This window comes from Amblyomma maculatum, chromosome 8 (genome assembly GCF_055883805.1).
Source record: "Amblyomma maculatum isolate TAMU_Amacu chromosome 8, ASM5588380v1, whole genome shotgun sequence".
NCBI lineage: Eukaryota > Metazoa > Arthropoda > Arachnida > Ixodida > Ixodidae > Amblyomma > Amblyomma maculatum.
The window spans coordinates 51,090,955-51,216,357 of NC_139351.1; the positions used below are offsets into that span (position 1 = coordinate 51,090,955).

General features: G+C 48.0%; 1 protein-coding gene across 1 annotated transcript; it reads left to right on the forward strand.

Annotated features, from left to right (window-relative positions):
* Positions 1-30,666: 30,666 nt before the first annotated feature.
* LOC146181146 (uncharacterized) lies at positions 30,667-94,088 on the forward strand. The gene is made up of 9 exons (XM_084575716.1): positions 30,667-31,069; positions 39,852-39,995; positions 51,858-52,086; positions 52,710-52,860; positions 55,567-55,890; positions 66,164-66,379; positions 69,662-69,896; positions 84,739-84,899; positions 93,553-94,088. Exons 1-9 carry the CDS (start codon positions 30,667-30,669, stop codon positions 93,760-93,762), a joined length of 2,073 nt encoding a protein of 690 aa, XP_084431842.1. The 3' UTR covers positions 93,763-94,088.
* Positions 94,089-125,403: the final 31,315 nt, after the last annotated feature.

Consider the following 125,403-nt stretch of genomic DNA (forward strand, 5'->3'; position numbering starts at 1 on the left):
TCAGAACCGCTGGAGGCCACCTCGTGAGATCAATCGGCAGATGCACTGCTCGTATTGAGATTAACGGTCAGCTGCGTTTTACTATAGGATTGTTCCAGAGACATTCATCTCGGCGTGGATTTTTTAGTGATTGTAGCGCTGTTATCAACTTTACCGACCGCCGCCTCACGCTTCATTGACATTGATATACCTCGGCGCAAACAAAGCCCAAGTTTGCACGGCATGCGTCTTGGCAGAAGACGTGACCTAACCGCCTCAGTCTAGCTTGTTTCTCCCTGTCACGTCCTACCATGTTGCTTCTGGTGACGTTCTGCTGGAAGCAAGCGCTCAGCTACGTCTTGAACGGGGTCTTGGCATTGCTGAAGGTCTCGCGCAGCTGGACACAGGCTGCGCACACATCCTTGTCTCCAACTTTTCGTCACTCCACAGCACCTTACGAAAAGCGCGGCTCTTGGTATGATCGAGAACATTACCGCCCTTGTTCAAGTTGTTGCCCTGTCCGAAGGTGATTTCTCTCCCTTCTCTTCGCAGCGGAACGGTGCACCTTTTTTTCTCTGTGAGCAAGAGAATCAAACTGTTAGTGCTGCTTGCGGAATTCGAAGACTGCTTCTCCACGTCATCCCGAGTTCGCTAGACGACCATTGCCAAACGCAATAATTACCGATGACGCTGCTCACCCTGTTCGTCAAGCGCCTTACTGGGTTTCTTTCAAAGAACGCGAAGTTATTCAGAACCAAGTGCAAGAAATGCTGGCCGACGATATAATCCAGCCCTCGCACAGCCCATGGGCATCTTCAACGGTACTAGTCAAGAAAAAGGATGGCACTCTCATTCTTTGTTGACTATAGTCGCCTCAACAACGTTACCAAGAAGGATGTTTACCCTCTTCCTCAAATTTATGACGCACTTGATCACCGACGACACACCTATTACTTTTCATCCATTGATCTGAAAAGTGGTTACTGGCAAATCGAAGTTGATGAGCGCGACCGAGAGAAGACTGCTTCTATCACCCCAGATGGTCTGTATGAGTTAAAAGTGATGACGTTTGGCCTCTCGGCCTTTGTACCGCCCCAGCAACATTTCAGCGCGTTATGAACACCGTCTTGGACGGACTGAAGTGGAAAACTTGCCTGGTCTACCTTCACGATGTTATCTTCTCAAGCACCGTTGTCCGATCGCCTTCACCTGAAAGCAGTACTACAAGCTATAAGAAGCGCTGGCCTCACTCTCGAGCCAACGAAGTGCAAGTTTGCTTACGATGAACTAAAATTTCTTGGCCACGTCGTCAGTAGCGCAGGTCCAGATCCCGCTAAAACAGCCCCTCGCGACAAGAAAGCCGTGTGGAGGAATCTGGGCCTCTGCGCTTACTACAGGCGCTTTGCTCCCAATTTTTCTGATGTCGCTGCGCCACTTACGCATCTCACAAAGGAGAATGTTGCCTTCCAGAGGTCGGATGAACAGCAGCGGGCATTCGACCGCTTTAAACAAAGCTTACAGGCCTCCCCTGTACTTGGACACTTTGACCAGGACGCCGAGACACACAGGGCCTCGGAGCCGTGCTTATTCAAAAACAGAACGGGATCGAGCGTGTTATCGCTTACGCAAGTCGAACATTATCGAATTCAAAGACTAACTACTCGACCACTGAAAAAGAATGCCTCGCGGTTGTTTGGGCGAATAGGTTCCGACCCTACTTGTACGAACACCCATTTTAGGTGGTTATCGACTATCACTATGTTGGCTCAGCACTCTGAGAGTCCCTTCAGGGCGACTTGCACGGTGGGCCCTTCGATTGCAAGAATTCGATGCTACTATAGCTTATAAGTCCGGTCGCAGGCACACAGATGCCGATTGCCTCTCGAGAGCCCCTATAGTATCAGCATCTTACGGTCAAGGCGACGAGTATGAAGACGCCTTTTTTGGCACCATAAGCACGGTCAATATGGCAGCGTGGCACCGACACGACACTTAACTGTGTAAAGTAATTGCCCATCTGGAAGGTTAAGCAGGCACCATTCCACACGTCTTCTTGCGCGTCCTACCCACATTACGCCTTCGAAACAATGTGCTATACAAAAAGAACCTCGCAGCGAGTGCGAGGTCTTGGCTAATGGTTGTTCCGGCTGACCTACGTAATGAAATTATGAACGCCTGTCATGACGACCCAACGTCTGGTCATTTGAGATACAGCCGAACACTCGCACAAATTTGTTTAAGTAATATTGGCCTCAACTGTTCGTCACTATACCAAGACCTGCCGCGAATGTCAAAGACGTAAGACTCCGCCCGTACAACCCGCAGGACATCTTCATCCCATTTCGCCACCTATGACTCCATTCCAGTAGGTAGGCATGGACCTGCTTGGACCTTTGCCTACATCCAACTCGGGACACCGCCGTATTGCTGTTGCCACGGACTACCTCACGCGGTATGCTGAATTGCGAGCTTTGGCTTCTGCAACAGCGGTTGATGTGGCGAAGTTTTTCGTCGAGTCCACCGTCCTCCGTCACGGTGCTCCCGAAGGTTTGATCACTGATCGCGGTGCTGCATTCGCGTCGCAGCTAATGGCAGAGATCTCACGTTTAATAACACGCACCAACGCAGAACTACTGCATACCAACCTAAAACGAACGGGCTCACTGAGCTCGTTAATAAGACTATGGCCGACATGATATATATGTATGTGGACTTCGAGCACCGTACATTCTTCCCTACGTAACTTTCGCTTATAATAACACCGCAACTCAGGAAACAACCGGGTTTTCGTAGTTCCGCTTGGTGCATTGCCGAGAAGGGATTACCATGCTTGACTCCATGCTTCCCCATCAGCCGGAGGTCTACTCTTACGACAATGTACAACTGGTAACCCAGCATGCTAAAGAAGCCCGACAGTTGGCACGACTATGTATCCAAGGCCGCCAGCGCGTTGAAGTACGCAGGTACAACCTCCGGCATCGTAAGGTTTATTTCGAACCTGGTGATAAAGTGTAGATATGGACTTCTGTTCACCGTTGTGGTCGCAGCGAGAAGCTCCTAAAGCGTTATTTTGGCCCATACGAGGTCGTTCGCAGTATATGCGACGTTAATTACGTGGTGCGTCCGATTGTTCCGAGCACATCTCGTCGGCCCCCTCATTCTGAAGTGGTGCATGTGGTTCGCCTCAAAACTTACTGTGAGCACTAGGACTACGTATTCTGACTCTGCGCTTTGCTCGCTTTAACGTTTCAGTTATGCCGGAGCGCGCTTCGGGACGATGCGCCTTGCAGGGGGAGTAGTAGTGTCACCCGTGTCATAGCCAGGCTATACCCGTGCTAACCGTGTCAGTTGTGAAGGGGAAGACGAAGATCGTGCGGAGTGCGGAGTGTCTCTGCCTCCGGCGCCTCAGCGCCCCAGCCCCGTCTTTGACCGTGTCCTTCTGGACTGCCGTCCGGGTAGCGAATGAACCCGTGACAATATCACATACTATCGCGAAACACGGTCTTCCACATTTAAAACATACCTGCATGGATGCAATTGCACAGCCACTAAAGAGAGTGGTGCAGATAATCACATTATCTGATCTGATCGAATCCAATAGTCAGTATTTCACAGGATGAGAATACTTCCTATAACAATATTGTCCCAAATAAAAGTTGTCAATTCAGTAAATTTTATATGTCAAAACCATTCATTACCATTTGAAATGTTTATGATTCCAACAAATAGCACATTACTTTACGAGTTACCAAAACACATATGGCCAACGTATAATTCAGTATCATGATACAAACATATGGAACACCTTACCAACAGAATTAAGATTGAAGATAACTGTGTTCTCAATAAAGCAATAGTTTTCAAACGTAAGTTAGGTATGCTGCACTTCATCTGTGTTATTATTGTTATGTAGTTATATGTTATTCCTGCACGGATGGTTATTGTATTTCACTGCCACCAGTTCGCGATTGTACATCTTTGTCTTGGTCACTGCTGCACGTACGCATGCATACCATAATGGCTTACACTAGATTCGGTTACAGGCTCAGCAAACGCTTGTTCATGTATACATTCATGAAATATATATATATATATATATATATATAGTCTAATGTCTAAAGCGTTCCGCGAGCCGCAAGAGTAGCACGGTTTCTCTCTCTCGCTCTCTCTGCGCTTCTCTAATTATTGAAACTTGCTAGACTGTCTGCATAAGAATTCGCCACACTGTGTGTTATTGGCTGTGTTTTGGCAGAAGAAGCAGGCAGGAAATTCCTGCGATGGAAGAGCTGTGAGCTCGATTGTGGTATTGCGCACCAGCTTTCGGAGCCGGGCTCTGAGGCTGAGGAAACGTGCCTCTTGTGATTGCACACTTGTCTTAACAACGCAGCTGGTATTTGAATACGCGTGACGTAGTTTAATCATAGTTTGGGCGAAGCCCCATGCCACGAAGTAGGCATCAACAGAAGCAACAACAGGCCCCAAATATAACTTTAGTGAAGGAGCTTCAATCTCTAACATATTGTTGCAGCACACGCGAACGAGAAGGAAGTACGGTGCGAGGCGCCGTGCGATCGCGAGGCGACAGTGGCGAGACAAGCAAACAAAGGCGGCTGCTGGTCTGGTTGTGCCAGGACTGCTGAAAACTGTTGAGTGTTGCACTGTACGGGCCCGTGAGCCTGTTAGAATATACACTTCTTTATTTTTATCATTGTTCTGCAAAGTCCAGTTTCCCTGTTCTCCAAAGGTTGGTGGAGAACCAGCGTCTCTGCATCTATCGCCTTGTGCAATCACAAAGAAAAACTGGACGTACACGGCGTACCAGCTGGAACGGCGCGAGGAGAGAGCACAAGAGGGCACGAGAAGACGGCAAATGCTCGGCTCCTCCCGATGCGAGTGCTCACGCCTAGGAAGCAGTCTCCGCCTAGTTTACTGGAGCCGGGGATCTGCCATCTTTTTCAATCCGCTATATCGGACGACGGGTGCTGTACAGGTCGCTGCCTGCTGCGACTGGCTGAGGGATTCTGTCGGCGCTGCAGGCTGTTCGGGCTTGCCACTGTTCAGGATTTATCCTACGCAGTACTCAGGTGACATACGTGGGCGGCCGTATCGTCCCTAGCGCATGGGAGTGAAAAATGCCGTAACCGCACTGTTTTGGAAAGTAATTCAGAATCCTGACCGGCATGAGGTTAGGCCTGCACCTGTGGTTGCCCCGCTCCGTATACATCGTCAGATATGAGCGACTATCGCCTGGCTATGCATCGATGCTCTCCTAGGCTCACCTCAAAAAAATCCTTCACTGCAAATACCTCATTACCCGACTGATTGCCACAGACTAAAGAACACATCACACCCCTTATACATTGTTGTTTCTTCTGTCTTAGCCTGCGTACGTGATTCTGATTAAAACAGATCTTTTAATTATCAGGCTCTGTCTGGTGCCTTTCATTAGATCCTCCTCAGAGACACCTCAGAGTCAGTCATCATACCCACACCTCAACGAATAGAATTGCAGAGAAAAAAACGATGGAGCATTTATTATTCTATTGCTATGTAATCCATTGGAGTAATTACAATTCCTGGCCAATAGGTGAATAGGAAAAGCAGAACGACGGTACTGGACTTTGCAAAAACTTCTTTGTGACTTGCACTCTCAGCGGCCGCCCAAGGACATCACAGCGAAGCCTGTAGTAGTGGATGAAGCATCATCAAGTAGTCTGGACGGGTTATTAACCCGGGCTGGAGCTGTTACTAGGTGCACAAGCCTCTTTCCAGCAAGTGAAATCTGTTTTCACTGTTGTCGGGAAAGGAAAGATTGCAATACTTGCCTTGGGTGTGCCAGTGTTATGGTGTCCTATTACATCAGAGGTCCCTTTCATGAGCGAAGTATTATACTTTGCTTTATCACGGAGCCATCCAATTTCCCCCACACAACCAGCAATACTCATAGTATTTTCAGAAAAAAAGAAGCCAATGTCTTCGCTTTTCTATTTTTGTAAGTGTGGCTGCTTATTCAAACCGCACACTTCTAGCACTCATAAGAGGTCCCTCACTGTCTTTGGCTCTAGGACCCCTTTTCTGTATAGACACTAAACTTTTGTACGTGCAGTAAGGGTAATCTCAATGTATTTAGCCAACGACGCGCTACTACGAGTTCTGGTGTGAGTGCAGAACATGCACGAGACATATAGAGCGCCGAAACTCAGCCTTATTAGCCTGAAGAGCACAGGAAGAAAAATCTTTAATTAAAATAATGTACACACGCCCAAGATGACCCCTTAATCAATCCCCCTGTGGCTGGCTCCTTCTAGCTTGGCCCGCTCGACCAGCTGTAACTGATCTGCGGGTTCCGTAGCTAGAAGGGAGGCCTCCCAGGAGGAGGAGGTGGGGATTTTGATGAGAGAAACGCGGACGGGATGTGGGCATTTCCATAAAAACAACGCGCCGATGATGGGCGCGTTGTTTTTCTTCTCCGCTTTGCATTTAATGCTCTTTATTCTAATAATCACTATAAGACAAATTCCTGTATATGTCAACAGTATAAACAAAAACAATGTTTGCTTTGCACTCATAGACTGTTCGATGGCTGACGTATCCTAGAAAATAAGGCCTGCACCCAAATTTCTGACGTCCCTTCCTGCCGGCTGACGTTTCGCTGTTCGCTACGCCGGTATGCGCTTCGTTCCCTGTGTTCCCGGAATACTAAAGAAATCAATGGTGTCACTTAGTGGACTCAAACAACTTACTCTGGCGCACATCTGGTCAGAATATCAAAATTATATTCACGTACACACCGATGGAGCTGTGTCAGCACAGGCATCCGCTGCTGCTGTGGTCATACCAGCTCAGAAAACGACTCTACATTTCCTTTTGGGACATACTTCTATATTAACCGCTGCTGAACTTGCAGCCATTCGGGAATCTATTCGCTACATATGTGGGGAACCACCTCAAAAATCGTGTATATTCACGGACTCGAAGACTGCATTACAAATTTTGGAAAACTTCTTACGCCCTTCTGCCTACCAGTGCCTGACACTAAGCTATATGGAGCTCCTCACATCTGCCCAGCTGCAAGGCCACAGGGTAATGTTTCAATGGATCCCTGCCTACTGCCGGCACCATGGGAATAAACAGGCAGATGTTGAAGCTAACAGCGCACTCAACAATGGCCTCCAAACAGCTGTGCCTTTTTCAAGAGCGGATACGATATGCCTTCTTACGAGTTGTATGAAAAATGCTACAGCAGCTTACTGGGCCCAGCCAGACGCCCGACACATTCGTCTAAAAAGGCTCGATTGAACATAGAAATTTTATGTTCCGCGCAATATTCCGCGTCATCAGACATGCTTGATACATAGACTTCGTTTAAACGTGGCTTTCACGCGCAGTACTTACATTTAATTGGACAGATGGACTCGCTGGAATGTTCAACTTGTGGCATCCCGGAGACCGTGGACCATATATTATTGGTGTGTCCAGCGTATACGTGCGAAAGAAGTGTGCTAACCGCTTACTTGAAGCGTTTGGACAAGAGGCCTCTATCGGAAGAACTGCTGCTGGGCGCTTGGCAGGACAAGGGGAAGGGAAACCAGGCAGCTCGTGCTCTTTGCCGTTTTTTGTGCGCCAGCGGGCTTGATTCGCGCTTGTAAAACAAGCTACTGTGTCTGTATATGTATTTCATATGCATTCTCCCACATCGTCATCCATCATGACCTTCTTTCTTCTCTCCTTCCCCTTCCCCAATGCAGAGTAGCAGGTCGTGCAGATTCTATTCCGGCCAACCTCTGTGCCTTTCCTTTCAATAAATCCGTCTATTGCCGACAGTGCGTGCTGGCTACTTCGCAGCGGACGGCAGTGACCAGCGTTGTGCGCTTGTCAAAATCGCTTGCCAATGCCATTTGTTCGTGTTTATATTTCCGAACACTAGCGATACCGAGCAAGTGCTGCGTGCCGGTTTATAGTGGTCAGGAGGAAGAGCACGTTTTTTTTTTTTTTTTTGCGAAGGAGAAAAAAACTTTCGAGAAGTTGCTGCGTGCCGTTCCGAAGAATAATTTCGTGTCAACTACATATACCAAAATAAGAGTACCATAAGCGATTCTGCTTTTTATTTTTCGCACGCAATTTTTGTTTCCTCGAGAGGTGCGAACGTCGTCCGAGTGGTCGGAGCGATATCTTTTATTAGCCCATGTAATGTGTTTCTCTGAATATGTATGCGCAGATTTCTTTCATTTGCATACGGTTGACAAAACCTTATAGCTTGATGAATAAAAAAAAGAAAAAAAGGTATTCAAAATTATTCATATACTCCGAAAGAAACGCCAATGCTTGCTGATAAGTATCGGCGTATAAGAAGTTTAAATATGTTAAGTCAAAACTATATTAAACCAAATTTTAAAAAGATTTAAGGAAATTCTAGAGGGCACTGTAAAGTGCGATGAGGCGAAAGCCATCACAGCGTGGTAGATCGTAGCCCTCAACTAGGACACCTCTGTCTTCCTCTCTTCATTCACTCTCACCTTCCTCTACATGTGTCCGCGGATAATTGTCCGCGGACACATGTGGAGGAACTACGCCTTTTCTATCATGTAAACCAGTTTCAACCGCAGCTGATGCCTGCTGTAGTAACGCCTCCTAGACATCTGGGTGTGCTTCTGTTTGCTGTGTTGTGCGGCGTTCGAGGAATCGGCAAGTGAAAGGAGCCGCACGGACGCCAGGATCGGAGGCCCGGCGGAGTCGGGTTCGCATATGCATGAATCGCCTGGTGACGTCATGACCTGTCGTGACGGTACATCGCGCGCCTCTTGTCAAACACAACATATCATTGAATGCATCAAATTATAATTATAAATCGCATCAAAAATAATTATAATTGCTTTACTGGAAAGGGAAGCAGCAGTATCTGTCACACTTTCTCCGGCAAGTGAGAGTTTGGACGGTGCACCGTCGCTCCTGTCGCGTGGCGTTCTTGGCACGCATTCAAGTTTGACATTGAAGATAGCAGGGACGCATCCCGCCTCGGCCAATCAGAACGCCGCAAAAGCGGGACGCACTTTGTCCACGACAGCATGAGCCAATAGAGGCTTTCGCCTTAATAATTGGCTCACAGGAAAGGAGCCATATCTGCCACACTTGTTCTGTGAACGTGGAGGGAGGGAGGGAGGGAGGGAGGGAGGGAGGGAGGGAGGGAGGGAGGAAGGTGGTTACGAATTGGAAATATATCTGCGTGAGATGGGTCATTCCATGAGATTCCGCGAGATGTATTCTTTCCTAGCGTTCCTGCAATCTGCAATCTCCCATTTGAACGCGCAATTAAGAACGCCACGTGGTAGGCGCGATGAATGCCACACTTGAACGCGCAACAAGGAACGACTCGCGAGAGGCGCGGTGGCGTACCGTACAAACACTTCGCAGAGTAAGTGTGGCAGATACTGCGCCTTTCCTTTCTCGTAAAGCAATTAGCTGTAGCAGTTCAACGCATGCCGATAAGAGAATCGATGAGAACCAAAGGATAGGAGAGGAAGAGTGGGCTTTCGCCATTCTCCTCTTAAGAGACATGTAAGAAACCCTCTAATTTATTTTATTTTAGAGCGTAGCTTTTTGTCACCAGTACCTGCATTTCGTGGCGTCGCCGCCGGTATTGCCTCTCGTAACCAGCTCCATAAAAAAACCAAAAGAGCTTTGCAGAATCTGCATTGGAGTAATGCGAAAGCACGGATGCTGCTGTTGGTTGCTTCTGGTTGCTTAATTCACTTCTTGTTTATCTATTATAGTCTTTGGTACTTTCAAATTGTGCGCCAATATCTTCTTATGCCCTTTTTTCGACTCCACTTCCGGTTGCATGACGTCCCACCTCTACCTCATATTTATTCACTTCTTTTAGTCTGCTACTTTCAAATTGCGCGCCAATCCCTTCCTATGCCCTTTCTTCGGCTCTACTTCCGGTTGCGTGACGCCACATCCTTGAATATCCACTAAGACACCCTTTTCTCTCTCTCCGATTCCACTCCCATCTTCCTCCCTTCTCTCACGCGCGGTTCAGGTGTCCACAGAAAAAGTGTAGTAGATACTGTGCCTTTCCTTTCCTGTTAACCAGTTATTCTAATTACGTAATTAGCTTATTGGCCTAATTATTTTTTGGCAGATAGATTACGTCACCCTCTATCGATTGACGCCACTCATTAACCTCTACCATTTCTCACAACTGCTGCGGACACGATTTTGCGAACGCGTTCGGCGGACACGGCTTGCGGATACGGTCTGCGGACAGAAATCTGTGAACATAGCGAAGAATGATAGTGATGATGACAATGAGGCTACAATTAGTAATAATGATAATGCTGATATTAGCAATAATAATGACAGTCTATTTGGCTGATAAAGATAATGAGAGCAAGCGTGATGCAGCGGGTACTGACAACGCTTATAGCTTTCACATTTCTGCAGCGTAGATGGCACACAAGAACATGGCAATCTCGCGTGTGCGAGACATGTTCTTGAGATGCTGCGAAATGCGTTCTTTTCTAGCGTTACTGCAATCTGCATAACATAAGGTGCACCACGGAACACAAGAGCGAAGGTGTGCCATTCAAACACACTTTCCTGAAAGTTGCAGATACAGCGCCTTTCCTTTCCGGCAAACTACTTATGATTATATATAACAGTGGAATGAGTTTTGTTCAACTACCACCAACACTCGCCAAGGAAAGTACATTTCCACTGTTCGGCATGAGCCCTAGCCTTGCTGGATCGGCGGCGGCGGATCTCGGTATGTGCACCATCCGAGCAGAAACGGATAGCCACCGCCGTTCGCCACTGCGAACCACTTCCTGCGACTCGCATTAACCGCCCATCGATCCAAACCAATGTTTAGTAGAGAGGACTTTAATACATATTGTCACGGCGCGTAGCAGAGGAGGCGCAGGTTAAGTGCGTGGTAGGAAGAGCGTGAAGAAAAAAAAAGGATGGAGCCCGTGCTGTGCGAGTGACTGTGTGTAATCTCATTGTGTCTGTTCCCTGAGTATGATTCTACCCCGTAACAATATAAAAAGGCTAACGGAAATTTATTACCACTTGTGGGGGGAGAACATCCTGTTTCGCTTATAACGCCTCCCACGGCTGTGACAACCTCGCAAAATACTTGCATATACCTCGTCTTTCAGAATCAGGCGTAGGTGCAGCAAGTCGAGCATATATCCATCTATTTCTCCTACCACAAATCTTCCTTCATGGCAATCAAGAACTGTTAGTGGAATGTTCCTTGAAGAAGGAATGTGAGTGGAATGACACGTTTGCAATTGTACATACAGCCTTCCAAGGATCTTTTTTCAGATTTACATACCCTCGGCATCATTCCACGGCACCACCGGTGGCGCGCGCCTCGGTTCACCATCAGAATAAACGCCAGACACGGCATCCCTTTCCTTACCTTGTCGACCTTGCAGCCTCGATCTGGCCTTGTTCCAGAAGTGGTGGAGGTGACATGACAAGCGTGGCAGGTGCCAAACAGCTACCGACTTGTAGCTCCGGAGAGGCAGGGCACAAGGCAGCAAGCGGATCAAGTCTCACCTTCACCACTTCATACGTCACATTGGATTATTGAAATCGAGACACTATTTTACCGATCGTACCATTTACTTATAATACAGAAGTAAACCGGACTACCGGTTACTTTCCATTGTTCATTGTTTACAGCCGCCCACCCACCACAATTGTCGACAGTTCATTCTTCTCTGCGCCCTACTGTTCCTCCATATCAGTACCTGCCCAGTCGTATTCCAAGTTGCCAGATACCGTCAGTTTGTTCACCTCAACACCCGCTGCGATTCTACTCATCGTGTGGTCTCTTTCCGCCCTGGTGACAAGGCACTAATTTGCACACCACTCCGAACCGCCCACTGAGGCAACGAGTAGGGCAGGCTTTAAATGCGCTCTTATTCATTTTTATAATATTTCCGCTATCTGTCGCCAGGTGACGCTGCTCAGAGGACCCTACCGTTGAGAGAACGGAATCACGCCTCCGCACCCCTGGTGTTAGGGACAAATTTCACCACCGCTGCACCTCGGTCCTTACAAGATCATCAACCAAACTTCCCCTGTGAACTACATACAATATGGTGAGGCTTCCCAAAAAAAAACATAAAATATTTTGCAGTCAGACCTGCTGATCCCCCAGCCCATCGACATAACTGTGGTACTGAAATTGTTCGTATGTCTCGTTTGAAGCCATTTGTGCGCGGCGGTGCATCAGTGGATTAAGAACGGCCAGACTGGCCGCTTCCGAGCCCCCATAAAATTGTGTGAGCTTTCCATGGATCTTCTTTCACGTGTACATATCGTCATTATCCCGCGCCGCCACCGTTGGCATGCACCTCAATTTGCCATAAGAACAAACGCCAGGCATGGCATCCCTTGCCCTGTCGGCTCGACCTGTGCATACATGTATTGCTCCAATTATTTGCCTCAATCAGTAGAAAAGCTGAAACTGATGGGCTGCGCTCAAATATCGCATCGCAATCGTCGGCAATGTTTTCCTGACGCCGTAATCACGATGATTCTCAAGTCGAATCCCGCGGAATCCTGTGGAATCTCGCGAATAAGTGAGAGAGTTCTCGCCGACACTCGCTGCTAACTCACGGGCAGACAAGCTGGAGAGTTACGAGGCATAGAAGGTTTTCGCCTTAAAACATCTGAAATTGCAAATTCCCCGCTGTCAAGATACCAGAAAGACGTTCGGCGCTTCCTCTGGTTATGTGCCTACTACCGGCGCTTTGTGCGAAACTTTTGGAAATTCTCCAAGCCCCTTGTGTTTCTCACCCAGGCAATTGTATCATTCCAGTGGGAAATACCACAGCAGCAATAAATTCAGGACCTTCAACCCTGCCTACCTGTCAGTCCGTGGATTTTCACGATCAGATGGTCGATGCTTCCGCACCGGTGCAACTAGTGACGCCAGCGTAAAACATAACGAAGGCAAGCTGAAAACGACGAATTGCCCCGTCTCGCCCTCGTACCAGACGTCTCTCGACAACGCCTACACCGGCTCTTTTATTACAGGCTCTACTACTCATTACCAGTTTTTTCGCTAACGTTACAATGTTTCCGCCAACAAGCCATCGAAATATACCGATTCGCAGAACCGGCAGAGATCAGAATTTAATGGGTGGAGCAAGTAGGGATCCCAGATATATTCAAATAAGCATTTGGCACATAGCTAAACTTTCACGGTTTGACGCTGTAATCGCTATTTATAAACAGAAAACGTGATTTTATACATGTACAATTGTCTTAGTGGCAGTTATCTACAATCAAGGCACGTTGAATGCGAAGCGAAGGTTATGAATGAACGCAATAAAGCAGCACTGCAGCGCAATAGAGGCCATTTCTACGTCTTAATTTCAGAATTCTCGTTCTGTCCACGTGGGCTTACGCTGACATTCAGCATACAGTTCCCCGCACACACTATTACAATTCAAGCTTAGAAACTCCCAAACGCTTCGCATAGACGGGAGTCTCTGGAAAAGAATAATCCGGCCACCCCGCCGCTGGTGATTTCGTACTCAGCGCATTGCAACGCTGAGCCAGGATCTATGGAGTTCTAAATTGTTCTAAACTATTAAGCTGCCCCTCGCAGCCGGAGTTACTTTCAAACATTAAGCACCCATAACCAAGCCAATGCTATGAGTTATTATTCACCCCACAGATTTTCACCACTTACCCTGCATCATGCCACAAATAAATTTCCCAGAATAGTGCGGAATCTGCAGCCTGAGCATTGCTGCTGCACACGGTACATCGCGCGCCCCTTGTCGAACACACTAGCGTTCCGTTGAACGCATCAAAGTTCACCGACGTTCTTTAACTGGTTTAGAGGAAAGGGAAGGCGCAGTATATCTCACTCGCGGAATCTCGCCGACACATCTCATGGACAATTCTTGCTGAGGCGAAATTTCCCCAAGACCGAGAAAGCATTTCGTCCTAAAACGGCACCAATTATAAAAAACGCCAATCACTTTTGAAAGGAAAGCTTCACTACGCAGTGTAAAGCCAAGGTCGCCGCGTGACCTTGGCTTTACATGGGTTGGCTTTAACGCTTTACTTGGCTTTAACACCTGTGAACTTTGATGCGTTCGACGGAACGCTGGTTCAACAGCTTCGAACCCTTCTGATTATATTTAGCCATGATCGGTCATGAAACCTTATTTACAATGAATCGCTACCACAGGCACGGAACGAGACGTGTCGAAAGAATAAAGTTACATAAAACCCGATGCCGACAGGCTTTCGCTGCAAAAGGACTCGGTCGGCGATCGCACATCTCGATGGACTCATCAAACTCTCCGCGAGTTACGAGAGTGGGTTGAGCGAACGAGAAAAACGAGGCTATATGTAAGATAGCGAATATATTATTTCATCAGTCCCAGCAGCCTTAACGCACGCACATCGCACAACGCATGGGAAGCAACGTGAGCGTGCTTCTATAATCCTCAAATATCCAGCAACCACTCCGCGAAGGGAAAAGGAAAACTGGGAGGCAGGAAGATCCGCTTACGTAGGTAGCTTCGTACCGCAGAGTATTGTACTACGTATGGAGCTTATTCACGTGACGTCATTGCAGCTTTACTGACAACAATTGCACGCACAACGCAACATCAGAGACGGGGGAAGAAAGAGAGGGAGCCTCCTACGAATCATGACACGGCGCGACACCTCGAGTTTTAGCCTGCATTAGAGAGGCAAATGAAGGCAAAGCAAGGTAGCATAGAGCCTTCTTTTCTCGTAAACCAGTCATAATTTGCAGCTGTCTGCAGAAAGCATCATATACTGCGCCATCCCTTTCCTACTCGCCAATTACTAAAGAAATATGTCGTAGTATATATAAAGTAACAAATAGTATTAATGGTATTTATGACGGCGTCAGTAAAATCTGAGCTCTAGTTGGTCGGCGTTCCAAATGACGTCTCAAGCGTCCGTTAAATGAGCGCCGCGCAGCAGGGAGAACGCTGGTAGACCGGCGTCGATGCTTCGGAAACATACTTTTGTGTGCTTTTAGTTGCTAACCGCCCAACATTATGGCGGTCACGCAATACAGGGTTGCCGAAACTGCTGCTTGCTAAACTTGATAGTGTGAATAGGGTCTACACAAACGCCGCACATGCTTACCACAGTTACGCGTCACATTTCAGAGAAGTAAAGAGCAGCTTCGAGCCACGTGAGATCATCGCAGTTAGAAACGCACCCATTTCGTCGTTTCGGGGCACCGAGTAGAGTGATGACCAGTGATGACTTCTCGACTAACGAGGGCGCCGCGTTTGCAATCAGGCAATCTCTGTACGTGCCTCCACTGGTAAGAGTTCGTTTATGGCGTTTAAATCCCGAAGCGGCTCGCGCTGAATCCTTGTCCCTAGGTCGGACTGTCCTTAGTTTGGGGGCACGCGTCGCGCTCATCACTCATCACCTATCGTGCGGTGGCCGGTGGTGGTGGTGCCGTGCCGGTGGCTTGCTGCCGCGTCGTTGGTTGTAGTAAATAAGTGTTCTTTTGTACAAAGTCTGGGCGTAAGCCACTCTCAAGGAACGGACATTTAGGAAAGAACATCTTCAAATAAGTATTCCAAAGGACCAAACGCACCGAAAATCTTCACTTGCATGGCTGGTAACAAATATTTCTGTACATGAAATAAAGGGCACATTTGTCTAATCTGGAAGCATTCGTATGTTCGCGCACCAATGCAAGTAAACTCCCGTCACAGATACATTTTTATGCATGCCGTCACAGCATGCCGTCACAGCATGCCGAGCCCAGCTCGGAGGAGAACCATCCTGTTGCTTTGTGAAAGTGCCCTCAATAGCCTAATATCGATAGTGGGGACGAGGTCATGGCGTGCATGGTGAACAATTTTGACAAAGCGACTCCGAAATTCGGCCACCTAGGGTTCGGTTCTTTAACGTTCAGTGAGCTGTATCACTCCTAGCAAACCCAATATGGCGTGCAATGTTGAGCTCTTTCAACCCTGACACTTCGCCAACATCGAGCTATTCCCAGTTGGCGTCGTTATCGAATGCGTCGCTATCTCACCCACCTCAAGTCATTGATTGGTGGACCGGAACCTATTGTCACTAGATTATCTGGTTCCGGCGTTTCTTCAATTAGCGCTGCGTCTGGCGGGGCGTTCTAAACTTTGTACGTCGCATAGAAATTTTGTACAGGTTTGTGGAGACTTTGCGCCCTATCCTTTTCCAGCGTTTTATACTGTCAATGAACGCAATCCATGCAACTGCATAATATTCGCAGTAATGTCATGTTTAGTCATGTTCTATTCTGCCCAGTCAACGCCTTCGAACCACGAAGCCAAGTGTCAGAACACCTGTACAAGAAAACGACCGCAAAAATCTACACATAATTGCAAACACTGCTATAAAATTCAGTTGAGAAATTATCCGCAACATATGAAACGCGAACAAGGCAACAGCAAATGCGCAGAGGTTAGTCCTGGGAAATGCAATATTAGAGTAAGGCATTCTCAAATAAAACTAAAAAGCATGTTATCGACGAGATAACGTGTACTTTTAGTGTACTTGAGCTTTCTCGTTCATGTTTCGTTTCTTGCTTACAGTACAACATTCTACCATGTAGTCTCCCAGGGCTCGCGGATTTAATAGAAAAAACCGACTCACGTTTTTGCTGGCACGGACAGACGATGCAACGCTGGCGGGTCGGGGCCGAGTCCGGGAAGTCCCTCGTTCATCGGGCGCTGCGTCCCCAACCAATGCCTCCTCTAGAGGAGGTGATGCTCCAACGCATGGCACGTAGAGGTCGCTGCTGTAGACAGCGACGGCTGTTCGGAGCCCAACGCGACTTAAGCGCACAGTCCGTCTCGTGAAGCGCAGCCGGAACACAGCTTTCGATTATCCTTTTTTTTCTACTGACCGCACGGAACACATATAGGCCGCTAACCCAAGCCATTCACTATCACGTCTCCGATAATGGCACCCCTGTTCTCAGCGTACCCTGGCACTACATTTACATAATTCCAACCATGCCTTTTCATGCAGCTTCACGTGATCTTCACATGTTGCTGCCCCACTAATTCTTCTCTTGTTCCTCTATGCGGCGCGAGCCCCTTCTTCATACGCAGAAAGCCTCATCCATGACGATAGCCATACATATATGCCTAGCCATAAAATCAATTCTGTAAGAATGCCAAGCCCAGCACATGACTTCCAGTAATGGCGGCTACGCGGATCATTACAACGATATGGATTCAGTACCTTATCATGCCTAGCCATGTAGCAGGGTCGGGAATTCCGTCTTCCAAGGTAAACGTCTCCTAGAGGTTGCCAATTCGCGCGACGAGCAGCGTTTCATCACAGCCGTGGTGTTCTTAACTCAGCACGAACCCGAACAAAGGGAACGCTCACCAACGTTAGGCGTAGAGTGGGACGTCGGACAAGCAGTAGCGAACGCTGGCAGTATCCCAAGAATAGTCATTTGCACGAACAGCCTCACCGGTTATACTCATCGTGGTGCTCCAGATGCGGAAAAGCTTGCGCATAGAGTAAATTGCAGGTATACGGTTACAAAAGCGCCTTTTGTAGCTCGAGCTACACTACTCGGGTTGGAACAACCCCTTCTCAACTTATGTGTTGGTTGGAAGGAGTTTCGTTTGTCCTCTGCGCCGACCAAGCTGCGCATGTGCGAGAGCCACACTACGTCACAAGAACACAGCTGCCGCTGCCGCCGCCGCCGCCGCAACCTCAGCTGGGAAAAGGAGAAAGGGCGTGTCGAGCGAGAGGGGAAAAGAAAGAGCCTGATTTATTTATTTATTTATTTATTTATTTATTTATTTATTTATTTATTTATTTATTTATTTATTTATTTATAGGAAGGGAAAGGCGCGGTAACTGTCACTTGTTTTCTGTGGATGCCTCAACCGTGCCATAAGGAAAGGGAGAAAGGTGGGACAGAAAGGGGAAAGGGAGAAAGAGAAGCCGTATTGGAGGGCTGCGGAATGATTTCGACCACCAGGGGACCTTTAACGTGCGCTGACATCGCACAGCACACGGACGCCTCTTCGTTTCGCCTCCACCGAAACGCAGCCGCCCAGGTCGGGTTCGAACCCGGGTACTCCGGCACAAAAGAAAGAGCAAGCAAAAAAAGAAAGAAAAAAAAAGAAAAAGGAAAGAGCAAGAAAAAAACATTTATTTATATAGGAAGGGAAAGGCGCGGTAACTGTCTCACTTGTCTTTCTGTGGACACCGCAACCGTGCCATAAGGGAAGGGAGGAAGGTGGGAGTGAAAGTGGAAAGAGAGAAAGAGGAGCCGCAGTGGAGGGCTACGGAGTAATTTCGACCACCTGGGGATCTTTAATGTGCACTGGCATCGCACAGCACACGGACCCGCACCCGTGCTACTAGTTAACTATACCCATGCTCTTGATAGTAAAGTTAGGAAGGAGGAGGAGCAATAGGAGAAAGGGGATGTGTCGAGCGAGAGTAAGGAAAAGGGAGAGCACTGTGACTATGACAGTGTAGTTCGGCATTTGTAGACCAGCGTTCGTAAATCACCGGTGTTCCCCAATCGGAGCTCGCACCCCGGCATTTGTAGCATGGATTAAAGAAGGTGAAGAACGCTGTCGCGTTGCACTCTTAAAGACGTAGCTTAAAAAAACTGATTTATTTATAGGAAGGGAAAGGCACGGTAACTGTCTCACTTGTTTTCTGTGGACGCCTCAACCGCACCTTAAGGGAAGGGAGGAAGGTGGGAGTGAAAGTGGAAAGAGACAAAGAGACGACGAGGAGCCGTAGTGGAGGGCTACAGAGTAATTTCAACCACCTGAAGACCTTTAACGTGCGCTGACGACGAAGCTTAAGCGCTCTACCGGGGTGTGTCGAACGAGAGAGAGAAAGAAAAAAATTGGCTGTGGCTGAGCTTGGTGATTGCGAAGCAATACATGGCACTACTATTGTACCGCTTGCGGTGATGCTTGGCTGTGCTTATTCACCATGGTGATGCTCCGGTAATGTTTGCTGTTATGACTATGGTGACGCTTGACTGTACTATGTTTAGCTATTCACGGGTTGCCGCTTGAAACTCCTGCACTCGCCTTGCATGTTCTTCACGCCATTGTGCCAGAACACCTTCATCGGTTTCAGCTCGGGTAGCTCGAGTGAGAGATTTCTCCCGTGCTTTCTCCAAGCGTTTATCTCGTTGTTCGGGTGTCTCTACAGCACACCGTTTTCTTTGCTGTTCATTGTACTTCTCTCGATACACACGTTCCTTCTCTAGTCGCTGTTGTCCCTCTTCCGGTGTTTCTTGGGCGCGTCGATATCGTCTGCTAGCGTTCCATCTCTCCGAACTGGTAGTGCTGCTAGTAGATGCACGTTCCAAACTATCGGACAAATTCGTAACTTCCTCTCCTGCTTCTGTCGTCGATTCTGCTACCGAAGACATTGACCACCTCTTCCGCCTAGCTGCTTCTTGCGCTCGTCGCCTTGTAAAGCCGTTCTTCTCGCTCTTCTGTCTCTGTGGCTCGCTTTTGCTTCCTCTTTGCAGCCTGCCTAAGCCCTTTGACTGTAGGCGGCATCTCATGGCTTGACGAGAGGAGGCAGGCGGAAACTGTTACCGTGCAAGGCGACGGTGAACCCTCGCTCTTACACAGATGGTATGACGTCACGCAGCACGCAGTGCCACTTGTGAGAGAAGCAGAAGTCAGGCGGTCACTGCCACCGCGCAAGGCGACGGCGCGAGTTGAGCCCCGCTCCTACCAACACCACCTAGACTCTAGGCGGTGTTGCATCAACCCATGGCTGACGGCGACCTGGGTGGCCCACTTCACGGCCCTGGTCTGGATGAGCGGGTCTGAGCTGGCCAACACGGCCCCACTGTTCGAGGGAAGGATCACGCATAATATCCGCCGGTGGCGGTGCTATGCTGCAGCTCCATAATATGTGGTCATAGGTTGCCAATTCCTGACACCATTTGCACTCCGGCTGGATGTCCGTGTAGATTTTGCTCAACACGTATGGGTTGAAGAAACATCTAGTCTGCAATCATCGCCAGACGCATTCCTTCTCCTTCACCAATTGCTTGTCCGGGGGTAGGTAAATCCTCCGCTCAGGTTTGAAATGATTAGTAATGTCATGAAAGGATACCAGCCCATCTCTCGTGGACCTTCCCGGACCGTCAGGCTCACCTACTCGGCTGACGAAACCTCGAGCATTCATGTGAGCCGTCTCGTTCCCAGGGTTCCCAGAGTGTGCAGGTACCCAGACAATTTCCGCCTCCGTAGTCCCTCGCCCCGTGTCCCGATTAAGCAATCGCGCCGCTGTGACAGATATGCTGCCCCTCTCCAAATTTCAGATGGCTGTTTTTGAATCGCTGAAGATCAAGTCATCATCATCAGCCTGATTATACCCACTGCAGGGCGAAGGCCTCTCCCATATTTCTCCACTTAACCTGGTTCTGAGCTAGCTGCATCCACTTGACCCCTGCGAACTTCTTAATCTCATCTGCCCACCTAACTTTCTGCCGCCCCCTGCTACGCTTTCCTTCCCTTGGAGTCCAGTTTGTTACCATCAGCGACCATCGGTTATCCTCTCTTCGCACTACATGTCCTGCCCACGTTCATTTCTTTTTCTTAATTTCCACTAGAATGTCGGTAACTTGAGTTATTTCTCTGACCCACTCTGCACGCTTTCTATCTCTTAATGTTGTTGTTGTTGTTGTTGTTGTAGAGGTTATTTATTGTATGTACAAAAGGAAAGAAAAGATGTTTGCCAGCCCCGGTATCTGCTATCTTATATCTGAAGCACCTGAACTGGGGCGGCGGAAATAAAGGGATAGCGAGGAGAAGGTAGAGGAAATCAAAGAGGTGAGTGATAGGGAGAAAGAAAAGGGAAGGTAAAAATAAAAGAAATATATACACTATAGTACAGTATACAGTAGTTTGCTTGAGGCCCACCCGCAAATGTCTTAAGTCACTGAGCACTCGGCCCATCGGGCGGGCCTCCGCAATAGCTCTGCTTCCAGGCAACTGTTCACAGCGCACGCAATGGCCAACTGTACAAAGCACTGACGGCTGTCGTGGGCGATCGGCCATTATTGTGGGAAATAGCACACTTGGAGCGTTCAGTCCCAGCGCGCACTATCTGGCGAGGTGAAATAGGCGGGTCATCAAGCCCGCCTGTTCGATGTACTCACACAAGCTCACGTGAGCTCGCTCTCGGACGCGCGCACAGCCCGGCGGCCACAGGAGCACAGCTATGCTGTCCGGGATTACCCCCTGCGCTCTGTAAGCCGCCAGCAACTCACGTCGTGGTTCGGCTAGCGCTGTGCAGCGCAGTAGAAGATGTTCGAGAGTTTCTACCGCACCACAGCCGTCACACACGTCACTAGTGGCAAGTCCGTGGCGCATCCGTCATTCCCCAGGCCACACACATCCAATGCGTGCACAGAGGATCATTGCGCGTTGCAGCCGAGTCAGCGAGCGGCCGCTGACACTGTGAATGCGCTCACGTCTTGCGATGCGTGGGTCGGGGTGCTGCGTCCGGAGGTGATCGTCGATTACCGCACGCACATCCTCCAAAGCGAGTTGCTCGTCGCTAGGAGGGAGTTCATGTGCTGCGGTCGCGAGCTCGTCGGCACGTTCGTTGCCCTCTATGCCGCAAGTGCCCTGGGATCCACTGTGCCCGTATAGCGCAGCCACGCTCCGCCAAGCGCTTGAGACGCGCGCGAATCTGGCACAGCAGCGGAGTTCCCAGGCCGATGGTTCGAAGGCGGCTGAGGGCAGCGCGGGAGTCACATAGCACGGCACACCTGGGTGGCGGCGGAGTCAGTTCAAGCAGTAGATCCAGGCCTAGGCGTAGGCCCAGCAGCTCCGCCGTGGTGGAAGAACCCAGGTATGTCAGGTGCAGCTGTCTGTGCAGTTGCAGGGCGGGGATGGTAGCCGCCGCTGCTAGCGAGCAACTGACTCTGGCCACGGAGCCGTCGGTGTAAACGAGGAGGTGGTGTTGGAGTTCCTCGTAGATGACGGCTCTGGTCAGCTGCTGCACTGCACAGGGCGGTGTGGTGCGTTTCCCCGCGATTCCGACATGGTGTTGGAGTTCCTCGTAGATGACGGCTCTGGTCAGCTGCTGCACTGCACAGGGCGGTGTGGTGCGTTTCCCCGCGATTCCGACAATCTTTCGCTGAACCTCCGTAGCTGTGGGCCAGGGCGAGAAGAGGTCGTAGGGGGGCCTTGCATTGGTGAGCTGCTCGTACTCGAGCAGCGCCGCTCCCACGCGCGAGTGGCGATTATGTCGCAACCGATATAATAGCGGGCCGCCGTCCTTTGCGCGCTGTAGGCGATCGATGTGTCGGAGCGCCCGCCGCGTGGCCTGAAGTTGTAAAGACCACGCACCTGCCTCGGCCAAAGTAGCTGCGCATTGAGAGTTCTGAGGAAGGCCGAGGCAAATGCGGAGCGCCTTGCGATGCTCGACCTCTAGCTTCTTCCAGCATGGTTTGCGCAGTGTGACGAGCGGTAGCGCGTAGAGTATTGCCCCCAGAGCCGCGGAGTTGTACGGCCGTAACGCTGCTTGCTGGGAGATGCCCTGGCCTCAAGCAGTGAGCCTGTGTACGGCGGCGGTGGTTCTCATTCCTACTATGTTTTTTCCATAGCCCTCTGGGTTGTCCTCAACTTAAGTAGAACTCTCTTGGTTAGCCTCCACGTTTCAGCCCCATAGGTGAGTACAGGCAAGATGCAACTGTTGTATACTTTCCTCTTGAGCGATACCGGTAACCTGCTAGTCATAATCTGCGAGTGCTTGCCAAAGATCAAGTCAGCATTACTAGTAGTAATAGCTAGTGCTATCGCCGCTTTCTCACTCGTAGTTCGTAGACCAGCGTTCGTAAGCCACCGGTGTTCACTGACCGTTCCTCATAGACCATGAAAAACCGAGAAAAGTTAAGATAAACTAGCCTCACGCTACGTATATTCTGGTACAGCAGAGCTAAGCCACTGCCAATGTTTAGTGGTGTGAGTGGCGCCGCATAGCTCTTCTGCTGAGGAAGTGTGAGAACTCTGTTTCTAAGCAACACCGGTGCGCTGCCGGAGCTGATCGCGGCAGCGAAGCTCCCAGGCGAAGTTTTTCGCGCGACATCTACACTTTCGCGGTAGGCCGGAACGCTTTGTCTGGAGCGCCAAAACTTGGAAAACCCTGGAGCCAAGGGAAACCTGTCGTCCTCCTCCCAAACGTTAGTAGTTTTTCAGATGAACAGAATTCGGGCGCGAAAAGTGTGGATTGAAAGTGCTTAGGTTGTTCTCCCAATCCTGTACTTGGCGAACGTACTTTCATTTTAGTTTCATCAAAATATTGATTCTCCCGAGTCGAAAAAGTCAATGCATAAGAGCTCGTAGTCGTATAATATCAAACACATGACTTAGCACGGTAGCTCAGTGTTTAGCGTGCTCGACTACTGAACCTAAGTATGCGGGCTGGAATCCCTACCGCGGGGGGGGGGGGGGGGGGGGCTTTTCGATGGATGTGAAATTCAAAGCGCGCATGTAATATAAACAGCTGGTTGTAAGCCAGCTGATGGGACATAGTAACATGTGCCGAAACGGCAGGACGGGCGCAAGAAAACACGGGGGGTTCCTGTAGTTTCCACGGATGTTTTTAATTACGTTCTGCAACCGTTTCGCTAGGATCTTCATGAACATGTGGGATTCAATGGCGAAGCATATATACCAACATTCACGTAGCTAGAAGCATTTTGAATTCTGTGATGTATTTGAAGATCACGTTTCAATGCTGCACTAGGCCTGGAGAAAGATTTTGAGTGGGTAAGCAACGAAATTTTATTTTCATTATTGGATGACGTAAATTTAGGCTATAGTCATACTAGGGGGAGTTAAAATGGCTTATGCTAATTGTTTCAGTGGCATTATCGTAAATCAGCAAGCCACAGAACACTTTCAGATACGATGTTGTGTTAGACAAGGATGTCCGCTTTCACCTCTGTTATTTGCCACATATAACCATGTGATTAGGAATGAAAGGATCCGAAGATTTAACCTTATGGAAAGTGAATTAAACATATTGTCATATGCTGACGACATTGCCGTTTTCTGCCAAGATAAAGAAATCGTTTCAGAAGCAATCAAAGGTGCTACTAGATTTTGTAAGCAAACGGCCAGCGAAGTCAACTGGGACAAATATTTGGGGCTATGGCATGGGGCCTGGTGCAAAGTACTTTTCGTATTATAAAATATTTCTTGGTCAGTTACACCTGCGAAGTACTTTGGAGTGCCGCTGGAGCACTACAAGGATACTAAAGATTACTGGAAGGATGAATGTGAACGTTATCAATAAATGTTTTAACCACCGCCCTCCCCACCGCTACCGCCCAGCGGCACAGACACCCACCACTTCCCAGCCCTCAAGACGAATGGTGCTGCCGGCGCCCGGGCATCAGTGCCCCAACTTGGCGAACAACAGGTGAGCAACTGGGCTGGGATCGTCACCCCTTCTCCCTTACCCCCCTCTTCCCTACTCACCGTCTCCGCGCTCGGTGCGGAATACAAAACACAGATTAACGTGCTCAGGGCACAGAATGAAAATTTTCTCAACAAAATTCAAAATTTAGCATCAAAATTGGTGTCCGCCTCTCTGAGCCCGCAGAACTCGAACGCAATGGAGAGCGACGCGGAGCTCTCGCCTGCCCTCGTAACAGCGATGTCCGCGATGGAGGAGCGCTTATCCTCAAAAATTCGTTCTATGATCGAGACCGCTATGGAACAAATCTTCACCAAGGTAATAGGTGTCATACCCGCGGTGGTCTCAAAACGCATCTTTGACAACCCCCGCCCCCTCCGTCGGTCGGGACTCATTAGGGACATATCCCGCCCTGAAAAATTCTGCCATCGGATCATTGATTCGGACGATGAGGACAGCTGCCGCGCTCCTGTCACCACCCCCATGGTGCCGCATGTAGCTGGCTCTGGGGCAGCCACTCCCTCATCCTCCTCCCAAAACATGTTTAATCATGGCGAGACGCCTTAGTCAAAGGCGTTCTCCCACCTCCAATTCGGCCATCTCAACTTTAATAACACTATGAAACTGTAGAGGGTTTAAGGATCGCACTAAGGGGGCCAATTTCCACCTCTACCTTGAAACCTTCGAGTCTGCACCAGCTATGGTTGCCCTCTAGGAGCCAGGCCCAGAACTGTGAAGACGCTCCCTCTGTGTGCGATCTCTTCCAGCCAATATGTCACACGTAAATCATAAAGGTCGGCGCCTGGCATGAGCGGAAGCCCTATCCCGACATTATGGCAACAAAACAGGTGTATACTTCGGGGCCGCCTCCTGCCCTCACGACGGGGGATGGTACAAGGCCGCTGTAGTTCCCAAAGCAAAGCGGTTAACGGTCTCACGTTCAGAGCCCACAGTACAACACACGCAGAAGAAATGGCGATTGCTCTTGTGGCCTCACGCTCAGATTCAAAATACATAATTACCGACTCTCGATGAGCCTGTTGGAATGTCGGACAAGGCTGAACTCCCTTCCCAGCCTATCAAATCTACTCAAATTTCATACGGGATACGGATCCCGCACTCCGTTACCTTATATAGGCCCCAGCTCAACATGGTTTGGCAGGAAAATGACATGCGCAAACAGGACACACTAAAACTAGTTAGAGACCTGGTAGTGAGCCGAATAATGTACAGCCTACCCTATCAATGCCTCAACAAGAGCGAAATACAACAAGCGGATGCCGTGCTACGTAAAGCGTATAACAGCGCTCCGACTACCGCGCAACACGTCGACAGAAAAACACATGGCGCTTGGATTGCAAAACACCTTCGCAGAGCTAGGCAAGGCGCAGCTTGAGTAGCAAAAACTAAGGCTGCTGCACACACCGAATGGAAGAGCGCTCTTAAAGAGATTCGGATACCGCGAACAGATGCGAGAAATAGCGATGACGGAAACGATCTCCGACGAACTGCGCAAGTTCCTCAAGGCAGCTCTAGTCTCTAGAAACATGGACCCTAACCTCCACCAAGGTAGAAGAGAAGCAAGCGCCGAATTCATTCAAAAGACATACGCTCCTCAAGACACCGCCATGGATGCAGACGCGTCCTCGAAAGGAGGACACAATAAAATTGCAGCGGTCACGGTGGTCGATTCGCCTCTACGCGAAGTGCTCAGTACCTCTATGCGACACTCCACAGTAGCAGAGGCCGGGGAAGTAGCCGTTGCTCTAGTGGTGGCAGAGGGCTATAGAACTGGGCTGTCGCTAACGATACTCACGGACTCTCAAATAGCCTGTCGAAATTACATGGATGGTAGGATAGGTCTTCACGCGCTTCGTATACTCCTCGAAGCCACATGGTATACCCCATGGTGCGGGCTTGCCCGTCCGACCCAGCTATTCCACCTCACCCCAACCTCACTCACGGGGACTGGAAGGCAACCCTACCCGGCTGCTATGACCTGCAGGCCCAAAAGGTCTTGGTCAAGCGCGCCCGGGCAGCGGCCGACGCCACTGGGGTCCAGTACTAGGAACCCCACCTAGTATCTGTAAGGGCTGGGTCTTCAAAGATCCGGCTCATGCATACCTCCACCTCTTTTAAACCATTAAACGTTTGTTACCACCACCACCTGCACAATACAGTTACCACACAACACCAGCGACGCGGCTGAAAGGTAATAAACTACGTGTTGTTGGGGCTGTAGAAAGAAGGAAACGAAAGCTGAGCCACCTCAGCTTCCTCGTGCGGACAGAAGAGAGAAAGTAGAGAAGAAAGAAGATGGAGAGAAAGACGCGCGCCGCAACAGCCGTCGTCCACCACCTAAGCGGGAGCTAAGACGGCCTACAACAGATAAACATTTGGCAGGCTAGCCCCCGCCGCAAGCGACTTTGACATAACAGTCCCAGGGTAGGGCTAGAACAGCCACCAAGCGGCGCTGACCTAATAGTCTCAGCCCTATAGGGCCAGGATCAGCACCATTGACTACATCCCTCCCAACAGCCTTTATCCACCACCGAAACGGTAGCGGGTGCAATGACGGCCTACAACCGATAGAAATGCGGTGGCAGGCTTGCCTCCACCGCAAGTGGCAGCGACCTACCAGTCCCAACCCCGTAGGGTCAGGAGCAGCCACCTCCCCCCTCCCCACCTCCGCAACCGATTTCAAAACCGATGTCAGTGCATATTAAGATCAATAAGTGGTCGAAATTACTCTGAAACTCTCCACTACGGCTCCTAATTCTCTCCACTTTTACTCCCACTCTCCTCTATTCCCTTACGGCGCGTTTCAGGTGTTCTCCACTCCGCCCCGCCGGGGTGGTACAGTGGTAAGACGCCCGACTACTGTCCGGAATTCCCGGGTTCGAACCCGACCTCGGCGGCTGCGTTTCGATGGAGGCGAAACGAAGTGGCGTCCGTGTGCTGTGCGATGTCAGCGCAAGTTAAAGATCCCCAGGCGGTCGAAATCACTCCGTAGCCCTCCACTACGGCTCCCCTTTCTCTCTTTCCACTTTCACTCCCACCTTTATCCCTTCCCTTACGGCGCGGTTGCGGTGTCCACAGAAAACAAGTGAGACAGTTACTGCGTCTTTCCCTCCCTATAAATCAATCAGTTACTGAACAAGTATGAGAATACTGTTCCTTGCCTTTCGTGTGACGAAATTATTGCTGTTATTAATATTAAAAACATTTCGCGTCAATACCGCGTTTCATGGTGTAGCGCAGCGCTGTTGCGGCTTCGCAGAAACCACTGACGTATTTTTTTATATAATACCCTCGTGGTGCTGGAGTGGTTAAGATGCCCGACTAGTGTGCCGAGGTACCCGGGTTCGATCCCGACCGCTGGCAGCTTAGTTTCGATGGAGGCGAAACGAATGGGCGTCCGTTTGCTGTGCAGTTCTTGTTTTTGTTGTAGCTGTAGGAAGAAGGAAAAGAAAGTGCACGGGCCTGCTACTGGCTCTGTAGCTGAGCCACCTCCGCTGCCTCGTGCGGACAGAAGGAAGTAGAGAAGAAAAACAATTGGCAGTAGCTTAGCTTGCTAAAGCCTGGTAATTGCTAAAGCAATAGCTATGGCTACGCCTAGGTTCAGCTGGTGGTGTAGCTGGTTGTGGTGCTTGTGGTTATGCTTATGGTTATGCAGTGATTCACTCTGGCCATGGCATATGGTTAAACTATTGCTTATGTAGGGGTGCTATCTTGTTATTCAATGTATAACTAGTAGCGAAGCAAGGAGTGCCGTGGCTGCAACGATATACTTTGCTGTCGATGAGGTTAAGGCAGAATGTACAACTGCCGCTCTGGCACCGGCTGCAACGGCATTCTTTACGCCAGCAGAAATGAAAGCATCCCTGGAGACTGCGTTGGTTCCACCTGCCGTTAGGCCACCTCCTATAGTATCCAACGTTGCACCCCCGGCGGTAGCTCCGGCTGCAGCCCCATAATTCTTCTTAGCTTTAGGAGTATGCGGTACAACTGCCCCTGCGCCTGGCCGTAGATCAACGTTGGGCTTAACTGTCGGTGTGTGTAAGGGCGTACCCGAACCGGCGCCCGAAACGCCGTTCTAAACGGTAGTCTGAAGATTCGTGCCATTTTTTTATTTTTCACAAACATGGGGGGTACTTCCTGGTCAATCGTATAACGACACTTTTATGGTCTGTAAAGTAGTGGCTCTTTGTACATCGTTTATCACATAGTGGTCTGCGTGCCTATACGTGACCAAGTCTAGGCTGCTTCCCCAATGAGTTATACACTTTGGTTGCAACGGAGAGAGTCGGAGGCACGAAGAGAGAGTGGGAGCTAGGCCGCGGTTAGTAGCTACCGCCTCGAGAGCCGACGGCGCGAGTTGGGGCCCCTGGTTTTGCCGCAGATGGGATGACGTCACTCCAGCTGTAGCGCCCGTCGTGGAAGGAGCGGGAGTTAGGCCGCGGTTGGTAGCTACCACCTAGCAAGTTGATGGCGCGAGTTGGGGCCCCTGTTTTTGCGCAGCTGTGCTTTGCGACGCGCCAAACTACCGCCTCGCTACGCGAAGGGCTGAAAAGTGAAAGTAGCATTGCTTTCGCAATAATAAATCGTCTTCGGTCTTCAATGCATTTCAGAGTTACACTGTCGGGAGCTTCTCTAATTTTGAAGAGACATAGAAGAAATTCCAGGCTTTCGATTTTCATCAGGACACGACAGATCGCCAGTCAAATTGACTAGAAAGATGTAGAATGACCCAAGAAATTTGTCTCCTTATTCTTTACATTTGCGAACTCTCCTCGCTTCATTATCAACAGTGGCTCCAGTGATTGAGAAACGTCAAGTACTATGTGCTGAAGCAAACTGTAAGAGAATATATGGCCCTACCTTTTCTTTCATCTTATGGCATAGATAGCCCAAACCTACACATCAGTCAAAAACGATCAGCTCCCAGAATGATATTGGCAAATGGACACCTGTTCTGTTTAGGTTAGAAAGAGAAAAACTGTTTTGCTTATCCAAATCAATGCACTCGTCAAATTGGAAAGAGGAGATTTCTTCAACAAACTGCAGAAACAGCACTTTATATAAATCGTTAATTAAAGTCATTGAGGAATAAGCATCATGGCACGAGGCTGGCTCATCATTCGTGCAGTGGTCTTTCTCAACGAACACAAGGTAAAAATATCAAAGAGATCTACGAGCAAAAGTGTTCGAAACGCTCTGTTTCCATGCGAACACAGTATAATTTATAGGCTGTAGATAATTGTTTCAGCAGAGCAACTTCCCAAAACTATTATCTGCGGGTGTGAAAGATGTAGATCAAGAGAAGGATGGTACTTATGGAGTGGCGAAACCGTTCTGCTGAGAATAATTCCAGATCCTTGTAACAGCTTCGCACATCATTCTAGCGAAAACAAGGCAGCTTTACGGAGCAGAAATTGAAACATCCGTGGCACGCTAAGCAAACAGTGAGCAGACGTTCGGTTAAGAAACTTTTGGACTCTGCTTTGGCTGCGTCAAAATGCGGTCAGACAAAACGAGTATTGGAAAACACCGATGCCAACCAGTAATTTATTTCAAGGCAACGTTTCAGTTGAACTCGAGCTTTCCTTTAGTGGTGATTGAACTGCTTGGACGTGGAGGAATGATAGGATCACGTCAATGCAAGAAGTCTTGTTTCAAATTATTGCCTCAATGTCTGAAGAAATACGCAAATAGCAATAAAATTTGTAAAGAATTGAATTAGCCCTTTTGCAGGGCCGTTAATTTACTAGGCAACAAAATGTTGCTTAATGGTATGCTAAACTTTGCTCGCTATTACTCTCATCAACCTCATGTGCACATTATGGAGCTTTAAAGAAACAATTTTAAAAGACTGAAATATCATAGATTTCTGGCGAGTACTGGATAATGAATTATGTTCAATGAGAAGGTAGGCTATTTCCATGTGAGCACTGACTGGGTGGTCTCACGCGGCGTCATAGTGCAATAGAAAGAAGAAGAAGAGGCTCAGAGCTGATCGCGCGCAGCTCGTGGTGAATTCTCAAAACGCCAGAAGAAGCAGCCATTTCTGCATTCTTATTCTTGAGAAGGCTCCAGCTAACCGGCGCCATTAGCTGCTTCGTGGACCTGAGGCTCCCGAAATCTAGCCAAATTCGTCTGTTTGTCCGGACTCACCACCAATCTGAACCCACTTTGGAACAACACCAGTGAAGGGCACAGATGGCAGAGCAACCACCGAAGCCAGCCGTTGACGCGCCACAAGAAGGGGAGCAGCCGCAAGTTCCACCCGAGTCAGCGGGGGCTGGGCCAGTTGACGGGGAGCAGCCGCAGCCCCCTCCTGACGGTGCACAGCCTCCGGTGCCTCCCGAGGGGGAACAGCCACCAGTGCCACCTGAGGGAGCCCCCGGAGCCCAAGCCGGGCAGCCTGCCGAGGTTCCCGCGCCGGATGGCCAACACAGCTGGATGGTGGCTGGAGCAGTGGCCTGGAACATTTTCTGCTGCTCGCTGCTGCGTCGAGCCTTGCCAGTGCTGTTCTACGCCGTTGGAGAGGCGTTCAGCCCTGATGCCAAGGGATCGGTAGCGTGGATCAACGCCTTCATTTACAGCCTCGCATGCACACTTGGTACGTTGCATGTCAAACCGTTGCTCACTAGAGGTTGTCTTTCTATATAGGCGATGCTGTAATAGCTTTAGCACATGGGGCAATACAGAACAAACAAAGTAGCATCCCTGCTGCTAGCCTCAGGCGCGTAGGTCGCGAATCAACAGCGGGAGGGGAAAGGCACCATGAAAGTGAAGTGGCGAAAGACACAAGCGGATACAGATCATGCCTAAAACACGAGAGGGCGGCGAAAGGACGGATGTAACTTGTGCTCATTCCCGATCTGCGCAGCTGGTCAGAGCAGCGCAGGATTGGCAGTTGTATGGCGGGCGGAACGAAAGTTTCAGATCAAAGACTATGCACTAAGCGACCCTCACGTCTTATTCACAGCGATTTTCCTCATTGTGCCGTACCCCTTTTTTAAACCAAGCTACCATTTTTATCAGGAAATTGTCCAAGGGTTAAATCAGTGTGAGATTACTAATAATAGGAATATTATAGGTCTATTCTGCATGAGCTTCTTATAGGGCGCGAAGGTGGCACACTGGTTAGACACTTTGCCTGCAGTGAGTCGGAGTTCCCAGGTTTTAACCGTGCAAGATTTGGATAGAGAAACGCAAAAATAAGTCCATGTAATCATCGATGAAATAGCTTTTTATATTGATATCCGTAAATGTTGTTGAAGTTACTACTCAGCCCTCAAATACGGCATCTCAATCTCTCTCACTACCAACCTCTTCCCTTCCTTTGCCGTACACAGGAGGTGTTCGCCGAGATGTGAGGCAGTTGTTGAGTAATCACTTCAGCAATACCTATTTTGCCTCCATAACGTTGGCAAAATACCACCTGTCATATTCCAAAAAAAGTGCTGATACTTTATATTTTCAAGGTTAAAGCCCCGTTTCCCATTAGAAAAACATCTATCCGTCAGCGTTGTTGAGGCCGGCAAATGGGCCCAAAAGATGGCGTCGCAACAGCCGCCATCTTCCTACCGCAGGTAAGAGTGCTACAACGGAATTCACAGCAGATTTGTCTTTTTTAAAGAGCCTTCGTCACAAGAAGTGAAGGTCCCTACATTTTCAGTCCCGAAATGCAAGCCATCCTCCATCATTGGCTCCTGCGCGCCATTTGTGAATGCGGCACAATTGACTGTCCTCCACGTGACACGAGTTTTATGTATTTCATGTCGGAATTGTGGCACAATTATCGTACAGCATTCCTGGTGACAACATGCGATTCGTCATAGCACACAGACGCATCTCTCAGTCAAGTATAAGGTTTGTTTGCGGCATGAAATTTAACCGACGGGTTATGAACTGACGATGTGTCTCAAACAGTATGCCTTCCGCGACATAAAAATTGATCGGTTTTGCGGAATAGGAATGCGCAGTCTGTTACTTCTTGTGGACATTGAACATAAGTGCGAGGGAAAGAAGGGAAGGTCGAATGAAAGTAGAACCAGATTGAGTACCAGTGGTAGAAGGAATGTAGATATTTTCGACCACACTTGGATTTTTAACTTGCGCTGATATTGAATAGCACACGCAGGTCTTTCAATTTTAGTGTGCACCAAAACTATGTCCCCGCGGCGAAGTTTGAATTGAGGAATTCTGGTGGAGAAGCCACCGATGGTTTGGCTTATGGTTTTTAACGTCCTTAATCAACTTAGACTGTGAAAAGCGCCATATTGGAGAGCTCCGGAGATTTAGACCACCTGGGATTCCTTAACCTGCACTGGCATTACACAGCATACGGCTGCCTTGCTCTTCGCCTCCACGAAAAATCGTCCGACGCGGCACAGATTCGATCCCGCCTCCTTGCGCACAAGAGTCGAGTGCCCTAGCCATTGCATCATTGCACCCTAACCGTTTGCTGTCCTACTACTTAAACACAGTGACGGGTAACGTAAGACATTTAGGCTCAGCTGTTCATCACATAGCACTACGGTGGTTTAGAACGATTTCCCGTTGCACATAGCATGCATCCCCGCCACTGCAGCTCAGTGATTCAGACGCCTGGCTACTGAAAAATAGTATTCCGGTTTGAGCGCAACCGCTGGCGACTTCGTTTCAATGGAGCTGAAACGGAGAGACTTCAGTGTACTTTCCGATGTCAGTGTACATCGACTCCCAGATGGTCGAAACTACTCAGCAGCCTTCTACTGCAGCCACTCTTTCTCTATTTCCACTTGCACTCCTACATATCCATTACGACTCCCAGCGCAGCGGTGTAGTGATTAGGGCGCTCGACGTTTGTGCCCAGGGATTTGGGATCGAATGCTGTCTGCAGCGGCCGCTTTTCGGACTATAGAGGTGAAAATTCAGGCTCCCTTATGTTGTGCAATGTCCATGCAAGTCAAAAATTCCAGGTGGTCGAACTTACCGGAGCCCTCCACCACGGCATCTCTTAGCCTGAGTCGCTTTGGGACTTTAATCGCTACCGAAAATCAAAAGCTGTCCCTAACGAAGCGTTCAGGTGCCCACGGAGAAAGTGTGACAGATACTGCGCTGTTCCTTTCCTAGAAACCAATTTATTAATAGTATAGCTTACGTCTCTTAGTCACGTTCCAGGCTAGCTCAAGACAGGATTTCAAACGACGATATACATGTTTTATATTATGCCTTTCCTCCACATTCACAACGCAACTTTGCCACACACATTCGCAACATTTGTTGCAAATGCAACACAACCTTTCGTTATACAGCATTCCGGGTGGGGTTATACAATTTATCGTTGCGAATAGCCGCCCCCTCCCCCCCCCCCCTGATAGGTTGGATGCTAGCTCGCTGCACACAGTCCAAACAACGACATATAAACGCCATAAGTCATTCAGGCTTGCTCTACAGCGCGTAATCAGTCAAAAGTTCCACCAGTTATCTTTTCTTCTTTTATACTTTTTCCCCGGTGCTGGTTTGTCCGAGTCACTAGTATTTCAAAATAACGAACTAAAATTGAGACGGGACGAGCGAAAGTCGATCTGTATTTTATAAAGTAAGATCCGGCGAATGAAAAAAAATAGCGTGGCAACGGTTACATTTACTTAGATGTTTTACTCAATCCGTTGATTGCAATTCACCCGTTTCATTCTGGCCACTGCAAAACACGAGCAGAGGCCCGTGTCTACTGTTCGCGCACACAGGGCGAGCTCCGATTCGAGGGTTCTCGCTGCCACCTGTAGGCATGAGCAGGCTCTTCTCACCGAGTTCTAGTGGTCACCTGCAAAGCAAAGCAAACTAGGAGGAATGCCCCGCCGGGGTGGTGCAGTGGTTAGACGCCCGACTACTGTGCCGGAGTACCCGGGTTCGAACCCGACCTCGGCGGCTGCATTTCGATGGAGGTGAAACGAAGAGGCGTCGGGTGCTGTGCGATGTCAGCGCACGTTAAAGATCCCCAGGTGGTCGAAATTACTCCGTAGCCCTCCACTACGGCTCCTCTTTCTATCTTTACCCTTTCACTTCCACCTTCCTCCCTTCCCTTGCGGCGCGGTTGCGGTGTCCACAGAAAAACAAGTGAGACAGTTACCGCGCCTTTCCCTTCCTATAAATAAATCAGTTTAAACTAGGAGGAATCCTGAATTAGGTAACCCGATTTCTCAGGCACTGCTTGAGGGAAAGTGAAGCCGTATATAAATAAAAGCAAAGACCGGCCACGTTGACTTTAGTATAGCCAATGCGCGCTGCTATTTTATTGCGAAAGCAATACTACGCGCATTTTCAAGCCCTTCGAGTAACACGGCGGTGGACATGTTTGACCTTAAGCAAAGTGACGTCATACCAGCTGCAGCGAAAAGGGGCCCCAGCTCGGCTCGTCGGAGAACACGGCGGTGGACACGCGCCGCGCTTAGCGAGCAGCTCACCAGTGGCGCTACTGTTGGTGTGACGTCATACCGGTAGCAGAGAAAAAGAGCCATACTGTCCCCTTTCCTATTTAACATAGCGATGAGAGGTCTCCCGGCTATGCTAAACCAGATCCCTGATATAAAATTCAGCATGTACGCCGAAGACAAAAACATTTGGATGAATAGCGGAAACGACGCAGAAATTGAGTGAAGTTTGCAAAGGGCAGCAGACGTAGTGGGCAAGTATGCGGCCGAAGGAGGCCTGGCGCGTTCACCCCAAAAATCAGAGCTTTTTGTATATAATAGCGACGGCAGGAACAAGGAAGAAGTAGAAATTAAAGTGGTGGTGGAAGGCCTGTAAGTGCCCACGGCCGAGGAAATAAGGATCCTAGACATGTTTATTAACAAGAAGTGCAACAACACCAACACCATAAAAAAATAAGCCACATGTACAGACCAAGTAGTAGGCATATTCAGGAGGGTAGCAGTAAAGGGGAAAGGACTAAAAGAAAGGAATCTCCTGAAAATATCACAGGCGTGCGTGATAATTCAGATGTGCTACGCGAAGCCGTACCTAAACGTGAACAAGACAGAAAAAGAGAAGATAGACAGAATATTGAGGAAATGCGTCAATCAAGCTCTGGGACTCCCCATATCCACGTCGACGGAGCGGCTTGAGGAAATGGAAGTTCACAACAGATGGGTTGAGCTGGCAGAGGTGGTGAGAATATCCTAATTGGACCGGCTCGGCCAGTCTGAAACAGGCAGAACAATACTTGAATGAGTAGGAATCCGGCCAGAAAGTAGCACGCAAAAGATGGTAAACATCCCGCCATGAATCAGGGCCAAGATACGCGTCCCACTTATGCCGCGAAACATGCACCCTGAGTATAACAAAGAAAGGCGAGAGCATAGGGCTCAGGCCTGCGAGAGAAAGATGAGAAGGCGACAGGCAGACCAGGTGGCTTATGTAGACGCGGCATGCGGACAGCACGGGGCAGTTGTATCCGCGGTTGTCGACGGGGCAGGAGCATTAATGGTAGCGGCTTCGAGCCACACGAGAGATGCAAGCGCGGCGGAAGAGCTGGCGATAGCGCTCGCTTGCGTCGGTACCAAGGCCAGGACAATTTTGTGTGACAGCAAAAATGCATTGAGGAACCTTGGGAAAGGAAGAATCTCGGAAGAGGCCAAACGCGTCCTCGAGGCGAAGCCGATAGAACGTAATATAGAAATAACATGGATTCCAGCGCACGAGTCTATTGCAGGAAATGAGGCTGCACACGAGCTTGCCCGAGCTCTCTATCACTGGGCGGCCGTAGAGCAGCTCTCTCGCATATACATGAAAGATAGCAATTTTATACAATGAGATCACGGAACATTATAAGCTGAGCATGAAGGTTTATCCGAAGCCCGACCGTTCCCTCGGAAACGAGGAGGCAATTGCATGGTGAAGATTGCAAGGGGGAAATCATATAAGCCCCTTCTGGGTATACGTGGCAATTTCTAAAGAGGAGAAAGATCAGTATTGCATAACATTCGGGGAGAGGGGCACTCTAGACCACATAATTTGGGAATGTGCTGGCAACCCGGGCGCCGAGCAAAATATAGATAGAGAAGCCTGGTAGACCTTGCTGCGGAGCGAGAAGCACGCTCAACAGCAATAAGCCATCCGCCTGGCGGCTGAGGCCGTGAAACAACAATATGTCTTCGCCAGACCTTAGTTTGCGAGGCTTCTGAGTAGAGCCCCCTTGCCTGCGCTCCACGGGGTCCAAAAACGAGTCTCATTTCGGCGGAAATAAAGCGTTTTGACGATGATCATGATGAAAAGTGGCTCCAGCTCGGCTCGTCGGAGAACACGGCGGGGCACGCGCGCCACGCTTAGCGCGCCGCTCACCAGTGGCGCCACTGTCGGTGGACGTCATACCAGCTGCAGAAAGAAAGGGGATCCAGCTCGGCGGTTACCACCGAGATTCTAGCAAGGCCTTTGCGTCACCTTCTCTCCCATCAGCGAACGTCACGACAAGCGGATGAGCGATAAGGTGTCAACCACTGAATCTGCGCGTACAGGCTTGGGTAAAGGGGCGAGATGACATCATGTGTCTAGACTCAGATTCGCGCTCGCACCTTCATTTGCTGGTACTTTCCGCCTGTCTTGACGTAGGCTGCTGGGGTGCGCAGGCCTTGTCAAGATCTCGGTGGTGTCGGCTCGGCTCGTTAGAGAACACAGCGGTGGACACGCGTCGCGTTTGGCCATGCCATCTACTAGTAAGCAGGAGGAGAAGACTGCTCACCAATGCGAGGCCAGGAAGAGACGAAGGGCTGTGGAAACTGCTGAAGAACGGGAACAATGGCTTTCTAAACGCCGGGCGCAAGATGCAGCTCGTCGAACGCGTTCTAGTTCTAGGGAGTCTGAAATCAGTTTAATTAGTGCACTTAACGCTAGCAAGGACTCAAGCCTTTCCAGTGCTGAACGTTGGAATGAAACAAGAAACTTCAGAAGAACGAGAGAAACGTCTCGAAAAGGAGCGCATACATTGGACCGAGTTTGCTGTGGCTCAACTTGGTTAAGCCCGGGCAATTGCGAAAGCAATACCGCCTTGCTACGCTTGGCTTAACAGGCGTACATAGCTTGAATGTTTAGCTGAACTAGTTGGTCTATGTATAAGCAGGACCAATTGCTTTCGCAATTCCTCGGGCTTAACCAAGTTGAGCCACAGCACATGTTTTTCCACATCTCAGCACCCCAACGCTATAACGTCTTCTCACGGATAAGCATAACAATGACGCCGCTTTTCCAAATAAACGGAGCCCCACAGTAAATGTTACTGCGATTTGGCTTTTTAATTGATGTGAATGCAAAAGGCGGTTTTAAATGATACCATATCTAATTATGTCAATTTTCAGCGTAATGAGTTACCACAATGCGTTGCTTGACTGTGACAATGCTGCATTGAACGCTAAGCATTGCGTCATTTTGCTGAGCATTCGGTGAAGAGATAACCAGGGCCGGCATCTTGATGCTCGCTGATGCTTCGGAAGTGGCACACACTTGCATGCGGCTTCGCATGCACAAGTGCAGTTTGGATAGATAGGCCGATAGTCTGCAATTTGCGACCGGCATTACGCTCTGCATACAACCACACCTCGCGTGGTCTAGTCGAACAGTGATTGCGTTTTTTTTTTCTTTTCCGAAATATATGTTGCCTTGCTAACGCCAGCTAATATAAAATGTTTCGATAAATTTCCCCGCTTGGCTCCACTATGAAAACGCGATACAATCGAGTATTCAATAAAACAAGTTACTGCTGCAACCACCCATATATCGGGAAAATTACCGAGAGTTTTGCTCTGGAAAAACTATTGAATTTATTTTATTTGGCCCACTGCACAATTCACAGTTGCCTTTTCATGTGGAGCGTAGAGAACATCACCTGTAATTAGTCTTTATGAGGAATCTAATCAGTCCTCAGTAGGAGATAAGAAGAGCAGCTCTCGCATGGGGATACGTTCATAGAATGAGGAAGTGGGCTAAAGACATTTGTCATCGTACTGTAATATCTTGCCTCTTCGTATAATTTTCACCAATAAACCACAATAAACGAGGCCATTGTTTTCGCATTTCAACGATATAGGTCTGGACCTTGCTTTAATAAACGATTTGCCTGATATTGCATAAACAAAACCACCACTCCCTACCTCCATGTTAGCATTTTGCAATAGCCCGTAATTGACTGCTGCGCACCTCAGCAAGAGACGAGCCGCAATAGAACACATCCGGCACTGATATCTTATCCTGAAAAATGTCATAGCACCGAGTTATTCTGCGGGCAGTTCAAATACCGCTGCTTATACAGTATATATGTAGTAGTGGCGGTGAACCGGTAAGAGAAATTAAATAGCACTATAAAATCTGCATTGGAGTAACGCGAAAGCACGGATGCTACTGTTGGTTGCTTCTGGTTGATTCTATTTACTTTTCATTGCTTCTATTTGCTCCAGATTTCTTGTTTGCTTCAATAATTTGCTGCTTCTGTTAGTCTCTATTACTATTTGATACCGGTTGTTTACGTGCTATTGTGTGTACAATTCCCAATTAATTAATAATTGATTGGCATATAGCCATATAAGGCACGCATTCGCGCATACTGTGGTGGTGCTCTGTGATTGGTTGAGACCTCTATGACGTAATTCCGCCTCGACCAGTCAGCTCATTTCAGTCTTTGGTGCTTTCAAATTGCGTACCAATCCCTTCCTATGCGCTTTTTCGGCTCTGCTTCCGCTTGCGTGACGTCCCATATTTGACGGCACCCTAATTTACTGACTTCATTATTTTAGTATTTGATACAATCAAATGTAGCGCCAAGCCATTCGCTAATGACACCAGTTTCGCCTTTACTTTTTCATTTTTTGCCTAAATACCTATTTAACCCATTGCCTAATTATTTTTTCGCACACAATAAGTCCTCTATCGATTGGCAGCCCTCATTAACCTCTATGACTTCTCAATTACTCACAACTGCTGCGGACACGATTTTGCGTGTTTTGCCTCTAATTAATTCCCCAGTTATATTATCGACATAATTATTATTTCGGACACAATATATGTCGCCCTTTATCGATTGGCACCACTCATTAACCTCTACCACTTTTCAATTACTCACAACTGCTGCGGACAACTTCTACATTTTTGCTGTAATTAATTATCTAATTAACTTATTGGCCTAATTATTCTTTCTACAGCAACATTATGTCAGCCTCTATAGATGACACTACTCATTAACCTCTACCGCTTCTCAATTACTCGCAACTGTTGCGTACATGATTTTGCGGACACGGACTGCGGACAGAAATTTGTGAATATAGTGAAGTGACGCTTTCGCGTTAATAATAACCTTCAACTTTTCATCAATATTCACTCCCAAGGGTTACGATGTGTGATGGCCATAAGTGACGCATTGGTTGCAGCGCCAGTGGCAGCCGTGACCTGTCGCACCACACCGCTTCGCATGCTGTCCGTTGCCGGTGCTGCCCTGGTGGGCGTGGGCCAGATCGCTTGCTTCGTCCTGGACAGCCTCTTCCTGATCGTACCCGTGTTGGCACTCGGCTGCGGTGAGCTCCTGCACACGCGTAGGCGCAAAGGTTTGGGTTCTCCTCTGGGTGAAAATAGGGTCAGCAGTATATACTTTTTCACTCAAGGGCACTGTACCAAAGTCCAGAAGCTCTTTCCTGATCCTTTTGAACTGCATAGTAGGTCAAGGAACATCTTTAATCTAGAGAGGCTTTATAGCTGTATACATCTCAGCGCTTGATGATTAGGTTGTCACAGGCCTAATATTTAGTCATAGACGGCTTACATTGGCACAGTTAATCTAAGAAAATTTTGCCTTTGGTGGCGCGCTGATGATTTCTTCACGATCGTAGTGATGGCACAGGCGAACATTTTAAACCTGGAAGCAGAAGGGAATTAGTAGACTAATAAATTAAATCTGCTCACTAACGTTTTTTTGGCAGGTAGGTGATCGGTTGCAACGATGAAATTGTAACAGGCTAAGGGGGCAGCCAACGTTTGATACTAGATAAAATAATTAGCCTTGGCGCTTAAAGGCTAAACATTTTAATCGTCGAGATGAAGCGAAAGTGCGTAAGCCAGTTATTCAATCCATAGAATGACGTGCTCGGAGTTGACGCACCCCATTCATTTTGCTATTTACCGCTGGGAGGAGCACCACGAACCGCGTGATGCAAAGCGCCGCTCGATCAGACTAGAGACAGCTGCGAGTGGCTGCGCTCACTTTGCGGCTCTCACGCTCTTACCCAGCTGGTCTAGACGTCCAAATTGCAGCTATTGTGAAATGCAATTGCGAAATGCAAATGCTAAGTTGCAATTGCGAAATTGCAACTCTGACTGTCGTTGCATGCTCTCGGCAATCATCTTGAGATTTCTTTGTGCAGTCCATGAACACGCATTGCTATCCCGATGACGTTACCGCTAAAAGGGGCGCTACTAAATGTAAAGGTGCGAATGCGCAGCCCACTCGGAACTGACAAAAATTGATCGGCGCAATGAATCTGGTTAGAGAGTATTTTCCTCCTCTCCTGCTTGCTCTCGGTGAAACTGTCTATACGCTCGTCAGTTCAAAGGAAAAGGGAGAGAATTCATGTCCGAACAAGCGTGATAACTCAGTCGCGGTGTCGCGACAGGAGTCTCCTCCACTTCCTGCAGACGGGCGAGGGCGATGCTCTCTCCCCTGGGGGCCGGGCTTGGCCAGCGTTTGCACACACATTACGGCACCTGCGAATTCGACATGCTTGATCACGCCCGCGGGAAGAAGCTGGGCCGCCGACCAGATGACGCTGAAATGGCACAAAACGCTTGCTGCTTTGCCTGATGCTGCGCTGTGGCCGCGTCGGTTGTCACACATGGCGGCGAATTGTAACAACGCGCAGACGTGAACGGGGGCGGCAGGAGCGCGCGCAGCAATTGGAGGACACGCGCGGTCGCCACTACGGAAGAAGAGGGAAGAGGAGGAGTGTACACGCAGCGGCGAACGGTAGCGGCAGGCGCGTGTTCCTCTCGGACCTTTGAGGAGAGCGTACGTACGTACCCATTCTCCCTCGACTCGACGCATTTCGCCTCGCGTCAGTCGCCTCTCAGCGCTGAGCGGGTGTGCGCGCGCCCGCTCTCGCCGAGCGCTTGTCCGACCTGGCCTCCCTCCTGCGTTCGTGCGTCCACCTCACTCGCTCACCGTGTCCAGTCCTCTTGTGCCCTGAATTCCTATGCACAATCTCCGGGCTATCCTAGCCCTCGCTGGTTTCATCCAGCCCTCCTGCCGAAGCTGTGCCCGGATCCGTGTCTTCCAGCACGCCCCCCATTCCTTGAGCCTGCGAGGAGCTCCCCAGTGCTACAGTGGATACTAGAACTTCCGTTTCCTGCCAGCACGCCCTCCTCCATCGAGGAGCTTCCCGGTGCGGCCCCGGAGGCCTGGACTTTCCTAGCGGCACATCCCTGTCGCATCCGCGTTCGAGGCACGCCCAGTGTTGGACCACACTCGTGGCTCTACGCCTAGGCCAACTGCTGTTCTTTCGGGTGCTCAGTCCTGCTGGCCTCTGCCAATTGCCCGCGAACCTCAAGGTTGGTGGGCTCCGACGCACCCACCGTCACCTGCCGCTTCTGCGGTCCTCCCTGCTGTTTCGATAGCGCTCCCCGTGGGTCTCGTGCTCTCGGGCATCTACGCACCGCCTTCCCGGCGATTCCTCCAGCGTTCTCCGCCACGCCTCTGCCTCGGTAGAGGTATCACAGCGGTTCCATTTGCTTGAAGTAAGCATCCTCCGCCAGGCGTAGGACGAGCGCAAAGGGCGCAGCAGAAAGAGAAAGCGCGCGCAGCCCGTGTTGCAGGTGGCGCCGCGGCATCCCACTATAGAGCACTATAATCGCACCAGTTGAACGCCGCAAAATTTCTCCGCTTGAGGAGGAGAGCGGGCTGCAGTCGCGCAGCCAAGCTTGAAGTTGAGTTCCCTATTGAGAAGTTCCAACGAAGCGCCGAATATCTGATATATTAAATTTAATAGGTAGATGTCCCACTTTTGCCTTTGCGACACGTTTGATTAAATCCATCGATTCAGCCACAATGGTGACGACGGAATCATATTGTCGGAACAAATATATTTTTTCATGTTACTTTTCGCAAACTGGCGTGTATAAAAGTGCCACGGAACGAAAGTGGTTTGGTTTGATTTATGAGTTTTAACGTCCCAAAGCGACTCAGGTTATGAGAGATGTCGTAGTGATGGGCTTTGGTAGTTTCATCCAATTGGGATTCTTTAACCAGCTCTGACATCGCGCAGTACACGGACGTCTTGCCATTCGCCTTCATCGAAAAGCGGCCGCCGCGGCAGGACTCGATCCCGCAGTCGAGCCCCTAACAACTGCGTCAACGCGGTGGAATGACGAAGCCGTTTACGCAACCTGTTGAATATCTGACACACGCTAGATTATCTGAGCGTGCTCGATATTTACCTGATTTTATGTTGTAGGCCACCCGTCGATGCCTTCGATGATCATGTCAGATGTAGAAAAGTCAGGCGGCAGACGCGGATCCGAGTGGCACTTGTGAACCATTCTAATATGGTACTATTCCACGGATTTAAAGCACCAATTTGATGACCATCTTATATATGTCGCATTGCCCGCTTCCATCAAGAGGCCACTTTTGACAAGTAGTAGCGCTGCCTTTTAGCCTGACGCTTACTGCGGTTCGAGCCCTTGAAGAATCGACAATACGGGACAGATGGAAGTTGTATTACCGTTCTCCCTGTTATCCTATCAGGGCACAGGTCGGAGTCCTTATATAGGCCCACTTCGCATGCTGACAATGGGTTTATTTATTTATTTGTTTGTTTGTTTATTTGTCTTTACCCTCAGGACCGTACAGGCATTTTAGATGGGAGTGGGCAAAAAGAAATACATAAAAAACTGTAAAAAGCGGGTAAATAAATAATAGAGCCAATATATACAATATTAGCTATGAAATCGGCAATAATTGTATTAGAAAACACGAAACTAGCAGTACTTATACAATGCAGGTTAAAGCTTTGCGAAAGCTATTTGTATCAGTAATAGACATAATTTCATTACAAAGATCGTAGATCTGAAGTCATCGTTTTTCCGCCTGCAACAACGTTTTCTGCGACAGACTGCTAACCCTAACAACACCCAGACGCAGCTCAGCTGCTGCCCTGGCCGGGCTGTCAGGACGCACCATGCCGAAGCCGGAGCCGGTTCGCTCACACCCGAGTGGCGCAAGTGCGGGAGCTGTGGGTTCATCAAAAAGTGTAGGCACCAAAAAAACTGAAAGCAGCCTCCAAGAAAAGGCGTTCCGACGCCCAACGCGCGATGGAGAGGACGGAACGCATCAGCTGCCGAACGCGGACGCTGAGAGTGGTCATTCTGTGGGACTCACTAAGACTAAGGAGCAGCACGCAAGCGACCAAATGGACACTGAAGACGAAAGTGAGATCGTCGGCGACTACGGCGACTGAACTTTAATCAAGAAACGGAAACCTCAAAGGAAAGTGAAGCCTGAACAGCTTCGTCTTGAACGGGTAAGTCGACCCCTCTTTCCACTCTCGATCAGGCCACTCAACCGAGTACATGTGCATGATATACCTAAACAAGCCATCACAGAGGCGTTAGAAATGACCGCAAAAAGTTGGGAATTGGCAGATTTGGCTGCTTTCCGCTACGATGTGGTAGCAAATCGCGTCGAGGTCACTGTTAGAAATGAGGAACACGCAAATAGGCTCACCGCATTAACGCGACTGGCCGGGAAAGTGAACGGACTCGTCTGCACGTACGAGGTCACGATTGAACGAACGCCAACACGAGGCGAGGAAAAAAGTCGCGGCGTTATCAAGGTGCGTCCTGGTCAAACCATTGAGTACATCAAGGACCACCTAAGATGTGAAACTGCAACTATTCTTGACGCGCGTCTGCTAGGAAAGACAAACATGCTGCTGTTAAAATTCGATACAGAGCAGCTACCCAAAAGGCTCGTTTTTGAGTACGAAATCACAAGGGTCTACGAGTACAGACCGAAAATTATTGCCTGCTATAACTGCCACGGACTGGGACATATTGCTAGGTATTGTCCAGCAGAAGAGGTTTGTAAGGAATGCGGACGGCTGCACTCTAAAGACACAGAATGCGATCAAGAGTTATTCTGCGTCGCCTGCCAGAAACCGGGCCACATTTCAATCAATTCGGCTTGTCCTAGTCGTGTACCAAAAGAGCCTAAAGAAAATAAGCAGAACCCTGATGCAGTTAAGGGAGAAGTTACATGGGCAGACAAGGCGCGACAGAACTCGTCGACAGAAACTGCGCTGCCCCCTGTTTACCAACAACAACTGGAAGAGTTGCGAAAAGAAAATCAGCAACTTAGAGAAATGCTGGAGAAAGTCCTTGCAAGGCTACCACCGGAACAAGACGTTCATGCATCTCAGACGCAGCGGCAACATGCTTCAGCCTCGCCCACTGGGCAGATGCAACGCGTGCGTTCGAAAAGCCGGCCCGGACGGTCGTCCAGTCGTAAAACAACTGCAAACTCCATAAAGCACCAACATACCGAAACATCACTGACTCAAACGCCAAAGACTCATCAGACGACAAAGGCACTTACCGCACAAGACTCGGCGTATGCGCAAATGCTGAGCATCATGAGGCAAGAGCGACACAACGAGACACAGCGTCTAGAAAAAAGCCTGCGGGATGAGTTTCAAACGATAACAAACGCGATACAGACTCAGATTGAGGCAATTTTTATAGAGTTGCACAAAAGCATCCAACACCAGAACGATGAGCCAAAAAGACGTAAGCCCGCAGAGGCGCAATAAGAATCAGATCAATATGTCTACAATGGAACTGCAGAAGTTTCACGCAGACTGGACCTACCCTAAGGGAACAAGTTAGAAAATTGAAGCCTCTGGTCATCCTTTTGCAAGAAACAAGAGGACCTTGCACTATTCGGGGTTACCGTACATTTCAGCAGCCTACCATACTTCACCAGAACAGAGGAAACCAACATGCACAGGGTCAAGCTGCTCTCCTTGTCAGAAACGAATGCACAGCAACCGAATTACAAATTCCTGATCTAAGTAATGAGTTCAGAGAAGTAATCGCTGTTAAAATGTGTCCTCCTGGGCAGCGGCCCATGGTGGCAGTCTCCGTGTATTATAGGCCTCTGACTGGCAGTCATAATACCGACTCATACGGGTGGCTCGCCAAAGTCCTGGCCCTGTCAGGAAGCCTCCCCATCCTGGTGGGAGGAGACTTCAATGCTAAGCACCCGACTTGGGGCTACGCCACAGCTGACCCAAGGGGACGCATGCTGCACGACACTGTAGAAATGTCTGGTCTGTACATATACAACACCCCGGACACACCAACGCGCATAGGACTACACGCCCGACAACGAGATACGACACCAGACCTGACGTTGGCCACACCAGGATTCATCAGGCAATGGGAAGTCGAACAGACAACATGGGGAAGCGACCACTTACCAATTTTGATCACCCTTAACCGAAAAAAGATTCGTGAAAAAAGGCAAACGGTTATCATCGACTGGGAAAAGTTTCGGACAGCCACTGGCGGCAACTTCATGGACTTCGCGCAAATCAGTGCCATGGTTGCGGAAGCACGGCCATGGTCCCGAGACACAATAATATGTGACGACACTACCACACACATGGATAGGCACCTTGCCAACTTGTGGCGAAAGGTCAATATCCTTACGCAACAATACAGATATAAAGGAAAGCGCCACAGGGATCTCATGAGCCTTAAGCGCCAATATCGACTCATCAAGGAGTACCAACAACAGCTCGAAACAGATTCATGGCACAGCACTTGTGCGACGCTCGGACGCAAACCCGGCCTTAAAAAGCTGTGGGGAATTCTACGAAGCCTGCTGGGGAAAAAGAAAAGCACACCACCACTGGCAGAGCTGTTCCTGCGCGAGAACCCAGCTGCACTCGAGGAAAAGGTGATCCACACGTTCTTCCCGCATGCTTCTGAGATACCCACGCCACCATTGCCGGCGATCACGATTGACAACACAGTGATGGAACTTGAAAAACCATTTACATTTGGCGAACTATTGGCAGCATTAGTCCACGGCAAACCGAAATCGGCTCCAGGACACGACGGAGTAACATGGCAGGAGCTCAGAAATCTTAGCGACGAAGCCCAAGATCAGCTCTTAACTATCATAAACGATTCATGGGAATCAGGAGTGGTGCCAGATGCACTAAAGCTATCATTGATATATCCCATACCGAAATCAGGGAAGGGCTACACAAAACCAGAGAACCTACGGCCAATAGCTCTCACATCCACTATCTGCAAATTGATTGAGCGAATGATAGCCGCAAGAATACAGCATTATATCGAATACGTACAGCCTGGGTTGCATCCAGCCCAGGCTGGATTCCGTCCGAATATGGGCACGCATGATTGCCTTTGGCTGCTCCGCAGGGTAATCAACCGCAGGTCTCGCAAACAGACACCAGATTACATCCTCGCGGTTGATATGCGCAAAGCATTCGACAATGTAAACCAACAGGTAATCCTACAAGAATTAGCAAAAAGATATCCCAGCCAAAAAGCATACAACTGGATATGCAGCTTCCTTCAAAGTAGACCTATTAGGCTTCATGGCAAAGCTTCGGGATGGAGCCCCAGAACCTATTACTTGGATAGGGGCGTGCCACAGGGCTCTATCCTCGGGCCTTTGCTTTTTAACTTGGCCATGACCCGCGTAGCAGAAGCGCTCGAGCGAGACACTTCGGCCCGCTTCACCATCTACGCAGATGATGTCACCATATGGACAGAGGCAGTGGATTACCCAAATGAAGAAGTCATGCAGACGGAGCTCCAAGCAGCAATCTTCAGCCTCACTGACAGCTTGGAAGCATTGGGGCTACAGCTCTCACCTGAAAAGACACAACTCATAAGCATAGACGGCAAGAATTCTACAAACGCCAAAAAGCAGATTACACTGCATCTTGGACAACACAACATCACGTCTGCAAATGGGCAGACAAAAATCTTGGGGGCACAGATTTCTAGTTGCAACAGTCCTCGTAAATGGATTCGTACATTGCAACGTAACTGGACCCCGATGTTGCATATGATTCGCCCGATTTCAAACAAATACGGTGGAGCCCGGCAAAAATCGTGCCAAACACTGTCTAGAGCGGTTGCTGTAGGCAGGATTTTGTACGGGGCACCTGTCTATGAGTTTTCTAATCGCGACGTTAAAGACATCGAAAAGCTACACAGGGCCACTCTTCGCACCATTACTGGGCTTCCTAAGCACACGAGAAATGAAGAGCTGCTTAAAATGGTCAGCATACCACCCATACAAGACATTATAAGAGAAGCAAAAATAAGAATGCGATCCCGACTGGAAAACACGACCCAAGGGCAGCAGATCATGGCATGGGACAACAAAATCAACATTGCTCCGAGGCCCCTGGGGACAGACACTTCACCCCCGTGGGAGGCGCCGGTAATCGCACTAAGGCCACAACGACCTATTAGTAGACGGAATGTGGTAGCTAGGCAACTTTTAGCACAGAGAACTGCCCTCACAAGACCACTCAATACAATAGACATCTACACTGACGCTGCAATTAGAAATGAAAGGGTGAGTGTGGCATGGGTGTGTGTGCCAGCGCCTCAGCACAACGGAGAGCACACGTGCCTACTGCCTGGAGGAACAATTTTACACTCCGAGTTGCTTGCCATATGGGGAGCCATAAATACCATTACGACCGCTGCAGCCAGAAAAGATAACTTCAATGGTTATCGAATTTTAACCAAATCATATGCAGCGATTGCAGAGCTGACGGCACCAACTACAGACGACGCAGTGGCCAAGGACATCAGAAAGAGGCTGAAGGGAATGCGGGAAGTTGGAATAGAAATTCAAATTATATGGACACCGGGACATACTGGCACGGACGGGGGAAACGCAGCCGCGCAAGCGGCCGCCGCGCAAGCGGGTGGGCTTGCTGAAACGTACAATGCCCCACACCCCAACTCCATGCCTACACCGACAGACTTAAATCCTTACCAAACAATGCTCACTAAAGGCTCCTCTGGCAGATCGATGATGCACTATGTACGCACAAAAATAAAACACGACAGTAAGCTTAGATTACATGAAGCGACACCAACGCCGGTGTTTGAGGACACGAAAGGGCTCACTCGACCACAAGAAATATTTCTCAACAAAGTAATAACAAACGCTGCTTACACACCGCACATACTTGACAAGTGGTTTCTCCGAAGACACGAAACACTCAAACACAACATATGCACGCACTGTCAGGAACACTGTACAGCAGACCTAGAACATCTTATATGGCAATGTCCATCGTTTTCACAAGGAAGAAACAAAATTACGCATATTCCACACGACGACATGCCCACATTAGCAGGTCAGGTTATATCATGCACCGAAATAAAACACTCCATTGCTACATACGGCAGTGAGAGCGGCCTGCTTCGAGTAGTGTGAGAGAGGTCGACTCACAGCGCGAAGATCGGCCGCATGGCAAGCAACAAGCAACAGCTTGAAGAACCGTTAAGACGAAGAAGTTACACTCCCATCCCTCCTAACTCCCCAAGAACCCAAACAGCGGCCGAGAGCCATCCCTTCCTTTCAATAAAGGCTTCATTCATTCATTCATTCATTCATTCATTCATTCTTTGGAAGTACGGGGAACAAATGAGCGTAAGAAAGAATCTGCTTTGCATAAGGGGATGGTTACTTTGCAGGGATGATCTGTTGCCAAGAACTTTCATTTCAGAAGCCCACATAGCTCGTATTCCTACTTCTATCATCTTGAACCGACGTATCTTAGCCAGGAATATTATACTGATAGCTTCAACTCACTCAGTACAAAGTGTTGTTTCAAAAACCGAGAATGTCCCTCGCTTCCGTCTTACCAAGTAAATTGTGCTTTTGAACCGACAATTTTTGGCACGCAAAAGTCAAATACGTATATTTAAGAGACCATTTTAGGGCAATATCGTCAAAGTATTCGTTGTTCGAAAAATTCAGCATTGACATTTTCCGCATCGGTATGGTCTTCAGCATTGCGAGCGAAAAATGATAAGCCTTACTTTGGGAAGTAGTATCAGGCAGATGGCATCGCCTAGCAGTGGTTGGTCGTACGGTTTTGCGAAGTGGATCAGGAGCGTGACGTGGCTTATTTAGCAGCTGCTGGGAACTTTCGTAAGTGTAGTAACTGGCACCTGAAATCGCCAAGTATGATTGTTTTTAGGGCTTGACGACATCAAGCGGGGACGTGAGCTTCAGGCTTCCCAGTCTAGATGTGACGGTGAAGGGAAGTGTACGCTCCCGCAAGACTCATGAGTGTGGACAGGATTTGTGCTTCCGCGGTTGGTGTCACACAGTCATTGTCGAGGAATAGATTGATCGGTGAGTAAATAATTGTTATATGAGGTAGATGGTGAAAAAAATTCTTTTTCCACAATTTTTTTTATGTGAAGTATTAGAGCCAAAAGAGTCGATCTGACGTCAAGTCAGTCAAGAACGTCAGTATACTGTGCAATATCAAAACTGCTACTAACGTCGAAATTGAGAAAAATGCGTCTAAATTATGCAAAAACGTGCAAATTATCCAATTAAAAATGTTTAAAGAGTATAACGTCAGCAAAAAACAAGAAAAAAACATAAGCAGATGATAAAAAAGCCGGAAATGAGTGCAATGTGTCGCGGAAAGGCCTTCGCTTTACGGCACTTAAGAGTCTAAGTGCCTCCAATGAATGTTTCATTCCGAGTAGGGTATTCTACTCTTAGGCCACGCTGATATTCGTGCGGCTTTGTTAAGCAGGGCTTATCAATATCGGGTGACCTTTTGCATACTATTAGCGTCTGGCTGTCTGCTAAAATGTACTTGGGAGATAATAGAGGCACAAATGTCGTTCAGACTGTTTTTCACACCAAGTTACTGCCACAAATGGTGACAGTGCAGAATGCAACGCACCAAGAGATGTCGCACCGAAATACACTCTTTCTCTATTTGACTTCCTTCCGTAAATGAATTAAGCAACTCGGTGGTGCAAGCGTGCTCATCGATCGTCCAACTACGAAACTCTGTTGTACTTCGCACTGCTTAATTTAAAATCTGCGCAAAAGTGTCGATATAAGTCAGTCTAAGGTGCTAAAATAGTTAGGAATCACGTAAAAAGACTCTGTTTGGCTGCAATCATTCCATATAAATATATGCGCATAATGCGCTACAAAGAGAGAGAGAAATAGAGGCGCGATTCGATGGCACTGAGTGCGAAAAAGAGTACAAGATCATTCAACGCACTACAGCAAAATAAGGCTAATAGAAGCGTTTTTGGCGGCAAAAAATAAAGAGTATAATGGTTGACGGCACAACCAACTGTTCAGTTCTACGCCGCAATCAAATATCAACACTACAAACTTTTCAGCTCTACGGCGTAATAATATATCACATACTTCAAAACCATCATAACGATATACCTGAGAAGTCGGCGCTATACACTGCATAAATGTCGGCACTATGCATTGAGTTTCAGGGGGAGAAATCATGTCTTCAAAAAATTAGTAATAATATTATTAATAATTATTTACTCAGAGAAGTGAAAGGCGCGATATCTGTTACAATTCTGAAGACACCTGAACCGCGCCGTGAGGAAGAGGGAAAGGTGGGAGTGAAAGCGGAAAGAGAAAGAGGTGCCGTAGGGGAAGCCAACGGAGCAATTTCGACCTTTGAAAAAACGTTTTTACACGTGCTTTTCCTGTTCGCAATAATTAACCCTTTATATATTTCGGTGCGAGTTAAATTTAAATAACATATAATACTACGCATGATAACACGTGTTGCTGTTCTTTCCGTGATCATATCAAGTGAGCGTGATGGCACTATTCCATGAACTTGCGCTGTGGGAAGAAATACATAGCGAGTTTAGTATTCAGATGCGTGTTGCTTTCGCTTTCGAAATGTCGAACAGTTGCTTCTAGTGCATCTAATAATGTGAATTTGCCTTGTAAACTGTCGGTTTCCTTTCATTTTGTGATATGGGCAGTTACTCAAAAGTTAAAATGATGACTTCATTCAATCGCCTCTCACAGCTTCTTCCACATGTCTCCACGATATCCACCTTCTCATAATGAAACAGACATAATTAATATAATAAAACCAATAATAGCTCTGCTGCTCGGTAGACGGCTAATCGCAAAGCCAGTCCTGTAAATACAGAGGACTGTAAGCCAAGCCTCCTACCTGGCATCTTGATTACCACATGAGCATTTCGACGAGGCTCTGTTGAGTTGTGCTCACAAAGTGAATATTAGCAGCCTTAATACGGAGTCAGACGATTCAGACAAGACGCGATGTCTTAACCCGCAGGTCTGGGCGCGGCACTTTCGACTGCCGTGGATGAGACGACTGTCCACCTGCACTTCGTTGCGGAGCGGCAGAAGGCCCTGAGCCTGTACCACGCGGCCTTCTCGCTTTCGGCCGTAATGTACCCGGTTGTACTGGCGACCCTGGTGGAAACCTATGGACTCAATGGTGCCCTGCTGGTCTCCGGCGCCGTATCGCTCAACGCCTTGGCTGGCTCCATGCTCATAAACCGGTAAGCGGGGCTTATCGCTTCGGTTGGGTTCGCTTTGCTTTGAAGATGAGAGAATGCGGTCTGTAGCTTTAACTGGACATCTGCTAGTAGCGCCTACGTCCTCCCCTGAGCGCTGCGGCGAGCCAGTCTGCCGTGGCATACGCGCTTCTGCCTTTTCTTTAATAGAACCTTTTTAGTGGAATTGTAAAGATAGTTTGATCAACTATTTAACAACACTTTTTTCGCTATCCAGCTTGACGTCGCCATCATGGCCGCGACTCTGCAAGCAGAAAGAATTATCTCTTAAAACTGTCATTGCGGATGTGGTTGTAATAATAGCGACTAAAGTGCACAGCGCTGTTGACTGTCTTCACATGTGCCCTTACCACTATCGTTTGCCGCTACGATATGAAGTGAAAACTTTAATGAGTTAAAGGGACAACAAATATCCTGGCACAAGGCAATAAAACACAGATGTGTTTTTATATCCAATAGCCAGTCACTGCCACAACGTTTTAGTTCTCCCTTTTCTACACCACAACTCAGCGTTGATTGCGGGCGGCTATAGAGAGTGGGACGATAAGTGTGGCCTCCTTTCCTTTCAAACATATGCTTTCACATTTTACGGCCTACTGCACCTACAGGCCCGTGTGGATGTCCGCCACCGATCCACTTCCCTCGATCCACCAGCCTAAGGACGCAGAGGCGGAGGGCGCCGCTGCCCAGCCAGTTCCTGGGGGCGAAGGCGAGCCGAAGCCCGAAGAAGGGCACAAAACAGAAGGCGAGCATAAAGAGGTGAGTCCTTTCTCTTGCTCTGCAGGTGCTGTAGACTACAGATGGTACGGACGATACGCCGCATATCACGGTTTCGTAATGGTTTAATACACAAGCGTCAAATTTTCGCTCTGTTTTCGAAATTGTCGTTGACACGCAAAGTTCTCGTGATGAAAAAAAACGAAAGAGGCCTATAATTGTGCCTATTCCACAGGGGTTGTTGTTGTTGTGGCTGTATGAAGAAGGAAAAGAAAATGCACGCGCCTGCTACTGGCTCTGTACCCGAGCTACCTCCGCTGCCTCGTGCAGACAGAAGATCGGGGTGGTGCAGTAGTAAGACGCCCGACTAATGTGCCGGAGTACCCGGGTTCGAACCCAACCTCGGCGGCTGCGTTTCGATGGAGGCGAAACGAAGAGGCGACCGTGTGCTGTGCGATGTCAGCGCACGTTAAAGATCCCCAGGTGGTCAAAATTACTCCGTAGCCCTCCACTACGGCTCCTCTTTCTTTCCACTTTCACTCCCACCTTCCTCCCTTCTATTACGGCGCGGTTGCGGTGTCCACAGAAAACAAATGAGACAGTTACCGTGCATTTCCCTTCCTATAAATAAATCAGTTTTAAAAAAAAGATAGATTAGAGAAGAAACAAAAGGAAGAAGGAAAGAAAGGCGCGCGCTGCAACAACAGCCGTCGTCCACCACCGAAGCGGTGGCGTGTGCAATGACGGCCTACAACAGATAAAAATTCGGTGGCAGGCTGGCCCCCGCCGCAAGCGCCGGTGACCTACCTGCCCCAGCCCCATTAGAGGAGTCCACAGGGAAACATTGGAACAGTACGTACTTATGCTAGACACTGAGCCTTCTTTAATAGCATACTATCTATACATGTAGAACTTGGAGAAAAGGCTCGGTCGCCCTTGTTATTTCTTTATCAAAAATGCACTCCGAAAGTTCGAAGACAGTGAAATATTATTATATTAAAAAAAAGTTATTTGGAGTTTAAGCATGTATTGACCTAATGCTAGACCTTAAGCTTTCAGTCTTGCAGCGATAGCCTCTGTAACACTGCCTTTTCGATCCATAGTTATCCCCAATTTTTGTTAATAAAGAAATTAAAATAAACCGATTTATTCATAATTTTTCTGCACGCACGGAATGATGGACACCTACACCTAACCAGATCAAGGCCATGTTTTCATTTTTTTTCCTGTAAGCTATGCATTTCTTTACATGGAAGGAAAAGCCCAGTATCTGTTAGATTTGAGGAAAGAGGGAAAGGCGTGATAATAATTATAATAGTTGGTTCACAGGAAGAGAAAGGCGCAGTATCTGTCAGACTTGTTGCTGCGGACACCTGAAATGGCTGTAAGGGAAGGGAGAAAGTTACGAGTGAAAGTGGAATGAAAAAAATGGCTGAGACTTAGCTTGGTTAAGCCTGGTCAGATGCGAAGCATATTGATTGCTAAACTAGGCTTTCCATGGTTACACTTGGCTAAACTTTTCTTTCCATGGTTACACGTGCTTTTACACGGTTTAAACTTGGAATGCACAATGTTTTCCCATCGCATAAAACTAGGTAATAGCATGACTCGTTTCATTAATCTCTAATCTAACTGTGTTACCGACACGCACAACGAACATGCATATATGTAATACCCCTTTATATATAAACCTGTGCGATGAAAGAGCTACCCTCAACCATATACTCTGGGGATGCAAGGAGGACCCCCCACCTCCAGAATTAGGAGAAATCCTGCATCCAGATGACTGGGAGACCCTGCTGCGAAGCTCGGACCCGTGCATACAAGACCGGGTCCTCAAGCGCGCCTACGAGGTCGCTAACAGGCTTGACCTGCTGGCCATCTAGTAGGGCAATATAACTAGGCCCGGCCCTATATAACTATCCGGCTAAATAAAGGTTTCTTCTCTCTCTCTCTCTCTCTCTCTGCGCTATACCACGTGGCCCGCACAGCGTGCAACCGCAGTCGACGGCGCGAGCCGGTCCCCGTCTCTCCTCTGTCGTGACGTAAGCGTATCACGTGGTGGGACGTCACCATACCACGTGGTCCGCACGGCGTGCAACCGCAGCCGACGGCGCGAGCTGGACCCCCGTCTCTCCTCTGTCATGACGTCAGCGTATCACGTGGTGTGACGTAGCATTCCACATTCTTTGCACGGCGTGTAACCGTCACGAAGGGCTGTGGTTTACCTCTAGCAATATGCTTCGCATAAAAGAGTTGCCGTAGTGGAGGGCTTCGAGTAATTTTTATCACCTGGGGATCTTTAACGTCACAGCACACGGACGCCTCTTCGATTCGCCTCCATCGAAACGCAGCCGCCGCGGTCAAGATAGAACACGGGTACTCCGGCACAGTGGCGAAAGCGGAAAGAGTGAATGATGGTCCCGTAGCGGACGTCCGCAGAGTAATTTCGGCCACCTGGGGCCTTTAAACACTAAAGCTTACTGCAACGCCACATTAGTGTGGTACCAGCTTCCTTAGGGGAAAATTGTTTAGTAAAATTGTGTTCCACGTAAAGCAATTTTGTGTCTTGGCTGTAAATGTGGACTGAGCTATATTGCCGGCTTAATATATATGCTTTCGCTTGGGAAGCAGTCCTTCCGAAATGACGCAAGCCATCAATACTGTTCTTGAAAGGATGTGGTTACATGTGATCTCACGTTTACATATGGACGTGTTCATGCGCGCATTTCTTCCTTACTTCCTCAGGTCCCCCTTATCTTTCCCGGAGCTTATCCTGAGGAACATTCCGTCGCGAATGCCACACCTGGGGCTGCGTCCGGTGTCCATTCTGGCGCCGTTTCAGAGGTCGTCTCAGGTGTCCCTTCAGTTGCCCCTTCAGGCGCAGCTTCTGGCGCCGTGTCGGTCGATCCTGGAACAGCTGCTGAAAGCACGGTCAATCCTTCGCAAGCCACTGCTGCTCCAATCGAAGGAGAGCAACCGCCGCCTGCCGAAGGAAATGCAGAGCAGCAGCCCGGAGAGCCAACACTGGGCGTCGAGAAGGCACCCTCACCACCCGCAGTCGTCAGCGAGGTGAGCCATTTCAAAGGACCTTTGTAACCGCAAATAGGAGTGATCACAGGTGCTCTCCTTCCGATGCACCTCTCCGATTTTTTTTTCCTCCTGACGCTGAGACAGAATATGATGCACACTCTGTCCCCCCTGCAGACGGAGCCGTCGTGGACGCCTCCTGACTCGTTGTTCGCCTCCTTTTAGAACGCAGCTCTCTGACGCCCGTTCCTGGGTTTCGCGTCGGCGTCGGCCAAGTCGGCATCGTAACCAGCTCCACCCCCTTTCATCCCACCAATTCGATGGATGGATGGAAAAACTTTATTTTCGTCAGAGAGCATGTATGGATGGTTCCGTGTTAGATGGCCATCAACCCATGGCTGACGGCGACCTGGGTGGCCCACTCCACGGCCCTGGTCTGGACGACCGGGTCTGAGCTGGCCAACACGGCCTCCCACTGCTCGAGGGAAGGATCACGCATAATATCCGCCGGTGGCGGTGCTATGCTACAGCTCCATAATATGTGGTCATAGGTTGCCAATTCCTGACACCATTTGCACTCCGGCTGAATGTCCGGGTAGATTTTGCTCAACACGTATGGGTTGAAGAAACATCTAGTCTGCAATCGTCGCCAGACGCATTCCTGCGCCTTCACCAATTGCTTGTCCGGGGGTGGGTAAATCCTCCGCTCAAGTTTGAAATGATTAGTAATGTCATGAAAGGATACCAGCCCATCTCTCGTGGACCTTCCCGGAACGTCCGGCTCACCTACTCGGCTGACGAAACCTCGAGCATTCATGTGAGCCGTCTCGTTCCCAGGATTCCCAGAGTGTGCTGGTACCCAGACAATTTCCGCCTCCGTAGTCCCTCGCCCCGTGGCCCGATTCAGCAATCGCGCCGCTGTGACAGATATTCTGCCCCTCGCCAAATTTCGGATGGCTGTTTTGGAATCGCTGAAGATCAAGTCAGCATTACTACTAGTAATAGCTAGTGCTATCGCCGCTTCCTCTGCAGTTTCTGGGGAGCGGGTTTTGACTGATCCGGAGGCGATCAAGCGTCCCCGCCCGTCCACCACCGCAATTGCAAATGCGTCCTTGTCCCTATACTCGGCGACATCTACATAGACTGCCCCGTTGTACTTCCCGTACTTAACATGTAAAGCTTTGGCTCTTGCCTTCCTGCGGTCCTCGTGATGTATTGGATGCATGTTCTTGGGCAAAGGTTTTATGTACAAGCCCTTGTGCATTTCCCGCCTAATCTGAATTTTAGTGTCACCAGCTGGAGCATCAACTCCAATGCCGATCCTTTCCAATATGTCCCTTCCTGCTTTTGTTTTTGAAAGCCTACCGAGCTGCATCACCAAGTGCGCCTCCCGTAGTTCTTCTAGGGTGTTGTGCACCCCTAATCCCAGCAGCCTTTCGGTAGACGCATTGTGAGGCAACCCAAGGGCCGCTTTATATGCCTGCCTAATCATAGCCTCCACCTTGCCTTTTTCCGTCGCGTCCAACTTCAAATAAGGCGTCGCATACACTATTCTACTGAGCACAAACGCCTGCACCAGCTTACACAAGTCCTTTTCCTTAACACCTCTCTTACGATTAGCGATTCTCCTGATTAACCTCACGGTAGCATTGACCGTATTTTTAAGCCTTTTCAAGGACTCGCTATTTTTCCTGTTAGTCTGCAGATACATACCCAGGATCCTGATCGTTTGAACCTCAGCGACCGGTACGCCCCCCACTTTGACCTCTAAAGGCGGTGGCAGCACATAGTGTCTCGCATGTATCCCTCTTGGCTTGTCCCTCAGCACAAAAAGCTCGGACTTGGGCTGAGAGCATGAGAGTCCTGCTTCCCCTGCTAGCTCCTCAACAATATCCACCGCGTGCTGTAGAGTTTCTTGCAAATGTGCGTCACTGCATCTTGTTACCCAAAGAGTAATGTCATCCGCATAAAATGTATGTTTAAGTCCCGATATCCCTTGCAGCCTGGGTGGTATCTTGATCAATGCGAGATTAAATAGGAACGGCGATAATACCGACCCTTGCGGTGTCCCTCTGCCCCCCAATGGGAAGGGATCCGATTTCATTTTTCCGACTATAATCTCCGCAGTCCTACCCTCCAGAAACGATCTGATGTACCGGAAGGTTCTATCCCCCGGTCTTATGTCCGATAAGTTCCTCAATATTGCCTTATGGGTAACATTGTCAAAGGCCTTAGTTAGGTCGAGCCCCAAGATAGCCTTGGTGCCCGTGCCGTACCCAGGATCAACAACGTCTTTTTTTAGTTGTATCATGACGTCCTGCGTTGATAAATTAGCCCTGAAACCAATCATTGTTTCAGGTATCAACTCCTTGTCCTCTACATAACCCTGAAGCCTGTTCAGGACCACATGCTCCATCAATTTGGCTAAACACGACGTTAGCGAGATGGGACGCAGATTCTCAATGCAGAGCTTCTTCCCTGCTTTAGGAATAAATGTAATCCTAGCATGCTTCCACTCTGGCGGAATCTCCCCGGCCACCCAAAATTTATTCATCAAATTCGTGAGTGCCCCTACTGACTTGAAATCCAGGTTCCTCAGCATCTTATTAGTAACCCCGTCCGGACCCGCTGCTGACGTGGTACGAAGCTGACCCATTGCAAACTCCACCTCCGCCACCGTAAAGTCTGCATCTAATTCAAGGTTTTCCTCTCCCGAGTAATCCGGCAAGCAACCGGCCGCCTCTGCGTTTATGTAACGTCTTCGGAGTTCATGTATAAACTCCCCAGTCGTGCCTTGATACCGATGCACTAACCTAGCCATTTGCCCCTTCTGCGCAGATTTGGTTGCCGTCGGGTCTAAAAGGTGCCTCAACAACTGCCATGTTTTTTTGCATCCGAATTGCCCATTCATCCGGTCACAAATCTGCCCCCACTGTTTGCACTGCAACTCCAATGTGTACGTTTCGATTTCTCGTTCTAACTTGGCCATCTTTCTACGGAGCACACCATTATGCCTTTGTTTCTTCCACCTCCGAAGGAGACTCGCATGTGCTTCCCACATGTGTAACAATCTGGAATCAGCCGTAGAGCCCTCCTCCTCCGCTGGAACCTCTTTTGTGGTACTCTTCACGGCCTGCTTGAGTGCCTCAACCCAGGCTCCTAAGTCCTCGATTTCCCCGGTCACTGTATCATTCCTGACTTCCCGAAATCGGTCCCAGTCCGTCACTCGAGTTCCTTTCACGTTGTCTTTGTGCTTAGCAGCACTAAATATCGTGGAAAGGATATAGTGATCACTTCCCAGTGGCTGTCCCGTGTTTACCCACTTTGCATCCCTGATACCATTCACAAATGTGAGGTCTGGAGAGGTGTCTATGCTCACGCTGTTGCCTATCCTTGTATGATCTAGCGGGTTGTTCAAGATCGTCCATCGCAGGTCCTGGGCAACCTGCCAAAGTTTATTTCCCTTCGGGCTGGCTCGGATGTAGCCCCACTCCGGATGAGGCGCATTGAAATCCCCCACCACGATGAGTTGAGACCTAGCCGCTAGCCGTTGCGTCTTTATCAGGAGGTCTGGCAAGCCCACCCCCTTATCTTTTGGAGAAGAGTATACATTAAGAGCAAAGAGACTCTTATCGCCTTTTCTTTTGGGTAAAATCTCCAGCAGGACGTAGTCCTCCCTGCTGCTATCTATAGTATGCTGAATCACTGTGGTGTTACGATGGACTAGCATGGCCGTAAAGACGCTCGATACGCCCCCTCGATCAATTTCTGGTGGTGTAAATGTCTTAAATCCCGGTAATTTAACCGAGCCGCTAGCCTCCTGCAAAGCTATAATGTCCGGCTTACTATCTAGATTTTGTATGTGCAACTGCAGGTTCCCCCGCTTGCGACAGAAGCCCCTGCAGTTCCACTGCCAAACCTCAATTTGCTGGCGAGGGGCCATGGTGAGGCACTAGGTTCACTAACATCGGCTCCTGGCCGACTACGGGAGGCAATCTAGCCTCTAGCATAGCATTTAGGTGTTTAAACATACCCATTACTTGGGTCTGGAAACCCCTTAAGTCATTGGTGAAGGCGTCAAGACGCTCCTCAATCTTGCCTAGTCTGGCTTCGATCTTGTCGACCCGACCTTCCAACCTATCCTGTCTTTCTTCCAGTTTTCCTACTCTCTCTGCAAGGGTAAGCATGTCCCTCCTAAGACTAGTGACTTTAACTACTGGCTGCGGCGTGTCCGCCGCCGAAGTTTCTGCTATTCTCTTCGCATGAGCTCCCTCATCTGCCGGCGGCGGCCTTTTGACCGTCCCCCGATTCTCCACTTCCATAGCTGTACAGTTATCGTCCACGCTAGAAGCGTTCGCCTGCGCCGCTTTCTGTGGGGCGTCCACGCTAGAAGCGTTCGCCTGCGCCGCTTTTTGTGGGGCCTGGGCCAGCGGCGTCTGTACCCTTTCTACTCTGCCGGTTTTAAGCGCGCGTTCCATCTCTGCCATCCTAGCTTCCATCTTTTTGATAGTTTCGGCTTGCTGCAACACCTGCCTTTGTAGCTCCTTCTCTCGAGCAGTCTCATTTTGGGAGCCCGTGTTTGGCCAGCTCACCTTTTTCCTTGTGGCACTGGGACTTCTTCCATGACCGGAACCTTGCCCTCCTCCTTTGCCAGGCTCGGGTCCGGGCAGTGACGGGAAGGAAGCTGACCGGTCCCTTCTCTTGCTATCGCCTCTCGCACCGCTAGATGACCGCTTCCTGGGCCTCGAACGCCGCTCTTCCTTGCCAGTTTGGCTCTTGTCCTTGTTGCTGTGGTGCGAACGCCGCTCTTCCTTGCCAGTTTGGCTCTTGTCCTCGTTGCTGTGCTGCAGACCCGTCGGCTGCTGACGGGCTAGACGAAACTTGCAGTTGCGGCTTCCCGTGCTGTGCGCCCCATGGCACACGATGCAGTCCGGCGTGCAGGTCAGCGACTCTCCGTCCGGTGGTGCAGGATGTTCCTTCCCGCAACGGCGACACAAATTAGTCTTCGGACGATAGCAAACGTCCGCCCGATGTCCCACTCGTCTGCAGTTATAGCTGGTCTCGACTAACTCTCTATACGGGATCACAGCGTACAGACAGTTCCAATAAATAACTTGCCGGGGAACGCGCTTCCCGCCGAAAGTGATCTGAATCGCCTTTGACTTGCCCAAAGGTCTGGCATCCAAAATGTCCATGTCTTCGTTCTTCTTCAAGAATCCTGCGCGAACTTCTGCCAATGGGCATCCGTTGTACGCATTGTAAATTACTCCGCGCACAGAGTTCTCCGGCGCCGCCACGTACGCCGAAACCTCAAGGTCACGACCGCCCAGCTTGAGCGTCTTTACATTCGCATATGCCCCACTACGATTCATACACGGCGTGCTCACCGTCATCGTGTTGTTTGTCTCATTGACCCGCACCAGGTCTTCTTCCACCGCAGTCGCGTTCGTCAGCTCTGCTGCCGCTCTCAAGGCACATCCGAGCTCCCTCGGCGTCACTATACTCAAGTCCCAATTCTTGGGCCGGCACACAACCTTGAAATCCTTGGCTGGCATCTTCAGAAACGGTGCCCGTTTCTTCCACACCGGCGCTTTCCCCCGCTTGACTTGGGCTGCTCCGTGCGTCTGGCGCCCGTCGCTGCCCGCCTGTTTCTCGGTAGGCCTACTCTCGGAGTGATCCCCGTACACAGACTTCTTGAATCGATCTTGCGCCTTCAAAACCCAGGTCCATTCTCCCGCCTCGAACTCTTCGGGCGATATAGATTCTCCCTCAACGGAGTACTCCATTGTATTCAGCCTCGCAAAGGCCCACAACCACAAGTCACAGCCCCGGAGCCCGGTGCCGCAGGCGTCGGCTCGGCCTAATGATTAGGCCTGATTTGCCGCGCCGTGGTCGAGTACAAATCGTGAAAAAACCCCTAAAAGGGGGGAACACTTGCCAAAATATGGTGTCCACAGGTACAGGGCAACTGCCTGCAGACGAGTCCACAAAAAGCAAGTCCAAGGCACAGCGCGTTCCGCCGAAAATCGGTCTCAAGGCGGGAGCTCATGCGGAACACGTCCGCACAGCGTCCGCTCTACAACCGCAATCCCCACCAATAAATAGACAACCACCAATTCGAGATTGTCTATTTATAGGAAGGGAAAGGCGTAATAACTGTCTCACTTATTTCCTGTGGACACCTTAACTACGCCGTAAGAGAACGGAGGAAGGTTCGAGTGAAAGTGGAAAGAGTGAAAGAGGAGCCGTAGTGGAGGGCTACGGAGTATCTTCGACCAACTGGGGATCTTTACCGTGCGCTGACATCGCACAGCTCTCGGGCGCCTCTTCGTTTCGCCTCCATCGAACGAAGAGGCGTCCGTGCGCTGTGCGATGTCAAATCCCCAGGTGGTCGAAATTACTCCGTAGCCCTCCACTGCGGCTCCTCTTTCTCTCTTTCCGCTTCGGCACTTCGGCAACCGAAGCCTCGCAGGAAGAGAGGGGGTACACTCAGCGGCGAACGATGTGGGCAGGAGCGCGCGCAGCAACTTGAGAATACGAGGAAAGGAAGGGTGGGGGTCGCCGGGCAGCGCTAGCAGCGACTGACTCATGCCGCTGCCGCCGCTAGCGAGTCAAGACAACGTGACTGCGTGAACTGATTGATTGATTTATAGGAAGGGAAAGGCGCGGTAACTGTCCCTTGTTTTCTGTGGACACCTCAACCGCGCCGTAAGGGAAGGAAGGAAGGTGGGAGTGAAAGTGGAAAGGGAGAAAGAGGAGCCATAGTAGAAGGCTATGGAGTAATTTCTGCCACCTGGGGATCTTCAACGTGCGCTGACATTGCACAGCACACGGACGCCTCTTCGTTTCGCCTCCATCGAAACGCAGCCGCCGAGGTCGGGTTCGAACCCGGGTACTCCGGCACAATAGTCGGGCGTATTACCACTGCACCACCCCGGCGGGGACAAACTTCGTGGCGCCTATAAGCCGCACTCTAAAAACAAAATTCCCACAATTCCGTTACTTGCTAATGCGAAATTTCAGCGCAGCTCATCAGCTGTTTCACCTTTTCGATAGTTTGAGGCCACGATTTCGAGCAAGACACGTATGTACAATTAGAGACAACTTTCTTAATTTTTCACACGTATTTTATCAAGAAACACTCCACTAACAGTACTTGGCTGTCATGAGAAGAGGGGCTTCCCTCTTTTCCTGCGTGGCGGCGAGGGGGCTCTCCGGTTGCCGAAGCGACGGCTCGCTATCAGCGGATCACGGTGCGTGCATCCCGATCTCACTCGCTTCACTCGCTAGCGGCGTCAGCGGCACAATCAGTCGCTGCTATCTGTTCGTCGCGCAACGTTCCTATGAGTCCACGAGCTGCCTCCCGCAACCTTCCAAAACCTCAATTGCTCTCTTCATTTCTCCGACCACAAAGCTTCTTTCATGACAGTCAAGAACTGTTAGTGGAGTGTTTCTTGATAAAATACGTGTGAAAAATTATTAAAGTTGTCTGTAATTGTGCATACGTGTCTTGCTCGAAATCGTAGCCTCAAACTATCGAAAAGGTGAAACAGGTGATGAGCTGCGCTGAAATTTCGCATTAGCAAGTAACGTAATTGTGGGCATTTGTTTTTTAGAGTGCGGCTTATAGGCTCCATTTTTTGTGTTGCGCGTAGTCATCGTTGGCGTTGTCGGTGTCGTCGTAGCCAACCACCTTACAGCCATGGTGCAGAGTCACATAGCAAATCGCCACTTCTCATTCCCAGCTGGCGGCAGAGCATAGCGATGGAGATCCCCTCCCGTAGGAGGGGAAGTCGCTTGAGAGGCTGCGGTTGACTTAGTGCCTTAGACTGCACGGCGAGAGCGTGGGGAATGAGCAACCGCAATGTATCTGCCACAGGAAGCGCCGAGAGCGTGGCTACCGTAGATGAAGTTATTATGAAGGAGCAATATTGTGCAACCTTATGGTGTTGCTACACGAAGAAGACAGTGACTTAGTGAAATGAGAAGATAATCGTAAAAGAGCGCATCAATTCACTTCAAAGAAGCCTGAGAACGAAAGGCAGAGGAGGGGGATACGGCTGGAGAGGTAAACGCGGAATCATAATGAGAAAAGTGTACGACGAGAGGAAAGAGCTCGAATTCATAGTAATTAGTTTCTAACAACTTATGCGCAGAAATTCGGCGCGGGAGCTAATCTTCCCGTTTAGTGATTATCTGGCGTGGGTGTTGTACTCAGATTACTGAACTAACACAACCGAGCATATCTCTGACGAGTAATAGTAGGCAGGTCACGCGGGTTTCAGGCACGTAGATGGCATCGATTAATGCACGACTTTGGAGCTGGTAAATCCGCTAATGTGACATGAGAACCGAACCTAGGACGCTTGGATTTCGAGTCAGAATTACAAACCTAGGTCCCGCAGGGTGGTTTGGACATGTTGGTCAAAGCGGGCCTTTACCTCTATACAGGGTTATATTTGGCATAATTTGGTGGCTTAACGCATATGCTATGAATTGTGATGAAAATAGAGGCACACATCAGGAGAGTATAGTGTTTTACGAGTGTCAAAGAGCATGCACTTGAACGTTCACCTGGAGCGAGAGCCACAAACCTAGAGCAGGTTCGCATTACACCCTTGAATGGGGAGCTTGTCTCCCGAAAGTTGCTGCGGCGAAATACGTTTCAGAAGAGGCACGCGCCCTCGCCACCCACGCGTCTCTCGAGGCGAGCTTGCACGGCAATTACTAACTGGGAAAGAAGGGAAGAGCAAGGAAAAGGGAGAACTGGGGCTCAATCCTTTCCAGAGATTGGTAGTTAAAGATTGGGATAGAATAGAGTACCACCTAACGATAGATTATGATAGATTTTACAGTAGGGTCCGATTGCGCATATAGATGTGTCTCTCATGAGGCTGGCCGCACTCTATCACAAAACACTGAATGAGTTGCTAATAAATCTCGCTTTACCGAGTCTCGTATTTGGCTTATTTCCTAAATTTTGTTTTCTCATTCAGGGAATACTAACGAAAACATGCAAAGACAGGCTAATTGATGAATATAGTGGTAATTCAACTGTATCTTTTGGACCGAAAACATACCTTTCGTGTGTACGAAAACCACGGTAAAGCAAAGCACATTGGAGCCACAACATGAGCATGCGTGGAACTGCGGAAGGATACAGCACTCATGCTCTTTCGCATCTAACGCTCTTCCGCCGTCAACTGCCACCGAAACACGAGAATAACAGCGTAGCAAGACTAGATGAGAACTCGAAGAGACTGATTACGAAAACTGACTAATAATAATATTAGGGGGAAAAGCTGGATTCAAAAGCTATCGTCGAATCATTCGCCTCTCATTCTGTGCTCTTAGCGCCGTTTCACGAGCGATGAGTTTGAAGTGGAAGTTTTTCGTTCTAATGAGGTGTTGAACTAAATATTTTTGAAAGCCATTGCTTCTCGTAGGTTTTTGAGGATCCCTCAAAATCTACATTTAGACGTAGGTATATAACACGAACTAAGACCACACGCTCTCTCCATCTTCTCCGATGTATACGCGCTTGAGTGCGATCAGCAGTTTGTTCTGCCAGTCTGCGGCTGCTCCAGATCGCTACATATGATTCTTTTAGCATATCTGAAGCCCACATCAACCGTACGCACGCGTTACAGTGAGGGGGAGGGCGGTCAGCACTTGTCCCTTTCTGCTTTGACGGAAAATGCGTCATGGGACCGGCCGCATAATTTAAGCCAGCAGCAGCTTTTCAATTCCTCAGAATTAAGGTCTCGTATCGGTCAATTAACGTCCTGCCGCAGACGCGAAATAATTTCTCGCCACTAAACCGTTTTCCACGCAGAAACCAAACGGGGGTATTGTTCCCGGCAGTTCTATTCGTCCTGCTTAGCTTGGAATAATTGCTTTTCGTGGTCCCTGACTGACAAATTCTAACCTGGATTCACTTCACGTAAAGTGCGGATTATAAAGACTTTGACTTTATTCCTTTCCCTTGCATACAGAACCCAACTATTTTACAGATCTTTACTCATTTTTATCGAAGACGCGTTGAGGTTAATTCAATACCTGTGAGCAGTATGGGGTTGACTAAAAATAGCGCTTTATTTCACATCAAGTTGTGTGCTCCTACATAGAGACGTTCAATCGTCTTTTATTATTATCCATTTCGCACAAAGGAGCACCTTGTACACTTTTGTGGGGTAGGGTAATGTAGGCATGCAGGAATGATGTAGTGCAACGCTCGCTGTGTCTTCACTTCATGGAAAGGGTAGCCGGAAGAAAGCCTAAAGGGTGCCCTTTTTTGTCTCGCATGTGAACTCAGTCCACTCAGGACACGACTGTGGGCCAAATCCTGGCGGTCCACTGCGCGCTCACCTCCCTTTCGGTGACGGCGAGCGCGCTCATATATGACTACGCCTTAGATGGGGACCGGGAGCAGGGTATGTCGGCTACCCTGGCACTCGTCGCTTTTGGCATCGGAGACCTCGCTGGTCGGGTGGGCTACGAAATTCTAATAAGCACCGGGGAACACCGCAAGGTAAGAGATTTCTCAATACAGGCTTCTCCTAGAGAGTAATGTCTTAGCGTCTGAGGCAATATCAGCTCTTGTGAACACTAGCAAAAGCCGCACAGAGAAGGTAGGCACACGTACTCTAGGGCTCTTGTTCCCTGTCTTCAATTTTCCTTTAATGCAGGAGTTCCTTTGACGGCTACATTTACGGCTCCTATTTTTCGGCATGCTTCCGTCTACCAAGGCAGATGGTCATCCACAGGTGGCCTGGTTACTGTCAGAGGAGTTTTCAGAAATACTTGTGTATTGTTGTATTAGGTGTTACTTCAAAATAATGTCAGGTGAATAAGTGCTGATTATGAACAGTCTCTTCAATTGACTATTCCAATAACGACATTGCGAAGGTACGATTGCTATTTTTGGAAAGCTTATAGCACGTACGCCCCGATATCAAGGATTCGAGGATTGCCAGGCGCTGCCACCACTCACGGCATGTTTGCTTGATTCATTGTTATAGCACCACATACCGCCACTTGTGTAAAACATGGCCATATACTTAGCTCATCCGGTACTCCTACTCCACTTCTGCCATTTCCCACTCCTCAAATGCCACTTTTGTTACTAAGAAGCTAAAACATCCCATAATGGAGTCGCTATGGGAGGAACCTTCCTTAAGGGCTGCTGCCGATGGCAGAGAAACCCACTGCCGAATATGCGATCGCCTTCGGAAGTGACAGGCGAGAATGTTAACCATGGAAGAGGACAGAGAGCGCGATCGGCTAGCGTCAGGTGCAGATGACAGAACAGGAGAAAGTGCACCAGGATGAACTATATGTGTTACTACCTTTGTCATGTGCCACTACTCGCTTTCCTGTGCGACAGCTTACAACTACGCTTCCTCATAATCTCTATTTTGTTTGTGCCGACAGACAGAACGTGGGCCACCAGTCATGAATTCCTGCAGCGAAATAATCTAGACGTATCAAGGGTTATACCGCCAATTTTCTGGAAGTACTCCATACTCTTGTCACTCTCACTTGAGCTGCCACTCATGAGGAAACGGCTCACACGCATACAAGGTAACACGAGCAGAACTTCCATGATGCTTGAGTAGCCCTCTTGAGTAGCCCAAAGTACATAACATGTTAACGATGCTACACGACTTTGCAAATAAAGGAACACATTTTCGACTTAATCATAGGGTTTATAGAGAGCGCAGAACGTTGGTCTCGTAGCAAAACTTTTAGTGTATGTCTATATATGTCATTGCATCTGCTTGCAGTATTCTAAAGCACATTGTCCAAATAATGGTGCGCTATCTGCAATAGCAAACATAGGTTAAGCCATTGGGTTAAGTTGCGTCTCTGAGAAAACCTGTATGGCAATCCCCATCAAGAAGAAATCCCTGGAGCATCGATGCATAACTTGACGGATGAAAATTCAGTGCTTCAGATTATCAGCGTGCGAAGAGAAAGGGAAAGGGACTTAAAATGCCGTATTGCCGCATGTCAGATACAATTGTTTTCGTGTTGAATGTAAATAAATGTCTAAACCCAACCAAAATTCGACTTTAACAAATATATTCTTGGGGTATACTCTTTATTTCTTCTGTCTACTCAAAACTTTCCTTCGCTTTCCGCATCTTTGACGTAAATTCCGTCGCTGTTTAGATATTTCGCGGCAATTTCCAGCGTGATGGAAAGCCTTCACTAGCTTGTATTGCGTTCTCATGGTACCTTCAACGCTGCGTCATAGCACCTAACCATGCTCACAAAAGTCCACATGGTCGCGGTTACCGATAGGGTTGGCCTCTACTGCATAATCGGCCAGCGCAAATCTGGCTTGGCTGATTACATCGTCACCTTTACGAACCGGACATTCACGTAAGCCGTATACCGTAAAAGCCTTGCCCAAAAAAGTTCAATGTAATGATCGAAGCCAGGTCCAACTCATATGGGCAGCCACAGCCTCAACGCGCGATTTAATCATTCCCTCGAGGACATGCTGTGTATGCCCCTCTTTTGCGATCACTTATCTGTATTTTCTTCCTTCCGCATTTCACTCTTAAGATATCGTATCACCGTCCACTGCTGGTTTTTGTCCTATATTTAAAGCGCCATCCTTCTTCAAGCGAAAACATTCCCCTTACTAACGAACGCATCCTAGTATACCCTTGTTTATGATGCAACCTAACACTCAGAAAATTTGTCCAATTACTTGCTCACTTACAAATTAAACCCACTGTCACAAAATATCCCGCCACGACAGGCATCATATGACACTGTACTTTTGTGGCACTTTGTAGGGCTGTGGCTTCGGCCGAATACACTAGGATCATCGTTTAAATTTCTGCCTAGTCTCAAGGGCCCTACTGTGTTATGAAACACAGAGCTCTATTGCAATAAAAAACATCTGAAGCAGTCTCATATAAACTTCATCATCGGGAACGCGAACCTGGTCATGTCGATTGTCTCAAAGAATTACGGAGGCCTGCCATGTTGCCTAGCCGTAAGTAGCCTCGTGCCTCATGTTCTCTGGTGGCGCAATTATAACCATTCTTTCCAGCAGTTTTGCTATCGCGATTTTCACTCTGTGCTGAACCTCCCTGACCACGGACAGTTTTCGACGCTCACTCTGCTGTTGACGGAGTGACTTTCGACAAACCCTTATCTTTCACATTTGATTTACTGAAAGCAGCATTAAATACAATGAGGACATTTGAAATTTCAAAAACAATAAAGTAATAAAGGCACGAGACAGTAGTGAACAATTTTAGCAATGTTTAATCCACATTGAAGGCAACTAACCTGTGCAGGAAGGTGGTGGCTTACGGGATTTAACGTTCCAAAGCGACTCAGGCTGTGAGAGACGCCGTGACAAGGGACTTCAGAAATTTCAACTAGCTGGGGATATTTAACGTGCACTGACATCGCACAGCACACGGGGGCCTTACTTTGTGCAGGAAGAGGAGGTAATGTTCAGCTACATTTCCATTCAGAGGGAGTAGAGCTTTTGCCTAATAAACGCATAGTGTGCGCGCTATCATTTCTTGGTAGAAGATGACGAGAATTGCATCATTCTGCGTTTTCAGTTCTTCTCATTCACAAATGCGCTCGGATTTTTATAATATATTCTGACGCAATTGCTTTTCATAAGTGTTTGTCGCTTTACTCAGCCTAATATGACAAATACTGCATACACCTTAAACACATATTTGCTTTTCATCTCATCAGATCAAGCTAAGTAAGGGAAGAGACTGTTTATCATACTTTTTCGCCGCATATCCTGTCCACCTTTTTCTTATCGCAGGTGATGGCGGTACAGGCGTTTTTGATGGGTGGCGTGCAGTTCCTCATGGCACTGGCCAAGGAGGTCTTCCTGCTGGCGCCAGTGAGCTTGGCGCTGGGTTGGCTCAGCAGCTCTCTCGACATGCTGGCTGAGCCGGTGCTACGGCGTTACGTCGAGGCGGACGCTTTCGAGCGCCACCTAAACGTGTGCCGCTCAGCTGCGGGCATTGCCTGCCTCATCGGACCAGTAATTGTCAGTGAGTACAACCATCAAGTGGTTTAGGGTATTTTGTGACGTGCACACACCGCCATTGTAAAAATTAAGGCGCGGACTGTTGGCTATTTATTGGCTCATCTTTAGCGAGTTCGTATCTTGGCTGCTTTAGAATGAAGCTAAATATCAGAGCATCTTTTTTCTTCAGCAACTACTCCAGTGTATATGCCGTTCTTGCGTCTATGTATCGGTTTTCGAGGTCTATTAACACCTAATAAATCCAATGGTTTAGTAAAATGTTCACCTTTTTTACATCACAGAGGAGCGCTGGAACTCTGCAAACAAGGTTGTTCACGGTGTAATAATCGTGGTCCTATGTATCCTATAATTTCTTACTGGTCATAGATTTGGATTTTAAAAATTATGAGATACTTTGGTGCGCGATCTGTACGTCGGCTGTATCAGCGAAGATTACAATATGAGAAATAAGGTTTACCGAATGCTCGATTGGTTAACTAAGCCAAAAAATAAATTTCAATTTTATTGTTACTTTTAATGGGCTGTCAGTCACGCGTAATTCCGTTCTCTCAACGACAGGGTCCCGCAACGTTTTCCTCGCTAGTTGTCTCTCAGAAAGTTGCTAAGAGGTGTCTCTGAACACAGCGTAAAGGTAACGTACACCCACTGAAGGGCGAAAATGATTACGGTGAAGATAATTGCATAGTGTAGCCGCTGCCGTAACGTCACCTCCTATCTGTGTTCACGGCTATTAAGAATCAAAAACATCGCATCATGCAACCTAAAGGGGAACACACGCCATGAAAGGTATTAGTAATTTATTCCAATGATGTAAGAAAATTCAATAAATAATTGCACTCACAGGATTCGAACAGGTGCTTTGAGTGTTAAGACATGTATTAATCCATTGCGCCACAGAATCAGCGGGAAAAAAAAAACGGCCTTTAAATGCGCTCCAATATTTGTAGCCAGGTTGCGCTGCTCAGAGGATCCTACTAATAGCATTGAACAACGACGGGCAGCTTCAAGGGAACACCGAGAGGCAAAGAAAGCACAGGTATCTCAGGAAGAAATAGACCAAAAATGTGAATCGTATTGACAAAAGAAACTTGAGCAGACCACCAATCGCTGGATGGCTGAATTTAACGACTCCACTAAAGACGGGCCAATAAAATTCTGGAACCAAATAAGCTGGCTTGGTAAAAAGAATCAAAGAAAGCAGGATCGGATTCAAGATGACGAGGGATTTATTTACAGGAAGGGAAAGGCGCGGTAACTGTCTCAGTTGTTTAAAAGCAGACAACGCTGTGAACTACATTACATCAGTTATAGCCGAGTCCTTTAAGAGTGACGATAGGGTAATCTCCGCAAATCAGGAAGCAACACAAGATAGCCGAATACACAGCAGATTAGGATTGACAAATGTAAACTGGAAAAAGGCGGAAAAAAACATTTCTAAGAACACATCTCCAGGATTAGATGGAATTTTGATCAAGCTGATTAATGAACTTGATTCAAGTAAGGAGACGTTGCTAAAAGCTTTGGAAACAGTCATAACGGATAAGCAAACTCCGGACAGCTGGAGGCAGAGTAAAATGAATTTGATTTATAATGTGAAAGGCGATAGGATGCACATAAAATCCTACAGGTCGATTACGATAACATCTGTTATGTACAGGTTGGCCATGTAGGCGGGGAAATTAAAAAGGCAATCATGGGCAAAGTAAGAAGATACTAAGAAGATGGTAGGCGCTTAGATGGTAGCCTGTTCGTGCTTGCCCAATGCATCGAAATAGCTAGAGCGGAAAATAGACCTTTGTATTTAGCCTTTCTGGACTTAAACGGGGCGTACGACCAACGTAAACAAGGAACTCCTTTGGAACATACTAAAAGAATAAGGTATTGGTCATGAAATAACAGATTTCCTAGAGCTAATATACCGGGAAAGCAAAGTAGAAATTACACAGGAGGGGATAAGAAATACGGACGCTGTCAAGGTATGCAAAGGATTAAGACAAGGTTTTCCTCTATCTCCGCCGTTGTTCATGCTTTATACGATAACTATGAAACTGAAGCTACGAGAAAGTAATCTAGGTTTTATCCTATCATATAGATTAGGCGGAAAGGTCGTAGGGCAGCGCCTCCCCGGATAGCCAGGAAGACTTGCAAACTCTAGTTAAGTATTGCGTAGACAAAGGGGGCGCTCTAGGCTTCAGTTTTAGCCCAGTTAAGCCCTGCGTGATGGTTTTCAACGGCTCAACTGATCAGGGCCTTAAAATTCAAGACCATGAAATACCCAGGGTGGCAGAATATAAATATTCAGAGTATGAGTAAGCGAAGGTTTAGCATACATTGAAAAGAATGAGCAATCACTTAGGGCAAAAAGGAGAAGAGATGCCTGGATAATGAAGCCCAAGCATTGTGGGGTACATCAGGTATCAGGTGGTGAAGGTTATTTATAAAAGGAATTATGGCGCCGGGCCTTACAATCAGAAATGAGGCTTTGAGCCTAGAAACATAGGTACAGTCGACAGTAGAACTAAATCAGAGAGCCGTCGGACGATTGCCACTGGGTGCCAACGGAAAAACTGAACATGAGGCGGTACAGGCATGTTCCGGAGTTAGGCATGTTCCGAAGGACGGAAAGTGCAGAGTAAAATATTTTATGAGGAACGCCTGAGAAAACTGGACAGTAGCAGGTGGGCAGCTTAAGTATTTAAGTCAGTTCAGTTCAGGCGTTCAGTCGTGTCCGACTCTTCGTGACCCTATGGACCATGTCACGCCACGCTTTCCGGTCTCTCACTATCTTCTTAACATCACATAGCTTCATCTGCAATGCCTCGAGAATGCCATCTAACCATCGCGTTCGCTGCCTACCCCTTCTCCGGCGACCCTCAACCTTTCCCAACATCAAATCTTTCTCCAGCGACTCCTCTCTTCTCATCAGATGACCAAAGTAGCTGAGCTTTAACTTCAGAATTTGACCCTCCAATGAGCAGTCAGGGTTTATGGTCGACAATATCGACTGATTTGATCTTCTGGCAGTCCAAGGAACTCTTAAGAGTCTTCGCCAGCACCACAATTCAAACGCGTCAATTCTTCGGCGGTCAGCCTTTTTCACAGTCCAACTCTCGCATCCATACATCACAACTGGAAAGACCATAGCACGGGTTATACGGATCTTGGTTGGTAGACTAATGTCTCTGCTCTTTACTAGGCGGTCAAGGCTAACCATTGCTCTCTTTCCCAGAAGCAGGCGTCTCCTAATTTCATGGCTGCAGTCTCCTTCCGAGGTAATCTTGGCGCCCAAGAACAGAAAATCTGTCACAGCTTCCACTTCTTGTCCATTGATGCTCCAGGACTTGATAGGGCAAGACGCCATGATCTTCGTCTTTTTAATGTTCAGTTTAAGCCCAAACTTCTCACTCTCTTCTTGTACGCGCATCACAAGTCTCTTGAGTTCCACTTCACTTTCTGCCATTAAAGTGGTATCATCCGCATATCTAAGGTTGTTGATACGTTTTCCAGCAATCTTCACTCCAGCTGAAGACTCGTCCAGACCGGCCTTCCTCATGATGCACTCTGCATATAGGTTAAATAGGCAGGCCGACAGTATGCAGCCTTGCCTCACTCCTTTCTCAATCGGAAACCAATCAGTAAGGCCATGCCCAGTTCTGACTGTGGCCTCTTGCCCTTCATAAAGGTTCCTGAGGAGACAGATGAGGTGAATTGGAACTCCCATCTCTTGGAGAGCTTGCCACAATCTGCTGTGATCTACGCAGTCAAACGCTTTCGCATAATCAATAAAGCAGAAGTAAATGGGTTTCTGGAACTCTCTTGCTTTTTCCATGATCCAGCGAAGGTTGGCAATTTGGTCTCTAGTTCCTCTGCCCTTGCGAAACCCAGCTTGCACGTCCGGAAGCTCCCGATCCACATACTGCTGCCGCCTACCTTGCAGGATTTTTAACATCACCTTGCTAGCATGCGAAATAAGCGCGATCATGCGGTAGTTGGAACAATCTTTGGCACTGCCTTTCTTTGGAATGGGGATGTAAACTGACCTCCTCCAATCCTGTGGCCACTGCAGGGTTGTCCAAATCTTTTGACATAATGTATGCAGTGTGTTAACAGCGTCGTGGTTGAGGTTTTGAAGCAACTCAGCTGGAATACCATCAATTCCGCTAGCTTTGTTCTTAGCATGGCCGCAAGTACCTATACCTAAAAAGCGTTGACTCACAATTGTGGAAAAAAACTAGGAAACTAACCAGTTAGTATGCTGGTCAGAAGGGCGGAGAAATAAAGAGCGTTAAACACAAGGGGGAAACAGCGCAAGCTAAATACGGACAAAAAGGGAGGATGAGACACACACAGCGCTGACTTACAACTGAAGGTTTATTTCAGACACGTCGGTAAATATACAGTAGCATCAAGGGATACAACAACAACCTGGTTGGGAACAGTCATCGCCATCAGAAAACATACAGGTAAACACAGATCATCCAGCTCTCGATAAGAACTGCAATTCTTTTATCTATAAGGGCAATGGAGGGGGTGCTGACACAATGTTCTTTAAGATGCGCAATGTTTAAAGCTTCAATAATCTCTCGCGTGGTTTTGTCACCACACCTGCGTATCACGCTCGTGTTGCCCAACTCAGGGGTGCATTTGCAATTTCGGCAATGAATGCCCAGATGGCCCGAGATTCGTTGCGTAACATTGTGATTGTGCTCAGACAATCTCTTGTTGAGGCATCTGCCGGTTTAGCCTACATATGCGTGGCCGCAAGACAAGGGGATGGAATATACAACACCCTGAGCACAGGAAACGAACCGGTTGCGATGATTAACTTGCGATGAACCAACTAGCCTGCAACGTTTTGTTCAAGCGTTAAACAGCAGGTGAAAAACACAGAAGGTAAAAATTGGATACATTCTATGGAAAAGAAACAGAGAGTAGAACTATACCGAAAGTGGAAAAGGCAGATCAGGAAGACAGCTTTATTTAATATTTTCACGTGGTGGTGACCAGGGTCGATGACACAAATGAAGACACAGGCTTGATGGTACGAAAATTGACTCTTTATTGGGCTGACTTGCGCCCACAAAAGAACTAAGCAACTCGGCGGCGACGATAGCAGCAAACGTGTTAGTCGATCGTCGGACAAAGAATCCCCGTCACACTCGGCAACGCTCAATTTAAAGGCTGCACAGAACAATCTAGATAACGTCGCAAACAGCTACCAGCACGGGCTGGAACATTGTGGAAAGACACCCGAGTGGCCGGAACCTTCGAGACAGATCTCGGTGCATCTTGCGCTACAACAAAACTGATAAAGGTGTGACTGGCGACATCGAGCATTACCAAACAAAGATTACGGAACTGATACGCGGTCCAGAATCAGAGTAATAAGCCTGTATGCCGGCGGCTGTTAAAAAACAACAAATACTGTTTTGAAGGTTTCGCGGCATTACTCCCCTCTTAAAAAAAAACATCGCCTCGATATTCCAAAACAAAGCAACTTAAACATAAACACTGCAAAGTTTAAACTCCACAGATTCTTTAACGCGCGTAATATGGCTTCAGTCGTACAACATGTACAATTTCAGGGTGTGCGCGTCGCCGTTGTGATGCTGACGTTCCGTCGGGAATGACTTCATAGTCCAGTGGTACGACGCGGCGAAGGATTTTGTATGGCCCAAGGTATCGACGCAACAACTTTTCACTTAATCCGTGACGGCGAATTGGTGTCCAAACCCACACTTGGTCTCCTGGATTGTACTCTGCGTGGCGTCGTCGTAAATTGTATCTTCGGCTGTCGGTGCGCTGTTGGTCTTTAATACGCAGCCGTGCGAGTCGTCGGGCTTCCTCTGCACGCTGCAGGTAGGCGGCGACGTCAAGGTTGTCTTCGCTGCTTACGTGCGGCAGCATTGCGTCGAGCGTCGTCGTGGGCTCCCTACCGTACACAAGCTTAAACGGGGTCGCTCTGGTCGTCTCCTGGACTGCCGTGTTATACGCGAAGATCACGTACGGCAAGATGGCGTCCCAGGTCTTGTGTTCAGCGTCGACGTATACATAGCGACCATGTCCGCGATCGTTTTGTTCAGGCGCTCCGTAAGGCCATTGGTCTGGGATGGTAGGCAGTCGTTCGTCGATGGCTTGTGTGACTGTATTCCAGGATGTCTTGCGTCAACTCTGCCGTAAACGCCGTTCCCCTGTCCGTGATGAGCACTTCTGGGGCGCCGTGTCGCAAGAGAATTTGTTCGACAAAAAATTTGGCGACTTCTGCCTCGGTACCATTTGGTAGTGCTCTTGCTTCGGCGTAACGGGTAAGGTCGTCAGTGGCCACGATGATCCACTTGTTACCCATAGACGAAGATGGAAAGGGGCCGAGGAGATGCATCCCAATTTGTTGAAAGGGCAGGATTGGGGGCGGAATCGGGTTTAGTAATCCTGCTGGTTTGATCGGCGGCGTCTTGCGTCGTTGGCACTCACGACACGTCTTCACGTAGTGGGCAACTTCGGCAGGCAGTCGCGGCCAGGAATACTTCTCCTGGATTCGACGCAACGTGCGCGAAAATCCGAGGTGGCCTGCTGTAGGCTCATTGTGCAACGCCTGCAGAATTTCTTGCCGAAGGGTTTTAGGCACTACGAGAAGCTGCGCGGTCTTGTTGGGTGCGCAGTTCTTCTTCACGAGGAGGCCATTGCTTAACGTGAAGGATGATAAATGTCGCTTGAACACACCAGGAGGGGAAGCGGTCTTTCCTTCCAAGTAATCGGCTAGCGCTTTCAGCTCAGGGTCTGATCGCTGTTGTTCAGCGAAACTGCTGGCGCTTACCGGTCCCAAAAAGGCGTCGTCGTCATCGTCCTTCGGGGGAGCATCGACGGGAGCACGGGATAAGCAGTCTGCGTCGGAATGCTTCCGGCCCGACTTATAGACTACAGTCATGTCAACTTCTTGAAGTCGTAAGCTCCATCTAGCAAGGCGGCTGTAAGGATCTTTCAAATTAGCCAGCCAGCAGAGCGCGTGATGGTCGCTTACTACCTTGAATGGTCGGCCGTATAGGTATGGACGAAACTTCTAAGTGGCCCAGATGATTGCAAGGCACTCCTCGGTCGTCGAGTGATTGACTTCGGCTTTTGTGAGGGACCTGCTAGCGTAGGCGATTACTTTCTCCTGTCCGGCACTCTTCTGGACGAGAACGGCTCCTAGGCCCACATTGCCCGCCTCGGTGTGAATTTCGATCTCGGCGTTTTCATCAAAGTGGCCAAGTACAGGAGGGCATTGCAGGCGGCGCGGCGCTTCCCATTTAAAAGGTACGTCAGCCTATTGTAAGCTGCTTCAACGGTTCGGCGATCCGCGAAAAGTTTGACAAATCGTCGATAATAAGCGCACAGCCAAAGGAATCGGCGCACAGCTTTCTTGTCGGCAGGCGGTGGGAATTGTGCGATTGCAGCTGTTTTCTCCGGGTCTGGGCGAATACCGTCCTTGCTAACGATGTGACCTAGGAACCGGAGTTCTTCGTAGGCGAAGTGACACTTTTCTGCTTTTAGCGTTAGTCCTGATGACTTGATGGCTTCCAGCACTGTCTGTAGTCGTTTTAGGTGGTCTTCAAAGTTTAACGAGAAGACAACAACGTCGTTCAAATATACCACACAAATCTGCCACTTCAAGCCTGCCAGGACTTTGTCCATTACTCGTTGAAACGTGGCTGGTGCGGAGCAGAGGCCAAATGACATCACCTTGACCTCATAAAGGCCGTCCGGTGTGATGAATGCGGTCTTCTCGCGATCTCTTTCGTCGACTTCAAGTTGCCAATACCCGCTCTTCAGGTCCATCGATGAGAAGTACCTCGCATTGCAGAGCCGGTCGAGAGTGTCGTCGATGCGGGGAAGCGGGTAGACATCCTTCTTCGTTATGCTATTCAAGCGGCGGTAATCAACGCAGAAGCGAAGTGTGCTGTCTTTCTTCTTGACCAAAACGACTGGTGCCGCCCAGGGGCTGTTCGATGGCTGGATTACGTCATCACGCAGCATTTCCTCAACTTGATCGCGAATGGCCTGCCGTTCTCGCGGCGATACACGATAAAGGCTTTAGCGTAGGGGTCGGGCGTGTTCGTCCGTTATAATGCGGTGCTTGGCCAGTGGTGTTTGTCGTACTTTTGATGACGACGAGAAGCACTCCCTGTAGCTTCAAAGAAGACTGAGAATCTGGTTTTTCCTGCTGTGGGTCAATGCTGGGTTGATGTCAAATGTGGGCTGACGGAATTGGTCCGGTGCGTCTTCCAATTGTTGGTCGTGGAGGACGAATACGCCTTTGAGGTCCGCTAATTCGTCGAGAAAAGAGATGGTCGTGCCCTTGCTGAGATGCCGGTATTCTTCAGTGAAGTTTGTTACCAGCACCTGAGCTTGTCCTCTCCGGAATTTCGCGATGCCTCTTGCGATGCAGACACCTCGTTCCAAGAGCAATTGGATATTTCCTTCGACGATGCCTTCAGCGGTTTTGATGTCTGTGCTACCTACGCTGACTGCGACGCGCGGCACGGTCAATTCTCCGTCGTGGACGTTTAGAGCGACGTGTTGCGTCGAAGTCGCCGTAGCAGGTATGGCTCTGTCTGCAGAGAGCTTGATGAGCTTGGATCGGAGGTCGATGATAGCCCTATGTTCATTTAGGAAGTCCATGCCTAAAATCACGTCGGGAGCACTGCTGCAAGACCACAAAGCTGGTGGGGTAAGTACGCCCATTTATGGTTATTCTTGCAGTACATCGTCCCGATAGAGTACTCCGGTTGCCACCTGCGGTGCGAATCAGCGGGCCATCCCAAGCGGTGGTAACTTTTCTGAGCTGAGAGGCTAACGGTCCGCTAATGACTGAATAGTCAGCTCCGGTGTCTACTAGGGCAGTGACTCTGCGACCGTCGATATCAACTTCAAGGTCACTTTTTTGCGTCCTCGCACTGCACGTGGGCCTTAGTGTCTGATCTCGGCTCCGTCGTTTCTTCCGGTCATGGCCGGGGCATACCGTTGTTACTTCGCTGGGCGGCGGTGTCTGCTTGCACTCTGGTCGTGTTGTCGTCGATGTCGTCGTGTGGAGCGGCGATGAAATGGTCGCGTCGTCGTTAGTGGTCATCGACGGCGGAGGATCTTCGTCTTTTCGCCGTTGAGCAACCTCACCTCCAAAGGCTGCTGCCTTTAGTTTCCCCTACGGGGGCCAGGAGACCGTCCTTGCACGTAACAACGGCCGGCGACGCAAATCGGGCATTGTACGGTGATGGGGAGCGTGACAGACGCCTTGGCGACGATCGCTCTCCGCTGCGCAGGAAGTCGTTGATTTCCTGTGGTAGCTCGCCAGGACGGGGTCGTGGGGCGTCGACAGGCAAACCACGGCGGCCGATCCGCCTGTACGGGCAGTGACGGAGGATGTGTCCTGCCTCACCACAATGGAAGCAGAGCGGTCGGTTGTTTGCTGTCCTCCAGGCGTCGTACTTTCTTGGGCTTGGGGGTCGTTGGTAGGCTTGGCGGGCGGGGGCCAAGGGGCGGTTTTCAGGAACAGGGCGGTAACGGCGAGGGCTCGGAAAGTCATCACGTGGGGCGCAGGGCGACGTAATGCACCAGCGTAGTTCATCGCTGTTGCCTCTTGTGCTGGGACAGTCGCAGCCGTCGCTTCAGGAACGTCCAGCGCCTGCTGGACTTCTTCACGGACGACGTCCGCGAGCGTCGCCACCTGGAGATGTTGCGATGATGGCATCAGTCGGCGGAGCTCCTCTCACACGATCTCCCGGATGAGGTCCCCAAGTTTCTCTCCGCTTGTAGATGCGCTGGGGCAGTGGCTTGAGCAATCCGGTTGAAGTGGTCGCTCGTAATGGCGTATCCGGTTGTCCAACGTCTTCTCGATGGTAGACGCATCTGTTTCAAATTCCGCCACAGTTCTTGGCGGATTTCGCACAAGACCAGCAAAGAGCGACTCTTTAACGCCTCGCCATAAAAGTTGACTCGCTCACCTTCGGTCATATTAGGGTCGGCGAGACGAAAGAGGCGCTTGATCTCCTCAACGTACGCTAGGACAGGCTCGTTAGGGAGTTGAAGTCTTGACTGAAACAGGGCCTGGGCTTTTTCTTTTCGGACGACGCTTGAAAAGGCAGTCAGAAACGCTTCCTGGAAAGTCTCCCAATCCTTCATAGTTGCCTCATGATTTTCAAACCAAACTCGGGCATGTCCTTGAAGAACAAAGTAGACTTGCCTAAGTTTCGCGGCGTCGTTCCAGCCGTTGAATTCTGCCACACGATCGAAAAGGTCTATCCAGTCTCCCGCATCTTCATCCGGTCGTCCATGGAAGCAGGGGGGCTCACGGGGCTGGACGAAAACAACCGGTGCTGTAGGCTGGGCCATTGTCAGCGTCGATGCCTTCCGAGATCGAATGGGGTCAGGCAGCAGACCGTGTTCGGGTTGTAGGCCCTGGAGTCGGCGGCTGGCTCGGTGACCTGTAGGTTGGTCTCCCAGGGCGACGAAACAAGGCTGAGGTCTTCACTAGAAAGACCAAGGGCACCACCTCCACCAGATGTCACGTGGTGGTGACCAGGGTCGATGACACAAATGAATACACAGGCTTGATGGTACGGAAATTGACTCTTTGAACTTGAGCAAAGTAGAGTTCTGGGCTAGTTGGTAATACATAAGTGGGAGGCTTAGCGCGGAACAGACAAGGACAAGAGAGGCACACAGGACGAGCGCTAACTTACAACTGAAAATTGGAAGGGAAAATGTACGAACTCGAGGAAAAAATTCATCCATAGATTAGGAACCGATAAGTGTGTTAGTGAAACGTCGATCATTCTGTTGAAAAAGGAAGCATTGTTTTTAAATGATGTGTAAGTTTTTTGTATGCTTCCGGTATTTCTTCTCTATTTCTTCTGTTTTATCTGCCTTTGGGTGGCCCTAGATTATCTTGAAATATATTTTCCTGTCATGCAAATTCAGGGCTTTATAGAGCATGCGCACATATTTTTCCTCGAGTTCGTACTTTTTCCCTTCCAATTTTCAGTTGTAAGTTAGCGCTCGTCCTGTGTGCCTCTCTTGTCCTTGTCTGTTCCGCGCTAAGCCTCCCACTTATCATTGACTCTTTATTGGGCTGACTTGCGCCCACAAAAGAACTAAGGAACTCGGCGGCGACGATAGCAGCAAACGTGCTGGTCGATCGTCGAACAAAGAATGCCCGTCACACTCGGCAACGCTCAATTTGAAGGCGGCACAGAACAATCTAGAGTAAGAAACAGCTGCCAGCACGGGCTGAAACATTGTAGAAAGACACACCAGTGGCCGGAACCTTCGAGACAGACCTCGGTGCATCTCGCGCTACAATAAAACTGATAAAGGTGTGACTGGCGACATCGAGCATTAACAAACAAAGATTACGGAAATGATACGCGGTCCAGAATGAGAGTGATAAGCCTGTATGCCGGCGGCTGTTAAAAAACAACAAATACAGTTTTGAAGGTTTCGCGGCAATATCTAAAAAGGCAATGCCCTACTTTTTGAAGCGAGATCAGGGTGTCTTAGGGCATGCAGCTTTAAAAGAAATTTAACCAAGATGTCACATGTGCAGTATGCGATAAATCCATAGAAGCAGTTCAGCATCTTATACTCAAATGTGATGGCATTCTTCCTGATGTCGTTGCAGGCGCAGTCACCCTTCCAGAGGCCCTCGGGTTGAGAGATACCAGTGGTCGGGTTAATGAATCTGCGGTGGAAGCTAGCAAAAAACGATTAGAAGATTGGTGGCTTAAAAGCAGGAAACTGACATAATGATAATAATGTAGAAATAAAAATTCAATAAAAGTAACGATTGTGTAGTTAACCGATCTAAAACAATATTCAAGATATAGGGGGGGGGGGGTGGGGGGGGAGGGGGGGACTAGCATATAGCAACTGCTGCCACCCCGTTTCAAAGGGGACACTGTTCCTTCCATCCAATCCATCCAACTTTTGAATAATGCTGTCAGTCATATACACTGCAAAATCATATTCGGTCATTATCAAACCTTATTCCCCTTTTGATTTTCCACTCAGAAATAAGGCGGTAATATCCGACATCAAAAGTACGCCTGAAAGCTCTCTAAGCTGGCTTTCATGCATTGTACCTTTTTCAAATACACTTGCCGCGCGCGGGATGGTCGCCGAAATCATGCTCAGTTCATTAGATCGTCACAATCAAATTACATTTGTACCTGGTGTATAAAAACGATGCACAATGATAATAGCGAAGTATGTTATGATAATGGCGAAGTAGGTTATGAGCATGAAATGCATGAACGCCAACTGGACAAGCTGTCCGATGCATATACTTCACTCCCTATACTTTCGAGGGGCTGAAGGATATGTATGAAGGCAATTAGGAAAGTTTGGATTTACCCCTTAAAGTCTACAATAACGAATGCTGATTATTCCATTTTGGTTATAAATTGTCGGCGCACTTAGCTCGAGGTCTGCTTTGCTGTATAACTGAGCTTTGGTATTTTAGTAGTTTTGTAAATGCAGGTCTGTAAACATTAAAATATCACATAATTAAAAGAGTAGGTATTGCATAGCATCTACACTAAAATATTTTTGTTGAAAAATGCAGAAATTGTCTGGCAGCTGTCCTGGCAAAAGTTTTCTGTTCTGCTATGTTTTCTGTTTTCAGTTTTTTCTGTCATTTTACAGTTTTTTCTGTTTACAACTGATAGAAAATTGTTGTAAACTGGCCAAAATTTTTTGTTATACGGCGGTTTTTATTTTTTTATTTTTCCGTCACAGTGAAAAGTATGACACAAACATATTTTTTTACTCGTCTTTCATGTCACGTATTCTGTCTGTAACAGCAAAATTGCGTTAAGCGCCGATTTCTTTAATAAACACTATTTATAAGACGAAATCCTTGCCAACTCCATCTCGCAAATATCTCGAGCGCTGGCAATACCCAATGGCACCCATAAAGTTGGCCGCGCAACTTATTTAACTGATTTATTTATAGGAAGGGAAAGGTGCGGTAACTGTCTCACTTGATTTCTGTGGACACCGCAACCGCACCGTAAGGAAAGGGAGGAAGATGGGAGTGAAAGTGGAAAGGGAGAAAGAGGAGCCGTAGTGGAGGGCTACGGAGTAATTTCGACCACCTGGGGATCTTTAACGTGCGCTGACATCGCACAGCACACGACGCCTCTTCATTTGGCCGCGCAACAGACGCTGCCTAGCCACCCAAAAGAGGAGAGGGAAAAAATGAAAGATACCACTGATTTAAAAAACTGATTTATTTATAGGAAGGGAAAGGCACGGTAACTGTCTCACTTGATTTCTGTGGACACCGCAACCGCGCCGTAAGGGAAGGGAGGAAGATGGGAGTGAAAGTGGATAGAGAGAAAGAGGAGTCGTAGTGGAGGGCTACGGAGTAATTTCGACCACCTGGGGATCTTTAACGTGCGCTGACATCGCACAGCACACGACGCCTCTTCGTTTCGCCTCCATCGAAACGCAGCCGCCGAGGTCGGGTTCGAACCCGGGTACTCCGGCACAGTAGTCGGGCGTCTTACCACTGCACCACCCCGGCGGGGCGAAAGATACCACTGTAGCAGGGAGCCAACCAACAACGGATCTCAATGTGGCGCCACTATTTACATTCTTTCGAATCGAAATGGTTACGTCCCCGTTCGTCGGACAGCGCCTTCGGGGTTGTCGTAACATTTTTCTTTCCATTCAGCATTTACCTACTAGTCAAGTAAAAATGAGTTTGCGGTAGAAAATAGAACACGCGACAAAAATATATTCAATTGTTTGCCTTCCAATTGAGGTTTCAGCTGGAAAACAGAAAATTGCTGTTTTCGTGAACGTATTTCGGCAAATGAAGTAGAACAGATATTCTCTGTACGGGGACAGAAATTTTCTTTAAAAATACCTGTAATTTCACATACATTTTTTGCAGTGTATGTTTCAATGCAACTGTTTCAGGTAAAAATTTGTTACTTTCTCTTGCGCATGAATACCTTGAGGTGCTTGCAGTACTCTTCAGTACTTTGCAAAATATTTCAAAGACAATAATATTTTTTACGTTGCTATCGTGTTTTTGGCCACGCTTTTAGGCTTTTATGATTTTATTTTCCTCGCGCAATGAATATTGCATTTTTTACTTTTTATGCTACATTGTTCTCGGCAAAATGTGGGAGCCTCTTTTATGTATATGCATTTTATTTCCTGGATATACGGGGCACTGCGAGAGTTGGACTGTGAAAAAGGCTGACCGCCGAAGAATTGACGCATTTGAATTGTGGTGCTGGCGAAGACTCTTGAGAGTTCCTTGGACTGCCAGAAGATGAAATCAGTCGATATTGTCGACCCTAAACCCTGACTGCTCATTGGAGGGTCTAATTCTAAAGTTAAAGCTCAGCTACTTTGGTCATCTGATGAGAAGAGAGGAGTCGCTGGAGAAAGATTTGATGTTGGGAAAGGTTGAGGGTCGCCGGAGAAGGGGTAGGCAGCGAACGCGATGGTTAGATGGCATCCTCGAGGCACTGCAGATGAAGTTATGGGATGTTAGGAATATGGTGAGAGACCGGAAAGCGTGGCGTGACATGGTCCATAGGGTCACGAAGAGTCGGACACGACTGAACGACTGAACTGAAGTGAACTGTGCAATAACGCTTAGGTCCGGTCGAGCGTCCAGCATTCTATTTCTAAGTTATATGGAAAAAAGAAAACATTGCTTTAATTACTGTTTTGTTCTGAGCCGAATGTAACGTTTCTAGTGCATCTGTGTTCGCTTTGATAAGATGTGACATGCAACGCTACTGAGATTCCAGTACTGCGCAAGCCTCCCCCCGTCCCTCTGTATGCCTCCGCAGTGGTGTTCCCTGACGCCTATTCAATGGTGTTCATCGCGTCCGGCGTCTCCTCGCTACTGGCCGGTGCAGCGTGGCTACCCGGCCTCAAGAAGGAAATGGACGACGCAGCAGCTAAAACTGCCGCCGCCAAAGCGGGGTTAGCCGGTGGACCAGGCGAAATCGTAAGTCGCGGGTTTTACAGCGGCAGAAAGTGAGTTGTTGTGGCTTTAGGAAGAAGGAAAAGAAAATGCACGTGCCTGCTACTGGCACTGTAGCTGAGCCATCTCCGCTGCCTTGTGCACACAGAAGAGAACTGATCTATTTATAGGAAGGGAAAGGCACGGTAACTGTCTCACTTGATTTCTGTGGACACCGCAACCGCGCCGTAAGGGAAGGGAGGAAGGTGGGAGAGAAAGTGTAAAGAGAGGAAGAGGAGCCATAGTGGAGGGCTACGGAGTAATTTCGACCACCTGGGGATCTTTAACGTGCGCTAACATCGCACAGCACACGGACGCCTCTCCGTTTCGCCTCCATCGAAATGCAGCCGCTGAAGTCGGGTTCGAACCAGGGTACTCTGTCCGGCAGAGTAGTCGGGCGTCTTACCACTGCACCACCCCGGCGGGGCAGAACAGAAATAGAGAAGAAAGAAAAAGAAGAGGGAAAGGAAGACGCGCGCCGCAACAGCCGTCGTCCACCACCAGCGGTGGCGGGTGCAATGACGGCCTACAACAAATAAAAATTCAGTGCCAGGCTAGCCCCCACCGAAAGCGGCGGTGGCCCACCTGTACCAGCCCCATAAGGGGAGATCCCGAGGCTAGCTCAGGCAGAAAGTGAGCTTGCGCATTTCTAGCTCAATATGGTAGGTGCGCTTTTCAATACTAGACACGCGTCGTGTCGAACGCTAAAAAATCAACTTTGAATCAATAGAAGTGGTTCTTAAGCGTTTCTGAGGTTAAGCGGTAGACAAAACTTAAAAATTGGGGCGTTGGCGTTAATCGCATTAAATATAGTTAGCCATGGCGATATTATGATCAAAAATGAAATATTGGGTTCGATACTACTCCAGAACATCTACAGCTTCTGTTTTGGCACAACGGAAGTCTCTAAGCGTTGTATTGTGACTCGAAACTTTAGGTGCAAATTGCTTCAAGGCGAATGCCTTTAATGGCTCATACTGTCGTCCGCAGGACGTGTCACATTTTTGCACGCATTCCGAATGTGGGCCATACGCTGCCTTAATTAATTAATTAAATTGGTTCACAGGAAGGGAAAGGCGCAGTAACTGTCACACTTGCTCTGTGGACACCCGAACCGCGCCGTAGGGGAAGGGAGGAGGGTGGGAATGAAAGTGTAAAGAGAGAAAGAGGAGCCGTAGTGGAGGGCTACGGAGTAATTTCGACCACCTGGGGATCTTTAACGTGCGCTGACATCGCACAGCACACGACGCCTCTTCGTTTCGCCTCCATCGAAACGCAGCCGCCGCGGTCGGGTTCGAACATACGCTGCCTTAATGATACCTAATAAGAAAGTAATGGCGCAGTATCCTTGTTCCGAGTATACCTGAACCGCGCCGTAGAGGGAGGGAGGGAAAAAGGTGAGAGCGAAAGTGGAAAGAGAGAAAGAAATAATAGTAATTGATTCACAGGAAGGCAAAAGCGCTGTATCTGTCGCACTTGCTAAGTGGACACACGAACCGCGCAGTAAGGGAAGGGATGAAGGTGGGAGTGAAAGTGGAAAGAGAAAGGGGAGCCGTAGTGGAGGGCTACGGAGCAATTCCGACCTCCTGGGGATCTTTAACGTGCGCTGACATCGCACAGCACACGGACGCCACTTCGTTTCACCTCCATCGAAACGCAGCCGCCATGGTCGGGTTCGAACCCGGGAACTCCGGCACAGTAGTCTTACCACTGCACCATCCCGGTGGGGCAAAGAAGAGCCGTATGAACAAATGTGACAGATACCGTGTTTCCTTTCCTATAAGTCAAACGAAGTGGCGTCCGTGTGCTGTGCGATGTCAGCGCACGTTAAAGATCCCCAGGTGGTCGAAATTGTACCGTAGCCCTCCACTACGGCTCCTCTTTCTCTTTCCACTTTTACTCCCACCTTCATCTCTTCCCTTACGGTGCGGTTGAGGTGCCCACAGAAAACGATTGAGGCAAGGTGGTCGAAATTGTACCGTAGCCCTCCACTACGGCTCCTCTTTCTCTTTCCACTTTTACTCCCACCTTCATCTCTTCCCTTACGGTGCGGTTGAGGTGCCCACAGAAAACGATTGAGGCAAGGTGCCGCGCCTTTCCCTTCCTATAAATCAATAAGTTTTTTTTCCTATAAACCAACACACAATGTCAGAGTGGGATTGGTGATATGCAGTTTAGGGGTCCACTAATTATTTACTCTAATTATTTAATTAATCAATCAATTACCTATTGATAGCTAATTGAGTAATTCAGTGACTAATTATTGAATGGTTATAACTTAACTCGTTAATTATCCACTCAATTACTATAAAATATTTTCCTTGAAATTCATTAATTGCTAATTACAGAAATTTCGATTAGGCCTTCGCCCTGCAGTGGGTATAGTGAGGCTGGTGATGATGATGATGAATTAGTGCCAGCTGCATAGCAGAATGCAATACTCAGGCTTTTGCCTTTCACTACTTTAGTCGCTAAAATCCCGAGTAATTTTTATACCCCTGCAGCGGATGGCAATCCGCCTAACCAACCCACCTATATGGTATGCCGTGGCGCGTAGCGGGTGTATTCTTCTATGTTCTGTGCATTAATAATGTGAGAGCATTACTTCGCTATGTTCACAGATTTTTGTCCGCAGACCACGTCCTCAAAATCGTGTCCGCAGCAGTTGTAGTTGAGAAGTGGCAGAGGTTAATGAGGGGTGTCAATAGATAGAGGGTGGCGTAATGTTGTGTCCGAAAAAATATTTGCGCCAATAAGGTGATCAGGCAATTAATTAGAGGCAAAATGCGCAAAACCGTGTCCGCAGCAGTTGTAATTGAAAAGTCGTAGAGGTTAATGAGTGGTGTCAATCGGTAGAAGGTGACGTAATGTTGAGTGGGAAAATTAATAGGGTTTAAGTTAATTAGGTAATTAACTAGAGGCAAAAAATGAAAAAGTAAAAGCGAAAATGGTCTCATTAGCGAATGGCTTGGCGCCGCGTTTGAATGTATCAAATAGGTAATAAAATAGTGATTTAAGTCAGTCAATTAAGGTGACGTCAAGGATGTGACGTCATGCAAACTGAAGTTGAGCCAAAAATGATATAAGAAGGAATTGGCGCGCAATTTGAAATTACAAAAATAAAGTAGTTCATTAAGGCAGTCAATTTGGTGACGTCAAGGATGTGACGTCATGCAATTGGAAGTAGAGCCGAAAAAGGGCATAGGAAGGTATTGTTACGCAATTTGAAAGTACCAAAGAATAAAATGGGTAAACAAGAAGTGAATTAGGCAACTATAAAGAAACTAGAAGTAACCAGCAGCAGCATCCGTGCTTTCGCATTACTCCAATGCAGATTCTGCAGTGCTCTTTTATTTTTTTCTGAATCAACATGCCTAGGACCTGGTTGTGGCTATCCTGGGTATTGGGTGGTTAATATATCACTGGATGGGTTCACGAGAATTAGGTTCTGTCTGTGAGGCTTCTTTGTTACTTATAACTAAGAGTTCCGATTTAGCCGGTGTACACGTAAGGCCGTTCCGATGCACGAAAGACTATACGGCACGTGTCGATAGCTCGTTGTAACGTAATCTCTCCATCCGAGCCAGAATTGGTCCATATGGGGATATCATTCTAGCGCTCCTGCCATCTGCAGTCTCATACTTGAACGCGCACCAAGGAACGCCACGCGATTTCCCAGACAGTTTGACCGATACTGCGCCTTTTCTTTACTGTACACCAATTACAATTATATGTAGCACTGCAACGAACTCCGATAATAGGCAAAGAATGAAAAGCAAGTAATAGGAGAGAAAGGGTAGGCTATCGCCATTCTCTTGAGACATCTAAGAGACCCTCTATTTTTTTCTGCCTTTGCAAGAGCACTATGAAGGCGAAAGCGCTGTCGACCGGATACACAGGTAGTGTGTACCTCGTGTGCCATTCAAATGCTTCTATGTGTGATTTGTGAGCTTGTTTTGTTATTTAGTGTTCACCATTCTTAGAGTAGCATGTGAGGCGCATAGCAAGGCTGACATGCCCACATTGTCTAAATGAGTGTCACTTTTTGTTCCAAAATACGACATCTCATTGTTGTCAATTATACATGCACGGAGTTCCTAAATAAATAGGCTCGGAAGAAGTTTCACCGACTGCAGAGTAGGCTCAATTGGCTCCAAAGGTTTAAGAATCTAAACGCGCTCTTGCTGAAATGCAAGGGTTTGTCGGCTTAGGTGAATTCTTGTATAGAGACTTTTCCTAAGGTGACGAATGACTCTTAGCAACACTTTGGGAATTTAAAGACAAGGCGGTTGGAATAAACAGGATCCAGAGAGAAAAATGTACGTATTGTTTAGTGTGACTTGAAGTGCAAAAGGCTTGCAGCCTCTTTAGGACGCTTAGGCGTTTTAAGATGTCACTTCTGTAGCCCTACCTGGTGACTAATTGTTCCCGATATTTTGCAATATATGAGCTTTGGAGCTCTGACACGTACAGAGTGAATTTCTCTGATTGACTTATTAGTCGACACTTCGCTTTCGGTGGCGGTATTTTGAGCGTGTCCTAATGCCGGGCGATATCAAAACACGTTAAAGGATAACTTAGCGGGATTTTTTTTTTCATTATTTTGACTTACGGATTCCAATACGTTCCTCGATGTATCCTTACTCTGACACATGAAACCATTCCTTAGAAATTCCAACTATTTCTAAAATGAAACACAACACATTGAAACCTAAACTGGCTCCATGGACAGAAACAACTTTCCTGTAGACGCAATGGTGACGTCATGCACAGTATTGGAAAAATGCATCGGGGTTTGATGGTAGATAAACACCTGGAATTCATGAAGTTGTACATAAAATGTGTGTGATAACCTACTACGGGCCTTAATTTCATAATCACGAAGGGAGCGGCAAGTAACGCGGGCACAATGTTAGTGACGTCACAAATGCAGTTTTCCTCGCAGAAATCGTGTGAACTGAAGCCACGAAAACTGCACAAACTATAGTTGAGTTGCACGAACGCATTATCACACGGCGCTCAAATTTGGCAGAATGCACCGTGGCCGAGAGGAAAACCTGCACTAAACTTTTACCAGCGGATACAAATGTCGAAAAACATCTGGAGTGACCCTAGGTAGCCAAAATTTATCCAGAGAATAATTCTCCCACAGTTGCTGCTACATTTTTCTTTTCCTTCGAGGCGCGTTTGAGGTGTGCAACAAGAGTATATGACAATCAATGCGGCCCTGTTTCTCTGATGACTGATTTTTCTTAGTGTACTTGCTTGCTCCAGGGAACAAGTTCGCTCACTGAACCGTCAATTGTGGGAAAAATTGGGTAATTTATTCTTCTGATTTGAAATTGGGATTTTTAGTAATGTTTCTGTGGTGTCATCTTTTGCATTAACAGCTACTCTCAGCTTCCTCCACAGGCCTTCTTTTGAGGAATATTTTCGTCTGTTTTCACCCACACATCGCGCGACCTTAGCAATAGCATCCAGGTCGACTGTGGCAACCACCATGCGGCTGAGCTTCATCCTACGCACTGGCTTGTATCGTAATAACAGGAGCTGCGTTTACAATTATCTGCGAGATTTGAGACTCAAGCCGTGAACTATCGCAAGTGACATATTGCTGCAATTGGAAATATTGCATGAAAGATAGAAATTAGCCGCAATATATTTTGTCGCTCAGAACTTACTTTACAAAGACGTACTGATCAAAGCATTTCTTGCATAATAGAACAATGAAGGAAATTTTTAAGTGAGGTTTGACTGATAAGATAGAAACGCCGGATAGCAAATATGTTGTTTTTATGGATAATTCTTGTATACTAAGGCATCTTGGCACAGTAGGTAATAAGTTTCTTTGTTGCCATTACCGGCGGATCCACACAACAGCAGAGTGGCATAAAAAAATTACGAGGGACTTTAGCGACTAAAGTAGTGAAAGGCGAAAGCCTGAGTGCCGTATTCTACTAGGCAACTGGCACTAATTAGGAGTATTATTTAGTTAATTACTTTGGCCATTAAGTATGTAAAAAGTAAGTACTTAATTATTTAGGCAATAAATAAATAAATAAATATTCGTCATTTAGTAATTCATTACGTTATTTAGTTAATAATGAGTAATTGATCATTATTTGACATATGGCCATAAAAAGCATGCATTCGCGCACACTATGGTGGTACTCTGTGATTGGTCGAGACCTCTATGACGTCATCCCGCCTCGGCCAATAAGAGCCGCCACAAAAGCGGGACATATTTTGTCCTCGATAGCATGAGCCATTAAAGGCTTTCGCATAATTATGAAACCTCTCAAGAAACGCTCTTTTTCAGTTTCAGAGGCAGCGGCCGTCGAGGTATGAGAACAGTAAAGCGGAGATCGTAGTAAAGAATGCGAAATATAGTTTGACAGCGGTAAACAGATGATAGAGAGAAATGCTACACGCAAATACGGGATCTGAATTCTTTTTGTAGCTAATGCATGCAGGAAATTCAGAACCGCAAGTCCTCAATGGCACTAGCGGTCTGCAGTGGTTGCTAAGCCGCCGGTGAAGCGCTTTTGTTCTCACTTGAGCTCTGTTGGAATTACTAGATCACGCGCATGGCGAGCGTAATAAAATTGCCTGGTGCTATAGCAGCAATTTTGTTTTTAATTTATAGTTGGATAAAACCTAAAGAAAAGTTGCCAATTATGGGCAGTGGCCCGCGGCCTGTATATTACTCCGCTCAACAGACAACACATCTTCTTCATATTTGACCATAACAAACAACTCACCAGCACCAAAAGTCTTGAGCTTTTTAGGTGTGATGGTTAGCTTCTTATTTAGATAACCAGAAAAGCACTAACTGCGCACTACTTCTGAGAAACTGAGTGGCGGCTACTACAGACTTCTGTGCCGGAGTTCCCGGGTTCGAACCCGACCACGTTGGCTGCGTTTCGATGGAGGCGAAACGAAGAGGCGTCCGTGTTCTGTGCGATGTCAGCACACGTTAAAGATCCCCAGGTGGTCGAAATTACTCCGTAGCCCTCCACTACGGCTCCCCTTTCTCTCTTTGCACTTTCACTCTCACCTTCCTCCCTTCCCCTACGGCGCGGTTCAGGTGTTCACAGAGCAAATTTGACAGATACTGAGCCTTTCCCTTCCCGTGAACCAAACAACCAACCAACCAACTACAGACTTGATTTGTGTCCCACTATTGTAGTCACTCATGCTGATGCAGGCATATATGAGTGCGAAGTGTGATGCTTATGCACGCGCCTTCCTATTTTGTTGCGCGGCGGAAAGGCAGATATGCTTCGATATATGTCAAACATTATGTTAGCCGTACACAAGCTTGGAGAATTTACTCTGGTTTCCGTTATAATAACATTCCAATCAGTTACTATTAATTGAGGCAGTAAGTGAAGCATTCAGTGAGTGAGCAGCAGAGGCGTTTTCACCAAGGACACAGTGTGTCAACTGATGCATGTTGGTTGATTATGCTTGCAATACCTGCAGGCAACTATAGCTTAAAGGTAGTATGATACATAAAGAGAATTTATTGGGTACATACATGCATACAAAAACGCGCATTACTCGCAACACAAAGCACTATAGGTTACATATGCATAATAAACTTAACACGATTCCCCAGAGAGGGGAAAACGGTATAAACGAGGAGAGTTCTAATAAAGGACGGCAGGCATCTCAAGGTTGGTCGGACTATCCCTTGATTTCTTTACACTTGGACACAACACGAGGCAATTCAACAACTTAGAAATCGTAATGGCTACAGCAGAGTCAGTCGTCAAGCGCTACCTTCATATATCTTGCGCATAATTGGTGAACAAAGGAGATAACAGATAGCACAGTGCATTGTTTGATACCAAAAGCACATCTTTTTTATTAAAATTCGGCGCTGAACGAAATACGTTGTGTGTGGCTGTTCTCTCGTGCTTTTAAAATCCCCTTATATTTCCGAGCCCGCTTCGCGACAGCACACAGCGCGCCGAAGGCCACACATAAATGCCATCTAGTGCATACGGGGGTATGCACGATCAGGTGTTTATTCTGCAGCCTGAGACTGGACACCACATAGTTTCTGGCATTCACGCAGCCTGCTCCTAACTCCCATGCGAGTTCGAATGAAACGAAGTAGCACACTTTGCAGCGGAGAGCGCTTGGAGTCCGAGACATAGCCCGGCGGAAGAGCCTCCTACCTGCTGATGCAACAGATCATGAAATCTTCATCTAGAGAGCAAGTTATCTAGAAAGCAAGCACTTTTTGTCGCGGCGACGCAAACAGACAGTGCGCCGTCTTTGTATTGTTTGCTGGGAGGTTAAAGAGAAGAAAAAGCCTGCAGAAAGAGCCCTATTAAAGAACTGGAGCGGGAATGGCGCACCCAGCCCACTTAAGAGCTCGTGATGTTGGCATGTTTGGGTTGTGTCGAATTTATTCCGCGTTGGTTTTACTCGTCTGGCTCCGTATTTTCCACATGCTGCTACCAGGTGCCAACGTCTATGCCATTCACCTCAGTAGAAGGAACCATTGGAAATTAATTACCTCTCGTAAACGCAGACTATAACGCCGAACGTCTTTTGCCGTAATGCTCTGGCTTTTTTAAGGCACTGCTGAAACGTGCTCCACTTTGAGAGCCTGCCTTCTCCGCAGATCGCCGTTCCAGAGGCCGGCGAAGGAGGCGCTGCAGCTGGCGATCCTGGAGCAGTGGGTGCAGGTGAACCCGGAGTGGTGCCGACTGATGGGGCTGTACCAGGGGCTGATGACGCGGCTGCGCCACCTGATGGTACAGCGGGCGCGACTCCCGCTGGCGAACTGGGTGCCGCCAACCCCGCTGCACCAGCTCCACCAGCGCCTGCTTAACGACGCGCATTTTTTCTTTGTTTGAGTGGCTGAAACCGTTTTTGTTTTTCGTTTTACTGCTGCGCGTATTTCGCAGTGAATTTAGTAAATATGAAAACACGATTTCTTTGTCGTGTTTGCGATGTTCTTCGGAGAAACGTCGCCCTTGTATAAATTTAATAGCGAGGCTTTTTTTCTTGAACAGGCCCCTGACAACCTTATTATAGCGAAGAAGTCAAAAAATATAAACTTTATTGGACACCCACACGCAGCTACGCCCACGCTAGCATAAATTTAAAGGTGGCTCCGCCTCGTGCAGATTTATTACAACCTAATATTAGTAAGATCTCAATGGCTTTGGTTTGGTTTGGTTTGGTTTGTGGGATTTAACGTCCCAAAGCAACTCAGGCTATGAGAGACGCCGTAGTGGAGGACTCCGGACATTTCGACCACCTGGGGTTCTTTAACGTGCACTGACATCGCACTGCACACGGGCGCCTTGCTTTTCGCCTCCACCGAAAAGCAGCCGCAGGAAGGGTTCGATGAAGAGGGAGCATTCATTTTTCGACATAGGTCTAGTGCCGTGAACCTAGAGCATTTGCCTTCCTTAAACGTTTTCAAAACAAATTACTACAGCCGTTCCGCACATCTCTAAAACTTTGTGTCAAGCCTATATCTTAATATTGACTTCAAAATATTGACCCAATGAAGCCATTTTTGAAGTGTGAAGTTGTGAACGCCTATCTCGTAAAATTAAAGCATAATGCACTTATGGGCATGCGACAGGACAATAAACTTGCTCTGTGGCTCTTTTTGTACGTGCAGTTTTATTCAAAACCTGTCATCTGCAACTTTAAAAATAACACTGATTGATTGATTTATAGGAAGGGAAAGGCGCGGTAACTTTCCCCCTTTCCCAACTTATGCCTTGTGGCAAACTCTTCGAAAAAAAAAACTGACTTGTTTTCTTGTGGACACCGCAACCGCGCCGTAAGGGAAGTGAGGAAGGTGGGAGTGAAAGTGGAAAGACAAAGAGGAGCCGTAGTGGAGGGCCACGGAGTAATTTCGACCACCTGGGGATCTTTAACGTGCGCTGACATCGCACAGCACACAGACGCCTCTTTGTTTCGCCTCCATCGAATTAAAAATAACACATTTCATGTTGAATGTCTTCAGCGAATGAATTACGTTAGCAATGTTAGCAATGTGAGGTACACCACCGCGTAGCATAAGGCAGTTAGCAAGATCCACGTGTCGCCTCCTACAGTCGAAATTACTCCGAAGCCCTCCACTGCGGTTCCCCTTTCTCTCCCTTCCCTTACGGTGCGGTTCAGGTGTCCACATAGAAAGCGTGAGATACTGCGCCTTTCTCTTCCTGTGAACCAATTATTATTATTATCATCGGTAAATACATCACACATTTAAATACTTCAAAATCTTTGTCATTGCACCTTGTACACATCGTAAATTATCGCTCAGCACATCACTTAAATTGCAAACATAGCTATGACTTCTTTTTGAAGATTTGAACCAATATGGACATGAGATGTTGCAAGGGAATTGCTTATATGAACCCCACCATTCAACCACCAGCCAAAGTACTCAGCGTCTGTTTCAGAACAGGCAATGAATAATTTGAAATAAACTGTTCACTTGGCAGAATCTGAAAAATTGCGAAGGCACGTAATAATTACAGCGACTATTGGGATTGCAGGACTCTGAGCGTAAAGCGCTGTAAGAAAATTTTGATTTACAGTCCTTGTATAAATGCAACAAAAAAAAAACAGTATAGAGCATTGTCTCAAGTAATATAATCATCAGTATAAATAATTTAAGTACAGGATGAAGGCCCCTCTTTTCGATGGAGGCATGTCATCCTCACCCGTCTTACGCAACACATGGAATCCCATGGACTATCCCCATAGCATGCTAGGTTTTCGAGCTCATTTATCGGCGCAGGACGCCCTACTACAGATTTCAAATGCCATCCTCAATGATATGCCACACCACACCAGAGCAATACTGGCAGTTGACCACCCCAAAGCATTTGATAAGGTCACGCACAGTGCTATCCTGCAAGGCATTCAAGAGCTGCAGCTAGGGCCTAAGGCCTATAACTATATCAGGGCCTTCCTGAACGGACGCACCGCCTCCCTGCATATAGATGATATACAGACCCCCTCTTTCACACTTGGTAACATTGGCACCCCGCAAGGCGCAGTGTTGTCGCCATTCCTTTTTAATATTACCATGATCCCGCTGGCAAAGGCTTTAAGCAGTATCCCACACTTGGGACACACCATTTACGCGGGTGATATCACGGTTTGGACCACATACGGCTCGGATGGAGACATAAAATCTACACTTCAAGAAGCGGCCACAGCTATATCTACCCACACGGAAAAAATTTGCCTTGAATGCTCCCCGACAAAGTCAGCACTCTTTCTACTCCGGCCGCGGCGTGTTCCTACCGCCCCCATAGCAATTTATCTGCACGATACTCCCATACCACAAACCCCCAACCTCCGCATTCTTGGTCTGAACTTACAGGACACGGGGAAAAACGACCTTACCCTGAAGGCACTAAAACAGTCTACCTACTTCGTCATCCATCTTTTGAGAAGGGTCTCACACTCACGAGCCGGCCTAGATGAAGCTGACAATTTAAAGGTACTACATGCCTTTGTGCTCAGTCGCATTCTTTACACCTCTCCTTACCTGAACCTCTCCTGTGCAGACAAAGATAAAATCAACGCCTTAATCCGCATGACTACCAAAGCAGCGCTCAACCTACCGAAGACCACTGGCACGGACAGGCTCTTAAAACTAGAAATGCACAACAATATACAAGAACTTATAGAGGCACATCGGTACACACAGTACCTTCGGTTGGCTGGCACGCAAACAGGACGACATATACTGGACACTCTCGTCATTCGCATACCCGCACATGCTGAAGAGTTAAACCCTATCCCTCAGGCCGTGCATTCAGCGCTTATCCTCAAACCTCTTCCTAAGAACGTCCACCCAGCACACCATCAATCCCGACGCGTTGCGCGAGTCAAAGCTCTCTATAAACACTATGGGACTGCAGAGGATGTCCGCTGGGTGGACGCTGCATATGGTTCAGACCGTCCGGTAGCTGTCGCCTACAATCCAGCAGCCCCCTCACTCACTTCATAGACCCTCCCTGTAACTCGGAAGAAGCAGCGGAATCAAGGAATCAGAGGAGGCAATTGCCCAAACAGATGCGGCTTACATACTTAGCGACTCCAAAACAGCCATACTTAACTTTGCCCGCGGACGCGTCCATTCTCCCGCGTGGCAAATATTGAGAATGCGCACCCTGAATTCTGACAGGCGTAATGAGCTTATATTGGTGCCGGCTCACTCTGGCAATCCCGGAAATGAGGCCGCCGATAACATAGCCCGAGGACTTATTAGCCGGGCAAATGGCGACCCATGCCAGGATTTCTCGAGGGAGCGGGCACATACATTTTCTGAGCTCACACAGCAAGCACGCCTTGCCCGTCGACTCTACCCCCCTCCCCACTCCCAGCTGTCTCACTCCCAACAAATCCTCTGGAGGCGTCTTCAAACCCGAACGCTTCTCACCCCTCAACGCCTATTTTATACCGACCCGTTTTCCTTAGTGCACTCTCTGTGGAGAGTTGCACGCCACCTTGGACCACATTCTTTTCGGCTGCCCTGCCGATCCTCCCCCTCAGGGACAGCCCGCCATCGGATCATGGGAGGAATGGGAGGCCCTCCTTACGATGCAGGACCTGGACATACAACTTCGATGTGTGGACCGGAGTGCCAGTGCCATGGCCCTACGTGACCTGGACACATGCGCGTAATGTGAGGGCCGTGCGGTGGCCCTGGGCCCTTGAAGGGTCCAAACTCGCTCGTTTAATAAAGTTTTTTCCTCCTCCTCCTCCTCGATGGAGGCGAAAAGCAAGGCGCCCGTGTGCTGTGCGTTGTCAGTGCACGTTAAAGAACCCCAGGTGGTCGAAATTTCCGGAGTCCTCAATTACGACGTCTCTCATAGCCTGAGTTGCTTTGGGACGTTAAAGCCCACAAATCAAACTAAACCCATCATAGCAGTGGTAAGACGCCCGACTACTGTGCCGGAGTTCCCGGGATCGAATCCCGACCGCGGCGGCTGCGTTTCGATGGAGGCGAAACGAAGTGGCGTCCGTGTGCTGTGCGATGTCAGCGCACGTTAAAGATCCCCAGGTGGTCGAAATTACTCCGTAGCCCTCCACTACGGCTCCCCTTTCTCTCTATCCACTTTCACTCCCACCTTCATCCCCTCCCTTACGGCGCGGTTCAGGTGTCCACAGAGCAAGTGTGACAGATACTGCGCCTTTCCCTTCCTATGAACCAACCGATAAGTCATGTTCTGCGCTCGTTGCATCCAGCTTGCGTTCCAAAACGTCTTGATTTTATTTGCTCCCCTCGCCACCCTTATTTTATTGCGAGCTTTGCTACGCTTCTCTTCTTTTTCAATAAGAACCGCTACCCGCAACAACCATTTCTTGTAATTCTTTTATATTACATGCTGTACCAACGTCAGTTTCACCTTCCTGATTTCGACTAGTAATTAAGTCGCGTTTGTTCGTAGAGCCATACTTCTATATTTCCTCTTTGGTTTTATTTTATTTATGGTTCAGCGTGCCAAAGTGCACAGGCTTCGAGAGACGCCGTAGTGGAGGGATCAGCAAATTTCCACCGCCTGGGGTCCTTTAACGTGCACTGATATCGCACAGCGCATAGGCGACTTGTTTTTTGTCTCCATCGAAAAGCGAACGCCGCGACCGGGATTCGATCCGGCATCCTTGGGCACAGCAGTTGAGCGCACTAACCATAGCGCCATCGCGGTGGGAAATCCTGTCCCGCACGGCATACGGACGCCTTGCTTTGTCTCCGTCGAAAAATGGCCGCCGTGGCGGGACTCGATCCTCCATCCTTGGGTACAGCTGTCGAGGCCCCTGAGCACTGCGCCACCGCGGCGGGGCATGGTTTTTGTCTCCATCGAAGAGCTACCGCCGAGGCCGGGATCGACAACAAGCGAACATTCTTTCACATATCTACTAGTCTCGCTTCTCGTAGTTCGATGGCCTCGCCAGCCTGTCTAGCATATAACTGCGGTCTGTCTTTGGCAAGATGGTGCAGGTGCATGGCGTATTTCTGTAGATTGATTGATTGATTGAAGACGACGAAGTTTAATGCAAAGTGTTAGATTGTTTTGCAGTTGGAACTTGATAAAGACGCCCATGTTTACAGCACAGCAGGAAAGAGAGAGAGAGAGAAATAACTTTATTTGCCCCAGATGTCGTGATTTAGGGCAGGCGTTTTGCAGTTTTACACGAGGCGTGATCGACTACCGGGGTGATAGCGTAGGGTTTCGTGGCTATGCACGACGATGAACGCGACAATGCTTGATGCACAGAACGAGATGAAACAGCCCACAGAGCACAAAAAAAAATGGAGGAGCCTTACAGAGCACGAGTATATAGCGCCATCTGTGGAACGCATGCCGCTATATGCTCGTAACGTAACGCTCCCTGCGCAGGGGTAACGCTAATCTTGCAAGCAGAGCTAACGCCCTAAATATTTGTTGCATATTTTCGCTGCGTATGGCAGGCTAAGGCGCCTAAAACACTGTCCATTATTAGAGGCACTTAGAAGAGCTTCTCCCTGCAATGTTCGCAGTAATTACGCTCATACAATACCATCGGTCCTTTATGCGTCCAATGACTATCCCAGTCCATTGGCGTAATTTGCAGATGTCGATTTGAATACCACCGCAATTAAAGCTGATAATCTACAATGTACTATTACGGTCCAGATTACCTTATGCAGTCAGGTCTCTCACATCTGGATCCAAAATTAACAAACTACTAATGCTTCAAAAATGTCATTAGAATATTTGCTGGAGTAAGCTATATGGCTCACCCTAGAGAAATGTTCTGGGGGTATAGGTTCGTTCTTATTATTGTATTTCTAGAATACCGCTTACAGAGTACTTTTAGATTCTTTCCTCTGACTAGCGTCGAGTTCATTGCCAATGTCGCCACGTGAAAATCTGACATGAAATACGTTTTTACACGTTGCGCTGATAAAGGCATTATACCATGTACACGCGAACTGTGGACGAGAGGCGCTTCAACTATCTTTTTTCTATGGGCACCTGACTGGCGCGATAATTAAAGGCAGGAAAGGGGAAGTGATAGGATAAAGAGGGAGAAGAATTTGTCGGCTTCGGTTAAGTCTAGTCTGGAGTGAAAACTGAATCATGGTTGCACATTGTAAAGCTCTTTATTCGGCATAAGGTTTTTCTTTGGTTACGGCTAGGATGAGACTCCGGTGATAAAGTTAAGTTAAATTGGTTCACTGGAAGGGAAAGGCGCGGTAACTGTCACACTTGCTCTGTGGACACCCGAACCGCGCCGTAAGGGAAGGGAGGAAGGTGGGAGTGAAAGTGGAAAGAGAGAAGAGGGAGCCGTAGTGGAGGTCTACGGAGTAATTTCGACCACCTGGGGATCTTTAACGTGCGCTGACATCGCACAGCACACATAAATAAGTTTTTCGTGATTTGAACTTGGTGTACTCCGTGGCCTGGCTGCAAACTCGATAGACGTCAACAGCGATTGTGGACACCTACACCTACCCAGGTCAAGATCATATTTTCATATTTTTAAGGGAAAAGCCTTTAATGCCTCATGCTGTCGTGGACAAAATGTGTCCCGCTTTTGCGGCGAGTCTGATTGGCCGAGGCGGGATGACGTCATAGCGGTCTCGACCAATCACAGAGCACCACCACATTATGCGCGAATATGGCCATATGTCAGTCAATGGTCAGTCACTAATCAATTAACAATAATTGTATTAATTACTAATTGATATCAAATAGTGTAATTCAATTATTAACTAATTATTATTCAAATTATAATTAAGCAAATAATGACCTTCTTGGGTACTAGTTATTACTGATGGCTATTCATCATCCTCAGCCTGACTATACCCACTGCAGGGCGAAGGCCTCTCCCATATCTCTCCAATTAACCCGGTCCTGTGCTAGCTGCATCCACTTGACCCCTGCGAACGTCTTAACCTCATCCGCCCACCTAACTTTTTGCCGCACCCTGCTACGCTTTCCTTCCCTTGGATTCCAGTTTGTTGCCCTGAGCGACCAACGGTTGCCCTAAGCGACCCTTCGCGCTACATGTCCTGCCCATGCCCATTTCTTCTTGATTTCCACTAGAATGTCAGTGACATGAGCTATTTCTCTGACCCACTCTGCACGTTTCCTATCTCTTAACGTTATCCCAGCCATTTTTCTTTCCATAACCTTCTGCATTGTCCTCAACTTATGTAAACCCCTCTTTGTTAGCCTCTACGTTTCAGCCCCATAGGGAAGTACAGGCAAGATGCAACTGTTGTATACTTTCATCTTTAGTGATACCTGTAAGCTGCTAGTCATAATCTGGGAGTACTTGCCAAATGCGCTACTTCCCATTCTTATTCTCCTTATTTCCCTGTCATGGTCCGGATCTGCGGTTGCTACCTTATTCAATAATAGCTAATTACTTCCAGTTGCGCAGCAGAATGCCGCACTCAGGATTTCGCCTTTCACTACTATAGTCGCTGAAGTCCGTTGTTTCTTGTATATTGTACATTCGTCTATAAGAAAGAAAAGACGCAGTATCTGTCTTTGACCTTCAAGGTTGATCAAGGTGAAATCGTAAAACCCAGGAGTGCTTCTTCGTTAATAATAAAAATTTAAGTGCGCTGCAGAATCTGCACTGGAGTAATGCGAAATCACGGATGCTGCTGTTGGTTTCTTCTGGTTGTTTCTATTTGCTTAATTCACTTCTTGTTCGCCCATTTTAGTCTTTGGTACTTTCAAATTGCGCGCCAGTCCCTTCCTATTCCCTTTTTTCGGCTCTACTTCCGATTGCGTGATGTTACATCCTTGACGTCATATCCACTATGGCACCGTTTGTCTCTTTCTGTTTTCACTCCCACCTTCCTCCCTTCTCTTACGCACGGTTCAGGTCTCCACACAACGTGTGTGGCAGATACTGAGCCTTTATTTTCCGGCGAACCAGTTATTAATGCGAAAGCTGTGGTTGTTGTGGCTGTAGGAAGAAAGAAAAGCAAATGCACGCCTGCTACTGGCTCTGTAGCTGAGCCACCTCCGCTGCCTCGTGCGGACAAAAGAGGAAATAGACGAGAAAGAAAAAAGAAGAGGGAGAGAAAGACGCGCGCCGCCGCCGCTATAACAACCGTCGCCCGCCACCACCAAAGCGGTGGCGGGTGCAATGACGGCCTACAACAGATAAAAAAAATCAGTGGCTGGCTAGCCCCCGCCGCAAGCGGCGTTGACCTACCGTCCCAGCCCCGTAGGGCCAGGAACTGCCACCCTTCACCACCTCCAGTGCGAAAGCTGGTTGGTTTGGTTTGTGGGGTTTAACGTCCCAAAGCGACTTAGGCTATGTGAGACGCCGTTGTGGAGGACTCCGCAAATGCGAAAGCATTACTTCGCTATGTTCACCGATTACTGTCCGCATACCATGCCCGCAGGCCGCATCCGCACTGCAGATCGTGTCCGCAGAACGTGTCCGCAAAATCGTATCTGCAGCAGTTGTAATTGAGAAGTGGTAGAGATTAATGGGTGGTTTCAATCGATAGAGGGTGACGTAATGTTGCCAAAACATATGTAGGCCAATATATTAATTAGGTAAATAATTAAAATAAATGGTTCACAGGAAAGGAAAGGCGCAATATCTGCCACATTTCTTTCGTGGACACCTGAACCGCGCGTAAGGGAAGGGAGGTAGGTGGAAGTGAAAGCGGTAAGAGAGAGAAAGGGGTGCCGTAAGGAATATGACGTCAAAGACATGACGTCACGCAACCGGAAGTAGAGCCGAAAAAGGGCGTAGAAAGGGATTTGTGCGCGATTTGAAAACACTAAAACTAAAATCGGCAAACAAAAAGTGAATTAATCTGAAGCAACCAACAGCAGCATTCGTGCTTTCGCATTGCTGCTTAGGTAATTATTTAGAAGAAGTAAAGACCACTGCAGAGTCTGCATTGCTGCAATGCAGACTCTGCAGTGGTCTTTACTTCTTCTAAATAATTACCTAATTAACTTATTTCGCTCATTATTTTTTCGGCAACAACATTACGTCACCCTCTATTGATTGACACCACTCATTAACCTCTACCACTTCTCAGTTACAACTGCTGCGGACACAATTTTGCGGACACGTTCTGCGGACAGAAATCTGTAGGCAAAGAGGTCTTGACTCTTCGCGGCTTCTTCCGCCAGGCGGATGGCATGTTGCTATGGAGCAGGGACCTTGCTCCGCAGCAGGGCTTCCCAGGCTTCTCTACAATTTGTATTTGTTTCAGCCCCTGGGGAGATAGAATATTCCCAGATTATATGGTCGAAGGTTCATATTCCCCACAATGCTTGCATTTATCATTTTTTCTATCGTCCATCTGGACGTATGCCCAGAACGGGTTAACAAAGTTCCCAGCTTGCAGGCACCGCCATGCGACTGCCTCCCTATTATTTAGATTTTTATCCGGTGGAGGCATCAGTCTCCTGCTTAACCTGTAATTTTGAAGAATCTCCGTATAATTTTGCAGACGCTTGTCCATGTTCCGGCAGTCGGCCGGCTTCCCAGTTACCCAGAAGTAGAGAGCTTGGGCTAACTCGTGGGCCGCTTCGTTGCCAGGAACGGACGTGTGTGCAGGGGTCCAAATAAGGCGAATTATCCTGTTTAGTCGTCTACTGGCCAGAATCCTTGCCGCTTCCGGCGAGACCCTACCCATTCCAAAATTCCAAATAGCCGTTTTTCTATCGCTGATTATGAAACTGGCTTGTGTTCCGACGCAAGCGAGTGCTATTGCAACTTCAGCCGTTTCAGCGTTGAGGCTTCTAGTGGTGGCGGCTGATACCGGGGCACCTCGGCCGTCGACTACCGAGGTGACCGCCGCCCCGTTTTGCCACTTGCCGCATCCACGTACGCAACCGACTTGCGGTCTATCGAATCGAAGCGTCTGATTAGTGCTTCTGCTCTTCTCCCTCCTCTCTGTTTTGAATATGGGATGCATGTTACGAGGGAGGGGGAGAATAATTATATTTTCTCAGCAGACCTATGGGATACTTGATTTTTCTCGTAGTCCCCTATCTGTCTGCAGGCCTATCATTTTGAATATAGTTCTGCCCGTGGTCGTTGGACTTAATCTTTCCAGCTTCGAAACTCTGACAGCCTCCGCTATTTCGTCCCAGCTATTGTGCACTCCTATAGAAAGGAGCTTCTCTGTGGATGTGGTAATTGGTAATCCCAGGGCCCTCTTTATGCACCGTCGAATGAGAGAGTCTAACCTCTTTTTCTCCTCCGACCTGATATTTAAGGACGGCTAGGCATAGCTCATGTGACTTATTACGTAAGCTTGGGTTAGTTTAAGCAAGCTTCTTTCCTTCAGGCCTCGTCCTTTCAACGCGATCCTTCTAAATATGACAATGGCTTGCGTGGCGAATCCCTCTAGCTTTTTGAAATTGTTCCATCATTATATTCATTCTCCTGAATGAATAGTCCTAAGATTCTGAATTAATCTACATTTGGAACTGGTTTCCCTTCTACTTTAATGTCAAATTCCCAGCTGCGCTTGCATCGGATTGACTTGGTGTTACAGATGAATAATTCCGATTTTTGCGGCGAGCACGATAGACCCCTACTGGCAGCGTAGTCTACGACAGCGTCCGCCGCAGCCTGCAGGCGCTCCTTAATGCTCGCATCACTACCCTGGTTAATCCAGAGATTGATGTCATCCACATAAATACTGAAATTTAGCCCCTTTATGCTCCTCAGAGCTTCTGGGAGGCCCCTCATCGCCACGTTGAAAAGGAACGGGGTGAAAACCGAGCCCTGCGACGTGCCCCTATAGTTTCACTGGGGGGGGGGGGGGGGGACTGAATGTCTTGAAACTTTATGCAGGCAGTTCTGTTTGACAAAAAGTCCTTGATGTACTCAATGTTCGTGCACCTACTCCGATTTCTTGGAGACCGTGGAGAGTATATGGTTGAGGGTCCCTCTCTCCCTACAGTGGTTGCATTTATCGTAAACCCGGTCTGGGCATATATTCCAGATGGACAGGGCCTCGGCGGCCACTTTTCGATGGAGGCGAAAAGCAAGGTGCCCGTGTGCTGTGCGATGTCAGTGCACGTTAAAGAACCCCAGGTGGTCGAAATTTCTGGAGTCCTCCACTACGGCGTCTCTCATAGCCTGGGTCGCTTTGGGACATTAAACCCCACAAACACAAACACACATAGAAAACTCGTCTAAGCATGAATCGCCTGGTGACGTCATGACCTGTTTTGACGGTGTATTCGCGCCCCTTGTCGAACAAAAGCAGCATTTTATTTAATGCATCAAAACTCACCGGTGTTCTATAATTCGTTTACAGGAATTTGAGGCGCAGTATCTGTCCGTTGCGCAATCCCACTATCCTGACAGTAGACAAGGGGAATCAGGACGAACGTTTCACGATCCGGGGCTTGGCGCAGTTGGTAAAGCGCTTGGCTGGGAATCTAAGAGATGAAGGTTTGATTCCCGGTGAAGACCAGGTTTATTTATTTTAAACTGCCTCCCCCGGAAGCATCACACCTTAAGCCGACAGCTCCTTGGTTTACAGGAAGGAAAAGATGCAGTGTCTGTCACACTTGTTTCTGCGGACACCGGTACCGCGCCATAACGGAAGGGAACAAGGTGCGAGTGAAAGTGGAAAGAGAAGGGGAGCCGTAGTGAATGGCTACGGAGTTATTTCAACCACGTGGGGATCTTTACGTGCACAGACATCGCAAAGCACACGGACACCACTGGGGCGAGTTGGTGGTTGCTCCTGGCCCTATCTGGGCTGGGACTGATAGGTCACTGCCGCTTGCGGCTGGGGCTAGCCTGCCACCATATTTTTATCTGTTGTAGGCCGTCATTGCACCCGCTACCGTTTTGGTGGTGGACGACGGCTGTTGCTACGCACGTCTTTCTGTCCCCTTTCATTTTCTTTACTTTCTCTTCTGTCCGCACGGGGCAGCAGAGAAGCGCAGCTCTTTGGCGCCCGTTACTGGGTTTCGCGTCGGCGTCGGCCTCGCCATTAGCTGCGCCCCCCAGTTCGAGTCGGAGGGAGTTACATTCAGCGGCGAACGATGGGGGCAGGTGCGCGCGCAGTAACCGGAGAACACGAGGAAAAAAGGGAGGAGTCGCGCTAGCAGCGACTGACTGATGCCGCTGACGCCGCTAGCTACAGACCCAGGCAGTGCACGCGAACGCCTGGTTACATATAGCGAAATTACTCTCTACTACAGGGAGCAACGACTCCAGTATCCACCTCCACACCAATCACTATCTGAACTCGAGCAGGTGACCTGGCGCCAGCTCCAGGCCCGTACCTTCCTATTTCCAGCACACCTTGCTCATATCCACAACGGCCTTTTCTCCCCTGTATGCGCCCTCTGCGGGGCACCCAAAGCAGACTTTCATTACATCCTCTACATGTGCTCTGAGCTCCAGCAACCCCGCAATTTGCTATTAACAGACATAGAGCGATGGGAGATCGCGGTGTCCAGCTCGGACCCAGCTGCACAAAAGGAGCTGGTGGGCTGGGCTCTAAGAGTGGCTGAGAGCCACAAGCTCCCGGCCACCCTGCGCTATATCGAGCCGACCCATCAAAACAGTCAATAAGGCTCAAGATTCAATAAAAGTTTTCACCACCACCAGCGAGTCAAGACAACGTGACTCGCTGCTATCTGTTCGTCGCGCAATGTTCCTATGAGCCCAGACGCTGCCTCCCGCAACCTTCCGATAACTCAATTGCCAATTGCTCTCTTCATTCCTCCGACCACAAAGCTTCTTTCATGACAGCCAAGAACTGTTAGTGGAGTGTTTCTTGAAGGAATGCGCGCGAAAAATTAAAAACAGGTTGTCTGTAATTGTAGTACATACGTCTTGCTCGAATTCTTTGGCTCAATGTATCGAAAAGGAGAAACAGCTGATGAGCTGCGCTCTAATTTCGCATTAGGAAGTAACGTAATCGTGGGCAATTTTTTGCTTCCTTCTCTACTTTCTCTGCTGTCCGCACGAGGCAGCGGATGTGGGCCCCGTCGGGGTGGTGCAGTGGTAAGACGCCCGACTACTGTGCCGGAGTACCCGGGTTCAAACCCGACCACGGCGGCTGCGTTTCGATGGAGGCGAAACGAAGAGGCGTCCGTGTGCTGTGCGATGTCAGCGCACATTAAAGATCCCAGGTGGTCGAAATTATCCGTAGCCCTCCACTACGGCTCCTCTTTCTCTCTTTCCACTTTCACTCCCACCTTCCTCCCTTCCCTTACGACGCGGTTGAGGTGTCCACAGAAAACAAGTGAGACAGTTACCGCGCCTTTCAATTCTTATAAATCAATCAGGCAGCGGATGTGGCTAAGCTACGGAGCGAGCAGCAGGCCCGTGCATGTTCTTTTCCTTCTTCATACAGCCACAACACCTGTGGAACGGTGCAGCTGGTTGCCATGATACGGCACATGTGCAGTAGTGGCTTGTGCCACGCATCGCGACCTTTAGTTTACATGCCACAGTGGAACTTTGGTTTCACAAATGCGGCGCTGATCAATGATTTGTAGGGTTGGAACTGACTTCCTCACATCGTAGAGGGCAACTGTACGTTTCGATGTATTTTCATTACGCCCGTGTCGCTGTCTCTGGACACCTTCAAGGAAACTTTTCAGGTGGCAGGCGGAACCCTGGCTACAAAGAAATCAGCAGAAAACATATAACACGAATTCCCTTTTTCCTTCAGTCGCAGCAACAACACGGACGCCACTCCGTTCTGCCTAGACCGATTTATTTATAGGAAGGGAAAGGCGCAGTAACTGTCTCACTTGCTTTTCATGTGAGTTACCGCGCATTTCCCTTCCTAGAAAACCGACATGTCCGTCTTTTAGAGTGGTGACAGCTGGGTCCAAGGTTGCCTAACGGCGGCTGCCAAACTTGACGGGCCGCCATCTTGTCCCCAGAGTATGCCCTGCCTGCTTGAGGGATATCGACAAAGCACCTTTTCAAGAGCGTCCTCCTGCTAAACACGATCGAGACTGCAGGGTCGATCGTTACGTCGAGTGCAATTATGCTTAACTATTTTTTCATGTCTTAATTAATCGCCATTATTTACCTGTAATTAAAAATTGAATTTCAGGCTATAGCATCAAGTCACATATCAGCGAAGCTTATACCGAATGCAATTGCACTGCACTAATTGCCGGCTTAAGTTAATAACCGTTACTTAATTAACTGTGATTAAGAATTAAACTTTAAGCTACAATGTCAAGTCATATATCAAAGGATAGCCTATATCGAGTATGATTGCAATACACTAATTACTAGTCATTCTTAACAGTTGTTAATTAGTTAATTGTGATTTAGCACTTGAATTTAGGCTACAATGTCGTCATATATCACGAGACAGGTTATGTTGAAGACAATTCCAGTATAATATATACATGTCCTAATTAACATTGTTTATTAGTTACTTATCATTAAAATTTTAACTTTAGGCTACAACGTGAAGTCGTATATCACGGGATAGATTATATTGAGTGATTGCAATACCCTAGTTACCAGTGCTAATTAATAGCCGTTAATTATTTATTTGTAAGCCACAATTGAACTCAGGCGTCAATGGTAAATCATATCACGGGATATGGCTTATGTCGAGTACGATTCCAGTACGCGTTGCTGGCCTTACTTAATAGCCGGTAATTAGTTAATTGTGAACAGCATTTAACTTTAGGCTGCATGATCATATCATGAAGTAACTATTACTGAGTACAATTGCAGCACAGTCATTGTGGGCCTTTGTTTATAAGCTTCAGTCATCTAAACATCATTAACAAAAAAAATAGAGGGTCTCTCATGTCTCTTAAGAGGAGAACGACGAAAGCCTATCCTTCCTCTCATATCACCTGCCTCGATTGCCTTTTATCGGCGTTCGTTGTAGTGCTACATATAATTATAATTCGTTTACTGAAAAGGAAAGGCGCAGTATCTGTCGCACTTTCTCCGACAAGTGTGCGTTTGGACCGATCCCTTCCATTACGGCGCGGTTCAGGTGTCCACAGAGCAAGTGTGACAGATACTGCGCCTTTCCCTTCCTGTGAACCAACCAACCAACGGTACACCATCGCTCCTGTCGCGTGGCGTTCCTTGGTTCAAACGTGGAATTGCAGATGGAACGAATGCTAGAGATGAGGCTTCTGGTTGATTGCTTCCAATTTGCCGGCTGGTGACGTCACTCCTCTGTCGACCAATCAGGTGCGCCGCTCGCGCGGACAGCTTATGTCGACGTCAGTATGAACCATTAAAGGTTTTCGCCTTAATACGAGTCATGCTTAGAGTGAATTAGTTGCACAATTATTTAGACTCCACTCATTGGAGTATGCTGCTTTTCTAAGGGCTGTGTGTCATATGCTATGTTGCATGTGACTAAGAGTCATGAATTGTGATTATGACTACCAGTCATGATTACAGGTAATGGCTTTACAGACTCCGCACTTGCAGTACATGCTACTATGCAAAAAGCTGTCATGCTACCTCGCATTATGACTGCGAGTCACGAGTTATGACTCTGAATCCCCTTTTTTCAAGTATTCAGTTTTATATTTAGCTCAATAATTAGATCAATTACATACTATGTTTAATAATGAGCAACACCAAGCATCCGCTTTTCACTCTGAGCATTTTGACAGCTATGAAACACAATTCAGCAATTGTTTTTTTTAATTGCTTCAATTACCTAATTGATCAATTCCACTATCGAAAATTTTCTAATTAACCTCATCAATTATTGTTTTTTTTTCATTCTGAGCATTCTGACACCTTTAAAACCCTATTTTATAGTTTTTATTTACTTCAGTTAATTGATAGATCAGTAAAATTTTCTTATTAAGCATTGAGTTTACATTCTGAGCATTTTGATGCCTTTGTATGTCCTTTTGCTATTTCCAGTTTCTTTTAATTATTTCAATTAATTGATCAAACATGCACTCTAAATTTTATTGATTAGCATGATCAAGCATTGGTTTTACATTGTGAGCATTTTGACTACACAATTTTTAAATTTTTGTTGTTTTTCATTTCTTAATTCATTAATTACCTTTTCTTAACTCGTCATTGCTTATCACACACCAATCAATCATCAATCACTAGAATCCCAAATTACCATGGCAGAATTTTTACGCAGCCCCCGATTATTTCCGACATGCGGTGCACACTACTACTACTGGTACTTCTACTATTAATGCTACGCCACTGACTTTTCGACCAAACGAGCCGTTACTATAGCTTAATATTAACCGCAGTGCGCAACTAAAATTCATGCAATGGGCAGCGAAGGAAATTAGGACCGCCGCAGTGTAGGAGCGCCAGTTCTCTCCTGCATGCGATTCAGTTGGAGAACAAAATGGCGCCGTTAGCTCAACTGGAAGCACTGGTCTTTATCGGGAGGCGGCAATTGTGCCCCTTCAAAGGCTGGCACCACCCTAAAAGACGAACATGCAGGTTCTCTAGTTCGGCCTCCATCGAAGCGCAGCAGGAGGGGTCTTCTCCGTTAAAAAAACTGATTGATTTATAGGAAGGGAAAGGCGCGGTAACTGTCTCACTTGTTTTCTGTGGACACCTCAACCGCGGTAAGACAAGAGAGAAAGGTGGGAGTGAAAGTGGAAAGAGGAGCCGTAGTTGAGGGCTACGAAATAATAATTGGTTCATAGGAAAGGAAAGAGTATGTCACACTTATTTTCTGGACACCTGAACCGCACCATAAGGTAATGGAGGAATGTGGGAGTGAAAAGGGAAAGAGAGAAAGGGGTGCCATAGTAGAGGGCTCCGGAGTAAGTTAATAACATTAACCTTATTCTTGGTATTTATAAGTGGCATGCACATCACCTGTTCTATACCACGAAATTAATTTTCCTAAAGACCACTATGCACTAAACGACTTATTACAGTCAGTTTGTAGGTGGTGCGAGTATTGGCAGATAGTCCTCAACATTAACAAATGTGCAATATTGACTATAACGAGGAAAAACAAATATCTAGCTTTCTATACTCCGTCCTCGATACACCCCTAACTCAAATTTCTGAGTATAACTATCTTGGCCTAATGATGTCATGACCTCTGATAGGATACTCATGTTAACATTACTTCAAAAGCTCTCAAACGACTATTCTTTCTTAGTGACACTTGCGACTCGCACCTCTGCAGCAAAACTTCTGGCTTATAATGCGCTCATAAGATCAATATTAGAATATGGTGTTATTGTTTTGTTCCCCTATAGGGAACCAAAGCTGGAGTTTGCTCCGCGACGCCAGCGCTCGGTTTCCAGCGGAGCGGAGAGGAACTACAAAACCTACGCGCATCCGTGCCCGCGCTGCGCGCGGCTGTCTGCGGAGTCTGCGCAGCCCGCTCGCTCGAGAGCGCGTGCTACAGGCAGCCGCACGTGCACGCGGAGCGGGAGAAGGAGAGTGAGGCACGGCCGGTCTCGAGGGTGAGAGCGCGCGCTCTTTCTTAGAAGAGAGAAACGCGCTCTCCCTCGAGACCGGCCGTGAGTGAGGACGAGGGGGGATAGGGAACCAAAGCTGGAGTTTGCTCCGCGACGCCAGCGCTCGGTTTCCAGCAGAGCGGAGAGGAACTACAAAACCTACGCGCATCCGCGCCCGCGCTGCGCGCGGCTGTCTGCGGAGTCTGCGCAGCCCGCTCGCTCGGGAGCGCGTGCTACAGGCAGCCGCACGTGCACGCGGAGCGGGAGAAGGAGAGTGAGGACGAGGGGGGATGGTCGTGCGTCTGTGCGCGCAAAGCCGGCGCTCTTTGCCAGTAGTGTTTCTTACTTTTGCTTTTTTCTGTGCCCCGGCTGACATAGAGGCTGGCTGGAGGCACGCTTTTTATCGGTGCTTTCGAAAGTGAGAAATTATGATTAATTGATCGCCGCGGACATTGTTTTCAAAGAGCGCTTGTTGGCAGGCTCAGACCAAAAAAAAAAACATGAACGCGAATTCGGTACTCGAAGGCAGAGGCAAGCGACAGGTATTTTGAAGGACTTGAGGCGGCACCTCTTGATGTCTCTTCCATGTTGTTCAGAGAATGAAGGGTCCAGCCTTCTCGTTGAGAACTGATACGCGTGTACACAGCGACGAGTGCTCCGAGCGCTGGTTGGGGAGCTTCCTTTCCATTTGTGACTGCTCACTTGAAAGGGGCCTATTCAACTCTTTGGGGACAGACGTTTTAGGCGATGCTGCCGGCGCCGTGGTGCCTGCTTTCGGCGCGTTTAGGACGCGTTCCCTACAAAGGCACAAAGCATGCCGCCTTACCCTTTGGTTCCTGCTGACAGCGGTCAGGGGGAGTTCGCTGCTTTGGCGCTGCCATCCGAAATCAATCACTTATCTACCTTTAACGATGAGAGGTTTCTTAACGACCTGGATCAGTGACGAGAAGCCGAGGCATGCATTCTTTCGGCAGTTTCCTCTCTCCGTGAGTCGAAGAGCGAGGAAATGCCTGACGGCTTTTCATGCAGGCGGGGACATCTCTCCAAGTAAACCTTTGTCTTCTTAATTCCACAGCTACGCTGTGCAATCCCTAGTTCAGTTATCTCCTCTAGCGATTGCGCAGTTTTGAGCTCCCGAAGCAGGATCGCGTATGAGGATAGGACGATTAACGTATGTGTTTTCCCTTTATAAGCGCCGAGTGGTGGCATTAATGACATATATCTGTTTCTTGAGGCCGACTTGGTTCTGCGATGGGTGCTGCGGCACCGCCAGTTACAAACAGAGGTGCGAGATACGAGCGGTACGAGATACCTAAAAAAAACGACAACCATCGTTTCAACACGAAAGAGAGAAAAACACTTTCACGAGTTTTGCGAAAGAGCTTGCCGTCACTTTTTCATTCCAGTTTTTTTTTTTCTTGCCCCCTCTGTTGGAGCGCGACGGCGGCCAGAATGCGGCCGGAGGAGGAGAGAAACAACCGAGCGCGCGCGCGCAAACCTGTGCTGGAGAGCAGCGCGGAGCAGACGACAGCATGCTTTTCTATGCGGCGGGGAGCAGACGACGCGGCCGCACTGCGCGTAGGTTTTGACGGGATCTCCATGGAGGGCGCTGACGATGGGATGGATGGATGGAATATAGGAGCGTCCCCTTTGAAACGGGGTGGTAGCAGTAGCTATCATGCTCATTTTTCTCCATATATCTTAAATATTGATTTAGAATTGTTAACTAAACCATCATTCTATTTATTAAATTTTGCTCCTACATTACTAACATTATGTCACTTCTCTTCTTTTAATCCACCAATCTTCCAGCCGTTTTTTGCTAGTTTCCACCGCCGGTTTATTCACCCGGCCACTGTTATCTCTAAACCCCAGAGCTTCAGGAACAGTGATTGCGCCTGCATCAACTTCCGGATGGATACCATTGCATTCGAGTATAATATGGTCAATTGTTTCACTGGAGTTTCCACATACAGCACATGCGTCATCTCCATTGTTAAACTTCTTTTTGTAGCTGCGTGTTCTAAGGCACCCTGATCTAGCTTCAAAAAGTAGGGCACTGCCTCTTGAGTTATCAAAGAAATCTTCCTTCCTGATCTGCATTTTCCACTTTCGGTATAATTCCACACTCTGTTTTTTTTTTCATCGAATTTATCCAATTTTTACCTTCTGTATTTTTCACCTGTTGCTTAATGCTCTTTATTTCTCCGTCCTTGTTACTAACATACTTACTAGTTAGTTTCCTAGTTCTTTTCCTCCATTGTGAGTCAACGCTTTTTAGGTACAGGTATTTAAATGCCTTAGCTGCCCATCTGTTACTGTCCAATTTCCTCAGGCGTTCCTCATATAATATTTTACTCTGAGCTTCCCGTACTTCGAAAGATGCCCAGCCCATATCTCCCTGTACCGCCTCATTTGTAGTTTTGCCGTGGGCACCTAGTGCTAATCGTCCAACGGATCTCTGATTTGTTTCTAATGTCGACTGTACTTCTGATTTTAGGCACAAAACCGCATTTCCGAAAGTAAGTCCGGGCACCATAATTCCTTTCCAAATACCCCTCAATATCTCATACCTATTGTATCCCCACAATGCCTTATGCTTCATTATTCCGGCATTCCTTCGCCCTTTGGCCTTAAGTGATTGCTCATGCTTTCCAATGTATGCCAATCCTTCGTTTACCCATACCCCCAAATATTTATATTCTGCTACTTTAGGTATTTCAAGGCCTTGAATTTTAAGACCCTGATCAGTTGAGCCGTTGAAAATCATCAGACCCGACTTAACTGCGCTGAAACTGAAGCCTAGAGCGTCCCCTTCGTCTCCGCAATACTTAACTAGAGTTTGCAATTCTTCCAGACTCTCAGCTAGCAGCACAATATCGTCTGCATACAACAAACCGGGGAGGCGCTGCTCTACCGCCTTTCCAGCTAATCTGTATGACAGGTTAAAACCTAGGTTACTGTCTTGTATCCTCCGTTCCAGGTTTATCATATAAAGCATGAACAGCACCGGTGATAGAGGACAGCCTTGTCTTAATCCTTTGCATACTTTGACATCCTCCGTACTTCTTATCCCTTCCCACGTAATTTCTACTTTGTTATCCCGGTATATTTCCTGTAGGAACTCTGTTATATCATAACCGCTACCTTCTTCTTTTAATATGTTCCACAGGAGTTCCCTGCTTACGTTGTCGTACGCCCCGTTTATGTCCAGGAAGGCCAAATACAAAGGTCTATTTTCCACTCTAGATATTTCGATGCATTGGGTAAGCACGAACAGGCAATCATCTAAGCGCCTACCATTTCTAAAGCCGTTCTGAAGTTCTCCGAGTATCTTGTTACTTTCAACCCATGCTTGCACCTTTAATTTCACCGCCTGCATGGCTAACCTGTACATTACAGATGTTATGGTAATCGGCCTGTAGGATTTTATGTGCATCCTTTCTCCTTTCCCTTTATAAATCAAATTCATTTTACTCTGCCGCCAGCTGTCCGGAATTTGCTTATTCGCTATGACTGTTTCCAAAGCTTTTAACAACGTTTCCTTACTTTTTGGACCGAGTTCATTAATCAGCTTGATCGGAATTCCATCTATTCCTGTAGATGTGTTTTTAGGAATATTTTTTTCTGCCTTTTTCCAGTTTAGATTGGTCAGTTCTAGGGTGCTTTGTATTCTGCTACCTTGTATTGCTTCCTGATTTGCGGAGATTACCCTATCGTCGTTCTTAAATGACTCGGCTATAACTGATGTAATGTAGTTCACTGCGTTGTCCCCCTTTAAAAAATTGCCTCATTATCTTGAATCCGATCTTGCTTTCTTTGATTCTTCTTCCCTAGCCAGCTTATATGGTTCCATAATTTTCTTGCTCCGCCTCTAGAGGCATCGTGTATATCAGCCATCCAGCGATCGGTGGACTGTCTTATTTTACTTTGGACGAGGGCCTGCACTTGAAGTTTCTTTTGTCGATATGATTCCCATTTTTGGTCGATGTCCTCCTGAGAAGCCTGTGCTTTCTTTGCCATTCGGTGTTCCCTTGAAGCAGCCCGTCGTTGTTCAATAGCTTCCCTGATTTCCTTATTCCACCAGCTCCGTGGCTTCCTCTTTCCATTCCAGCGGTTTGCATCTTTAACCTCCTGAATTTTACTCCTTATGAGTAGTTCTACCTGTTCATAATCCCAGTTTTCCATGGGGCTTTTCTCTATTGCTTCCTCTATGTCTGCTGCTATCTGCGCTATTTGATCGTCGTTTAATTTTGCGTTTACGTTTTGTCTAAGTTCCATTTCTCTTTTCATCAAGGGCCCCATCTGCAGACTAATACGTTTATGATCACTTCCCAGACTACACTCCCCTTCTTCGTCTATTTCCATTTTTGTGACCTTGCTATAAATTTCCTGCGACATTAGACAATAGTCAATGGTCGTCTGCCTGTTGCGGAATTCCCACGTGATTTGGCCTTCACATTTTGTTCTCTATTTACTATAACTAGATCGTGTCGCTCGCAGAAATCTAGCATTAGCTTCGCCACGCAGAGTGGCGCAGCGCCCCCTGGCCCAGGTTTTCTCGCCTATGGTCGTGCGTCTGTGCGCGCAAAGCCGGCGCTCTTTGCCAGTGGTGTTTCTTATTTTTGCTTTTTTCTGTGCCCCGGCTGACATAGAGGCTGGCTGGAGGCACGCTCTTTAACGGTGATTTCAAAAGTGAGAAATTATGATTAATTGATCGCCGCGGACATTGTTTTCAAAGAGCGCTTGTTGGCAGGCTCAGACAAAAAAAAAACATGAACGCGAATTCGGTACTCCAAAGCAGAGGCAAGCGACAGGTATTTTGAAGGACTTGAGGCGGCACCTCTTGATGTCTCTTCCATGTTGTTCAGAGAATGAAGGGTCCAGCCTTCTCGTTGATAATTGATACGCGTGTACACAGCGACGAGTGCTCCGGGCGCTGGTTGGGGAGCTTCCTTTCCATTTGTGACTGCTCACTTGAAAGGGGCCTATTCAACTCTTTGGGGACAGACGTTTTAGGCGATGCTGCCGGCGCCGTGGTGCCTGCTTTCGGCGCGTTTAGGACGCGTTCCCTACAAAGGCACAAAGCATGCTGCCTTATACCCTTTGGTTCCTGCTGACAGCGGTCAGGGGGAGTTCGCTGCTGTGGCGCTGCCATCCGAAATCAATGACTTATCTACCTTTAACGATGAGAGGTTTCTTAACGACCTGGATCACTGACGAGAAGCCGAGGCATGCCATTCTTTCGACAGTTTCCTCTCTCCGTGAGACGAAGAGCGAGGAAATGCCTGACGACTTTTCATGCAGGCGGGGACATCTCTCCAAGTAAACATTTGTCTTCTTAATTCCACAGCTACGCTGTGCAATCCCTAGTTCAGTTATCTCCTCTAGCGAAGGCGCAGTTTTGAGCTCCCGAAGCAGGATCGCGTATGAGGATAGGACGATTAACGTATGTGTTTTCCCTTTATAAGTGCCGAGTGATGGCATTAATGACATATATCTGTTTCTTGAGGCCGACTTGGTTCTGCGATGGCTGCTGCGGCACCGCCAGTTACAAACAGAGGTGCGAGATACGAGCGGTACGAGATACCTAAAAAAAAAAACCGACAACCATCGTTTCAACACGAAAGAGAGAAGAGAGAAAAACACTTTCACGAGTTTTGCGAAAAAGCGCGCCGTCACTTTTTCATTCGTGTTTTTTTTTTTTTTTCTTGCACCCTTTGTTGGAGCGCGACGGCGGCCAGAATGCGGCCGGAGGAGTAGAGAAACAACCGAGCGTGCGCGCGCAAACACGTGCTGGAGAGCAGCGCGGAACAGAAGGCAGCATGCTTTTCTATGCGGCGGGGAGCAGACGACGCGGCCGCACTGCGCGTAGGTTTTGACGGGATCTCCATGGAGGGCGCTGACGCACAGAGCGGCGCCGCGCCTCCTGGCCCAGGTTTTCTCCCCTATACTAAAAAACTCACAAAACAAATTGAGGATATACAGCATAGGGCTATCAGGTTTACATTTAACAAATACAGATTAACTGAGTCCCCTTAAAAATTTCTAAATGATGCCAGAATGCTAACTACAAAAATGAGCCAATTTAGCGCGATTAAAATTTCTGTATCAACTGATCTACGGTGAAATAAAAACTGACTCTTCAAAGCAGTAAATCTCCTTTACAAACATTAAAAAAACACGCCATAAGCATCACCACATGCTCTGCGAATACTCACACAATGCAGATTGTTTTAAATATTCATATTTTTCACAAGTAACTAGAGAATAGAACCAGCTCAGTCGTTCAATTACAAGCACTAATTCACCAATCAATTTCATAACGCTTCTAGAAAATGAATCACTGGCATGACTGTGTCATAATTTTTAAATAATTTTTTGTACTATGTAGCATCTGTAATAGGAAAAATTTCCATAATTTATTCTACTTTTTGTATTCTATTGAAATTAAAGCCTTCGGCATGTTCTCAGCTCATAAGGGTTTTTAGTGCAGTGTAAAATGTTCACTAACCGTTTGCCTTTTTGCTTTATTTTGTTTTAAATGCAGTCTTGTACCCTTTATAACTTAAAGGGCAACTCCGGTGGTTTTTTCATCCTTTTGTGTTTTTAGTTGAATTACATTCCCCGGCACGTCCCGACTCCACACAAAAAACAGTTTTCGAAATTCCAATTAGAAGTATATTTAAAAAGAAAAAACAGCAATCGAAACCAAAAGTGCTTTCACGGCCAGAAACGACGTCGTAGTTGATGAAATGGTGACGTCACACTCAGCATTAGATGGTGAAAATAAACTATGGAAATCATGACGCACTGCCTAAAATGTCTGAGGTAGTTCAATATAAGCCTCACAATTTCATAATCATGCGGGAAGTGGACAGTAACGCCGGTATACTGTTTGTGACGTAAGAAACTCGGTGTTGCCTGCAGAAATAGTCCCAACTTAAGCCATGAAAACGGCATATTTTAAAGTCGTGTTGCACGCGAACGGATGATCGTACGGCACCCAAATTTTGTAAAATGCGTTAGGAGGGAGAGGAGAACCTACAGTAAAAATTTTACTAGAATATTCGAATGCCGATAAACCTCCGGAGTTGCCCTTTAAACCATGTATTACTTTCTGTCCTAATAGCCTAAAACTGTGGCATTTATCTCACTCTGTGTTACCTGGCTTTGGCACTTAGTTTACATGTGTAATAGATATCATTCGCTCTTCATGTTCATATTGAAGTGCTATAACACGGCTTTGTGCCCAGTATTTTTTTTTTTCAATCTTTTGTTCCAATTCGTATGTATTACTTGTGTCCTTCCTGCTACAATCTCCTGCAAGATCAGCAGTTTTGTTAAACAAATAAATTCTAATTAAATGTAGTCATTGCAATTCGACTTTAGGCATATGGTTCTACAATTACAATGACGTAAGTTATTAGTAGTCAATATTGGTCAGCAGAACCTCTATCAATCTCTATTATAACATCTATTAATTACAATCACTCAATCATTTTTCCTTCTTTAATTTTGATTCACATGGAAGCAACTTCCCAATAAACTCAATAGCCTCTCGGAAGTTCGACACGTCATCTATGCGGACGATGGGAGCATTTGGACTGGTAATGAAGGTGAAATTCAAGACAACCTTCAGGCGGCGACAGGCCGCTTCTTGTGGCCTTGCCTGTGCCCCTCAGAAATCGGAACTTCTCATCATTGACCGCCGGCGACACCCCACTCACACTGCCACCTCTCCCCATCGAGGTCATTCCGGATGGCCAGCTACGGGGATCAATGTGCTCGGCCTAGTTATCTCTAGCAGCTCATTCCTCTACTCTCAACCTTTTAAACAAAACTGCCAATTAGAGATACGAATGCTTCGAGTCATACATCGACTACGGTATTAGAGAGCCAGACGCCCTGCAGCTGACGCATTTGACATAACCCATATACCTTCCCCTTCGTAGAAAAGAACTCAACCACTTGACTCTTAAAGAGCATTCAGGGCAGCTCTGGGACATCCCCAATCCACGTCTACCAACCACTTACTCAAACTTGGGTTACATAACACCATTGAAGAGCTGCATGAAGAACATCTCCTGGTACAATATGTCCGCTTAGCAGCCCCGTCCACTGAAAGGCGTCTTTCAAACTCTGAATATTACTCCTTCCTGTACTAGCCTAAATCGCGAGAATTTATCGAAGAGTATCTGCTAAGTATTTGCCGTCAAACTTCGCCCCAAACGCATGCGGGCAAGAATATCACCAAGCCCGCCGACAGAGAAGAGCCACCCACTTCTCTCGAGTACGGGACAGCCAAACATGTACTCTGTAAGTAAAAGCTGCTGGCCCTGTTCACGACTGCATGGCCATTACCGTGAGAACCCTCAACTGTGCCTCTCTTCACACCACTGAACCGAGTATATTGCGGAAGCAGCAGCCATCACTTTGGCCGCAACCACTATAATGCACAACCTCCAGCATGTCAGATTCCCGCACGGCCTGCCGTAAATTTAACTACCTTCGCGGACTCATCAGTGCCGTCAGCCTTCGGATACTCCTCGCTATCTTTCCAAGAATGATCGGTGCGATCTGGATGCCCGGGATATTAGTCGATGCCTGCCAATGAGGTTGCCCATCGATACACTCGCGCGCTCCTATCAGGATGTCTCGTCGTACCACTACCACCCCCTTCTCTCACCCTGTCTACCCAACAGGTAGTATGTACGCCATCTCTCCTCAACATCTGGAGCGTGGAGCAGGCAACTCACAATCACATGGTATGGGCGCGTTAGGTTCTCTCTACACTCCCTCACCACTCCATAGGAGATTGGGAGGCCGCCCTGCAGGACCTCTGCCCAGAGCACTGTGAATGGCTGGCCCGCCGCACAGTTAATAAAGCCTCGGCCTGAGCTGAGAGGACTCCCAGTAGCAGAATAAAATAAAGATGTATTCCTCCTTCATACAGCGGACATTTCCTGATGACGCGTCCAGCGGTGCTGACGCGCCTTGTAGCCGAGAAAGGTTTTTGCCTTAAAAAAAAGAAAAGAATTAAGAGAGAATAAGTGCTGCCATGGGGGACGAGGTGCTCTTTGCAGCGAAATGTACACTACCCTTGATCATCTCGCTGGTGTCTGAAAGAGCGTCCCGCTGCCTAGCAACCGGTTTCGCTGCTGTTGTAGAGGAATAACGACACGAAGAAGACAAATGAACTGCTGATAACTCGGATGCGTGCCACTCGCGGCGGCGAGCACGTCCGTGTCATATGAAGGCTAGAGCAGACGACGGCGCCCGCAATGATGTGCCGTGCTGTGCGCGTCGTTACGAATTAGCTCTGCGCTTCTCTCTACACCAAACATGCTGCACAAAAATAACCGGACACACTGCTATGTTGTAGACTGCAGCAATACTTACATGAATTCACCTGCTCGAACAACACTTTACCGCTTCCCAATGCGGCATTGAGAGACGGAACGACAGCAGCGTTGGATTCGCTTTGTACGCCGAGAAAAGTAAGTTGAGCATAAAAGAGACGTTTTTTGGCATCTGCCGTGCACACTGCACATACATACATAACATTGTATAAAGATGCCATAGATAGTTCATTGCATGTGTGTAGCAGAGTATGCTGCTTATTTGTTTTAGAATGCAGCTCTTTCGTCACATCGTCGGCCGTGTCGGCCTCGTAACCAGGTCTGCGCCCCTTTCATCCCCCCAGTTCGAGCCGGCGCTTCGGCAACCGGAGCCTCGCAGGAAGAGGGGTACACTCAGCAGCAAACGATGGGGGCACGAGCGCGCGCAGCAACCGGAGAACACGAGGAAAGGAGGGGGGGGGTTGCCACAGGCAGCGCTAGCAGCGACTGATGCCGCTGCTGCCACTAGCGAGTGAAGACAACGTGACTGCGTAGAACACCGTTGCCGCCATGCAGAAAGAGGAGGAGGGGGTCCGCCCCTCTTCCTGCGAGGGTGCTCTCTAGTTGCCGAAATGCCGGCTCACTATCAGCGGATCATGGTGCGTGTATCCTAAAGCCCCTCAATAAACTAAGTTTATAAATATAAACTCAATAAATATAAGTTTATTGAGGGGCTTTAGTGTATCCCGTTCTCACTCGCTAGCAGTGTCAGCGGCATCAGCCAGTCGCTGCTATCTGTTAGTCGCGCAATGTTCCTATGAACCCAGGCGCTGCCTCCCGCAACCTCCTGATAGATCAATTGCTCTCTTCATTTCTCCGACCACAAAGCTTTTTTCATGACAGCCAAGAACTGTTAGTGGAGTTTTTCTTGAAGGAATACATGTGAAAAATAAAAAAAAGTCTGTAATTGTATTCGTATCTTGCTCCAAATCTTTGCCTCAATCTATCGAAAAGGTGTAACAAGTGATGAGCTGCGCTCAAATTTCGCATTAGGAAGTAACGTAATTGTGGGTAATTTTTTATGTGTGCGTATACTTCTGCAGCGAAGATGACACGGATTGGATGCCTTCGGTGAGATCCAGGATATGCTGCAGCCATTTCGTGGGATATGCAAAATCGAACGAAGGGCACCCGTTCTACGACCCAATTATCCCCCCCCAACCCCCCTACGGGCCCCAGTCTACAAAAGAGTGAAATTCTCCCTAAGCATGGAACAGTGCAAGGCGGATGTCACACAAACGAGCAGAAACCGTAGCACGGTGGCCATACACTGCGACGCTGCTGGCTGGCGCCGTCCCAGGCCAGCTGGATAGCAGCTGACAAGCCCAGGGTCTGCCGAACAGCGCAGCATGGTCTCCCAGAGTTGCGGCGTCAGATTTAGGCCCCTCCCGGGTGCAAAGGAGCAGTCCCAGATGATGTGTATGAGGATCGCTCTCGAGTCAGTTTTACATTCTGATCTTTCTCCTGGGAGCATATGGCCAAGAGAGAGTGTGGGAATGTCCCAGTCTCAAGGCGATGGCCTGCTGCAATTTAGGGTAGGGGCTTGTGCAGCAGCCACCTGCCTACTCATTCGATAGTGCTGTAGAATTTCGGCGTAGGATTTGGCACACACTACACCCCGCTCCAAGCACCCCCCCCTTCTTCCCCCACGAAGTAATGATGGCAAGCATTTCTGCATTCGTTAGCATAGGCCTTTATGGTTTGTTTGCTTTGAGCGTCTTTTGTAGCAATGTGCTGCTCTGGTGGCCAGTACAACGCAGGAAGCCTTTAGCATTCCTTCCAAACATGTGATGCGGGCAGTGCCCTGTAGTGAGATAGGGTCTATGTTTGTAACATGCCAAGTGTGCATTAAGTTCCACAGTCAAGGCTTTGTTTTTGACGTGTGCTGTCCAGGTGAAACTGACTAGTGGCTTCGTGAACCTCTCCACGTTTTCATTTACTTGGAACCAATGTGGTGCCCCTTTGCAATGATGGAAGTTCAGATCAGTTGCAAGAGAAGCTTTGTCTTTGCTGTTAAAGGGTGACCCGTTGTCTGACTTTGCTAAGTCCAGTATGCCAAGAAAAGCAAATGTTTCCTGCAGCTTTGGTAGAACATGCGTAGAAGGTGTTGACTGGATGATCTCTACCACTGGAAATCGTGAGTGCTCATCAGCGATAACAAGCAGATACTTGCCAGATTGAAGGGGGCCATGGAGGTCAACAGCTGCTTGTGACCAGGGTTGTGCTGGGAGGGGCGTTATGCTAAGTGGCTCTTGGTGTATTTTTTCATCACATGACTGGCACTGTGCCGGAGTACCCGGGTTGGAACCTGACCAGCGGCAGCTACATTTCGATGGAGTTGAAACAAAGAGGCGTCCATATGCTGTGCGGTCAGTGCATGTCAAAGATCCCCAAGTAGTCAAAATTAATCCCCAGCCTTCCCCTATGGCACCTCTTTCTCTTCACTCCCACATTCCCCTATGGAGCGGTTAAGGTGTCCACAGAAAACTATCAATTATTATTATGTTCCGAACCCTTTGGCATGTCACTACGGACGATGCAATGCATGAAGCGCCAACCACAATATTGAACACCAGATCGCTGGTGCGCTCACACACTGCAGATGTCATTATCGCAAGTAGCGCCATATGCACCGTGAGCAATATGCAGCATGTCATGCGGCCATAAACAAATCATTTCAACAATGGGCACATCTGCGTGAATGCATTTCCCATGCTTCTGCATAACATCTTTGTTCTATATTTTTATACTAAACTTCACATCATACGATTTTTTTCGTGACCCCAGTAACAAAAATAAAGTATTCAAAGGACTCATTGCAGAAAGAATAATATGTTAGATTTTACAATTTATTCAAACAAAAAACCTGACCTTAATGCTGAAATTGAATAAAATGTGATGAAATAGTCACTGTACAGTCCAATCCATGCAAGCTCTGAAGTGTGTAGAATCTACCCTCAGCACACATATCCATATGCAGAACACAAGGTGGATGGGGACTGGGGGCATAATGAGAGAGTGCAATCTTGGCCTTGAATGTTTGACCACGTGGCAATGCACATGCCAGTAACTGACAAAATGCAGTCAGCTTCTATTCCGTCGAATAACAACACAAATGAAAACATGCAAGCTTATAAAAATAAATGAAGAAGAAAGATTACAAAAGCATTGCCAGAATAAAAACACTGCATTACTTTTTTTCATGTTTTTACTAGACAGAGAGACATTTCCAGTTCTGAAAAGCTCATTTCAAGGATGTCACATTTCACATAGTGTGAATCCCTGCAAAGACATAAAAAGATGCGATACTATAAGTAATTGCCCACGCTTAATGCCTGTGCGGAAAACAGAAAAAAAAGCAACTCTAGAGCAGTAACTTAAGCTTTTCAGTATTCTGTAATTAGCAGGCTGTTCTGATAACACCAAGGGCTTAAAAAAATAGTGCAGAATTTTCTCAATCCACTCGCCTTTTCTCTGTGCAACACAGTAGATAAAGTGTACTGGATAAAGGTACACCAATCAAGAACATATTTCCATGCTACGCATATGTATACCAAGCCATGTCAACTCATGAACAGCCTGAGACAGCATTTTGTCCAATGAAAATACAGCAAAATAACTGATTGGACTTAGTCGCACCATTGGTATATTCACTACCAATGTATTACACATTCTGGGCGCCTCTAAGCATTAGTCAGTTGGCTCAATAGCATCAAATTCTAGGTATGCCATACAAGAGGTGTTCAAAGTTGCCTTGAGCATGGGCAGTAATTTCATACATTAGTCAGAATGCAGATTGCTTGAAGGAATAGCTAAATGCAGCATAGTAACCTCACTTGAGTCACATATGTTTCAATCTCTAAGAATGCCATAAGACATTAGTAAAAATAATTTGCCACATGGTATCAGTTTTTGTTCCAACAACTGAAAAAAGCCTTTGATGTCAAAGGTCGGCTTAGGTCACTCGAGGTGTAAAATTCATTTAAGAGTGTTAAGACTGCTTATGTATAATAATGAGAAAGGATTATTATTGCATGCGGTCTTAATTCCTCATCGTCACGTTTACGGAGTTTCACCTCTGGCTCTCGGCGCTTTTGTCATATCACCTCAGCTTCTTGTATCCAAGTCATCAGGCATATTGAAGTATTGAAGACTCACAAGACTCTCATGACACTTTGCTAGTGAAAGTCGGACCTTTTTCTTCACTCCAAGCGAAGTTCATGGACGCTCATCCGCATATCACGTAGATGTGGGAGGTCTGCTTTCCATGTGTTGGTGAATGAAAGGAAGAATAAAAGGTGAATGAAAGGAAGAATACACAGGCGTGCGTGTAAAGGGTGTCCATGGCGCATGATACGGATGATGACCTCACACTCTCTCCACCACTTCGCTTGCACGCATCCTTCGATGGACCTCAACTCCCTCTTTCCATATGCACCCACTATATTTGCACTGCTGCCAACAGCTGTGCTTTGGTACCATGCGAGTGAATTCATGAAATGCTGACAGCTTAATTTATGGAGAAGGTAAAGCTCTGGCTTTAAAAATAACAGGTATTTAACTGCTGACATGCCATTCCTTTTTATTACAGCTCTTAAGGCAGGCTGGCTTAAGCGCTACAGCAAAATTAAACGAAGTGTCGTGCAGTTGTGCCATGCC

Coding starts and splice junctions, on each gene's coding strand:
- LOC146181146 (XM_084575716.1), top strand. CDS start 30,667: ATGGCAGAGCAACCACCGAAGCCAGCCGTTGACGCGCCACAAGAAGGG. Junction 52,861..55,566: donor CAGAAGGCGAGCATAAAGAG/GTGAGTCCTTTC, acceptor TTACTTCCTCAG/GTCCCCCTTATCTTTCCCGG. Junction 55,891..66,163: donor CACCCGCAGTCGTCAGCGAG/GTGAGCCATTTC, acceptor ATGTGAACTCAG/TCCACTCAGGACACGACTGT.